This window comes from Scleropages formosus, chromosome 10 (assembly GCF_900964775.1).
Source record: "Scleropages formosus chromosome 10, fSclFor1.1, whole genome shotgun sequence".
NCBI classification, from domain to species: Eukaryota; Metazoa; Chordata; class Actinopteri; order Osteoglossiformes; family Osteoglossidae; genus Scleropages; species Scleropages formosus.
In genome coordinates this window covers 11686511-11820935 of record NC_041815.1, presented here as the reverse complement: position 1 = coordinate 11820935, position 134425 = coordinate 11686511, and the positions used below count along the sequence as shown (strand labels likewise).

Sequence of the window (134425 nt, the reverse complement as noted above, 5' to 3'; positions counted from 1 at the left end):
TGAGGCACTGGCTTCGGGCCTCATCCAGCCCTCCACCTCACCCGTATCCGCTGGCTTCTTTGTGGGTAAGAAAAACGGGGGTCTCTGTCTCTGTATCGATTACCGCAGGCTGAATGCCATCACAGTCCATTACCCACATCCCTTGCCCCTGATCACTGCTGCCCTGGAGAGCATCCACGGTTCTACCATCTTCACAAAGCTCACTCTCCGAAGTGCATATAATCTGGTTCATATCCACAAGGAGGACTAGTGAAACACAGCGTTTTCCACCTCCCTGGGTCATTATGAATACCGGGTCATGCCTTTGGGTCTATCAAATGCTCCCTCAGTCTTCCAGGCTTTTATGAACCACATTCTTGGGGACTGCATCAACCGCTTTGTGATTGTCTACCTAGATGACATTCTGATCTTCTCCCAGACCCGAGAAGAACACGTCAACTAGGTACGGACAGTCTTGCGCCAGCTACTCCAGCACTGGTTGTACGTCAAGGGGGAAGAAATACCTGTTTCACCAGACCCAGGTCTCTTTCCTGGGTTATGTCCTGAGCGAAACAGGGTCACCATGAACCCTTGGAAGGTCCGCGCAGTGACTGCCTGACCTAGACCCACCACGGTGAAAGCATTCCAGTGCTTTCTCAGCATCGCGAATTTTTATTGTCACTTCATTCGGGGCTTCAGCACCCTGGCGGCTCTTCTCTCAGCCCTCACTGCACATGAGGAGCACCGACTACCCTGGAGTGATACTGATGAGAAGGCATTCCAGGGTTTGAAGGCATGTTTCAGTCCCAGTGCTCAAGCATCCCAATGCCACCCTGCCGTTCGTGGTGGAGGTCGAAGCCTCATCAGTCAGAGTCAGAGCTGTTCTTTCCCAGAGGCAAGGGAACACAACAGAGCTGTTCCCTTGCGCATTCTTTTCCCGTAAGTTGTCCCTGGACGAATGCAATTACGACATAGGAAACCGGGAACTCCTCGCTGTCAAACTCACGCTCAATGAATGGGAACACTGGCTCGAGGGAGCGGTACACTTGTTCCTCGTACTCACCGACCACCATAATCTTGAGTATCAAGAAGGCCCGTCGACCAAACGTCCATCAGGCCCTGTTTTTCACCCGTTTTAACTTCACCGTCTCCTACCAACCCAATTCCAAGTCAAGCATTTAAATTGCGTGTTTATTTTTACATTCATTTATTCTACGTTTTCTCACAATACTTTTTAATTTGTGTTTTGTCTAGTGCTGTTGTCTCAGTCTCAATAAACACTTGATTTCACTCAAAATCTTGTAGTGTTATTTATTTCGTAACACAGCAAAGCACTGACCACCATTACACAAAACCCCACAGAGTACAGCACTAAGCTCAGACTTAACTGAGAGCAAATAATACAACTTGACAGGCCTGATTTGTTTTAGCTCATATTAAAAACCTGATTATTGATTAATAAACCAGAAGGAACATAACTCAAGAAATAATAGAGCGGCAACTGACAGATGATATAGAAAGGCCAACAGCACTGAGACAGTCCGAAGGTCAAACATTGCTCCGTTGTCTAAAACCTTTCTGAATCTTATGCCACACCCGCAAAGAGGGGTGGAGAAGTAAATGCCCTAAAAGCACAGATATCAGTTCAGATTCCCCAGACTGGCCAGGCAGCATAGGATACACTTCAAAGGTTTAAACTTAAGTCATAGAAACATGTTTGACAAAACAGAAATACAAATACAAGATTGCAAGCAAACAGAGGATGCAGTGGGTCTCAAAACAGCTCAGCCAATGCTGGCCACGGACCTAGTCAGTCACCAGACAACCCTGATCACAATTCTGGTCCTTTACCTAGACTCTTCATGGGGGATATAGTCCACAATAGACTGGGGTCCTTTAACAGGTGGTTGGAGACATGGTGCCACTCTAATTGCATATCATTTGTTAATAACTGGGATGATTTCTGGGAAAGGCCCAGGTTTTTCCACACGTGATGGTGTAAACCTCAGCTGGAGGGGTTCATTTGCTCCGTCCCAGAACTTGGCCTGCAAGTTGCAGGACTGACTCATCCATGGGTCATCTGCTTTAACAGCTGTTTGCATTGATGGGTCTGTTAGTTGTTCTGGTACCAGTGGTTGTTTGTGATGGGGTTTCTTGTGCCTTGTCCAATGTCACCTCAACTTTAGAGAAAAGTGTTAAGTGCAGCCAAAACATACAAACCATTATCAGGCCACAGCATTTAACTCAACTTAGTGATAGGAATGCTTGCACAAGAAACCTGAAATATGTTAAAAACAGACAAACCTAAAATACATTAAAACTAAGCTTAAAGAACAATTTGTGAACCATTATATGCACGAAACCCAAACAAACCATCATGTGTCTCAGCAGACCTATTTACAAAGTTGCCCAGCAGCCTTTGCAGGTCCAAGTCTACCAGCCTACAAGTTCTCCTAAACTACAAATTTCCTCCAGGCAAGAACTACAGTTTTTCCTCAATCGTTTTGACAAATGAATGTAACTACTCGCAAAACAATTAACACAGCCAACTAAACACACTCTTACCTTGACAAAACAGTTCAATTCCCCCACATAAAGAAGTACTGCCTTTTCTTCTACTAATGCATTTACTAAAATTAAATACTAACGTACACTCATGTGGTCTATTGATTGTACAACATAGTCTGATGTACACACACATTACATCTGAAACCGCTTGTCCCATACAGGGTCGCAGGGAGCCGGAGCCTAACCCAGCAACACAAGGAAAATGGCTGGAGGAGAGGGAAAACACCCAGGACGGGACACCAGTCTATCACAAGGCACCCCAAGCAGGACTCGAACCCCAGACCCACTGGAGAGCAGAACCCGGTCCAACCCACTGCACCACTGTGTCCCCTACCCACACAACTACATGAATGCAAATACATGTTTATCATGAAGTTCTCGGCTGAGGAGTTCTGTTGTATAACAGAAACTACTGCCTCAACATCTCCACAGGCCTCTTCCATTGCTTAAAGAAGACTGTAAGGGTTGCAATCATACGCTTTCCATCTCCAACAGAAGAACTCCTCAGCTGAATTCAGGAAAGGAGAATATGGTGGAAGGAACACCATCCTGAAACGGGGGTGATGCTCAAACCACTCCCGCACCAGCGCCGAACGGTGGAATGGCACATTGTCCCAAACAACTACAAAATCTCGATCCATTTTCTTCTGGTCAACCTGTGCGAAGAGGATTTCACTGAGGGAGTTCAAGAAAATTTGTATCCTTTTGCTGTTGTATGTTTGGGGGTGTGGTGGCACAGTGGGTTGGACCAGGTCCTGCTCTCCGGGGGGTCTGGGGCTTGAGTCCCGCTTGGGGTGCCTTGTGATGGATTGGTGTCCCATCCTGGGTGTGTCCCCTCCCCTTCCAGCCTTACACCCTGTGTTGCTGGATTAGGCTCTGGCTCCCTGCAACCCTGTATGAGACAAGTGGTTCAGACTGTGTGTGTGGTGTTGTATGGCCCCCAGACAGCATTGTATACTGTAACACCAGTAGTTGAAATTGCAGCAGACATGGTGATGTTGCCTCCCTGCTGTCCAAGGACTGTGGCATGATGGCCAATCACGTTCCTCCCTCTTCTCCTTTTTTTGTTAAGACTGAAGGCAGCTTTGGGGAGCACAGTGGCGTGGTGGGTTGGACGGGGTCCTCCTCTTCAGTGGGTCTGGGGTTTGAGTCCTGCTTGGGGTGCCTTGCGATGGACTTGTGTCCCATCCTGGGTGTGTCCCCTCCCCCTCCAGCTTTGTGCCCTAAGTTGCCAGGTTAGGCTCTGGTTCCCCATGACCCTGTATGGGACAAGCGGTTCAGAAAGTGTCTGTGTGTGTGTGTGTGTGTGTGTGTGAAGCCAGCTTTCTCAATACACAGGTACTCAGAATGAGTAGCACTGCTATCCAACTCCAAAATCCTTTAGAGTAAGAGCACAAGGTAGAATAAGTTGGTGTTTTTTAAAGTAATGGTATTGATTGCAAAGTTTATACTGTAACAGTCTGGGTTCCCCCTTTGACACAGCACTATGCCCAGGGATGCCCGAATTTTTCCACTTACAGTGGAATACACACACATTTTCAGAACCGCTTGTCCCATACGGGGTCACGGGGAACCGGAGCCAACCCGGTAACACAGGGCGTAAGGCCGGAGGGGGAGGGGACGCACCCAGGACGGGACGCCAGTCCGTCGCAAGGCACCCCAAGCGGGACTCGAACCCCAGACCCACTGGAGAGCAGGACTGTGGTCCAACCCACTGCGCCACCGCACCCCCTACAGTGGAATAGTATATAGACAATCTATTTGTATTTCCAGTAAAAGTGCAGTAATTGTGTGGCTTACATGTACTTGAACAAACTGGAATCGCAACTCCTTCACTCTGATAGAGCTCCTTTCAAAGGGCACTTTGTATACCTGCTTCATCCAGATGGCATTTCTTCTTACAACACAATGAGTTATGGCAAGACTGCATTGCTGAATATTCTGGAATACTTGGTTGTCCTGTACTATTCTTTGCTTTGAGCTGGATGGTGTTGTTCTGGACCACCATGTCCACAATGGCATGCTCTTGTTCAACTGAAAAGAGTCTTGTTCATCCACCTGAATGTGGTCAAACTTCCATTCTGACAAATGTTTGGATGAGTACGAACATTTATAGTAGAAAACTAGAGTCTAACCATAGCAGTACAATGGTATGGTTACCTAACAGTTTTCACTCTAAAATATGCAGATAATTGAAGTCACTGTGGATCTGTTTATGTTGGGCTGAACTCTCTGCACAGCTTCTCTGAAGGAGAAACCATGATTTATGACATGGTCAATTAGGGTAGCCCTCATTTCATTTGAAACTCATCTGTACCCAATCCTTCTGCTTCTCCTCCCTCCTCTTCCACCCTGCTGTCCCCTTCCTCTCTGCTCATGTCTTGTTACATTTTCTTCTCTTGCTCTTTCCACTACACCATTGCCCTCCACTCTAACCATCTCTTCTCCCTCTATTTCTCTCTCTTCTCCTCTTCCTACATCCTTGCCTCCTCTCCCCTCATCTCCCTCTACCTCTACCTCTTCATCTTCATCTTCATCTACCCTCTCCACCACTTCTTACTCTTACCTGTCTTCCTTTTTCCCTTCTTATTCTTTGTCTTTTTCTTTTCTCCTTTTATAGTTGCAGGAATTGTGATAACTGTGTAATCAGTTAGGAAATTTGCATTTCCTGTGTTGTGTGTATTACTAAATCAGCAGATATCAATTTGGGGCTCATTGAGAACATACCATGTGTAACTGAGCATTGAACAAATGACAAAGTTTTCTTTGTTGTGTTTAGCAAAATGGTACATAAATGTTTGTGATTTGTGTTAAACCACACACACACACACACATTTTCAGAACCGCTTGTCCCTTACGGGGTCACGGGGAACCGGAGCCTACCCGGCAACACAGGGCGTAAGGCCGGAGGGGGAAGGGGACACACCCAGGACGGGACACCAGTCCGTCGCAAGGCACCCCAAGCGGGACTCGAACCCCAGACCCACCAGAGAGCAGGACTGCGGTCCAACCCACTGCGCCACCGCACCCCCTATGTGTTAAACCAATGACATGCAATTGCTTTTTTTCCTGATATATGACAGTTATGGTTGGCTGTATGAACTGCTGTGCAAACATTGCAGAATTTTGTGCACAGTGTTTTGGTAAAAGTATGCATGTCATTTGAAAGTAGTATGAGATAGACAAGAACTTACAATCTATTTAGGACAATGAATGAAGTGTTCAGGTGGCTCTGTTAATTGTTTTGAGAGCGGTGAGCGGAGTTTGGAGTAACGTGTCAAATCGATCGGGAAAAACTGTAATACACATGGCCTGAGGGGTGTGGTGGCGCAGTGGGTTGGACCACAGTCTTGCTTTCCAGTGGGTCTGGGGTTTGAGTCCTGCTTGGGGTGCCTTGCAACAGACTGGTGTCCTGTCCTGGGTGTGTCCCCTCCCTCTCTGGCCTTATGCCCTGTGTTGCTGGGTGGGCTCCAGTTCCCTGTGACCCCATATGGGACAAGTGGTTCTGAAAATGTGTGTGTGCACACATGGCCTGAATGGTTGGCTCAGTAAAACATGCAACCCGCCACAGTACTTGAGGTTCTTAGTCATGCCTGGTGGGATGATCTGCTCCCACTTCAATTTCTGGTTTCCATCTGAGGACCAGGGTTCCTGTCAGTCAATACTAGGAATAAAGCATGGTCATTACACACCCAGACCAGCCACTCAAATCTCATACATCAGCAGATTGTAAGGAAAGTTAATTCTTTCTTGCAGTTTAGTAGCCAGCAGTGCCTGTCCACACATTTTACATTGGTCAAGGCCTACAACTGTCACGTCTACATCCACAGGCTCAGCGACAGCACCTGTTGCCAATTAGAAGGACACAGTATAAAGGCAGTGCTGTCACAGCACTGGGTGTGGAATCTACAATGCCCACCAGTTGGCTTGTGCAGTCAGCGGCTTGTCTTCCCAGTACCCTAGTCCCTGTTTAATGTTCCTGCTTCTCCTGGCGTTTTTGACCTTGGCTTGTTCACCAGTTTCTGAGTATTGCTTCACCCCTGAAATGACGTTCGTCCCTCAGAAGATCCTCGCCTGTCCTTGACCTCCATCTCTGATTGTTCCTGTTTTTTCTTTTGATTCTGAAGATACAGCCCCTGCACTTGGGTCCAAACCCCACCTGCTGTCTCCTGTCCACAACCATGACAACACCAAGCTGCTAAGCTTTCTTCCTGTCCAGGATGTGGTCTGAAGACACTTCCACCAGTAATAGAAACTGCCATGTAACAACAGTTCTGCCCATTTCAATAATGCAAATAATTGCATTATTGTAATTACACCTGCAAATAATTTCCATTAATTACATCCATCCATCCATTTTCTTGCCTGCTTGTCCTTCTAGGGTCACGATGGCAACAGGGAGAGCAGAGAGGCCCATACACCCCTGTCCCTTGCAACTTCCTCCAGCTCAATGGCTTATTTGAATACTGTTGCATTCCTTCCTCTACCACTAACTTTGATTGGGTTGTTATATGCTTGCATTATGTTAGCACTGTTTAAAATTGTTTCATGGGAAGGATGTCTGAAAGCCCTTAAAATCTGTTTTTTCCCATCTGGCACTGGTGTCACTATTTTATTTTCCCATAGTAGGTATTTACATAGCTGCAGTAACCATCTCCCTTCACCCCAATGCCCGAATAATCAATACATCACTGTAATACTCATTACCTTCAATGATTAGCCCCATTGTGTATTCACTGAATACTGCGGACATGAAGGAGTTTGCCAAAAATATGTTTAGAGCAACTTGACTCAGTACAATCACAGTATCTCTGGAAGTTTAACATGATCTAACAATCTTTTTTTATTGATTCAATGTACTGTATATTCAGACCTTAAATGTAGCAACATTTTTCTTTGTTTTTCCTGTTAGTCTTCTGAAACATGAAAACAAGTAACCTCAAACCAAATTGGAATCATGGCAACCATTCATGTGGCTCCCTTTGTAAGGGACAAACAGAAGTGTTTTAGTGTTTGTCTTCTCCCTTCCATGTCTGTTGCATGGTGTGCATGGGAGAATAGGAAAAATTTCAGTCTATACCCAGATGAGCAGGTCAGATACTATGAGACACCGGTGTTTCCTACTGTGCCACCGCGCAAACAGATAATTAGCAGAACTGTGACAAATCTGTGTTGCACTGCACAGTAGCAATTAGGAGGCACCAGAAACTGTATAAATTACTGTTGCAGATTATTTTTTGTTGCCATCTGTTATTCAGTTTGTCTTTCTTTTATTTCAGGTTGGAGACCATTGCTTTTAATTAGATAAATTAATAAATTTAATTTTTAAAAATTAAAAATCCACTTTAATCACCTAATACTGCAGAATTCATGTTCATATTTTTTGCTTTGTTTCATTATTTAAATACCAAAAAAGGGCATATGATAAATTTTTTACAAAGAAATAAATGGATAACAGGGGATAGAATGTAAATGTTAAGATTAATAAAAAAGTGGACTAACAGTTGGATTTGACACTAACTGGAGTACAAATCACACACCTATGGAGTCAGACATTGATGTACAGGTTATGATGCAGAGTTTTTTCTTGGGTTATTCTAAATGTTTTGACTGTTAACTTGTTTTCTGGTTTCTCCAACCACTGTTTCTGGAGTCTCAGTAAAGAAAATGACACTGTAAACAAAACAAACAAGATACTACAGTTGCTCTAATTGGTTTTGGTGACAAGTACTGTATATCCTCAATTTAACAGATTAATTCAGGGGAAGGGTTGTGCGATATTCCCGAGTTACGTTACATTCAAACATCTGCAAAACCTATAATAACCTATAAATTTATATGAAGTCAGAAGTCCAAATGATATATCTTGAAGCACAACAACACAATTATTTGAAATATGGCAAATTTTGTTGTATATATGACATATCACGGATTATAAAACAAGACACATTGGCTGAAATCATTTGCCTCAAGCAGGGTCACAGCAAATCGGATCTTAACCTGGCAACACAGGCCACACGGCTGTCAGGGGAGGGGACACACCTAGGATGGGACACCAGTCTGTCGCAAGGCACCCCAAGCGGACCTCGAACCCCAGACCAGGCCACAGCCAAACACACTGCATCACGTTACAAAACACTAACTGATGATAAATCTCCTCTTTCTTTAGCAACAGAACAATCAATGTATTAGATGTACTAGATACATGTCACATTCGTAGTACGACTGATGAAGTAAATACCTGCCGACATATCAGCCAGACTACTATACGGAATTACCGACACATCAGTCGGGGAAAAAAAACGGAGAGGTACTTCTGTCATATGAACTGTACACATTAGTCCAGTAAATCAGGGTCCGTTAAATAGAGGATTTACTGTATCATGTCAGTTTTGACTGAAAAATGGTTCTCATGCAGCCTTCTGGTCGAACTGAATGTTATGCTCATGGATGAGGGGTTACAGTGGTAGTGTTGGGGGCGGGGAGTCCTGGGGTTCTGGTCAGAGGTATAAATTCAGATTTGGCAAAAGCAGGAAGGGTCACAGTTGTCATTTTATTCACTTCCCATGGAAGGTCAAACCTCTTGCTTACATTAACAACAGGAAATGAAACCAAACTGAAAACACAGTTCCCTTTAGGGGGCTAACAGAACTAAGATTCTAATTGCTGGGGGCAGAAGAGTAAAAATGAAAAAAATGAACTCTTTAGTTTCTTGCTGTTAGGTTTTGACCACACATAAACATACACACGCGGTGGCGCAGTGGCGCAGTGGGTTGGGCCACAGTCCTGCTCTCGGGTGGGTCTGGGGTTCGAGTCCCGCTTGGGGTGCCTTGCGGTGGACTGGCGTCCCGTCCTGGGTGTGTCCCCCCTCCCCTTCCGGCCTTACGCCCTGTGTTGCCGGGTAGGCTCCGGTTCCCCGTGACCCCGTATGGGACAAGCGGTTCTGACAATGTGTGTGTGTGTGTGTGTGTGTGTGTGTGTGTGTGTGTGTGTGTGTGTGTGTGTGTGTGTGTGTGTGTGTGTGTGTGTGTGTGTGTGTGTAAACATACACACATACAGGCAAACTACTAGTGACACAGAAAGCACACCCTACTGTAACAGCCCCACCCAGAGGGGGTGAATGTTTCATGGCACGGTACCTGGGGATGAACTGCTGGAAATAGAGCTCTGATCTCTAGATGGAAGTTCTGGAGCTCAGTTTCTGTTGCCACTAACCGCGTTGCAGCTTCTTGAGCTCGCAAATGACGAGACCGACTTCTGGGTTTTCTAATAACAACGTTACATTTAATAAAACACCAACAAAACATCCATCTCTCCACTCGTACACTCTGTGGCAAAACTCTTCTTCTCTACCATTATCGCATTTTTTTTCGTTACGACAAAGAACGTAATTAACGGATGGACATCTAGTGGCAGTTCGATAAATTGCATTCCAAATTGTACAATTTAAACTCAGTGCCAATCACTCGTCAGCAATTACAAGTTGGCAGCCAAATACAAACAACATCTTTCACACAGCATCAAACAGTACCAACTCAAACAATAAAAGATGTAAGAGCTTCCTCATGAAGGGAAAGGACAGATCTCCCAACTACTTGACATTACTGGGACTGACTTTCCTACAGATGTAACATACTAGGTTATGGAGGCACCAACATGAACACATCAATTAAAAATGTTGTAAAACAAGTATATGTCAGGTGTGTGAGCCTTAGACAATAGGCACACATTCCATGCCCATTATTGCATTTATCTGTCTATTTTAAGTAGCCATCCTTGCAGTCAACCTCCAGAACATCCACAATTAAGTACTTAACATTGCACCCTGGAAACACACTCACTTGCTCACAAATTTATAAATTCAATTTTCATTTTGATTCATGAAGATGACACTCTGCACACCGTGAGCTGGGACAACATTAAGGTTCTGGTCCAATTTGCCTGCCGACATAGGAGAGAGTTTCCTCATTTTCTATTCAGAATTCACCAATTAATAATATATGCTGGCATCTTGAGTTACAAACATCAAGGCCATTGATAAACTTTCATAATTGTTCAAAATGATCTTCTTTCAACTCAAGGATTTTTAGAGGTTCAATAATAAGGCATAAAAAAGCTTATAAAGCTGGTTTATTACAATTCTCGAAAGATGTTATCCATCACAGATGTGCATGCAAATGCAAAGGCCATGCTGATATTAATGCACTCATAGTTGTCTTCCCCTTCACCCTCCAAGCATGTCTTTGCTTCATCTTTTAATATAGCTTTAAATCTGTATTTCCTTAAAACACAAGCTTTTAGCATCCTACCCTTAGATTTGTAGGAAATTACCAAGTTACCAGTGTGTTTGATATAATAGAACTCTCTCCAACAGATAAAAAGTATATACTACAAAGCAACTATTAAAATCATTATATATTAAAATGCACTTCCTGCACAGTAAACCTATAATTGAGAGGGAACACGTGCTAATTCCTTTCAGGCAATATCCATGCAATTATGTAAAATATTTTTGTTACTTTGCTTCATGTGCACAATTATTATTATTATTACTACTATTATTATTATTATTCATACATATCCATCTCCTGAGAATGGGTGGCAGTTTTGCTGGAATATATGGGGTTTTCATATTCAAGACCTGTTAAAGAAATATTTAATTAGGTCAAAACTTGAAACATATATGTGAAAAGACATTATGGCTTTTTTGCTTTACAAGCACTGACATTTGAAACTATTTCCTGTTTAACTGGACAATACACTGAAGCAATCTGACTTAAAAACTATTCTGAGTTGTCAAAATCTTCTCAGACTGATTAATGTGAGACCCTTTGGTCCCATAAATTACTCTTTAAAGTTCTAACATTTATTTATTTATTTATTTATTTATTTATTTATTTATTTAATTATTCAGTGACAGTATGAGATGAAAGCAAACCTACTGTGTAAAATGTACTTTTACCTACTATGCAATGTTTCAAAGTAATTCATAGTAACTGACTGTAACATATTCAAATGTATTTTATAGTGTTACATGTTATATTTTTAATGGTTAAGTAAAAGTAAGATGGTATCAGTATGTACAATTGGTCCCCAACTTAAAAACCTATGAGTAACAACTTTTCTGTTGATATAGACTTTTTTGAGAACTATTTAGGCTGGCATACTAGTTCAGATCATGTGCAAAAACACCACCCATTATGCTGGAAGAGAGCAAACAATAAGTGAACAGTAAGCACTGCAGGTTTTTCAAAATAGTGGAGGTGAAAAAGAAGTGAACGGGAGGTGAACAAGCTGTAGATGGTGCTATAACTTCTGCATCTACTAGTTTTGAGCCTTACAGTGACTTGCCACATCGCTGTCGTCCTCCATCTTACCATAATACCTCCAGCTTCAAGCTGATGCATAGTTGTTGTCTACATTTCAAAGTAAATAACATTATTTTTAAAAAATTTTAAATGCAGTTATGTGTTATATTTCTTCATATTATTCCTGTATTGGGTACTAGTGATTAGTGACTCGTGTGGGGTAAAGAAGGGATCAAGGAACTGCTGATGAGTCCCAACGACCTGCTTTGGCTCTTTTCAAAAAACGCCAGCTCTGGTCCCAGATAACTTTGTCAGTGGGGTTCCAACTGTACATTTAGTTACTTTTAAGTAAAACAACTTACTTTGTTGATTATTTTTCCTTTTCCAGATGCTTCCTGTCAAAAAGGACAGAGATCATCACCTTTAGGTCATTTAATTATTAATTAGTTATAAGTCATATATATTACACACTGTTGGTTACAGCTGTATTACACACACACACACATTTTCAGAATCGCTTGTCCCATATGGGGTCACGGGGAACCGGAGCCTACCCGGTAACACAGGGCGTAAGGCCGGAGGGGGAGGGGACACACGCAGGACGGGACGCCAGTCCGCCGCAAGGCACCCCAAGCGGGACTCGAACCCCAAACCCACTGGAGAGCAGGACGCGGTCCAACCCACTGTGCTACTGCACCCCCAGCTGTATTACAATAAAGAAAAAATTAAAATTAAAAAAAAATTAAATTAATCTTACTTCTCTTCTTAGTCTTCATTTCAGCCTCTGCCTGCATCAGTATTTCTGACTGATTCACTGAAAAAATGAACAACTATGAAAGTCACACTCAGCAGGTCAACAAGCACACCCTGAGGATCACATTTACCATAGTATGGCTTTTGTGCATTTTCTTCCTGTGTTCTCCAAATGCAAATGGAACCTGGAAACAGAATGTACAGATCTTAACAATTATATGTATTAAGTTATATATTATACATTATAATATATTACATATTACAACATATATATTAAGTTATATATGCTGTAGGAGTTTTGCTCTCAGCAGTTGTTTCACCGGTGCACCAATATGGCACCTGGCCCTGAAGCACAGCTCAGAAACGGATGATGTAAGAACCACATCTGCCACGCTCATGCCGTCGCGAGGATAGGCTACACCTGGCCCAAGAAAGATAAAAGGGAGAAGGCTAACCAAGACAAACGCGGAACCTTGATTCGCCGACCCGACCAGCGTCCGTGCTTGAACAAACCTGCTCCTTACTATCCTCCTCTTCCCCTGTCCATAACCCGACGCCCTCTCCCGTTATCCTCTCCTTCCTGTGGTTTCTCGATCGGTGTTTTGACCCCTCGCCTGACTTCTTGACTACGAATTTTGGATTACCCATTAAACGAAGTTTGCCGGAAAAGACCCACGCCTGTCCCTGACCACGATTTCTGTTTCACCCCGCCGACTCCGGAGTGCTCCGCACTTGGGTCCGCCTCCTGCTCCCGGACGACAGCATGGCAACATCTTACCTTCATGGACACACGGTTGCCTTTTCACACACCCCCATTCTGGGTCATGTTCATTATTTTCTGAATTGACATGAGACATAAAAGGTGCATATTTAATAGGAATTCTCCGTAGCACTATAAAAACAATACATAAAAATACAACCATGCTATAAATCATAATCTAAGAGTACAGAGTACCTATGACCTGGTACAATTTCATTAAAGCATACCATAAATGATCACAGGAGCAGGAACACTTCCTGGAACAATTCCTAAAACACATCAGTAGTCAATCAGTAATAAGGAATCACACTGATTCTAAGTTAATGATGACATATTTCACAACATCAGAAATCTAATAAAGTGTCATCTAAAACCTATTAACTGAAAGTTGCTCTCCACCTGTTTCATGCACATTACATCTTCCATCTCCCTGGTCACATTCAGTGTCCAGTGCAGGGTGGTTATTGGTACCTTAACATATGAAAATTAGCATTGAACACTGAAATATTGTGAAAAGCATGGAAAAATGCTGCTGAAAAACAGAAAGCTGTTTCTCTTTCTTAAGAAACCTAACGCAACATTTGGCAAACATAATGAAGAGTGTGTTATTTACTTTAAGGGAAACATCATCTTTATTTTTTATACTATTACCACACACACAGACACAGTCTGAAACCGCTTGTCCCAAGCTGGGTCGTGGTGAGCCAGACCCTAACCTGGCAGCGCAGGGTGTAGGGCTGGAGGGGGGAGGGGACACACCCAGGACAGGATGTCAGTCCGTCGCAGGGCACCCCAAGCAGGACTTGAACCCCAGACTGCTGTGCCACCGCACCCCCCCCCCCCCCCTTTTATACTGCTAGTGTTCGATAAATAATTTAAATTCAATTTAACATAGATAATTATAGTTAACACTCAGTTTGCATGTACAGTAGTAACACTGAGCAATCAGTGAAGAATAATTAATTAAAAGATGCAGTGAAAACCAACATGCTATGCACAAGTGTCTGCCAAGACCAAGGTTAAAAACCAGCTGTCCAATAAAATAGTTAAAACCAGCCATTTCAGATTTTGACTTTACCACCCTTTTCCTTGTCAGATCGTTCACCTCTCCTGTTGGACTCAGAATTCTGTGGTAGTTGATCTGATGGACCAAAAGATAATCATCATAACAGTCAAAACTGTTATGGAACTCTATACAGAGTTCCATAACAGTTTTGACTGTTATGATGATTATCTTATATATATCCAGTATATATACTGGAACTCTGGTCTTCAGCACATGATCCTGACAGGCTCCTTAAAACATTAAATATTATGTTCCATGACTGCTGACCTTAGCATTGAATGACATTCCAGTAAGATCATAAGGGCTCATTGTGGTTCATTATGGTTCTTCCACATTTAATTTACATTTTTTATGTGTAAACAAAAATTCATCTAATATTACTAAATCAAATATAAAAGGGATTTAAAAACAAATATCACTCTTTGCAAAGAATTCTATACAACAGATTTTGTTAACACTGTATTTGTTATTATATAAGACTGAAATAACATGAGGGGGGGCGCGGTGGCGCGGTGGGTTGGACCGCAGTCCTGCTCTCCGGTGGGTCTGGGGTTTGAGTCCCGCTTGGGGTGCCTTGCGGCGGACTGGCGTCCCGTCCTGGGTGTGTCCCCTCCCCCTCCGGCCTTACGCCCTGTGTTGCCGGGTTAGGCTCCGGTTCCCCGTGACCCTGTATGGGATGAGCGGTTCTGAAAATGTGTGTGTGTGTGTGTGTGTGAAATAACATGATATTTTAACTTCGATATGTATACTGGTTGAAATAATAAATAACTCACCTTTATCGCGGTTTTCGTTGATGTAATCCCTATTAGTTGATTTAAGTGAAACTGCAGGAAGGAAATAGTTACTACATTTGATTAATTTCTATGGATATTTTCTTTGAAAGTACTTTGTTAATCTTCAAAGTCAGCAGTTCATTGTTGCTCGTGCTATGGCCTAATCTTACAAAAATGAGAGAATAAAAGTTTAATCCATTTAGTTCGAAGAAAAAAGAACATTAATATACTTTTGCCCCAAGCTGTCTTTAACCATTTACAGAGCAGAGCATTTATTGCTTACAAGTAGTGGAAGAGGGATTTGAAATAGGAACCTTCATACATCTGGCACTTTTCTCCAAAGCAACTTGCTTAAGCTAGTTTACAGTTATTTATCCCTTTACACAACTAAGTAACATTACTGGAGCTCTTTACAGTAAGTATCTTGTGCAAGGGTATTACAGCTAGAGGTGAAATTCAAACCTGTGACCCTTGGGTTCAAAGGCAGCAGTTCTAACCTCTATGCTATCAGCTGTCTCACATTAAAAAGTCTGTGTCATTAATTGTTATACCATTTCCTGCAACCTCAACTTTTGCCAAATAACACCTGCGATTAAATAAGAAAAGTGGTATATGCAGGTTCGTACATTTATGTTGCACACAGCAGATGCACGCTATTACCAAGATGATGAGAAAACCTCCACTAGCTGCAACAATGATGTACCAGTTGTCCACAAAGAAACTTTCTGGCAGGTTCTCTGCACGTGGACAAAAAGAACAGGCAGCGTTGCTTACACACCCTACTTCAAACCTACAAGGCTCATTATTTTGAAAAAATCTTGAAAGAATGCTGAAGGAAACATACAGAATAAAGATAATCGCGAAATCACTACATGCAGGTAACACTGAACAAACTGGCATGGGAGGAAAAAACAATTGTAATTTACCATGATGTGTGAAAAAAGATCTGAATATGTTCATCTGTGGAATGGTGCAATGAGACAACCTAACTTCTGTCTATGTTAAAATAGGTTTTTTGTAAAACAAACAAGTTTCATTACCTTGCTGCGGTTTGGAACCCGATTCATGCGTTTGCAGATTAACTTTCACAGTGATGCAGTTGGATTCATTGAGGATCTGACAACAATAACTGCCTTGGTCAAAATGCTGTAAGTTGTCCAGTTGGACAGAGAAGTTACCTATGTTGGACATGTAAGGGAACACCTTCAGTCGCCCCTCCTTGTTATTCGAGAACCTGATATACTTCATTTTGTCAAATATCACCAGATCAGAATCTTGGCTCCACGCAACAGTTATTTGGTCTGTGTCCCCCACCATAAAGGTACAAGGCAGAAGGACCGCAGAGTTTAGGGATCCAGTAACTGTGACATTCTTCTTACAAGGGATAGCACATCCATTCTGACCTGAGGAACCCAAATAAGATTTAAAAAATATGCTGAATATACACTTTGAGGAATAACATAAATGAGTCATGAAATTAGTACTTTTCAAACTTACATTTTACTAATCAATTAGAAATGCTTGTATTTCTTCTATATTCATTGACATATTTAGAACTGACCTGACAAAAGCAAGTGCACCTTCAGATATAAATATTCAAGTGCACAATACTATTATGTAACATATTAAATTACGTACTGTAATATCACCAATTACCGCAACAGCTGTTAGAACCTTTTGACAATTCTTGAAATACAGTACATATATCCATTTGGGCTTACCTTTTAAAGATAGAATTCTGCAACACAGTAAGAGCCACGAAGTCAAAATTTTGGTTACGAGATGCAACATTTTTTACACCGAACCTGCAGGCTCATGTAAGTAATGCCAGGAGGCAGATCAGAATGTGCCCATGTGGCTAAAGCTTAATTTTTCTTACAGAGAAAAAGAAAACGTAGTTGTGAAGGTCATTTCCTGTGACAACTTCCACTGTATTGCTCACTTCTCCCCTCTATTACCCAGAATGTCTGAGTTCGTGCTTCACACAAATTCAAATGTGTTTTCATGTGCTTCAGTGGTTACATACTCAGCGCATGCTGTCACTTAGTTTTTTTAACATCTTCATACGTTTGTGTCGTACGTTGACATTTCACACTTTGAATATTTCATTAAATTAATCGAGAAAATGTTTATACGCAAGAGAAAATTGTTAAATCTGTGTCCGTGACCATGGTAGGACATTTTGGAGCAGGAAGCATCATCTTAAAGTTTTCATAAAAAAGAAAAAACACATACACTTCCTATCTTTGGAACTACTAAAAAAACCTTTAAAAAAAAAAAAATGGTTTAAAAAAACAACTAAGAGGGGAGATAGAGCGAAGTCCAGTATGAACTGCAGCTCTTGTGGATTGAGATACACCCTTTTCTGAGACTGGGTACTTTTTGTTCAGAGGAAAATTACCAGTCTAGTAATATTATTAGCCACTGCTGAAAAAACACACAGCCACATATTTGTGTGCCTGCTAAATATACACACAAACAGCTATACATGCATCACGCATATGTCTGTGTGTGTGTGTGTGTGTGTGTGTGAGTGCATGTGTGTGAAGTTAAACAGGAAGCAGAAACTGATTTTTTTTTTCTGAGGTTCTTAGGTGGTGACATTTCATTAGAGGCCCTCAGCACTCTTCTTTCTATAAGACAAGTTCAGTTTCCTGTTGCAATGCAAGTTTTTTCCTTTGGGGGAGGGAGACTGGGCTGAAAGACCACAGAGGCTCTGTGATTATATAAATATTGAAAGCAGGCTATTGTTTAAGACATTTTACTCTTTACTCTCCAAAACAGCTTTTTCACTAGTTATAACAAACTGTAACATTTCTGACTGAATTCTGACCAAGCGAATTTTAGTCACTGGTGCAATCCGATTTAGGAACTGGCACTGATTCTTTTCGGACACACGCCACATACAAGAATGTATGTATTTGTCTAAATTCCTTGATAATATGCATTGCTTACGACACAGAACATTTACATGTCCATTTATTCATTTAGCAGAAGTTTTTCTCCAAAGCAACATACATCTCATAGATGATACAACGTATGTCTTACATTAGCAGAAAGAGAGACTTAGATGCAGATGTGATTCTTAAATGCAGTTAGTTTGTTTCTTTCCACCATATGAGCCAATGTTCATCACACAAGTAGCTGCATAAAACTTAATCCGAATATCCACGATTCCAGATCACCTTCCTAGCATTTTTTTTAGATACATATAAATGTTTATGTTACACTACAGGAGTAGCTGTGTAAAGATTTATCCAGGCATGACCTTAAAGTTATAGTACATAAACAATCATTATTTTTTCTTGAAAAAAAGGCTTCACAGAGGCAGCAAACAAGATCCATTGTATTCTCTGATAAGTTATGTTTACTTTTGTCTATTTCTCTGTTTGAGAGTTGCTGAACGCCACATGTAACTAAAAGTGAAAGACCTAAAGCACGAAATAAATATTATTTGAAAATGAACAAAAAGAACGCAGTACTGTAACTACAAAAAATGCAGAAATTCTGACATTATATTTTGACACTAGAAACACAGTCATCCTTACCACCCAGCCAGTCACTTTTGATTGTCTTATCCTTGTCAGGGTCACAGCGATCTAGAGCCAATCCCAGAATCACCAGCTGGAAGGTTAGAGTGGTATATCCTTGACAGGATGCCTGCCTATACATCACAGAGTAGCCACAAAAAACATTCACATACTGTGGGCAATTTAGAGTATCTGATTCACCTGAACCACGTTTTTGGATTGTGAGAGGAAACCAGAACTCCCAGAGAACACTCATGTCATCCCCACACAGACTGAATTTGAACAAAGGCCTGAATAGCCCAACTAGTTCTTTGAGACAGCAGCCCTTCCTCATCATACAGTTCTTTTGAAAATTCAAACTAAACAGCATTATCTCTTCTGTTCTGTTACATTATCTTTATTACAAATGATAAACAGAAATAATAAAAAACAGTTGTAGTGGAACTTTGGTGGCTTTTTAAATTCTGTACTGTGGCAAAAAATGAATGAAATAATATGAACAATTTGATCGGTTCATTTCAGTTTTACCAGAGGGTTGTAACTAATCTTGTTAATATTTTGTGTGACTTATAGTTTATCCTGTTTTTAATGAACCATACACTCTTGTAATTTTGTATTATATACAGTATTAAATTTAGTGATATTAAATACACACACACATACAGTTTCAGAACCACTTGTCCCATACGGGGTCACGGGGAACCGGAGCCTACCCGGTAACACAGAGCATAGGGCTGGAGGGGGAGGGGACACACCCAGGACGGGACGCCAGTCCGTTGCAAGGCACCCCAAGCGGGGCTCGAACCCCAGACCCACCGGAGAGCAGGACGCGGTCCAACCCACTGTGCCACTGTGTCACCGTGCCCCCCTATATTAAATATAAAAAAGAGAAAAGAATATTCCAAGTCTGGTGTTGGGGCAGTTGTACTTGCTATTTATCTCTTTGCCAGCAGGGGACAGAAGAAGACCATATTGGAAGTTCCATTTGCTTAATTGTCTGTTTCTGGGTTTAAACCCCTTGAAAAATAAAACACTACATGTGCCATGAAGAATCTGAATTAAAAACAATCTAACTCCCCTCAGTTTACTTAAAAAGCATATCAAATGATTGAGTCCACAGTGATCAAAGGCTGAGAGGGGGTGCGGTGGCGCAGTGGGTTGGACCGCAGTCCTGCTGTCCGGTGGGTCTGGGGTTCAAGTCCCGCTTGGGGTGCCTTGTGACGGACTGGTGTCCCGTCCTGGGTGTGTTCCCTCCCCTTCTGGCCTTACGCCCTTGTGTTCCCGGGTAGGCTCCGGTTCCCCGTGACCCCGTATGGGACAAGCGGTTCTGAAAGTGTGTGTGTGTGTGTGTGTGTGTGTGTGTGTGTGTGTGTGTGTGTGTGTGTGTGTGTGTGTGTGTGTGTGTGTGTGTGTGTGTGTGAGATCAAAGGCTAATCTTGGAGGTTATGGGGGGGTCATTTGGGTTACACGCTGAACAGGATAGCAGACCACCACAGGACAAACACACACACCAAGGGCAATTTAGAGTGGTCAATTCACCTTAACTGCATATCTTTGATTGTTGGAGAAAACCCACACATCCACAGAGAAGAATATGCAAATGTCACAGACTAAGTTGGATTTAAACCTACACCCAAGTAGCCCAGATGCTGTAAGGCAGCAGCGCTTCTCACTGCACCACTGCATTGCCCTATTCTGCATTACTATTATTTTAACATAAAAAATGTGTGAAATCTGTAAAAAAAAAAAAACAAAGCCCTTTCATGAAACATAGCACTCATGTCTTATTTTTTTATGTTCTCATATTAAAAAAATGAAAAAAAAAAAAAAGCACAACAAATCCAAAAGCTTCACTTAGGTAGTTTGAGGAACAGTGGTCCATCAAAAAGAGCCCACAGTACAAGAGCTTGTGTATATCTAGCACCCCTCTGCAGTGCTACTGGAGACAGGATCAGGAGACAAGGTTTTGAAGAGGTGCTGTTTACTCAATGTGTACATGTCCTTCATCATCCGGAGTAGAGGACACATGGAAGGCAGGACCCAAGTGCAGGACCATTCACTCAGGACCAAGGGGATAGTCTTGTTCTTGTCGTCAGGGACGGGCAAATAGTCAGTCGATCGGCGGTGATGGTGAAACCAGAGATCCATAGACAAAGTCGGGAAATGAAGCGAATGGTCCAGTGCTAGGGAACGAAAAACGGGAGTCGGGGAAGAAGGGGAATAGGACATGGAACATGGTGATTGCTGTTAGCACAGAGGGGAGAGTTGTCTCAAGTGAGATTCCACAACTGGGAACTGGTTGAGTAGTGGTTTTTATTGCCAAGTGTTCCAGTTGAAATCAAGTGCTTAACTGGAGCTAAGTGCTTAACTGAAACCAGGTGCTGGTGGTTGAGGTGCGGGAATGGTCATGACAGTGCCCCCCCTTCACAGGCGGCTTTTGCCACCTTACGACAATGCCTGGAAGGAGAGCAACCTCTGGGATGGGGTGCTGGCCAGTCTGGATGGTCCCTATGGAAGTCAATGATGAGGGATGGGTAAAGGATGCTGCATGCCGGGACCGAGCTGTGTTCCTCCAGCTTCCCTAGTCCACCAGGTAGTACAGACCCCTACGCCAACACTTGGAGTCCAGAAGGGAGAGGACAGTGGCAGGTGCCCCATCTACCTCTACAGGAGGGGGCACTGAGTCTCCTCAAGTGGCAAGGAGACATGAAAAGTGGGAAATATACATACGTGTGGTGGCAACTGTAACCAGTAAGTGACTGGGGTAATGCACTGAAGGATCTTGAATGGCCCAATGTAGCAGGGGCTGAGCTTCTTGGAGGGCAGTTTGAGTCGGATGTCCCAGGTGGACAGCCACACCCGTTGTCCAGATTGGAAGAACAGAGTGTGACAGTGTCAGTCAGCTTGTTGTATATAGCAGTGAACATTTTGGCGCAAATGTTCCTAGACCACATACCAGGACACTTCACTGTTCCGGAACCAGGAGTCAACAGCTGGGACATTGGAGGACCCAAGGTGCCATGGAAACAGGGAAAGCTGATACCTGAGGATGCATTGGAATGGAGAGAGACCTGTGTAGGAATGTGAGAGAATTATAGGCATATTCGGCCCATGGTAGGTACCGTACTCACTGGTCCTGGTCCCGACCGCAGTAGCTTCAGAGGAAGCAACTGAGGCCTTGCTTTAGCTGCTTCACTTGTCTGTTGCCCTGGGGATGATACCCAGAGGTGAGGCTGACTGGAGACACTGAGGTTGTGCCAGAACGCCCTCCACACCCTGGACACGAATTCGGCCCCTGGTAGGACGCGATCTCTTCCAGCAACCCGAAAATATGGAATACATTCTGGAAAAGATGTTTGGCTGTGGCCAGAGCAGTGGGGAGCCGGGGTAATGGGAATACCTGTCTAAGACCACCAGGATCACAGTATTACCGATGGAGGGAGGTAAGTCTGTCAAGAAGTCCACTGCTACATGGAACCAGGGCCGGGATGGCACTGGGAGTGGCTCCAACAATCCTGCGAGTTCCTGATTCGGGGTCTTAGCCTGAACACACCTAGCACGGCCCCACAAATTCCTTTACATCTTCCTTAAGGTAAGCCACCAGTACCTCCTTTCAAGCAAGGAGAGTGTTTGCTGACAACTTAGATGGCCAGCTGCTGGGGCATCATGTACCAGGTGGAACAGTTGGGGACGCATCCTGACTAAGATACACTCCTTGCCCTCGGAAGTGTCAGCAGGATCGGGTTCCTTTGCTTGAGCCCTCTAGAGGTCTTGGTGAACTGCCAACGCACAGGTACCACAAAGCAGGTGCTCAGCAGGATGGTCTCCGGTGAGGTTGGGGGGTCGGGTCTTTGTCGAACAGCCTGGATAGTCGGCCTTAGTGTTCTTTGAGCTGGGACGATACAAGACCCTGAACCGGAACCTGGTAAAGAAAAGGGCCCAACGGAGTTGTCAAGGGTTTAGATGATGGGCTGTTCTAAGGTACTCCAGGTTTCAGTGGTCAGTAAGGACCAGGAAAAGGTGAGCGCCCCCCCCCCCCCCCCCACACACACACACACACACACACACACACACAGCCAGTGCCTCCAATCCTCTAACACCAGTTTAATAGTCAACAATTCTCTATTTCCAATATCGTAGTTGTGCTCGGTAGGCAACAGCTTATGGGAAAAGTATGCACATGGATAGACTTTAGCAGGAGTCCTTTGTCTCTAAGACAGAACCACGCCTACGCCCACAGTAGAGAAATCTATCTTGACTACAAAGAGCAGTGATGGATTAGGGTGCCAAAGGACTGGAGCAGTTGTGAAACGCTGCTCTAGGTCCTGGAAGGCCTCAAGGGCTTCTGGCTGGCAGGTGAGCCGGGACCCCTTTGCCTCAAAGAGCAAAGTGAGAGGGACAATGATACTAATAAAGCCACGAATGAATCAGCGGTAGAAGTTTGCAAACCCTACAAACTGCTGTAGAGCCTTCACGGAGGCCGGACAGGGCCAATCGAGCACTGCCTGAACGTTAGCCATGTCCACTGCCATCCAATCCATGCCAATAACAAAGCCTAGGAAGGCCACCCACTCCTGGTGGAAAAGGCACTTTTCCCCCTTGACAAAAAGGCTATTCTCCATATGTTCGCTCATGCAACACGAGAACACTAACATGTTGTCAAGGTACACCAGGACTCACCTTTTTACCAAATCCCCCAGCACATGGTTCACAAAGGCCTGGAATATGGGGGGAGCATTAGCTAAACCGGATGGCATGACTAAATACTCATAGTGCCCCAGGGCAGTACTAAACTTCCATTTATCCCCCTCTCAAATGCAAACCAGGTTATATCTGCTGCGCAGGTTTAATTTGGTGAAAACCCGTGCTCTGTGGACCTGTTCCAGCCCGGCCGTGATAAATGGAAAGGGATGGGAATACTTAACTGTTATCTCATTGAGACCACAATATTCAATACAGGGGCGCAACCCACCAGCCTTCTTCCTCACAAAGGAAAAGCCTGTAGAGGCCAGTGAGGTGAAAGGTTTGATGAGATCTAAGGCCAGTGCCTCAGTCACATAGTCCTCCATGGTCTTCTGTTCCAGAAGGGATAGCAGATAAATCTGGTCGCTCGAGGGGAAGTTTAAGGCAGGAGGTCAACAGCACAGTCCCATGGATGGTATGTCTATGACTTACTAAAGACCTCAGCAAGGTCCCTATATTCCTCTGGCACAGCCAGAGGCAGTGTAGACCTGGGGCTCTCGATTGAGGTGACTACAGGATAGGGACAGGCAAGATGTGGTACACTGTGCACCACAAGAAATCGACTCCTCTGTGCCCCAGTAGAACGTGAGGTCATGTTGAGCCAGCCAGGTGTACCCCAGGATGACCAGACTGTCAGGGGATGTAACTAGGAGGAAGGAGAGGGTTTCCTTGTGGCAGATCCCTACCTGAAGCCCCAACCCCTCTGTGCAAGACTCCACTATACCTTTCCCAAGTGGTTGCCCATCGAGCGCATTAAGTTGTAACGTAACGTCACAGCTTTTTGTGGGAATATCAGGAGACCTCGCAAAAGCGATATCCATCAAGTTACTAGCTGCTCTGGAGTCTGCGAATGACCATGCAACTATCTGGCAAGCCTCTCCCTTCCAGGACAGGACAATGGGAACTGTGGGCTGAAAGACTGGAAGGAGGGAGTCACTCACTGCATGTCATACTCGGAGGATTCCCTGGAGGAGTGTTCTGGGGAGGATGGTAGGAAGTGGCCAGAACCGCCGCAGTAGAGGCAAAAGCCCCCTTGGAAGCATCAATGTCTCTCTGTGGGGATCAGGTGTCCTGGTCCAACCCATAGGGGCATTTGTTGACTCAGCGATGCTCGACCAGCTGCGTCATGCCGTCTCCTCGCATGGCGCCCTGCTGGGCTTGCATGACTGTGTTAGATCAAGGAGACCCTCCAAGAGATGGTGCAAGTGTTTCGGGCCAGCGGGTTCAGCCGATCTGCTGGGCCCCCCGCTTCCGCCGCGGCACTAGAGCAATGGGAGTCACTGGACTCTATGCTGATGGGGCCCCCAACCGGGACCCCCCACCTCGTGAACCCTGGACAAGTACAATGGGGCGCCGGATAACTGTCAGGGCTTCCCAGCGTAATGCAAGCTTGTCTTCGCTACTTCCCCGTGACTCTGCCAAGCGGACGAAACTAAGATCGTGTACCTGGTTTCTCTCCTCACCAGTCTAGTGCGCCACTGGGCCACAGCCAGGTGAAAGACCCGCAGCCCCTCCACCTATGAAGCCTTCAAGTGACACTTAGAGGCGGTGTTCAATCATCCACTCTCTGCTTGAGCCGCAGCGACCGTCTGATGAAAATCCGACAAAGCAACCGTTCAGTGACTGAGTACTCCCTGGAATTCCAGACGCTGGCCGAACACAGCGGCTCCAGCCCCGAATCCAGGAGGAATGGTCTTTTGACCACTTTCTGGCGATGGCAATAACCATTGACAGTCTCACCCGAGAGAGAACCCCCTGCCCGTCACTGCTCCACTGAACAGGCTCCTGAACCGATGCAGATCAGCCATGGCTAGCTGGACCCCGATGAAAGGCAACGTTGCCTCTGTGACAACCTGTGTCTCTACTGCGGAATCCCGGCCATTTCTGCACGACCTGCCCAGCTCACCCACCGCAACCCAGCGTTAAGGTTAGTAAACCGCAACTAACCGTATCTGTGACTCTGGAGTGGGCGGAGAACAAAGTGGAGATGCATATGCTGGTAGATTCCGGTGCGGCAAGCTGTTTTATGGATGCCGGTTTTGCTTGCACACACAGCATACCCAGGCAGACTTGTGACGTATGCTTGCAGGTCGTTAGCCTCAACACCCAACCCATAGGGACCAGATTAGTGGATTCGCACACCGAATTGCTGTATATGTCGATCGGGGCTTACTACCGCAAAGAACTTGTATTTTACCTGGCTGCTTCGCCAGACACACCACTCATCCTGGGCTTCACTTGGCTAGCACTGCATGACCTGGTGTTCCGTTGGAGCACCGGGGGCCTAGTCTCTTGGGGACTGCAGTATGAACGCTCCTGCCTGTCATCCCCCCGTCGGAGGGTGTATCCCTTGTCTCTCCCTGAGCAAAAAGCCATGCAGTAATATATCATTGCAGTGCTGAATGTGGTCTACATTTGACCATCCACATCACCAGCCTCCCCAGGTTTCTTTTTCGTGGGGAAGAAGGGCAGAAGTCTGCGCCCCTGTATTGACTATCGTGGGTTGAATGCTATTACGGTGCAATACTCACATCCCCTGCCTTTGACCACGGCAGCATTAGAATGAGTACATGGTGCAACAATTTTCATGAAACTGGACCTTTGCAGCGCCTGCAACCTGATCCAGGTCAGGGAAGGGGGTGAGTGGAAGATCGCCTTTAACACCACCCTGGGCCAGTATGAGTACTTGGTCATGCCTTCCGGTCTGTCTAACGCGCCCTCAGTGTTCCAGGCTTTTGTCAGTCACATACTAGGGGACCTGGTGGACGACTGCGTTCTGGTGTACCTGGACGACATTCTGATCTTTTCCAAGTCCCAAGAACAACATATCCGCCAGGTAAGGACCCTGTTGCAGTGGCTCCTGCGAAATCATCTCTCTGTCAAGGGGGAGAAATGTCTGTTCCACCAGTCGTGGGTCCCATTCCTGGGCTGCATTCCGAGTGATGTGGGCATGGCCATGGAGCCACAGAAAGTCAGAACAGTGATCGACTGGCTACGACTAACAACCATGAGTGCCCTACAACAGTTCCTGGTTTCATCAACTTCTATGGGAGGTTTATCAGGGGCTTCAACTCTGTGGCTGCCCCCCTCACGACCCTCACGGCAGGTAAGGAAACCCGCCTGGCCTGGAATGAACAGGCAGAGCAAGCGTTCCTGGAACTGAAAAGGTGCTTCACAACCGCCCCGATTTTGCGACACCTGGACCCCACACTGCCATTCGTGGTGGAGGTGGATGCCTCAGAACCAGGGGCTGGGGCGGTGCTGTCTCAAAAGCAAGGCAACCCACCAAAATTGTACCCTTGTGCGTACTTCTCGCGGAAGCTGTCTCCAGCCAAATGAAACTATGACACTGGGAATCGGGAGCTGTTAGCCATCAAATTGGATCTAGAGGAATGGAGGCACTGGCTGGAAGGGGTCTCGCACCATTTCCTTGTCCTGACTGACCACCGTTACCTTGAATATCTCCAGAAAGCACGCCAATTGAATCTATGTCAAGCCCGATGGGCCCTGTTATTCACCAGATTTCACTTCACAGTTTCGTATCGACTGGGGTCTAGGAACACAAAGGCTGACTCTCTGTTACGGTTGTATGCCAGTGACATATCAACCAAAAACCCTGAACCGGGCACCCAGAGCCCAATCCGCCTGAGGCGCCGGAAGGTATAAAGAATACATGCCTGTAACCATGTGACCGACACTCTTGCAGTGGGCCCATGACTCTGCTGCAGCCGGGCACCCCAGCGCACGCTGGATGACTTCCCTCCTCCGGGGAGGTTCTGGTGGTCCTCCACGCAGGAGGACTTTCAGGAGTATGTTGCAGCCTGCATCGTCTCCTCCCAGGCCTGCACCCTGATGCAGAAGCCTGTGGGCCTGCTAGAGCCACTTCCAGTACCCTCACGGCCATGGTCCCACATAGCGGTGGACTTCCTGGTGGACCTTCCCCCTGTCAGAGGGTAAGAATGTAATACTGACCTTGATTGACCGGTTTTCCAAAGCCTGCCACCTGATCCCCACCTGCCACGGTTTTCTACGGCCCTGGAGACAGCGGAGACACTGTTCCAACAGGTCTTCCACCTCTACAGCCTGCCGGAGGACATAGTATCGGAACGTGGGCCCTAGTTCACCTCCCGGGGTGAAAGGCATTCTGGATGAAGCTGGGGGTTTCAGTGATCCTCACCTCTGGCTACCACCCCCAGTCCAACGGACAGGTGGAGTGGCTGTAGCAAGACATCAGCCGCTTCCTCCACAGCTACTGTGCATAATGGCAACACAACTGGACCTAGTATTTGTCCGGGGCCGAGTACTCCCATAACTCCTTAACCCACTCCTCCACAGGTATGCCGCTGTTCCGATTCATCCTGGACTACCAACCTGCGCTGTTTTCCTGGTGTCCTGCATCAGGCAACATCCCCACGGTTGACATCTGGCAACCAAGCCAGCGGTGAGACATGGTGCACTGTTGAGACTCACCTCCGGCAGAGTACCCACTGCCCCAAGCACTAGGCGGACCGCTGCTGACGCACACTCACCTTCCAGCCGGAGCAGAGAGTGTGGCTGTGGAACTTCCAGCTGAGAGATGTTCTCCTCACCTGTCTTCTGAGGCTGACTGTTCTGCACTGTGCTCTGGGTGTAATTCCATGTGATACAAATAAAGTGAATAGAACAACCATCAGCAATTGAGTCTGCTCTCCTAATCCTCTACATTTGACATGACAAGTAATTTTTTGCACCTTCATCAGGCAGATATTAAAGGATAAAAACATCACTGTTCAAATTCTCATTAGCTTAATTTTTGAGAAGATTATTAATGCTCTTAGAAGATAAAACCATTTTTATGTACATAGGCTGTACCATTACAGCTCCATCAAGTGATGCAGGAATGAAAGTAAACAAGTCGAGAAAAAATCCAAGATATTATTACTACGACATTTAACAAACAATAATATTTAACAAAAATCATTTTAAATTACCACCAGAAAAAAAAAAGATGTTTCATTATTTTGCGTATTTAATGTTTTTGTTTAAAATATCTGAGCTAAAAAAACTGGATGATCTCCTTCATATGTTGCAACTGAGGTTTTGCAACCTATAAATAGATGGTATTGCTTGTCAGCCATGTCATCAGACTGTTTCTAAGTTATTTTATTTAATGCATGTGATAATGTCATGAGAGATGCAGGGCTCAGCACATTTTTTTTTAAAAAAAGGAAACAAGCCCATAGATTTTTATCATATGGCACTGTGCTGATCTTTGTTAATTATCTTTATCAGAAGATCCGTTTCATTTTACACAGATTCACTATAGAAGATGTATAAAGTCATAAACAAATTTTGCTTTTTCATCTTATTGAATTTACAGTGATCAGTGAACTTTTGGGAGAGATTTTTTTCTGAATCCTTGCTTGATTTCCTCAAGTATTTCAAGCATATGCTGTTCCATTACACTGGTGACGTTTAATTGCTCTGCTTTGTGTGTTTACGTGTAGTATGATGCACTTGTGTCTTCCCCAAAGGGTTGTCTTTCCACCCAGGCTTTTATTCTATGGTTCTGGAACATTTCAACCTTGACTGGATATGTAGTCATTGATAATACATACAGGAAGGTAAAAGAAAAAAATATTCAAACTCTTCTAAAAAATTATTATTACACACAAATTTACATATATGTTTTTCTCCGTGGGGGTGCGGTGGTGCAGTGGGTTGGACCACAGTCCTGCTCTCCGGTGGGTCTGGGGTTCGAGTCCTGCTTGGGGTGCCTTGCGATGGACTGGCATCCCGTCCTGGGTGTGTCCCCTCCCGCTCCAGCCTTACGCCCTGTGTTATCGGGTAGGCTCTGGTTCCCCGTGACCCCATATGGGACAAGTGGTTCTGAAAATGTGTGTGTGTGTGTGTGTGTGTGTGTGTGTGTGTGTGTGTGTGTGTGTGTGTGTGTGTGTGTGTGTGTGTGTTTTTCTCCAAAGTGACAATGTTAATCTACTTACTTACAATTATTAACCCATTTATACAGCCAGGCAATTTTACTAGACCAGTTTAGGGTATGTACCTTGCTCAAGTGAAACTACAGCTGGAGCTGAGATTTGAACCTGCAATCTTTGAATCCAGAGGTAATGTGTGTAATAAAGTACGAAAGTCTATGTATAATGTTACAACTGTGTGTAACAGTTGTAACGTATGTAATAAAGGCAATATGTACAATGTATAAATAATCCTTTATTTGTAAATTTAAAAAGTCATATTCGTGTTCACCAAGTCCCAAAAGCCAGAGTTGGCGCCCGAGGTTTGGGTCGGCCAGGCACTCGGCCTCGACCACCGCCCAAATCACAACGCACCGGCCCCTTATGGCCTCTCCAGCAGGTGGTGAGCCCACCGAAGAGTGGCTCCATGTCTTGGCTTCGGGCTGAGCCCGGCCAGGCCCCGTGGGCATAGACCTTGACACCAGGCACTCGCATGCAAGCCCCTCCCCCAGGCCTGGCTCCAGGGTGGGGCCCCGGTGACCCCATACCGGGCGGGGTGAACGAGAGCCTTGATTTTATAGTCATAAGGGGGTTTTGAACCGCACTTTGTCTCGTCTGTCACCCAGGACCTGTTTGCCATGGGAGACCCTACCAGGGGCATATAGCCGCAGGCAACATAGCCCCTGAGGTCATTCAGGCACTCAAACCCCTCCACCATATTAAGGTGGCGGTTCGCAGAGGGGATGTTGTGGGGTTGTCTTGGCTGACACGCCTCTGCAGCATTGCGTGGAGCTCGGGAACGGTGCCTCTGGACTGGCAGACCGGGGTGGTGGTCCCTCTTTTTAAGCAGGGGGACCGGAGATTGTGTTCCAACTATAGGGGAATCACACTCCTTAGCCTCCCTGGGAAAGTCTATGCCGGGGTACTGGAAAGAAGAATCCGACCGATAGTCGAACCTCAGATTCAGGAGGAGCAATGCGGTTTTCGCCCTGGCCGTGGAACACTGGACCAGCTCTATACCCTCACTAGGGTGTTGGAGGGTTCGTGGGAGTTTGCCCAACCAGTCCATATGTGTTTTGTGGACCTGGAGAAGGCATTCGACCGTGTCCCTCGTGGCATCCTGTGGGAAGTACTTCGGGATTATGGGGTTCGGGGCTCGCTGCTACGGGCTGTTTGTTCCCTGTATGACCGGAGCAGGAGCTTGGTTCGCATTGCCGGCAGTAAGTCAGACCTGTTCCCGGTGCATGTTGGACTCTGCCAGGGCTGCCCTTTGTCACCGATTCTGTTCATTATCTTCATGGACAGAATTTCTAGGCGCAGCCAGGGAACGGAGGGTGTCTGTTTTGGTGGCCGCAGGATCTCGTCTCTGCTTTTTGCGGACGATGTGGTCCTGTTGGCTTCATCAAATCAAGACTTACAGCGTGCACTGGAGAGCTTCACAGCCGAGTGCGAAGCGGCGGGGATGAGAATCAGCACCTCCAAATCCGAGGCCATGGTTCTCAGTCGGAAAAAGTTGGATTGCCCCCTTCGGGTTAGGGGGGAGTTGCTCCCTCAAGTGGAGGAGTTTAAGTATCTCGGGGTCTTGTTCACGAGTGAGGGGAAAAATGGAGTGGCAGGTTGACAGATGGATCGGTGCGGCGTCCGCAGTAATGCGGTCATTGTACCGGTCTGTTGTGGTGAAGAGGGAGCTGAGTCGTAAGGCGAAGCTCTCAATTTACTGGTCGATCTACGTTCCTACCCTCACCTATGGTCATGAACTCTGGATCATGACTGAAAGAATGAGATCGCGGATACAAGCGGCAGAAACGAGTTTCCTCCGCAGAGTGGCTGGGCACACCCTTAGGGATAGGGTGAGGAGCTCAGTCACCCGGGAGGAGCTCGGAGTAGAGCCGCTGCTCCTCCGCATCGAGAGGAGCCAGTTGAGGTGGCTCGGGCATCTGTTCCGGATGCCTCCTGGATGCCTCCCTGGGGAGGTGTTCCGGGCTTGTCCCACTGGGAGGAGGCCTCGGGGCAGACCCAGGACACGTTGGAGAGACTACGCCTCCCAGCTGGCCTGGGAACGCCTTGGGGTTCCCCCCAGAGGAGCTGGAGGAGGTGTGCGGGGAGAGGGAAATCTGGAGGGCTCTGCTCGGACTACTGCCCCCGCGACCCGGTCCTGGATAAGCGGAGGAAGATGGATGGATACATGGATATTCATGTTCACATTCAGGTTCACATACCTTCCCTTTTGAAAGCTCATTCTATGTATTTTTTATTATAATAACCAAATATTTTTGGAGTATTGATGTCAAAACAGAAAAAAAAAGTACTGGGCTACATCACTTATCTGTGTAATGATTAAGGATGTCTCCTAGACTACAAAGGTTTCTAAAGAATTTTTTAACTTCTCACAAATATTAATATGACTGAGGCATAACTTCAGGAATTTTAAACAGGGTTTATAACTCATAAATAAGAATTTAAAAACATCTGTAATATACTTATCAATTGTGTGAATTATATTAAAAGGGAGAATAACAAATTAAACTTTTACATGATTCTATAATTACAATCTAAGAAAAACCATTAGAGGTACTCTGTGAGGAACTGTGCATGTAATTATGAGAATATATGTTTTGATAACTTTAGGAGCGCAATACTACAAAATATAATGTTTGGCAGTTTCAAATGTTATTTCAGATTCAGATGTGATGGTAATCCCCATGACACTCACGACAAAACAACCACGAGTTAACAGGAGCATATGTGTTGCATTAGTGAGTCATTCTTCTTTATGGTCAAAGCCACTTCTGCAAATCAACCTACTCTCAGTTGCAGTAAGGCTCCGGGATACTGCAGAAAAGAAGAAACAGCTTGATGCATGTATTCATGTCCTCCAGGCCACGTGGGGGACAGTGGATGACATTCTCTTCACTCTGACAGTTGAGTTCATTCATCTGCTTGTTGTGGCTTGGTTTGAACAGGTAGACCGCAAGACAAGAGCCAATAGGTATTAAATAGGCTGCTTCTCACATTTATGCATAAAGAACCTTACAGAGCAGCATGTATTTACTAGATCTGTATGAACAAAAAGTACACTCAAGTCATTGTCCACTTAATAACCATCAACCACCATAGAGAACTGTGAATGCAGTAGAAACAGGAATTGCAAAAATGAAAAGCTTCCTACAAAAAAATCAAGGCGTCCGTTTACCCCGCCCGGTATGGGGTCACCGGGGCCCCACCCTGGAGCCAGGCCTGGGGGGGGGGCTCGCATGCGAGCGCCTGGTGGCCAGGTCTATGCCCACGGGGCCTGGCCGGGCTCAGCCCGAAGCCACAACGTGGAGCCGCTCTTCGGTGGGCTCACCACCTGCCGGAGAAACCATAAGGGGCCGGTGCGTTGTGATTTGGGCGGTGGTCGGGGCCGAGTGCCCGGCCGACCCAAACCTCGGGCGCCAACTCTGGTTTTTGGGACTTGGAATGTCACCTCACTGGCGGGGAAGGAGCCTGAGCTGGTGCGGGAAGTTGAGAGATACCGTCTAGATATAGTCGGGCTCGCTTCCACTCACAGCTTGGGTTCTGGAACCACTCTACTCGATCGAGGGTGGACTCTCCACTATTCTGGCGTTGCCCAAGGTGAGAGGCGGCGGGCTGGTGTGGGCTTATTAATAGCCCCCCAGTTCAGCCGCCATGTGTTGGAGTCTACCCCGGTGAATGAGAGGGTCATCTCCCTACGCCTTCGGGTCAGGGAACGGTCTCTCACTGTCGTTTGTGCTTATGCGCCTAGCGGCAGTGTAGAGTACCCGGCCTTTTTAGAGTCCCTGGGGGGCGTGCTGGAAAGCGCTCCCACTGGGGACTCTGTCGTTCTACTGGGGGACTTTAACGCCCACGTGGGCGGCGACAGTGATACCTGGAGGGGCGTGATTGGGAGGAACGGCCTCCCTGATCTGAACCCGAGCGGTGAGTTGTTATTGGATTTCTGTGCTAGTCGCGGTTTATCCATAACGAACACCATGTTCATGCATAAGGGTGTCCACCAGTGCACTTGGCACCAGGACACCCTAGGTCGGAGGTCGATGATCGACTTTGTAGTCGTTTCTTCTGACCTTCGGCCATATGTCTTGGACACTCGGGTGAAGAGAGGGGCTGAGCTGTCAACTGATCACCACCTGGTGGTGAGTTGGATTCGATGGCGGGGGAAAAAGCTGGACAGACCTGGCAGGCCCAAACGCATAGTGAGGGTCTGTTGGGAACGTTTGGCGGAGGCCCCTGTCAGAGAGGTCTTCAACTCCCACCTCCGACAGAGCTTCAACCAGGTCCCGAGGGAGGTGGGGGACATTGAGTCCGAATGGACTATGTTCCGCTCCTCCATTGTCGGTGCGGCTGTTCGGAGCTGCGGCCATAAGGTCTCCGGTGCCTGTCGCGGCGGCAATCCCCGAACACGGTGGTGGACACCGGAAGTAAGGGATGCCGTCAAGCTGAAGAAGGAGTTCTATCGGGCCTGGCTGGCTCATGGGACTCCTGAAGCAGCTGACGGGTACCGACGGGCTAAACGGAGCGCGGCTCTGGCAGTCGCCGCGGCAAAAACTCGGGCTTGGGAGGAGTTCGGTGAGGCCATGGAGGAAGACTTTCGGTCGGCCTCAAAGAGATTCTGGCAAACCGTCCGGCGACTCAGAGGGGGGAAGCGGTGTTCCACGAACACTGTTTACAGTGGAAGTGGTGCGCTGCTGACCTCAGCTGAGGATGTTCTCGGGCGGTGGAAGGAGTACTTTGAGGATCTCCTCAATCCCTCCGACACGCCTTCCGTAGAGGAAGCTGAGGCTGGGGACTCGGAGGGGGACTCGTCCATTACCCTGGCTGAAGTTGCTGAGGTAGTCAAAAAACTCCTCGGTGGCAAGGCTCCGGGGGTGGATGAGATCCGCCCCGAGTTTCTCAAGTCTCTGGATGTTGTGGGGCTGTCTTGGCTGACACGCCTCTGCAGCATCGCGTGGAGTTCGGGAACGGTGCCTCTGGACTGGCAGACCGGGGTGGTGGTCCCTCTTTTTAAGAAGGGGGACCGGAGATTGTGTTCCAACTACAGGGGGATCACACTCCTTAGCCTCCCTGGGAAAGTCTATGCCAGGGTACTGGAAAGGAGAATCCGACCGATAGTCGAACCTCGGATCCAGGAGGAGCAATGCGGTTTTCGCCCTGGCCGTGGAACACTGGACCAGCTCTATACCCTCACTAGGGTGTTGGAGGGTTCGTGGGAGTTTGCCCAACCAGTCCATATGTGTTTTGTGGACCTGGAGAAGGCATTCGACCGTGTCCCTCGTGGCATCCTGTGGGGGGTGCTTCGGGATTATGGGGTTCGGGGCTCGTTGCTACGGGCTGTTCGTTCCCTGTATGACCGGAGCAGGAGCTTGGTTCGCATTGCCGGCGGTAAGTCAGACCTGTTCCCGGTGCATGTTGGACTCCGCCAGGGCTGCCCTTTGTCACCGATTCTGTTCATTATTTTTATGGACAGAATTTCTAGGCGCAGTCAGGGAACGGAGGGTGTCTGTTTTGGTGGCCGCGAGATCTCGTCTCTGCTTTTTGCGGACGATGTGGTCCTGTTGGCTTCATCAAGTCAAGACTTGCAGCGTGCACTGGGGAGGTTTGCAGCCGAGTGCGAAGCGGCGGGGATGAGAATCAGCACCTCCAAATCCGAGGCCATGGTTCTCAGTCGGAAAAAGGTGGATTGCTCCCTCCGGGTTAGGGGGGAGTTGCTCCCTCAAGTGGAGGAGTTTAAGTATCTTGGGGTCTTGTTCACGAGTGAGGGAAAAATGGAGCGGCAGGTCGACAGACGGATCGGTGCGGCGTCTGCAGTAATGCGGTCATTGTACCGGTCTGTTGTGGTGAAGAGGGAGCTGAGTCGTAAGGCGAAGCTCTCAATTTACCGGTCGATCTAAGTTCCTACCCTCACCTATGGTCATGAACTCTGGATCATGACCGAAAGAATGAGATCGCGGATACAAGCGGCAGAAATGAGTTTCCTCCGCAGAGTGGCTGGGCGCACCCTTAGGGATAGGGTGAGGAGCTCAGTCACCCGGGAGGAGCTCGGAGTAGAGCCGCTGCTCCTCCGCATCGAGAGGAGCCAGTTGAGGTGGCTCGGGCATCTGTTCCGGATGCCTCCTGGACGCCTCCCTGGGGAGGTGCTCCGGGCTTGTCCCACTGGGAGGAGGCCTCGGGGCAGACCCAGGACACGTTGGAGAGACTATGTCTCCCGGCTGTCCTGGGAACGCCTTGGGGTTCCCCCAGAGGAACTGGAGGAGGTGTGCGGGGAGAGGGAGGTCTGGAGTACTCTGCTCGGACTGCTGCCCCCGCGACCCGGCCCCGGATAGCGGAGGAAGATGGATGGATGGATGGAAAAGCTTCCTTTATTAAAAGTTAAGGTTAAAAGATTAGTAACAACCTCAGGTCAAGCAGACCTCACTCAGGTTTCAGTGGAGGTTGGCTTAACACTTAGATATATAATACATCATGGTTTTGGTGGAGAAAATATAGCAGCTTCTCTGAGAGGTGAACTTTACATTACTCAAAGAAATAACTGTTAGATGAAATGGCAGCAACTGTAGTTCCAGTTAGTTGTATCCTTTTAATACATTTTTTGCTTTTCATGAAAACAGCAAAAGCCAGTTGTCCAAATGTGTGGTAGTCCAGTTTGTAGTATTTCCTTAGCTCTTTCCTCAATGAACTGTAATGACTGTACGTAGTCATAAGGTTCATATGTCATGAAAAAAAGATCAATACAATTTGTATGTGAATGTTTGGACACCTATACTGCATAAACTACTGAATCTGTACAAGAAGTTCGTACAATCTTTGCAGTTCAAACTGAAACATAAGATGTTACTAAATTTTTTTCATGAAAAAACTTGGGCTAGCGGAAGGTTTCATTGTTACGCAGGATTCAGGAAGAGATTCGGTCCAACTTTTTTTTTTTGCACTTGTGTTTCGTTCTTTTTGAGTGAGAAAATTGCTAAAATATTGTGAATATTGTTGGATACGTAAACAGCGTAGGAACTGTTTCGCCAGTTAATAACAATATACACGCACATGACACAAGCGCGAAAATACTACTGGGGTAAAAAAAGTCACGTCCCAATCACGTGACTGTCAGCGCAAGACCGCCTATGTGTACGGACGTGTACAGAAGTGTTCGCGCCGGATAACCAAAGGAGACGAAAATAGAGACTGGGGTTCCAAATAGATGAATATGAAGAAAGTCATTTAGAAAGTATCCAGCTGAGCTTAAAATATAGTAAAGTGCCTTATATTTTCAACTGCTGAAAAATAAGTGACTGCTACATAAAAAACAATCATAAAGATATTCTCTGAGAACTTTTATGAATCTAACAGAACCGTTAAGACGGGTTTTAAAAATGTCTAGACATTTTAAGTGAAGTAAACAGTGACGGTGGTAAAACTTAAGAATAAAATAAAGCCAAACAATCCGGCATCCACCAACTTAGTGAAACAGAAACCAAATTTCTCAACTGTGGTGAGCTGTAGTGAAGCGCAGCCAATGAGGTTCTGTTGCACAGGTCTGTCTGTCTGCCTGCAGCCCTTAAGTGCGCGTTCACAGAGGCGGGAAGCTGTGACACACTTTCACAAATTGGAACAGCGAGAATATTTTTTTCACATAGGAACTGATGCTTTCACATCATTACAGACAAAATGACTAGTGGATATATATTTTTAACGGGTATGTACTGATTTATAATTATTTTTCGGTTAAGTAAGTACGAACCAAACCCTGATGATTCCGTAGTGGACATGTGGATACATTCAAGTTAGAATTTTCTGTTAAATGTAGATATTTTTTTTTCTTAAACGAATATAATGTTAGGTCTGTATGTATTAAATGTTAAATTATATGGTCTATTTTTTAGAACAGATATATGTGGTCCTATACTCCATGTTTATGTTAACTGCACTGTTCATTTCCACAATTCTATGTATTGCACTGGTAGATACTAAAAACTGCATCTCGTTGCTGCGTACCCGTACTATGCAATGACAAATATTGTGCTCCTTGTCTTTTGTAAAAAGAGAAACAAGTAAATCAATAAATAAGTTGCAAATAAATAATGTGAAAAGTGATTTAACAACTTGTAAGGTATTGGGGGAATCAAGTATTACCAGTCATACCCTGCGGACTTATACCCAAGTACTGTGGAGGCACAAAGTCCAACCTTGTTTCGCCTGAATAACAGTCTGAAATACTACAACCAGTCAACGATAAACCATTTACATATTATAGTACTGAGAAACCTGAAATCAAAAACATAGATTTATGACATGTCAGTGAGACAGAGGAACATCAAGAGCCTGTACCTGTACCAGACCCCCAGCACGTGTAAAATACGCCTTCATACTCATAATTTTAAAACTATTCATAACCTTACTAGATATTAGGCTGCTGATTACTTTATACACCCAGACTTCCTTGGTATTGACAGAGAATTGGTGTTGTCTGTTGCCCAGCAGTCACTCCCCAGAATCAGCCCTGAGGATTTTTCTGTTAAAATTTTCTATTTAAACCTTTTCCTTCATATTTCATTGTGCAAAATAGCTCGTGACTCTCATGTCTGATCTGCTCATCACCTAATACATTTTATCCAATTTGTTATTTTTCTCACTTTAGTCCTTTGTCCAGCTTTGGCCTTCAACATTTTTACCAAACCAGAGGATCACTTCGAGAACAAAGATGAGAAGCATTTTGGACAAACACTTATACCTTACGAAAATGGGTGAGTGACCTTCTGAAGTTTCCTACTACATTTGCCCACATGTGTACACTTACATGACAATACCACATGGAAGTTGTATTAAAAGGGACTAAAAAGTATTATCATGTTTGTTATTACAGAATTTTGGTTCCCTCTTCAAATACATCAGCCCGAAAACTGCACCACTGTAAATTGAAGGAGGGCTGTGCTGAAGTGAATATCAAAGGTAGAGTCTCTCTGCCAGGCTGTTCATAGTTAACAAATTGGACTAAAAGGCAGCTACAAGTCTTAAAGATGTCCCACATGTCTCTTTTACAGAAGGTGTGACAAAAGGCCTTAAACCCATTGTATCAGCAGCCAAGAGCCAAAGTGGAAATAAGCTGTTGGTATGTAATGGTAATAATTTAACATTTATTTTGGCACCATGGCCCAGAATAAAAATGAAATTAAATAAAGTAAATTAATAGTATATAACTACCTACAGTTTTGCCCCACAGTATTCAGACTGTTGCTGATATGACTCAAACTGAAGCATTTTCTTATGTTAACATACATTTTTGACGTGAACTGAGACACTGGTGCAGATTGTACCCAGAGCAGGATGTGATGTTGCAGCAGATGAGATATGGACGTCTTTTGAGCGATACCCTGCTGTCTGTCTGACACACTGCTGCCCAAAAAACCCACAGTTTCCTCTTCTCCTTTTGCAACTCAGCTGTGAGATAGTTCTAAAATGTCCTATTTACATTGTTTTTTCTGAAGCTGCAGGGAGACAACTCAATGCCCTTTCATCTTTTTCTATAGTCCTTAGAAGTATCGGTATATTATTTGCTTAGGTGATGCTTTCCTAAAAAAGAGCTTGTACAATGTTAAGTTTGTATACTAAACTACTTAATTATTTATCCATTCATTTACACAGCTCATACTTACATACAAGTTTTTACTGAAGAAACTCATGGTAGGACCTTACTTAACAGTACTACAGCAAGAGGTGGGATTCAAACCACAATACACCACTACACTGCCAGGAGCCCCATACATTTTTCATGTTTTGTTCTCTCAAATTTTTTCAATAGATTGGAGAAGGATTTTTGGCATTGCAGTCTATAGAAGAAAGGGTATAACACCTTTCAAGGAGACAGTAGCACATGAATGTCTATGATATAAAGAAGGTTCACAAGATTACTGCCGATGTCTTTTACTCCACAAAGCATGTCTATACTATGCTATTACAGGGGCTATGTAGTGTTACTGAAGACTGCCTCTTGCTCTTGCTGTCACACCATTGAGAAATGTACTTAATCATCAGTCACTCCAGTAACAGTAACCTAGGTCTACAAATAGGCAAATCACTGGGAGTAACTTAAAATTTGAAGTACCTTTGGAGAAAAGCATCAGCAATTAATTAATAATTATTTTGAATCTGCCCGTCCTGGGTGTGTCCCCTCCCCCTCCGGCCTTGCGCCCTGTGTTGCCGGGTAGGCTCCGGTTCCCCGCGACCCCGTATGGGACAAGCGTTCAGAAAATGTGTGTGTGTATTTTGAATCTGCTATTTCAGTTTTGATTTAAATTTACCTCATTCAATCAATGTGAGGCTGTGAGGTTGAGACAGTTAGTGTGATAAGCAGTCAGAACAATATTCTGGTGTTAGTTTTGTTACAGAAGAAGCAGAGCATCCATGTGCTTTGCAGGGTGAAAAACATAATAAGAAGTGAATAAAGTACCTGTTGTGTAAGTAAAATGACTGTTTAACCAGGCAAAAATGCTGCTGTACTGAAAATGAAGTCTGTTACATGAAAAAAAGGGAAAATATTTTCATGAGCTGTTATAGCAGTTTTTCTCTGTATGAGACACCAGTATATGAGGTTTGAATCTGGCTCACTCCACGTGGAATTTAGGTGTTTTTCCCATGTCTTCATGGGTGCTCTGGATCTTCTCATACTCCAAAGTCATGGAGTTCAGGTGAACTGCCTGGTGAACCTCCTCCCTGCCTTGCATCTATCCATTATTGGTTGCTTCTTGAACTAATGCAGGGTCCTAGTGGTCTACAGCCAATCCCAGAAGCATAGGGAGCAAGGCAAGGTACACCTTAATTGGGGTGCCAGCCCATCACAGATCACTCAGAAATACATGAAACTGAGAGCCGTCTGTTACTCTGAAATGCTTGTCTTTGAACTGTGGGAAAAAACTAAAATACCTGGAGCAAATTTCATAGCCACAAGGAGGACATGCAAACTCCACAGAGACCGAGCCACATCTGAACTCATACCTAAACGCACAGTGGAGGTACTATGAAAATCCAATGCTACCTGCTGCACCACTGTGTTGCTTCTGTATAATCAGGTGTTTGCTTTGTAACCATAGTGAATAGACATGTGTTAAGTCCATAAATTCATTATTCCACTATTGCACATTCCATTGTGCTCATCATCAGCATGAGTGACATTACAATGACCTCCTCAGCTTGTACAAATAATCCACCCACATACATACATATATATACACACACACACACACACACACACACACACACACACACACTTTCTGAACCGCTTGTCCCATTCGGGGTCGCGGGGAGCCAGAGCATAACCTGGCAACACAGGGGGGAAGGCTGGAGGGGGAGGGGACACACCCAGGATGGGACGCCAGTCCATCACAAGGCACCCCAAGCAGGACTTGAACCCCAGACCCACCAGAGAGGAGGACCCGGTCCAACCCACTGCACCACTGTGCCACCGCACCCCCCCGCTTCAGAAGAATACTTCATAAAAATATTCTGAATTGAAAACTGAATTGAGTAATTTACTTTTTTAATTACGTTTATGTGAACTTTCCTAATTATGTACACAAACATTTTTGCTGCCTTTAAGTACACTGAACTGAAACGGACTTTATTGGTACAGGAAAGAACAACAGGAACTGTAAGTTGAGGTCTTCATTCACCATCACATGATTCACTGTACCAAGTTGAGTTTAAATGTTAGCTATATGAAGAAGGTTACAATTTAGATTCAGTCAAATATTCAAACATGAAGTACTACTAATTTTTGTGTTCTCATGCTAGATATGCCAGCAAGTCCGAAAACGCCACTCTTTCATTGAAGATTTGAATGGAGTCTGCACCCTCATGTCTAACCTGTGGGAGACTGGCCAGAATTTAAGTCCAGCAGAAAAAGGTAAATACATGAATTGTAGAAGATACCTGTTTTACCTCTGTCAGTTTACATCAGTATTAGGTATCAGTATCACTACTGAACTTGGGTAAAAATTGGTTTATTGGTTTTTTGTCTCTATTGATTAATTAATTAAGGGTTTCTTACATTTTCAATTAAAGTTGTAGAAGAAATGAAACAAAATAAGAGCAACAACAATAACAACAACAACAACAACAACAGCAATGATCCTGAACCAGAAACTAACACACTTGACTTGGGTAAGTGCAGTATTGAATTAGTTTGTTCCTTAATTCCTTTGTTGCTTCATTCAATGACCACTTGGTCAGGGATTCTCTGTGGTCTGGAGTCTTGACTAGACACTAGTCAATTACAGGGCAATCGCATTCACACAGTCACAAAATATCAGAAAATGTTTTGAATTCCTTGATTAAAACTGTAATACATGAAGTTATGAAATTGCATATTTGGAAGTTGTGAATAAACCATTAATTAACCCATTCAAAGACTGAAATCCTGTCAGTTCCAATGTTGTAACACAGCTTTGTTCAAAGAAACTCCCAGTCTGTTCTTTTCTTACAATGTTCTGTTATTAGGGATCGGTGAACTTACATAGCAGAAATGCACTTATCCCCATTTCATTTTTGAAAACAGACTGGGTAATGATAATACTTATTCCTTTATTTCTTACAAAGAAAAATTCCAGTTCACTCTAAGCCCATTCCAGGTTCACCCCAAAATCACCCTAAATGATGCTTAATATCATAATTAAAAAGTACTGTAAAACATGAAAATACAATAATAATGACATTATACGATCAGCCCTCCGTGTTTGCACATTTTTTTACAGTTTTACTTTTTTGCAGTGTGTTCCCAGAATATAATTTTTTAAAGTCATTCTTATGCCCACAAAACTTTTTTGAAGCTAGTGGTTGCCTGCAAAAGTTTTTTTGAATCACGTGTGGTTGTAGTAGAAAACATACTGCTGCATATTAGAAGCTTACTCAAAATTCTATGTCTGAGAGGTTTTTTTAATCTGTATGTGGAATGGCGGTAAGAACAATAAATTTCATTGAATGGATTATGTTTTATTTTTCTTCTACTCTAAAATACAAATGCAAGAAATTAGTTAAGGGTTTGTTACTTCATAGTTGCTATTTAAGGTTTTCAGGGTCTACAGGGTAATGGCTGCTTGTAGAAATTTTATTTTTGTAAAGTATGGATAGGAAGGGTCTAAGTATATTTCAAAGAATTTTTTTAGAGAATGGTTTCATGAAGAATGGTTGTGGCACTGTGGTGGCGCAGTGGGTTGGACCACAGTCCTGCTCTCCGGTGGGTCTGGAGGTCAAGTCCCGCTTGGGGTGCCTTGTGGTGGACTGGCATCCCATCCTGGGTGTGTCCCCTTCCTCCTCTGGCCTTATGCCCTGTGTTGCTGGGTAGGCTCTGGTTCCCTGTGACCCTGTATGGGACAAGGGGTTCTGAAAATGTGTGTGTGGTTGTGGCACAATGGGTAGTATGTCCACCTTGCAGCACCTGAGCTGTTTAGGTGTAGGTTCAAAGCTGCCTCAGTCTGTGAGGAATTGGCAATGCTAAATTGTTTATGGTGTGTGAGTGTGTGTATGACTACCCTGTGAGGGGTTGGTACTTACACCCAGTAATTCCAGGATAGGCTCCTGACCAGGTTAAGTGGTTAGTGAAAATAAATGCATAATTTTTTTTATCATTCTTGCTGCGATAGTGTGTTTGGACTGGCCTGGAAGACAAAGGCTATATGTCATGTTTAAATAATGAATAATTAGAAAATTAAAGCACAATAGTGCAAAACAGAGGATGCAAATGTAAACATGAGACCGTAGAGTGCCAGACTACATCCTAAGAGCATAGGTGCGCAGTGTGTCACAGGCTCTTTTACACAGCTGCTTGGCATAATTTTCAGATAAAATCAGTTTAATCAGATTGAGTGCCTTGGTCTTAGACCAGATGTTGCAGACCGAATAAATGAAAATCCAAAAAAATTAATGATTATTATTCTGGTGTTGATTGTACTGGATACGTGAAAAACCAGGAGACCAAACAATGAGGATCAGCACTAAAACTTCTTACAATTTATTTATATATGTCCCAGTTGTTGTGCGATGTAATTGCTTTTGTACATGTTATACGTTATAATACGTTAATTAGCCATACTATGGTTTTCTAGGTCCTGATAAAGAGATTGCATTTGTTCTGGATGGATCTGGAAGTATTGGACCTGAAGACTTTGAGAGCGCAAAAGATTTCATTTATAATGTAATGAAGAAACTGTGGGAAAGATGTGTCAATGTACGTATTCTGATCTTTATTATTAACATGATATAATTCTATGCAGCTTATTGCAATAGTTCTCCATCCAGCACTGAAGTCACTGTACATCCTGTCATAGAGACTCTTTTCCATTGTGAAAAACTATCACAACTGACTTTAAACCCAGTCTAAATGTGGTAGATAAAGGAATCCAGATGCACAAACTTCTTTTGTGAGCAGAGAATGTGGTCAGATTTGCAGTGCCTTTGACCACTATTTATTCCTCAACCTTATGCATCGCCATACTCAGAATGAAAAAAATGAAAATTCCCACAAGTAAACAACATTGAAAAATCAAATAAAATAGTGTAAAAACAGATCCTTTACAACCATGGCTTTTTTACCTTTTGAACAATGCCACTTCTCCAACCCAGTATACTAAATATATCTTATCAGTAGTGCACTCTAAATACAGTGTTCAAACTTGCTGGCTCTTAAAGCTGAAATTTATTAAAAAATTGAAATTAGTAATTGTATTTGTAAAGAATGTCATGTCATGATAGCAATATTAAGTTTTCGCTTTTGTTTGTTGTAGCAAGTCTAGTTTGCATAAATCAAAGTGTAAATTCATTGTGTAAGTTTAATTGCTCATCAGAAATGAAAAACAAAGTGGTTCTTTTCCAAACAGTGTAAGTTTGCTATTGTTCAATATGGAAATATTGTAAGAACAGAACTTTCCCTGACGGAAAAGAATGATGCCAGAGAAGCTCTTGAAAAAGTGAAAAACATCCAACAGATCTTAAGTTACACAATTACTGCATCAGCCATCAATCATGTGCTGTAAGTACCAAATTTCACTGAAACATCACCCTTCACTTCATTTTGTCAAATTTCTTCTAAACTTGTCCTGAACACTCTTTCTGCACAGCGAACACGTTTTTGTGCCTGAAAAAGGGTCAAGAGAGGATTCCAAAAAAATGATTATCGTGCTGACTGATAGGCGGATATTTTTGGATCCAATGAATCTAACTGCAGTTCTAAATTCACCAAAAATGCAGAATGTTGTTCGATTTGCTATTGGGGTATGTTTGTCTTTGAATGCTTTTGCATGACTGAATTTTCTGTTGCTATAGGTAATATTGCTGTGATGTGCTGCATACATTAGATTTCTAGGGTAACTGAGACAGAAGAATGCATAGCAAAATGAATTTTTAGTTTTAGAGGTTTTATTTTCTTTTACATAAAAATACATTAAATAATTTAATTTCAGGTGGGATCAGTTTTGAATGACACTAAGGGAATGAAGGAGCTGCAGGAGATAGCTTCAAAGCCACATGAGAAACACTTACTTACATCTGATCAGTACAGTGACTTGGATGTTTTCATTTCAGAAATAGAGTCAAACATAATTGGAATTAAAGGTAAGGCAATGTTATCAACTTTTTGGCTATATAATTTTTGAAGTATGGTGGCATTGTGGCAAAGCGAGTCGATGCCTCATAGCTCCATGTTTTTGAGTACAGACGTGAGTGCAAGGATAGCTTAGTTTTGTGGAGTTTTTTTGTATTACCCATGGGTTTCCATCCCCAGCCCAAAGACATGCATTTCTAGTTAATTGTTGACTGTTAACTGGTCTTAGTGTAAACTGGTCTTGCATAAACCCTTACCATCAAGTTGTGTTGGCAAAACCTATATTGACAGAGGGACATCATGACACATTCTAATGAAATTTCTGAAGACCTCCAGAAAAAAGTTGTTGCTGATCAGTTTAGACTGGGTTACACAACCATTTCTAAGGCTCTGGACTTTGCTCTAGCCATGGTCAGACATATCATGAAACAGAGAAAGTCTGAAACAATAGTGAATCTGTCTATGAATGGCCCCACGACTTCTAGGAAATTGCATGCCTTTCCTGCCTCTGCTTACATTACTGTTCATGACTGGAAGTAAGAAAGACACTGTGCAAAAATGGGATGCATTGTGAATGGCATGGCGGAAACCATTTCTCACTAAAAAAAAAAAAAATGTTCATCTACAGTTTGACAAAAATGTATCTTGATATCTCCAACCACTTCTGGAAAAATGTTCTCTGAATGTATTAACTAAGAGTAGAACTTTATGAATGACATTGGCCCCATAATGTCTGGTGGAAATTATATATTGCATTTCAGAGTAAAAATGTTGTACCATCAGTCATGCATAGTGGTTACTGTTTGATGGTTTAGGGATGTTTTGCTTCCCCTGGACCTTCGCACCTTTCTGTCACTGAAGGAAACATGAATTCTTTTTTTATCAGAAAAGGAGAGTGTTAGATCATCCGTCTATGAGTTGAAGCTGAAGTGCAGCTGGGCCCTGCTGAGCTAAAGCAGTTATACAAGGAGGAATGGGCCAGAATTTGTCCACAGTGCTGTTAAACCCTGGTCAAAAACTATAGTAAACACAACTAAAGATAGCATGGCAAATTATTGATAGGACAATTAATTTTTCACACCTATGACTGCAACTTTTTTTTATCTTCCACACCAAGGAAGTGACATAAATAATACTTGTTTACCATTTTTTCCAGTCGGATTCCATTCATATTATACATTTATTGTCAAAAAGCTGCAAGGCTGTCAATAATAAATAGTTCACAGCATTGTACCTCTTTCACAAGTCCCAAAGAATGAAAAAAGTCTTGCAATGGCCCCATCAAATCAAAAACTCATTACCAACAACTACTTGTGTAATCTGGAGTCATGATAGTCTGGAGCCTATCCAAGAAGCACAGGGTGCGAGGCAGGCTACACCCGAGATGGGATGCCTGTCTGCTGCAGGGTAATCACACATACTCACACAAAGAGAGAACAAGCCATTGATGTTTATTCATTTAGCTGAGACTTTTCTTCAAAGCAACTTGAAATGTTAAGTATCTACAATTGTTTATCAATTTGTACAGCTGGGTAATTTTACTGGAGCAGTTTTAGGGTCATTTCCTTGCTCAAGAATACTACAACTGGAGGTGGGATCCAAACCAACAACATTTGGGTCCAAAGCAGTAGTTCTAACTGCTACACTACCAAGAGACACTTGTCTCTGGGCTGTGGGAAGAAAATAGAGCACTTGGAGGAAACTGACACAAATACGGGCTGAACGTGCAAACTCCACACAGATTCAGCTGGACTCCAGCCCATGTCCAGATCCACACCCTAGCAGCTGTTATCACCAGAAAATTATACATTTTATCAGATATACAAAAAATTTATTTAATTTTTTTAAGCAGACAAACTCCTTAATTGAACATCTGATCTGATGTTTTAGATCCTGGGACAGAAATTGCATTTGTTCTGGATGGTTCTGGAAGCACTGAGCCTGAAGACTTTGAGAAGGCAAAAGATTTCATTTCTAAAGTGATGAAGAAGGTTTGGGAAAGCTGTTTCAGTGTACGTACTTCTGTATTTCTAACAAACATGATGCTTCATGTAGAGGTTCTCACAGTCACACTGTGAACCAGGCTGTGGAGCCTCTCAATTTGGTTTAAATGCTCAGCTGGTGTAAGTGCTCTGTCTGTTCACAGACTGAGCCCAACCAGCACAAGTGAAGAACTGTATATTGACTGTGCCATTCTACCGCTGTGGTCACACAGGGACCCAGGGAAAGAACAATGGTCATTTTCCCGCTGCAGAAGTTGTCTCTAACCAGAGCCTGCAGCTACAGGGTATAGATTGTTAATCTGTCAGGAGCCTATGAATGGGAGAAGCAGGAGAGAGATGCTGCACCAAATGTCAGAGAAAATCTCATGAGTCACGTTATGTTAAAATTATGAACTGTAATAAATAAAAAGTTTCACTAAGGTACTGTCTTATCCTCTGAGCTCATTGTGGAATCCAGGGTATTTTACATAAAGGAAAAATAATGGGTTCCATATAAATTTTAGTTAATTTTATGCTAAAATAGGTTTTTTGTGTTTTCTTGTATGACTAAGTGTTTCTGACTTGCTAGTTTAACTAGCTATAAAAGTTGTATGGTTTACACAAGATATTTATCTATTGTAATTACTGAAATAATCAGGATTTTATTAAATCTCCCTCACTTGGAAATAGAATTTCCAGAATTCTGTACATCCTGTGAGAGAGAAGTTAGATTGCTAACTGCAACTGTATAAAGTAGAAATGCAAATGGTGGATGGAAATGAACTGCAAAGTCACTAACACTTTGGTGATCTAACAAAATGTTTTTTTTTTCCAACAGTGTAAGTTTGCTGTTGTTCAGTATGGAAATATTATAACAGAACTTTCCCTACTGGAAAATAATGATAAGAAAAAAGCTCTTGAAAAAGTGAAAGACATCCAGCAGATTAAACAACACACAATTACTGCATCAGCCATCAACCATGTGCTGTAAGTATCACATTTCAGTGTCACATCACCCTTTACTTCATTTTGACAAAAGTTTTTTTGAACTTGTCCTGAAACTCTTTCCGTACAGGGAACATGTTTTTGTTGCTGAAAACGGTTCAAGAAAGGATTCAAAAAAAATTATTATTGTCCTGACTGATGGGCGGATATTTTTGGATCCAATGAATCTAACAACAGTTTTGAATTCGCCCAAAATGCACAATATCCTTCGGTTTGCTACTGGGGTACGTATTTCTCTGAATAGTTTAGTGTGGCAGACTAGATGCTTTACGTTTCTGTAGTTACCATTGCTATGACATGCTATGTGCAATATGTAACAATTATGTAACAATACCAGGGTATCTGAGACAGAAGAATGTGGTGCAAATGTAAAAAAGTGTTTGGTGTTTAATTTAATGTAATGTAATGTAATGTAATGTAATGTAATGTAGGGGGGCGCGGTGGCGCAGTGGGTTGGACCACAGTCCTGCTCTCCGGTGGGTCTGGGGTTCGAGTCCCGCTTGGGGTGCCTTGCGGCGGACTGGCGTCCCGTCCTGGGTGTGTCCCCTCCCCCTTCGGCCTTACGCCCTGTGTTGCCAGGTAGGCTCCGGTTCCCCGTGACCCTGTAAAGGACACGCGGTTCTGAAAATGTGTGTGTGTGTAATGTAATGTAAAAATGCATTAAATCTGAAATTCAGGTGGGACCAGTTTTGGATGACCCTAAGGGAATGAAAGAGCTGCAGGAGATGGCTTCAACACCACATGAGAAACACTTATTTCAAGTTGATAGCTATGCTTCCTTGGATGACCTGATTTCAGAACTAGACTCTATCATAACTGGAATTGAAGGTGAGGTGATGAAACCAGATGAGCACCATCTGTTTTCAGTTTTCCTAAATGCATATCCACAGCTGGATTTCTAAGTTTTATGGGCTTTCTAATTAGTGTAATAGCCTACATTTTGCACTACAGTCATTACCTGTTCATGAGTTACATTAGCCTTAGAAATTATAATAGAAAATGTTTTCACTACACAAATATAATTCAGTAATTACAGTTTTTTAATTCAGCAAGACATGAAGTCATGAAGTAGAATCACTAACAAAACATTAAAGTTTCATATTCACCACAGGTTCACAAGTGCTAGCAAGCAAATAATCCTGTGATGCATCCATTAAATCATTTCAGTGTTAATTAAACTTTAACCAGAAAGGCCTGACAGAGATTGGTATTTATGAATAGTTCTACAAGTATTTAACTGAAGACCTTTAACAACATGCGTGTTTCAGCCCAGATTGGTCCTTATGAGAATCACAGAGAAAACAGTAACAACAACGACAAGAGCAGTGAAGAATATGAGGATTCTGAAGGTATTGAACTTCCATAATACATACATATTCATTTAGTTGATGCTTCTCTCCAAAGCGACTACAATGTTAGGCTTCTTATAATTATCTACCCATTTATACAGCTAGGTAATTATACTGGAGCACTTCAGGGTAAGTAGCTTGCTCAAGGGTGCTACAGCTGGAGATGGGATTCAGATCTATGGGTCCAAAGGCAGCAGCTCTAACCACTATGATGCCAGTTGCCCCTGAATTTAAATCATTACTTTAAACCCTTTTTGAGCTGTACTTTAAAATAATTTTAATACACATATCCTAAACCCTTAAATACCTTCAGGACTCAGTTGTAAGGCTTACTTTTTTATATTTATTAATTTAGCTGATGCTTTTCTCCAAAGTGACTTACAGTGTTAAGATTACAATTATTTATACAGCTAGGTAATTCTACTAGAGCAATTGAGGGTAAGAACCTAGCTCAAGAGTACTACAGCTGGAGGTGGGGATCAAACCGACAAATGAATGTAAAGACAGTAGCTGTAACCACCACACTACCAGCTGTCCCTGTTTTTTCCTTAAGAAACTCATATTGATTACTAATGATTACTTAGTAATCAAAAGACAGTATTTATTCTGTCACATAAATGTGTAATAAGTCACAGTTATGGCTGTACAAATTTAGTTTAAATTTCACAACTGGAGTCAAACATAACTGGAAATTAAGGTGATGAAGAGAAGTAACTTTAGATTTTCAGTTTTTCGAAATCCGTTTTCTAAATTCTGATATACAGTTTCAAAGACCATCTGCATAAATTTTCTGGGCTGTCCAACTGGTGTTACATTTACATTTCTGAAGACTTTCCTGTTTATGATAGCTTCAGAAATTATCACAGGAAGTAACATCTTTAGTGTAATATATACAACAGTCCAGCAGGGGCAGCATTGCTCTGTACTTCATCAGCATCAACTGATGCACCTTCTAAACTGAGATCAATATGTGTTTTTCAGTCTGGACTGTTCCTGGTAACATTTTTGGAGAAAACAGCAAAAAGAACAATAACAACAACAACAACAATGAGGACAGTGAGGAAAATGAGGATGATGAAGGTATTAGATTTCCATAATTAATGTAAACACCCTTAAAGTTGTTTTTTTTAATTACTTTTAATACCTTCCAGGCACACATACGATGTCATGTCTTATCTCTAAAAAATTAAAATAAGTTTGTTTCAGTAATCAAGAAACATAGCATTTAACACTTCTCAGTTATGATCGAACAGATATTTTTCATTTCAGCATCCTATGAAATGTATATAATTTCAGTAAAATAAAAAAGTTACATTTTATGTCCAAGTGAATTGCAAATACCCCTCCACGAACCGCCACCTTACCGAGGTGGAGGGGTTTGAGTGCCTGAATGATCTCAGGAGCTATGTTGCCTGGGGCTATATGCCCCTGGTAGGGTCTCCCAAGGCAAACAGGTCCTGGGTGACAGACGAGACAAAGCGCGGTTCAAAAATCCCCTTATGACTATTAAATCAAGGATCTCGTTCACCCCGCCCGGTATGGGGTCACCGGGGCCCCACCCTGGAGCCAGGCCTGGGGGAGGGGCTCGCATGCGAGCGCCTGGTAGCCAGGTCTATGCCCACGGGGCCTGGCCGGGCTTAGCCCGAAGCCAAGACGTGGAGCCGCTCTTCGGTGGGCTCACCACCTGCCGGAGAGGACATAAGGGGCCGGTGCGTTGTGATTTGGGCGGTGGTCGGGGCCGAGTGCCCGGTCGACCCAAACCTCGGACGCCAACTCTGGCTTTTGGGACTTGGAATGTCACCTCACTGGCGGGGAAGGAGCCTGAGCTGGTGCAGGAGGTTGAGAGATACCGTCTAGATATAGTCGGGCTCACTTCCACTCACAGCTTGGGTTCTGGAACCACTCTTCTCGACCAAGGGTGGACTCTCCACTATTCTGGCGTTGCCCAGGGTGAGAGGCGGAGGGCGAGTGTGGGCTTATTAATAGCCCCCCAGTTCAGCCGCCATGTGTTGGAGTCTACCCCGGTGAATGAGAGGGTCGTCTCCCTATGCCTTCGGGTCAGGGAACGGTCTCTCACTGTCGTTTATGCTTATGCACCTAGCGGCAGTGTAGAGTACCTGGCCTTTTAGAGTCCTTGGGGGGCATGCTGGAAAGTGCTCCCACTGGGGACTCTGTCGTTCTACTGGGGGACTTTAACGCCCACGTGGGCAGCGACAGTGACACCTGGAGGGGCGTGATTGGGAGGAACGGCCTCCCTCATCTGAACCCGAGCGGTGAGTTGTTATTGGATTTCTGTGCTAGTCACGGTTTGTCCATAACGAACACCATGTTCATGCATAAGGGTGTCCATCAGTGCACTTGGCACCAGGACACCCTAGGTCGGAGGTCGATGATCGACTTTGTAGTCGTTTCCTCTGATCTTCGGCCATATGTCTTGGACATTCGGGTGAAGAGAGGGGCTGAGCTGTCAACTGATCACCACCTGGTGGTGAGTTGGATTCGATGGCGGGGGAAAAAGCTGGACAGACCTGGCAGGCCCAAACGCATAGTGAGGGTCTGTTGGGAACGTTTGGCGGAAGCCCCTGTCAGAGAGGTCTTCAACTCCCACCTCCGACAGAGCTTCAAGCAGGTCCCGAGGGAGACTGGGGACATTGAGTCCGAATGGACTATGTTCCACACCTCCATTGTCGGGGCGGCGGTTCGGAGCTACAGCCATAAAGTCTCTGGTGCCTGTCGCGGCGGCAATCCCCGAACACGGTGGTGGACACCGGCGGTAAGGGATGCCGTCAAGCTGAAGAAGGAGTTCTATTGGGCCTGGCTGGCTCATAGGACTCCTGAAGCAGCTGACGGGTACCGGCGGGCCAGACGGAGCTCGGTGAGGCCATGGAGGAAGACTTTCGGTCGGCCTCAAAGAAATTCTGGCAAACCGTCCGGCGACTCAGAAGGGGGAAGCAGTATTCCGCCAACACTGTTTACAGTGGAAGTGGTGTGCTGCTGATCTCAACTGAGTATGTCCTCGGGCGGTGGAAGGAGTACTTTGAGGATCTTCTCAATCCCTCCAACACGCCTTCCATAGAGGAAGCTGAGGCCGGGGACTCAGCAGGGGACTCGTCCATTACCCTGGCTGAAGTTGCTGAGGTAGTCAAAAAACTCCTCGGTGGCAAGGCTCCGGGGGTGGAGGGGGCAAAGAAGGATGCAAAGACAGCATTCATTATGAACAATTTAGTCAAACACCAGTACAAGGGAAACAATGCTCTCAGTCCAAGGACCCCGTTTTCTCTAGGACTTATGCTTAAAACCAGCCTTCTCAGCCTACTTAGCACCACCAAGCTCTCTTTCTCAATATCCTGACAGACACAGCCACCCCATTACTTTCTCCGTAAGTGCCCCCAGTGGTTACACACACGTTTAACATTATTTCCCATAATGCAACTATTTACATTGAACCAGTAGCGCGGGTCGTTACAGTATCAAAACAGACTATCAGTTTACATCTCACAGTTTAACAGCGTACATCTTGCGCAGACAAGATGTACAAAGTGAAGTGACAAGTGAAGTGACAAAGAAACCAGGCATCACTTTGAAGGAACTACAGAATTCAATTACTGCAAGTGGTCTACATGTGCATAAGTCCATAATATTAAGATCTCTCCTCAACTGGCCTATTTGGTAAGGTCCATCCATTCATCCATCTTCCATCCTGCTTGTCCTAGTAGGGTCGCGGTGGCAGCAGGGAGAGCAGAGAGGCCCAGCCGCCCCTGTCCCCCGCAACTTCCTCCAGCTCAGCCTGGGGGATCCCCAGCCGTTCCCAGGCCAACTGTGAGATATAATCCCTCCAGCGGGTCCTGGGCCGACCTCGGGGCCTCGTCCCAGTTGTCCGTGCCCGGTATACCTCCAAAGGGAGGCGCCCAGGGGGCATCCTTATCAGATGCCCGAACCACATCAACTGGCTCCTCTCAATGTGAAGGAGTAGCGGCTCTACTCTGAGTTCCTTCCGGATGTCCGAACTCCTCACCCTGTCACGGTGAATGAGTCCCAACACCCTGCGGAGAAAACTCATTTAATCGGCTTGTATCCGTGATCATATTCTTTCGGTCATTACCCAGAGTTCATGACAATAAGTGAGGGTAGGGATGTAGACTGACCAGTAAATAGAGAGCTTTGCCGTATGGCTCAGCTCCCCCTCCACCACTACAGCCCAGTACAGCAACCACATTACTGCTGCCGCTGTTTCCAGTCTGCAGCAGAGCTCATGCTCCCTTCTCCCCTCACTCATGAACAAGACCCTCAGATACTTAAGCTGATCTTCATATCAACCGCTTCACTCTCAGCTGCAAACCATTCCAATGCGTGTTGGAAGCATCCATGTGATCGTGCCAAAGGACAACATAATCCGCAAAAAAGCAAAGACATCACCTTCCAACTCTCACACAGAATGCCCTCCTGACCTCAGCTGCGCCTTGATATCCTGTCCATGAAAACCACAAACAGGAGTGGAGACAAGGCACAACCTTGGTGGAGTCCAATGCCCACATTGAATGGGCCTGACTTAATGCCAAGTATGCGGACAGCTTTCGCTCCGTATGTACAGAGGCTGAATGGCCCGCAGTAGTGGCCCCGGTACCCCATACCCTCTAAGCATCATCCACGGAATTCCCAGGGTACACGGTCATAGGCCTTCTCCAAGTCCACAAAACACATATAGACTAGATTAGCAAACTCCCATGCCTCTTCAAATATCTGTGAGAGGGTAAAAAGCTCGTCCACTGTTCCACGGCCAGGGCAGAAACCGCATTGTTCAACCACCGGACGGAGCCTCCTCTCCAGCACCACAGCATAGACTTTCCCAGGGAGGCTGAGAAGTGTGATGCCCCGATAGTTAGCACACACTCTCCGGTCCCCTTTCTTAAAGATAGGGACCACCACCCCAGTTTACCAATCCAAAGGCACTGTCCTGTAGGTCCATGCAACATTGCAGAAGCGTGTAAGCCATGACAGCCCTGCAACATCCAGGGCCTTAAGCAGTTCTGGGCAGATCTCATACAACCCCGGTGCTTTGCCACTGTGGAGCTTACCAACTACCTCAGTGATTTCCACCAGGGAAATGGACTCTGACAGCCCAAAAGCCTCAGGCCCTGACTCCTGTAAGGGAGGCATATCGCTCGGGTTTAAGAGTTCTTCAAAGTGCTCTTTTCACCTCCCAACAATGTCCTCATCAGAGGTCAGAGTTTTTCCACTCCTGCTGAGCACAGCCTGAGTGAAACTCCTCCAACCCCTTCTGAGTTGCCGGATGGTTCTCCAGAACCTCTTTGAAGCCGACCAATATTCGTTTTCCACAGTCTCTTCAAACTCCTCCCATACCCTGGATTTTGCTTCTGCAACCGCAGCCGCTGCTGCCTCTTTCGCCTGCTGGTACCTGTCTGCTGAGTCAGGAGTCCCCAGAGCCAACCAGTCCCTAAAGGCCTCCTTCTTCAGCTTAACAGCTTCCCTCACCACCGGTGTCCACCAGCGGGTTCTCGGGTTGCCGCCCTGGCTGGCACCAACAAGCTTTTGGCCACAGCTGTGCCTGGCTGCTTCCACAATGGAGGTTTTGAACAGGGTCCATTCAGACTCCATGTCCCTTACCTCCCCCGGGACATGGGAGAAGCTCTCCCGGAGATGCGAGTTAAAATCATTCCGGACAAGGTCCTCCGACAGTCGTTCCCAGCACACTCTCATTAAACATCTGGGCCTACCGGGTCTGGTCATCAGTTTTCCCCGCCATCTGATCCAACTCACCACCAGATGCTGATCGGTTGACAGCTCAGCACCTCTCTTCACCCGAGTTTTCAAAACACGTGGCCTCAAGTCAGATGAAATGACTACAAAGTCGATCATTGACCTTTGGCCCAAGGAGCTCTGGTACCAAGTACACTTATGAGCATGTTTGTGTTAGAACATGGTGTTTGTTATGGACAAACCATGGCTACCACAGAAGTCCAATAACATTTCACCATTCGGGTTTAGATCAGGCAGGCCATACTTCCAAATCACCCCCCACCAGATTTCCCAGTCATTGCCAACGTGAGCGTTGAAGTCCCCCAGCAGGACTATGGAGTCTGTAGGTGAAGTTCTGTCCAGAACCCCATCCACCCTCTCCAAGAAGGCCGAATACTCTGAACTGCTATTTAGTGCATAAGCACACACAACAGTCAAAGTTTTCCTCTCTGCAACCCTAAGTCGCATTGAGGTGACCCTCTCGTCCACCGGGACAAACTCCAACTGTATGGCAGCCAGCCGCGGGCTTGTGAGTATCCCCACACCCGCCCTGCGCCTCTCACCCTGTGCAACTCCTGAGTAGGAGAGAGACCACCCCCTATCGAGGAGTTTGGTTCCAGAGCCAATACTGTGAGTGGAGGTGAGCCCAACAATATCTAGTTGGTATTTCTCAACCTCACACACCAGTTCCGGCTGCTTCACCCCCAGTGAAGTAATATTCCACATACCAAGAGCCAATTTATGTCGTGAGGGGCCATGGCACCACCCCGCCCCCTCCCGCTGCCTGGTACAGATTGCACCCGACCCCCATGATGAACCTTACAGGTGGTGGGCCCACATGGCCCCCCATAATGCCTTTTCAGGCTGAGCCCGGCCGTGTTACGTGGGCTGCCCGGCCACCAGACGCTTGCCTAGGGTAGGTCCCGGTGACCCTATTCCGGGCAGGGTAAACGTTTTTCAGTTTCCGTTTTTCATAGGGGTTTTTTGGATCGTGTTAGTCTGGATCTTCACTCCAGACCTGTTCGCCTTGGAAGACCCTACCAGGAGCATAGTGCTCTTGACGACATAGCTCTGGAGATCCCTAGATCACGCAAGCCCTTCCGCTAACGCCAAGGCCCCAGTCCAGGAAGGGTATTTGGTAGGGTGCCAAGAAATAAGCCATTACTCAAGAATATCCATGAAAAGGATACATCTGGAGCTTAACCTAATACAGCCCATGCATCAAAAAACACCATCCCTACAGTATAGTATGGGAATCTTGTTAAGATTAATGTAAGAATGGGTGGAATTAAATACAGGCAAATACTGGAAGAGAACCTGTGCCAGTCGTCTCAGAAACTGAGGTATGAGAGAAGTGTCATCTTCCAGCAAGACAATGATCCCAAGCACAAGGCCAAGGCAACACTGGAGTGGCTAAAAAACAAAAAGTGAATGTCTTGCAATGGCATACTCAAAGTTCTGATATCAACCCCATTCAGAATCTGTGGCATCTTTATGAACATTCTCCTAATAAGGCCGTTTCCCTTGAATTCTGTGTGTTGACAAAAAGCACTCATTCAGCTCTTTAGTTGCTATTGCCTACTGTACACAGGCAAAATGTACATACATTTAGTACTCATTCTTTATGTATTAATTCAACCATTAATTAAAAAAACAAAGCAGCCCAGTAAACCTAAAAGAAATCAGTGAAAGCAATGCAAGTGAGTTCAGTTATCAAACAAGTTCATGTTGTTTGGATAGTCCAAGTGGGGGACAGAAATGCCAATTAGGAGACACACACACTTTCCGAACCGCTTGTCCCATACGGGGTCACAGAGAGCCAGAGCCTACCCGGCAACACAGGGTGTAAGGCCGGAGGGGGAGGGGACACACCCAGGACAGGACACCAGTCGCAGGACTCAAACCCCAGACCCACCAAAGAGCAGGACCCGGACCAACCCACTGCGCCACTGCACCCAATTAGGGACCATAATTACCAAAATTATAACTAGCAAAGAAGGGGTAATGGAGGTTGAAAACTTAAGGCTGCATGAGGTAAACTATAACTGCAAAGAAGACTGCATGTTTTTTTATTAATTAAACAAATCAGTGGCATCACTGGTGGGGTGGGGACCGTGCCAGGTGACACCAAAATGACTCTCTATAAAATTTTTTTGCAGTGTTTGAGCAGAAATTTATTATTGTTTATAAAAATATCTGTGTAGTTACTTATAACAACAAAAACATTTTTCGTAAGCCTATCTTACGTGAATGAATACATCCACAAGGCTAAAACTCTGTTAATTTATTTTTTGAACCTTATAGTGCACTCCGCTCAGAGCTCTCATTATTACCCAGTTACAATGATGCATCGAATCATGTGGTTTCGACTGCACACGCTACAAGCACCCACGCTTGTTTTCGTTGTTGCTGCTGTTTTTTATAATTGCTGATTTTGTTCAATTTTCTGGTGTTTTAAGTACAATATTGTCGTAATTAGTATTTGTGAACCTATATCAATAATGTTAAAATAAACATGTTAGATATTTATATAATATAAAATATCTAACATGTTTATTTTTACGTTATTGATATAATATAAAATTTTACACATTGCAATTTAAAGGTGTCTACTTTATTTTGTTAGTTGTTTATATCACTACTATTGCCATTACATTCAGTGGTATAGGGGGAATATGATTTATGTTTAACATTAGTGCAAAAAACATTACTAACGATTCTGTATGGTCTGGTATGGGAGGAGGTCCATCGGGGGGGTGACACCATGAGTTAGTGTACTGGGTGACACCAACCCTAGTGATGCCACTGAAACAAACTTAGTATGCAGACTCATTATTTGACCATTTCATTGTACGTTTTAGATGCTGGAACAGAAATTGCATTTGTTCTGGATGGTTCTGGAAGCATTGAGCCCGAGGACTTTGAGAAGGCAAAAGATTTCATTTCTAAAGTGATGAAGAAGGTTTGGGAAAGCTGTTTCAGTGTACGTACGTCCGTCTTTCTAACAAAACATGATGCTTCATGTAGAGGTTCTCATAGTCATACCGTGAAGCAGGCTGTAGAGCCTCTCAATTTGGTTTAAGTGCTCGATTGGTGTAATTGCTCTGTCTATTCACAGACTGAGCCCAACCAGCATAAGTGAAGGACTTTATATTGACTGAGCCATTCTACCACTGTGGTCACACAGGGACACAGGGACCCAGGGAAAGAACAATGGTTATTTTCCCACTGCAGAAGTTGTCTCAAAACAGAGCCTGAAGCTACAGGGCATAGATTGTTAATCTCTCAGGAACCTATGAATGGGAGAAGGAGAGATATGCTGCACCAAATGTCAGCAAAAATCTCTGAGTCACATTATGTTAAAATTATGAACTGCAATATATAAAAGTTTCACTAAGCTACTGTAATTTCAATCAGTGATCAATTTAATTTTATTAAATTGTCCTTGCTTGGAAATTGAATTTCCAGAATTCTGTCAATCCTGTGAGAGAGAAGTTAGAATGCTAACTGCAGCTGTATAAAGTAGAAATGCAAATGGTGGATGGAAATCTCTTTGGTGATCTAACATAATGCTCTTTTTATTAGTGTAACTTTTCTGTTGTACAATATGGAAGCATTATAAGAACAGAACTGTCCCTACTGGAAAATAATGATGTGAAAAAAGCTCTTGAAAAAGTGAAAGACATCCAGCAGATTAAACAACACACAATTACTGCATCAGCCATCAACCATGTGCTGTAAGTATCACATTTCAGTGTCACATCACCCTTCACTTCATTTTGACAAAAGGTTTTTCAACTTGCCCTAAACACTCTTTCTGTACAGTGAACATGTCTTTGTTGCTGAGAACGGTTCAAGAGAGGATTCAAAAAAAATAATCATTGTGTTGACTGATGGGCGGATATTTTTGGATCCAATGAATCTAACAACAGTTTTGAATTCGCCCAAAATGCACAATATCCTTCGGTTTGCTATTGGGGTATGTTTCTCTTTGGATGCTTTTGTATGACTGAACTGATATTTAATGTTGCTATGGGTAATATTGCTATGATGTGCTGTATACAGTATAGTCCTACTGTAACTGACACAGAAGAATTCAGTGCAAAAAGATTTTAATATACATTTTTAAAAAAAAATGTATTTCTTTCATGTAAAATTAATTTAAATAATGCAGAAAATAATGTGAAATTCAGGTGGGACCAGTTTTGGGTGACTCTAAGGGAATGACAGAGCTCCAGGAGATAGCTTCAAAACCACATGAGGATCACCTGTTTACGGTTGGAAACTATACTGCTTTGGAGGATTATTTATCACGGCTAGAAATGAGCCTGATTGGAATGGAAGGTAAGACTCAGAAAGAATACCTGTCACTGTCGATTTTTAACTTGACTGAACTGATTTCACTAAATCCAAAAATGTTAGAAGAATTCAAGGTTTGTGGGCTATGTCTGAAGGAAATTACAGTGAAATGCATTCTGTTTCTGCAGGTACCCAGCAAGGGGCAGGGTTTCTCTTTACCCTTGCAGAGGCTGGGTTCAGCACACACTTCACACATGATGTGAGCACAGGTTTGAACTATATATGCCAAAGCCATTGGGCTCAAGACATGACAACGAAGCTGATCAATAAAATACTAGCAGGGGTTTCTCGTGTTACCTATATTTGTATACCTCTATTTCAGTTGAGACCTTAATGTTATGTAATTAGTCCATTTATTGGCTGACTCAAGCTATTTCCAGGTTCATCCTTTCATGCAGCCGGATGTTTTAATGATAGATGCAGCAGAGGGGTCTGTAAATGTAGTCAGGGATCCGGTGCTGTCCAGATGTGATAGTCAGTGTTCTACTATTGTGAGTCCATACTATGCTGCTCCATGAGAGTGGAAACCTGATGTTTATTTCTTGTCTTTGCAGGAGACCCTTGTCTTTGGTGCAGTAGGGGCATATGACTGGAGTGGGGGAATTATTCTCAGTAACCAAGCAAATAGCACCATGAATTTTCTTAATACAACATCTACTGAAAAGGGATTTTCCTATTTAGGTAAAAAAAAAAAATGCAAAAAGCAACGTAACCTATTTGCCTGTCAGTATATTTCATACACTCTAATGAAGTAGTCTATTTAAAGTAGAGCACCTTACATCTGCAGTCTAGAACCTGCTTCTCCTAATCTCTGTTCATACAAAGCGATAAACTCCCTCAGCATATAGGCAGTTACCAGTGTTGTCAATGCATAATGTATAACCATGGGGCACTTTTTTTCCTCACAGGCTACAGCGTGACATCTGCACTAGGGTCCAGTGACAGCCTCTATATTTCAGGGGCTCCTCGGTACAACCTGACTGGTGGCGTATTTGTGTTTGTCCGCTCTTCCCACAAGTTGATCCAGACATTGCCAGGGGAGCAGGTTAGGCACAACAGAAGCCTTCTCCCTCTCATATACAGATGAAAAATTACAGCTAGTAACACCAGAGAGCATTCTAAGAAGTCATGATTTCAGTAGCTATGTCTTAATTCATTTATACATTATTGATTTGTTACAAGACAGAAAAACAATTAATTTTTGGTGTGTTTTTGGTGTGTTTTTGGTGGGGGGGTGCGGTAGCGCAGTGGGTTGGACCAGAGTCCTGCTCTCCAGTGGGTCTGGGGTTCAAGTCCCGCTTGGGGTGCCTTGCGACGGACTGGCGTCCCGTCCTGGGTGTGTGTCCCCCCCCTCCGGCCTTACGCCCTGTGTTGCCGGGTAGGCTCCGGTTCCCCGCAACCCCGTATGGGACAAGCGGTTCTGAAAATGTGTGTGTGTGAGATTTCTACCAAGCAAAGTTAGTCTCAGATAATGTCCTTTACTAAGACAAGGGCATTAAGTGAATTGTCATTTTAAAATTATTATTAAACATTATTTGAATTGGGTTTGATGGACGGCTCAACAGCTGAGTATTCTTTTTTGCCAGTTATGAGTGTGAACCAGGACTGGTATGTGGATTATTGTTTGCTGAGATGATTATTGTTTTCTGGTGTGTCCTACTTGGTACAGGTTGGCTCATACTTCGGAGCAGAGCTGTGCACTTTGGACACTGACAGAAATCTAAAGACCGACTACCTGTTGGTTGGGGCACCCTTCTTCCATCATAAGGGTGAGGAAGGGAAGGTCTATGTTTACAAACTGGACAATGTAAGTCATTTAAACTGAGTTGTTATGCAGATACCATCTGACTTTTAACAGTGTAGCACTACTGTTTACCTGTTTCTTATAAACAACCAGTACAATTAAGTCTGAAATTCTTATTGTGTTATGTTTGACTACAGCAACAACAAATGAAAAATAAAATATAGAGGATATTTGAGTTTTCTTTTTTGATTTTTAAAAATAATTTAGCCATTTGACTGACTATACTACCTAAATTTCAGTTTCCTGAACCTTATACAAAAAACTCACCATTAATTAAATAATTTTAATTTTAAATGGATACTACTATGAGCAATATTTCTTAGTTAGTCCCGTCATTTTCTAGTTGATAGCAACTGTCCAAGACTAACTAGACACAGTATACAGTAGGTTACCGTATTTAATATGATAATATGGTAAATATGGTATAGTATGTTTTTCCAAACTAGCGTTTATATATAGGCAGCACATCAAAACTTCTTAGTTGATAGCTTTCTTTACTGTGTAATGTAAAATGCTTATGTAAGTTTCATACACCATATGTAACTAGACATGTACAAAGGTTCTCAGTAAAAAACTCTAAACAGAGTGCAAATTATCATGTATAATTAACATGTATAATTATATACTTTTTTCCAGAATTACAGTTGGAAAGCATATGAGAAAACTGATGGACAGTAGAATTTTAAGATAAAATGATGTCGACCCTTTTTTTGACAGAAGGATTTTGTCCATTTCATAGCAGTGTAGTTTTTTTAATAACGCATTATTTGACACTTAAAATACAGAAGGGTTTTTACAAATAAATTGCAGCGGGGTATTGACTATTTTCCTGGTTTCCTATTGGTGCTAGCTTTCATACCAACATTAGCAGGGTGTCCTGGCTGTCACTTTTCACCTATCCTGGATGTCATATAGTACTGACAGTCACAGTGTGCCCTGCTGTCAGATCACTGCTCAGCAATTGTCTTAACTATCGTACTGGAACTCAGCAAGTGTTTTGTATACCACAATGACCGTCAGTGAGTGTCCTGTTCATCATACTGGCCTTCAGCAAGTACTCTGGTTATTAGTCAGTAGTCTAAATTTCTGCTTGTCATACTAGCTCTCGGCAAATATCCTGTATGTCATACTTGTGTGTGGAAAGTGTCTTGGCTGTTTATACTGACCCCAAGTCAGTATCCTCACTGTCATGTTGGCACTTGCTCAGCAAGCATCTTGGCTGTCATGCCAGATGTTGGGAGCCGTTGAACTTCAGCTATTACTCTGTTTAAAATGTTTAACAGTGCCCCTTAGCTATATCTGTATTTATGATGCCATACGATGAACTTCATTGACTGAATAACTATTAGCTGCCACTGTATTCATGACTTCTTGTGCCTTGTATACACATTTGCAGAGTTGGTTTTACTTTTCGTGACAGGGAGTGTTCCACAAGAAGGCCTGGGAGTTGCAAGGGATAGATGGTCACCTGTTTGCCAGGTTTGGGTCCACCATTGCCAGTATTGGAGACATTGACGGGAATGGGTACAACGACGTGGTTGTTGGAGCCCCTCTTGAGGGGCAAGACAGTTCAATGGGCAACTTTGGAAGCATTTACATCTTCAATAGCTTTGATGGAGGCATCCGTAGACATTTCTCTCAGGTCAGTATTTGAAGAGTAATGACAGTACATCCTACAGCCTAGGTCATGACTGGGATACCTAAATAAGTACTTGTAGTAACCTGATTATGGCTAGTTAAACCTCCATAAGAAATGTTACTTACTTTGAATTGTCTCTGCAAAATACCCAACTGTGAGCACAGGTAAACTGTTACTTATATATAATAATAGTGATGTCAGACGAATATCTTGCCCTGTATTTTCCCCCTTCAGAGGATTTCAGCTGCAGATTTCCGGCAGAAGCTGATGTTCTTTGGCCAGGCAGTCAGCAGGATGTCAGATCAGTATATTGCTGTCGGAAGTGAGGGAGCTGTTACTGTTCTAAAGTAAGCAGAAATATCCAAAACACAGACACATATGTTTTCTAACAGATGGACCTTAGAGAGTCCTGTGGTTGTCCACAGGTAGTTCACACACTGCTAGTTTGGACCAAAAATGTACTGCTTGTATTGGAAGAATCCAAAGCGGCACTATTTTCCATAAGAAATGTGACATAATTAAATGATTGGAAAAGATGTAGACATATTCAGTTTTAAAGTACAGAGGATTACAAAGGATTAGCTGTTTGGTTCTTCTGCAGTTAGTGCTCTTTCTGCTTGATAGTATTTTAAAAAGGATTTTTTGCTTCTCTCCAATTTGTTTTCAAAAATGTCATCTTCGTCTTTAATAATCTATTTATTGTACAGTGACAGATGATATATGCAACCCCACATATCATGATTGCTTTTGCAGAAAAAGGTTACCCAATCTATTGCGTTTTGATGGATTATGCCAAAATTTTATTTCTTCCAGTGTAATTCCTGTTATAGAACTCACGCCAGCAATAGATTTTACACCTGCTATTGTATCCCTTGCTGTGCAGTATGGAAAATCAAAAAAGAAATTTTTGCTGAAACTCTGTTTCAGTGTAAAGAGAGGGGACATTAAACGTAAGTATTTCAATATTTACATTTGTGAAGGGAATTTATAGTAGACCATGTTAATACTTTGACTTCTTTATAATACCTTACATTTTTGCTTTCTCTTTTTTGTCTTATTTTGTAAAATCATAAGCAGAAGGCCATCTCCCTATATTATATCAAATAGACCTGGATGTAGGACAGGAGAAAAAACGTCTTTCTTTTGGTGACAGTGATTCAATGCAGCAGACCTGGAACTTGACATCCGAAGCTCACTGCCCTTCAGCTATAGACACCACATTTATGGTAACTATTGTTCCAACATCAAGGTGCTTTACTATTAAAATGGAGGGGATAAGTGTTTACCTTTATGAATAAATTATGCAAAAAATGTGTAACAGTATGAATAAATGGAGACACTTACAAGACAGACAGAATCCATAATCTATTTTTATAGTATGTTCATGTTTTGACATGTTTAAAAAAAAACTGCCAGATGAATTCAGTCAGCTAAAGAATCCTTCATTTCTCACTCAAGTCTGGCTACCATTTAAAATTCTTACCCCAGAATTTTCACTTTATATATGAAACAAAAAATGTTTTTAAGGGACAATGTGTTAGTACATTACTACATTTAGCAGACAATTTTCTCCAAAGCCGCTTCCAGTGGACACGTAGTGTTATCAGCCCACACACCTTATTCACCCAAGGTGACTTACACTGCTAGATACACTACTTACAATGAGTCACTCATCCATACACCAGTGAAACACACTTGTTTGTCACTAACACACTATGGGAGATTTTAGTCACCAGCCCACCTGAACAGCATGTCTTTGGACTGTGGGAGGAAACCGGAGACCCACAGGAAACCCACGCAAACACAGTGAGAGTACGCAAACTCCACACAGACTGAGGGAGATCGAACTCACATTCTTTCACACCACCCACACTCTGAGACAGCAGTACTACTCACTGTTTCACCATGCCACCCATGTTGCGCTAGGGTGTTTGAAGTCCCATTATTTTCTTATATTTTTCATTATATATTTTTTTTATTATATTCATTACATTAAATTTTGTTCAAAATGATTATAAACTTAATAGAATTTTTTTTTAGTCTATTTTATAACAGAGAGACATTCATGTGGGATTAAAGTCCATGTGCTCAGCACCTAGATCAGGAAAAACTACACACGCACACGCACACACACACACTGTTTGAAACTGCTTGTCCCATGCCCCATGCGGGGTCTCAGGGACCCGGCAACACAGGGCGTAAGGCTGGAGGGGGAGGGGACACACCCAGGACAGGACGCCAGTCTGTCACAAGGCACCCCAAGCAGGACTCAAACCCAAGACCCACGGGAGAGCAGGACCCGGTCAAACCCACTGTGCCACCGCACCCCCCTTAGGAAGAAGACTACCTTTTTATTAATCAAACTTAAAGAAGACAGTTTTTCAGCGGGACTGTGAAAAAAATACAAACTACTTTTGCTTTATACATTTTTTCTAATAGTTTAATATGTTGTAATTGTCTAAAAATTACATTTGGAAAAAGTGTGTCGGAGTGTTTGATCAGTCTCAGTGAGAAAAGCTGCATTCCCTCACTGGTGTTTTACAGGACTGTGATGACTGCTTCTCACCAATAAAAGTCAGGCTGAGTTTCAGCCTCCCCCACAATTCCTTGGACCTCCCAGTTCGTGTCCTCGATGGTCACAACCCAACTGTGTACACTGCACAGGTTAACAGAACACATCATCCTATTGCCTCAGTCTGTACAGAATCCATCTATTGTGTAACATATCTCATAAACACCCTTCACACTGTTCAATGTGCCATTTGTTGCCTGATACCTATGATGTATTGCCTGGTGTTGATGATTTCTTGTGTGTGTTGATGATATGATATTTGCTATCTGGTGATGATGAGCCTGCATATTTGTTTGGCTTTTGCAGTTACCATTGGAAGTAGACTGTGCAGACAGAAAAGTGTGTGTACCACATATAGTACCAAATTTAATGCTAAGGTGGGTGGCAAGCTGTTGATGGACATCATGTTTATCATCGACTAACACTTGTTTTATCTTAGTTATTTACTTTCTACACTTTGGGGTGTATAGAGCTTGAGAAGGATCCAGTGTAAATGTCAAGAACAGGATTGAAACTCTTAAGGAAAAACAAAACAATACAGAAGGCAAAGTAGTGGTTAAGGGCACAAACGTAACACAAAAGTTGGTATTTTATATTAAGGAGGGACTATTGCAAATAAATATGAAATGCATCAGTTGATACAGTTGTATGTATAGATGAAATTGCACTTTCTCTGCTTTCTTCCACATTATTAATTGCCTTAGAAGTCTACCTTTACTGTGAAAAATTGTGATAATGTAGATGAAACCAAACTTGAAGAGGGTGTGGGAGAGAATGGCCTTCTCAGTTTCCTTTAGTTGTTTGTTGTCACATCACCATTTTCATTGCCAGTATTAATTAGCTAACGTATTTTTCTAAAGTGACATGCGCTCAAGAATGCTGTGACAATAGTGAACACTGGGACTTGAAGAGGAAACCTTTAGGTTACTAGTCAGTTTCCTTAACTTTTCTGCCACCTGCTGCTACAAAATAGCTGCAACAAGCAAACACTAGGCCAGAACCGCAATCTCTACCATAATTATCATGTCACATGTACTTAAAGAATAGGTGTAGAAACTCCTTTGTGGTTAATTCTAGTGGTTTTTTTTTAATAATTTTTATGTTTTTTCTCTTTTTGATGCACCAGTAAGAACATGATTGTGCTTGGAGCCTCTGACAGCTTCAATTTAAATATTGCTTTGGCGAACAAGGGTGAGAATTCCTATCACACCAGCCTGCTGTTGACATATCCCAGCATCCTCCAATTTAACAAGGTGTCAAAGGTAAATGTTCTTTTTTTTATCACACTGAACACAAATTGGAATTGTACATTTGTACAGATGCATGCAAATGCAGCTTTCAGACAGGAACAAGACAAGTACAGCTCCAGAATTATAAGTTGTGTTGAATTATAAGTTGTGTTGTATTACTGGTGGTGTGATTGTATTACTTGGCTGTAATGTTTGTATACTGTATTAAAAGAAATATTAACATATTCATCTTAATATTTTTCTTGAATTTTTTTTTACCTTCACCTGTATTTTTTTTTTTCCTGATTTACAGCACACTGGCAGTGTAGCCTGCATAAATAAAGTAGAGGGCATCACCCCTCAGATTAAATGCAACATCTCCCACCCTGTGCTGAAAAATGGTGTTGAGGTAAACCTCCTACCTGTTGCTGTACACTACTTGTACAGTACCAATTATTTAAAATCTCATCCACTTTGTGTTGTTTTTGTGTTTGCAGGCAAATTTCACCATTTTCTGGCAGCTTGAAAAAGAAGAGACAGAGACACAAGATGCCCAGATCAGCTCTCTTATAACCTGGTGAGAATTCTTTGTTTGTCCTTCTTGATTTTTTTTTCTCTCAGCTAGACCTTAAAATCTGTCATGAGAGACACATGGTGACCCACATGAGTGTTGAGCTTATTTGTTAGTATTTTGCTGTTTTGAAAATGACAAACTAATGAATGCCTAGATGACATGAAATGTGCCTGTTGTTTGTGTGTTTTGCAAATTAGTTTTTAACTAACTAAAAGTCTTTACTATTGTGAAAGTGCTTTGAAATTTTGCCTTTTGAACCAAATAGCTTTAAATATTGGATTGTCTGTTCCAGTGAGAATAATAATACTCAAGTGCTGCATAACGAAACCTTCAACTTTGGAATAAAGAAAGCCTTGAAACTCCATCTTACTGGGTAAGTTGTTCTGAGGCATGTAGCTTTTACAGAGTTTAAAAAATGTGACTAATCTTGTTGAGGTGAACATTTTAAAGCAACAGTTTTACATTTCATTTAGCATATGCTTTTCTCAAAAAGCAATACTATCTATTATTTATCTGACACCTTTTCACCCAGAGTGACTTACAATGCCAGTACACTACAATACACTACTCTCTCTCACACACACACACACACACACACACACACACACACACACACACACACACACACACACACACACACACACACACACACACACAGAGCAATTAGAGTCACAAGTTCATTTGAAACAAATGTCTTTGGACTGAACTCCAGACAAACTGAACCACTTCCTCTTGCTCCATCAAGGTGCTGTGAAGCCACAGCACACTTGTGCCACCAGTTTTACCAGCGACTTCACAATTTTGTGTTACAGAAAAGTTGATCCTCCTGTATTATCATTTCCTGAAGACAAAGAAGCCAAAGAAGCACTTCAATTTACTTTTGAGGTATGCTTCCTTTCTCTGTTAAATTTCACAAAACTCTTTTATACATGTCTGCATGATTCATTTTTGTAAGAAATGTGAATACTTGTTTTTTAGTAGGTGGATTAATTATGAAATGGGTAAAGCAGGCAAAAATCATAATGTCCACTAGGCTTTTTATTTTTTTAATCTATAAATATTGTCATGCCCCCAACCGCGTGCCCAGAGATCGCACCTGTGCCTAATTAGGGAGGTAGGGTATAAAGAGGCTGCCCGGATGCTCCACACTGCAAAACTTCTAGAGAAGATGCAACTCACAACAATCTCAAGAAAGCCTTTTTCCCTGTTTCCCGTCTTGTTCCGCACTCCTTACCCGTCCTGTGTTCCCTCGGTTTGGTTTCCCGGTTCCTCGATTCCCTGCTCTGTGACCTCGGCTCTGGTTTTGTCTGCTCCTTGGAACAACGTACAACAATCGATCGACCCCTGCCTGTACCTGACTATTCTATTGCCTTCCTCACTAAACGAACACGCATCCGCGTTTGGGTCCATCAGCAGAATCCCTGTGTGCAACCTGACAAATATGTCTGATTGTCAGCATAAAACTACATAATCAGAGTAGTAGTTTTAACATGTGTAGGTGACAGTGCACTTTATGATTTGAGAAAGAGAGAACAGCTACAATAGGTTTTTAAGCTTTCTTAGAAATGCATTTCGTATGTCAGGACCAATAAGGTCTGTATACTCCGTTGATTTATGCCAAATAATACCTGAAATGCAGTTTTGCAATTGAGCAATTGTTCAGCACTGCTTTTAATCATTACTCGCTGACATATGTTCTTAATGTACTCATCTTAGCTGTTAGCTAATCCAATTTTTTTTTTTTTTATTTTCTATTATGCAAAGGAGCTATGCAAACTTTCTGAATGTTTAGCCCCAACTGTCTGTTACTCTCTTCATACCGATACACTAGTGGCTGTGACTTCAAATTACATTAAACAAATGTTTGTTAATGACTGAAAATTTTATTTACATTTATATTTACATTTAGTCATTTAGCTAACAATTTTCTTCAGAGCAACTTACAACACTGAGCTACTTCCAATGATTTACCCATTTATACAGCTGGAACAATTTTACTGGAACAATTTAGGGTAAGTACCTTGCTCAAGGGCACTACAGCTGGAGATGGAAAGAATTAAATGACTAAATGAAAAATGAATAAGCTGTTCCTTGCCCCTCATAAACAATTCATTGATTCTATTTGGTTGGTTTTATCTTCTTATTTCTTTCCTAAATAAAAACATGATGAAAGGAGAAAATTAAACAAGCTAATGGCATCTATCATGATTCTGTCATTTTCCAGAGACCTGGTGCAGCTGACTACTAATATGTATGGCTACAGTAAGCCTGTATAGTTAGCTTATACATAAAATGTTTTCCCTCTGGAGTCAGACAGCCTTCGTGTTCGAAAAATAGGGATTCAAATTTCAGTTAAAAAGCTAATTTTAAATTGAGTACATGGTTACTTTTACTGTAGTTGCTTTCCACTTTTATTCCCATGCTAACTTTCCATGGGTATAGTTTATATATTGTACTGGCAGAACTTATTATTGTTCCAAATGTTTGTTATGTAAACTAAAACAGGTCCAGTAAATCACTCCATAAATTCTACACGATTGTGTGACATAAGTTGTTTGATTTGAATTGGCTTTAATTTCAGGTTCATCATATGTCTCTTTGCAGGTCTTTACAGTGTTACCACACACTGTGTTTTCCAATATGGAAAAGTAAAGATTTATTTCAATCCACTATCTAGTCATGTCATAGCTTTGATGTTCTTTTTCAGATAATGGGTGAGAACAAATACAATGGCACCATCAAAGTCAATGTAACACTCTCAACAAGAGACTTGGATGTCACAATTAAATATACAGCGAAAAAGGTATTGTAATTTAATTCACAAACAAATTTTACATTGAAATTGCCTGCCTCAACTGTTTGATGTCACTTTTTCCTTTTAACGCCTTTCCCCTGGATGTCTTTCAGGGAAACTGTAGCCACAGTGTGAGAAACACTGTAAGTGCCATGTTCTTTGCATTATTAAACATTGTTTTTTATATACTGTTAAGATAATGTGTCTTGAAACCTCAGTAGAATTGGCAGTTTCCCCAGTTAATGTTTGGAAGCATCATAGGGAAAAATAATTTTAAATATTCCATAATTATTCTGGAAAATCTAATGCTTTGTTTTCTGTATGACTGAAACAAATAACTATGCAAAAACACTCTTTTAATATCCCCATATTTTTGTCTCATTTTATTACCACACACAGGGTAATATCAAAGTGCAAACTATACTTGCAGTGCCTTGTTGACTGAATTTTGCTACACTTGTATAATTGCAATAAAGGTGAATTTAACTGAAATGAATTTATCTCATCCCTGAGCACACAGTCTAAGGAGAAAAAAGTATCAGTGTTTCTCATGTCTTAGGAAATCTACGAAATCTTGTGTCAAGTGAGAGAGCTCCAGGAGACCATTAAAGTAGATGCCGAGGTCTTTGTCACCAGCACTCGAGTAAGGCCTCCAGTGTTTGACTGATTCTGTTGAGATATATAAATTTGCACTTTGCAAAGAAACCATTTTAAACCCTGTTAAATGTTTTCTTTAATCTGGAAAAAATGCAAAGTTATGTGTTTTTAAGAAGTTACAGTACAATAAGCTAACACTATCATTCTCTCTCTTCACTGAAAAAAATAACAAAATTAAAGACACTTACAGGCAAAACAGCTATATTTGTTGCTCATAGCTATTTTGCTTATAACTGTCTTTAAATAGTTTTGTTCTTATTCTTTTTTAGTAAATCAGAAATCAGCAAAAAAAATTGTGCTACTCATATTTAGTTGATCTCCAAGTCTCTTTTCTTACTGATTTCAAATCATTTTATGATCCTTTTCAGTGAAGTTTATTTTGTTGTTTGACGGAAATATCTAATTAACAGGACAAGCCTGAAATTAAAGCTGAGGCATCTCTGAACTACGATACACAACTGTATGAATTAGTCGACCAGAGAGCTTACGAAGCGGTAAGTTGTTAATAACTGTATGTACCTTATACATGTGTGCAGCTATACGTGTTATGCAGCTACTTATGTAATGTTCATTGGTTCATATGGTGGAATGTAACAAATTAACTGTGCTTTAGAATCATGGGTCTGCATCTGAGTCTTAAGATGTACGTTGATTTGAAGAAAAGCATCTGCTAAATGAATAAATGTAAATTACTATTTGTAGCACTTACATAATTTTGTAGGTTACAGTGATTCTGATCTGTGTTATCTGCCCTCCATCTCTTCTTCTAACCAGTTGTGCCAGGAAGTCCCTATTAGGAAGCTGAAAGTGGTGAAATCTATCTCTGCCATCATAGGAGGTTCCGCAGGAGGCTTTATTCTTCTGGCCATAATCATCATCATCTTAATAAAGGTGCCTGTTTTTTGCCACACTTGCCCATACACTGTCAGAAGTCAATTTGTAGTGATTACAGGATCCCATTTTTGAACATTTATCTATTTATTACTTTACAGTGTGGCTTCTTCCGGAGACGGTATCAAGAGAATCGGAAGTCGCAATCTGATGTTCAGCGCCTTTCTTCAACTGGCAATTAAAGAAAGTGGATGCTTCACTTTGATGAATATATGAGCAGGAATCAGCTTGATTTTACAAATTTTTACACTTCCAGTGCAAATTTTTATGGACCCTATGCTTTTTCCCGCTTGTCCACTGCTTATAGCTTTCCTGACATTCCCAGTAAGGTTATTTCACCACAGACACAGTCCTTGAACAGTAGAGTTTCTTAAACTGATGTTTTTGCCTGCATGAAAGTTATGTATAACATCATTTACATTTATTCATTTATTTATTATGTCACCTGCCTGTATAGGTTGTCTGTATTGTGGCTGTTTACTGATGTTCATGATGTTCATGTTCATACTGTTCATTATTTTGCTGTTTTCCTGTGACATGATTATGCACCATGCATGTAAAATCACGGAGGTGGATTTACGTGCTATTCACTTGCTAGATAAGAAGACAATCATGTGCATAAGATGTACAATTTTATTTCATTTGGTTATATAGCCATTGAATTGTGTTATGTTATTACCTTTTCATAGCGGTTAAAGAAACTGTTGCATGTTTTGCTGGCTTTTTTGCCATATTTTGACCAATCTGTGTTTGCATCTACCTTCAGTACCATATAGATACAGTTTTTTTCTCTTACAGCATATACAAAGCTCTTTAAATCTCTTTATATTTACATCACTAGTGAAACAAATGCCATTTTAATTAAGAGCGGTTGATTCCTTGGTGGCAGCTTAAACAAAGCCTGCATATCTTGTTATTCATCAGGACAAAGGCCAGCAACTACTGGCTTCAGTTCACTGATATACACAATCTCTGTGGTCATCATATATAAACATATAACCCCAGCTAGACTTACTGTGTTTGAACTGCAGTAGAACCTTAAATAAAAGGAAGGTTGTTTTTAACCTAGTTCATCTGTGCTTTTGCCAAAAAGCTTTGACAGTCAGCGCATGAGAGCTGTGTCTCAGGGACTCATGAAGAAGGGCTAGATATTCTTCATTATACATACATGGAATTCTCGTGTGCATTAGTTATATATTCAAGTTTTTTTAATCAAAAAAGAATAATAAAGACAGCGTCTTTAACAACTTGGAATAAAGTTAAATGTTCCTTATTTTGAATATTTTAAAATTGTCAAGTGCCTCTCTTTTTGTCACACAGATGAGCTGGAGACTGGAGGTCAGGTAATGGACCCAAGTGCAGGTTGGCTTTATTTTAGGATGGGTTCGCTGGTACAGACGAAAGCAGTGGTCAAGGACAGGCGAAGGTTGTTCTAGGCGCAGATGTTGGAAACAGGCGAAGCAAGACTCAGGAGTCAGGCGAACACGTGAGGGTCAAAAGCCAGGAGACCAGAACACGAAGCAGGGACTAAGGCAAGGAGTGAACACTGATACTGCAAAATCCGCACCTCTGTGCAGTTACGGAGCTCCCTTTATACCGAACTGGGTTAGCAAGCTGAAGGTGCGATTGCTTGGCTTGATTCTGGGGTCGTGATACTTTTTAACTAACAGGAGCTTTCACACTATTTAACCGTGTTCAAGACCTAGACAGGACCACTGCTCTGCTCGTCACTTTACTGAATTTGGGAAATTCTACATTTAAACATAGTTTAAATGGCTTCTTGCCCATAGTCCATGTGACTTTTCCATATTTTTTCCAGCTCATTGGTTGTTGATGTTTGCTCAGATGACCTGTTTCTGCTCAGAAGAAATCACTCCAAAAATGTCACACACCTCAAATGTTAAAATTTCTGACCAGTGCTTAAAAGATACTTTATCATGCACCAAATGTCCTGTGGAATGGAATATGTGAGGTGCTTGTAGTTTTGTCCCTTTTCCAGACTGTCCTTAACTAGAACTTTGGCATGTAAAAAGAGTGGCCTATGCTTCTTTCTCTTCTTTATTGACTCACCCTTTCCTTCATCAGCCATGTTTTATGTTTTTGTGTTGGTGGGGCAGAGATGGAAGTTTGACCATGGGACTAAGGTCGTGAGGTCTGCAGCCTTTACGCGCCATCAATGAAACATAAGGAGCACTACAATTGCTGCAAAAACAGAAGCTCTGTTCAATGGGCAATCTTATGCCCAGTGACCCATTTGTCCACAATAAAAATAGGTACCAGGGGGTTCATTTGCTCTACCTAATCCTCAACCTCACCCCTTCCCTGTTCCTCTACCACAGCCTGCCTCCTGCTGATAAACCTGCAGCTGTGCTGCATGCAAGTGAGACTTTTTTGCTTGTGCCTTACACTGTCCTGTCCTGTATGGATTCGCAGCAGTGCCTGCCACATCTAGTATGCTTAATCCATCTTCCTTAGCTTGGTCCCAGCCCTCATGGTATTTAAGTATTTCCTCAGCCACCTTCGGCTGTAGGCCATTGACAGTGATATTTTAATAGCTCTTGATCTGACAGCTGACCACATAAAGTACCAGAGTTTCTATTAAATACTTCCTTTAACCACTACAAACATTCATTGTGTATTTTTATCTGTTATTTTCAGTCTTTCTATTTCACTAGCTTTCTTAGCCTCACTTTCAGGAATTCTAGCTTTTCTTTGCCATTCGTCTACCACTTTTGCCTTTTCTACCACTATATATAATGGCATTCAAAAGTTTGGAAACAGCCAGAAATGTTCATGTTTTCAAAAGAATTGAAACTTAATGTACTACTTATCTTACTGAAGACAGTACCATTTGAGCAAGAACAGATGTTTACTGAAAATAGTTGTGAATGACAGGAAGTGTGGGAAATGTAAAATTGTTGTTCAACCACCATGGGGGCTTTAATGGATTATGAAGAGGTTTGTGCCTACTGGAGAGTGTATAAGGCAGGCTTGAGGTGTAGGTCCTTGAGGAAAAAGTGGTTCTTGGCCCAAAAGCATTATTTCCATGGATACTCACTGATAGTTCTAGCTGTGTGCCAGTGTTCTAATAAATGCTCATAATGAATAGTCTCTGTGCATTTTTCATTACCCATTAAAACTCAGAATGGTGCACTAAAGTACCATTAAATTGTTTTAAAAATATAGATATCAATACTAAGGTGGCAAACAGGGACAGCTGGTAGTGTAGTGGTTAGAGGTACTGCCTTTGGACCCAAAGGCTGCAGGGTTGATCCCCACCTCTGGCTCTAGTACCCTAAAGCAAGGTACTTACCCTAAATTGCTCCAGTTTTTACTGGAAAAAAAAAAAAAAAACCCAGCTGTATAAATGGGTAAATGATTGTAAGCATGTCATAATGCTTACCTTAACATTGTAAGTTGCTTTGGAGAAAAGTGTCAACTACATGAATTGTAAATTGCTACAATTGATTAACATGTCAGATTGCCAAAAAACTGGTGTCTACTATTGTTTGAAGCAAAGAGGATGAAGTGGATCTAACTAGGACAGAAGAAAAAGCACAAATGCACAAGAGGATTATATCAAAGTTTGTAGTTTGAGAAACAGATCCTTAGCTGGCTGTTTCCTCAACTAGAACACACTGGATACCAGTGTCATCTGCAACAGTGAAAAGACAACTCCTGAATGCTGACCTTAAAGACAGAGTATCAAAGATAAAAGGGGGGTGTGGTGGCGCAGTGGGTTGGACCACAGTCCTGCTCTCCAGTAGGTCTGGGGTTTGAATCCTGCTTGGGGTGCCTTGTGGCGGACTGGTGTCCCGTCCTGGGTGTGTCCCCTTACGCCCTGTGTTACTGGGTAGGCTCCGGTTCCCCCCCTCTGGGACGTGTGTGTGTGTGTGTGTGTGTGTGTGTGTGTGTGTGTGTGTGTGTGTGTGTGTGTGTGTGTGTGTGTGTGTGTGTGAGAGAGACAAAGCCTTATCTGGCAAATGGAGAAAAAAAAAAAAAAAGGTTAGAAAGGGTAAAAGAACATAGACTTCAGATCTGGACAATGAATGAATGAATGAATGGAAATGAGTATTATGGACAGAGAAGTCTAAGTTTGAAGTGTTTGGGTCAAATAAGAGAACATATGTGAGATGTACAGCAAATAAAAGGATGGTGGAGGAAGTGAAATGGTATGGGGGTGCTTTGGTGCTGGTAAGGTGGGAGATTTACACAGAATGCAAGGAATAATGAACCAGAAAGGTTACCGCTATTTTACAATAACATGTGTCCTGTGGTCAGCACTTGATTGGTGCAAATTTAATCATGCAGAAGAACAATGATCCAAAGTATACTTATAAGTTATGCAAAACCTACCTACAGAAAAAAAAAAACAGGAAGCTGGAGTACTGTGTCTTTTATGGGCTTGTCAGCACAATGAAGGATTCTTTAATAAATGTGAAGTTTTATACATAGAACAGATACACACACACACACACACACACTTTCTGAACCGCTTGTCCCATACAGGGTCACGAGGAACCAGAGCCTGACCCAGCAGCACAGGGCGTAAGGCAGGAGGGGGAGGGGACACACCCAGGATGGGACGCCAGTCTGTCGCAAAGCACCCCAAGCAGGACTCGGACCCCAGACCCACCGGAGAACAGGAACTGGTTCAACCCACTGCGCTGCTGCACCCCCCTAGAACAGATACATGAAATATAATGTTACAACATTGCCAATGCATTGATTATCATTTCTGATCAGTTTACTACTACCTTGGTGAATAAAAGTATCAATTGCTATCAAAAACAAGAACATTTCTTTGAATTTCTGATTCAAAACTTTTGAACTCTGATGTGTGTATATATATATGTATATATATATATATATACTATAGGCATAGCAGTTCCCATATGCAAAATCAAATTAACGCTAAAAGAACTGTGATTTATGATTATTTTGTCAGTGGAAAATCAAACGAATGTTTTTCATAGCTCTTGCGGGAGTACATCTTACTAGAAACACACAAAGTCTGAAGAAGAGTAACAGTACTGAGAGATGAACCTTACACAGCCGCTACTCCGCCATTGTATGTGAATGTTTGTGTACCTTATTTAAAAAAAAATGTAGGACAAGGTTCTCAGGATTCACCTATCCTGCGTATGTCTCTTTCTCTAATGTAATGCACAAATTGTATTTTCGTTGAGATGTTGTACGTCGCTTTTGGAGAAAAGCGTCTCAAATGAATAAATGTAATGTAAGAGTAGAAATCGAAATATAATTGTGTTTGATGAAATCAGAGAGGAAAAGTTCAAGCAGATATTTTTTTTTTACAAGCCAAAGGTAAATATAGAAGCCAAAGCGTCGTCAACACAGTCGCTTTAAGCGCAGCTGCTCCGTTCGCCCGTAAATAGGATGCCACCTATTTATGTTCGTTCTGGTCGGTGTATGGTGTCTGCGGGCTATTTATACTTTGCCGTGTAGACTGGTATGACGTACAACATACTTACAGTTTCTAAATTCTACTTTTTAAATATAAACGCGAATGAAAAGGAGTAAGGTAGTGGTTTATGGGAACTTTAAATTCGTTTTCCGCTCATAAACTGAAATACTTTAAGAAGACGGCTGACGGAAGCAGAGCGCCGGGTTAGAGTCTCGGTTCCGTCCTCAGCGAAGACGCCCGTCGGCGACGCTCCGGGGCCCATGGCTGCGAGTGGATGGAAGGGCTTCTTCCTTTCCGCCTTTGACTACAAGACGGAAAAATATGTCATTGCAAATAACAAGAAAGTCGGCGTTCTCTACAGACTTGTTCAGCTGGCCATTATCGGCTACATCATCGGGTAAGCGGTACTACTGCGCTATTCGTTGACGCAGTGATTCATGATTGTTTCGCGTGTACAAACCCGGCTTGTCACTGTCGTTCGTGTAACTTGTCACAGATGTACCGCGTCTCATTTCTAATCATGTAACAATATGGTAAAAATGGAGAAAAGCTACAGACTTTAATTGAAGAAACACCCAAGTTACGAGTAACCGCCGCTTCTTGGACCTGTGTGTGTGGGACGCCGCCTTGGAACTTCAAGCAGCTGACTAAATTAATTATTAAAATGAACAGTTATATCTACTCACTGAACCCCTAAACATCACGAGCAATTCATCTTAGTTTTTGGTAAAAGCTTGTCTGACAGTGTTCGTTTATGTTATGTTCTGTTATCCGTTTTTTCATCCTGCTCTCATCGGTGAAACGGGATCCGATCAAATAATCAGCAGACAGTCATTACTTCCAAACATATATTTTCAGGATTTAAATTACACCAGAACTAATCAGTGAACTGAAAATCTTTTCAAAGATCATCAAAGATTCAATCCTGAAGGCGCACGCAGTTGCTTTTTCTATCTTCGCACGGAGAGTATTTGTTAATATTTCAGTAGTACCAACATTCGTAAGTCATTACTTTTCTCCAGTAACGAGATCTTGGATATTTTCAAAACTTTCTATGAGCTTAATAATAGCATTTTTCATTTCTCTTCACTGCGTTTCATAATATGAATAGATTTTATGAATAATGACTCCCTTAATTTAAATAGGGGGGTTCGGTGGCGCAGCGGGTTGGACCGGGTCCTGCTCTCCGGTGGGTCTGGGGTTCGAGTCCCGCTTGGGGTGCCTTGCGACGGACTGGCGTCCTGTCCTGGGTGTGTCCCTACGCCCTGTGTTGCCGGGTAGGCTCCGGTTCCCCGCGACCCCGTATGGGACAAGCGGTTCAGAAAGTGTGTGTGTGTGTGTGTGTGTGACTCCTTAAATAAATGCGGTAAAGAATATTACTGTAGTTGTCCTTTTGCAAAACATATTCTTCTTCATTATACAGTGCTGCTTGAAAGTATGTGAACCCCCTGACCCTTAGTTTTACCATATTATGTAATGAGAAGCGGTGTTTCTGATGTGACATAATAGGTGTGTAATGAGCAATTTCATGTTGCTTTAAAGGAAATCATGCAGGTAGTAGAAAAAAATGAAGTAGTGCAGGTACAAAAACAAGTGAACCCCAAGTTACATTGGTCAAAACAAGTTGGTAAGTGGAATCAGGTGTGTAAATAATAATCTTTTTTATTTTCTAAATTTAGATTTTATAAGTTTCATATTTTGTACAAGAATAACGACCATCCCTATAGGGTTCACATATTTCCAAACAGCACTGTATGTCTCTGATGGTGGATTTAGGTGTTTCTTGCCTGCACAGGTGGGTGTTCTTTACCAAAAAAGGCTACCAAGAAACAGAAGAATCTATCGAGAGCTCAGTGATGACTAAACTGAAGGGCGTGTCCTTCACCAATACCTCAGATATGGGGATCCATCTGTGGGGGCCTGAAGACTATGTCATTCCTCCCCAGGTGTGTGTAGACGGGCTTCATGTGGGCATTACAAGGTTCTTTATGGCCTCTATCAGGCATTGAAATAAAGTGTTACTAAACCTTGTTTTATACTAACATACCCGGTATACAGTAAGTTGACATACAATTGGTATTTAAGTAGCAAAAAGTATTTTACAAGTGAAGTGTAAATTTACTATAAACAAAGTAGTAGGCTGACAACAAGTGGTCTGTTCCTCCATTTTTTTAAATCAGAATCAGAATGACTTTTACTGGCCAATGAACTGATGCATGGAAGGAATTTGCTCTGGTTCTAGGTGCCTCCAGTATTTACAGACAAACAAGCAAGGATAAAAACAGCTGACACAGAATTACAGAATAAATAAATAACATATTTACGGAGTATACAAACACAAGAGTATAAATAGTCGTATAAGTACAAAAAATGTAAATAAGAAGTAAATTACAAAATTCATACTGACAGAAAAATCTGCACAAGAAATAAACAGAATTTGCATTTGACAGTTTATTTTGTCAGGCTTTGTCAATTTTTTTGAGTCTTTTTGAGCTTTACTGATTTGTAACAGCAAGGATGGTAATAAATACTGTGTTACATATTCTTAGACAAGAATATTGAATTCTTTTTTCCTTTTCAGGGGGAGAAGGTTTTTTTCATAATTACAAATTTTATCGAGACACCAAACCAAATGCTTGGATACTGTGCAGAGGTATGTTAAAAAGTAGACTGAATACTTGCTTCCTAATGCCTTCCATTGGTGCAAATGCTTTCATTCTAGGAGCTCAGGCACTACTGTACTGCCACTAACATACTGCTTGGGGCTCACCTAAAACACTTAATAGCTGCTGGTTGCGGTGATGATGCTATCACTTTTTTTTTTGTCATCCCTAATAGGGAATCACCAGAGGGGTCACACACACACACACACACACATTTTCAGAACCGCTTGTCCCATACAGGGTCACAGGGAACCAGAGCCTAACCTGGCAACACAGGGCGTAAGGCCAGAGGGGGAGGGGACACACCAAGGACGGGACGCCAGTCCGCCGCAAGGCACCCCAAGCGGGACTCGAACCCCAGACCCACCAGAGAGGAGGACCCGGTCTGACCCGGTCCAACCCACTGCGCTACCGCGCCCCCCTTTTCAGAGGGGTCATATGTTAGTTATTGACATAGTACTTGCATCTGATCTGTATGTGACAGGGCCTGTGGTTTTCTTTAATAACCTCAGTGAGTCAAGTCAGCTCCTGTGAGTTGTGATATCCTGAAAGATCAGACTATATAGTGAATGTGCTCACTTCTCCAATGCAGAGGAAATCAGCAAACACAGCACTGACTCAGTACTGAGAGCATGGCATGCCTAGAGCTATGGCTTTAAAGCCAGGTAAGCATTGACTGTGCCAGAATGATAATTGGATCGGAGTTTTAGGGCACAGAATTTAAGTCTCAAACTTGTGTGTGTTGGCCAGAACTGATGTCTTCATTTTATTTTTCACTTATGTGTCATTTGTGAATAATTTAACCCTATGCTTTATACTGTTAGGTATATAAAGTGAGAGAAGTTATAAATGTTAAACTACAGATAGACAAAATAATGGAATTATGAATTCTGATGAACTATTAAAGAGCAGGACCACTGCTTGCCATCAACCGACCCCCCAGAGGACTCAATGGACACGAAAGGATACATACCACGACATATCTGGCACAGTGTATAATTGTTGACCGCAGGTTGAAGGTATCCTTTGGTTTTATCCAAAGATAGACCAGCCCAAATGTAGGAAAAATAAAAATATTGGAATAATGGAAGGTGATCGGGATTAGTCTATCCTGAGTTTTGTGCACCTACTCGTGTGATGAACATCGGTGCATAAAGTGGAAGGAAACGGTGGCACAGAGCATGCAACACTGCTGTCTCACAGTGCCTGGGTGGTGCGAGAGAATGTGGCTTTGATCCCTGCTTAGTCTGTGTGGAGTTTGCATGTTCTCCCTGTGTCTGTGTGGGTTTCTTCTGGGTGCTCTGGTTTCCTCCCACAGTCCAAAGACATGCTGTTCAGGTTCCCTCATATTGTGTGAGTGTCACAGAGAGTGTGTTCCACTGATGAATGGATGAGTAACCCATTGTACATAGTCTATCTAGCAGTGTAAGTCGCCGTGGTGAATAAGGTGTGAGGGCTAGTAATGCTACATAGTATCCATTGTAAATTGCTTTGGAGAAAAGTGTTTGCTAAGTGAATAAATGTAAATGGAAAAAACTAGCTTTACTTAAGAATCACTTGTCTGCAACTATGTCTCTCTTTCTCCTAATGTAATCCACAAATTGTATTTGTCTGATATACACATCACTTTGGAGAAAAGCATCTGCTAAATGAATAAATGTAAATGTAATGTAAATGAATATATCGGAATATGTTCTTTTCCACTGCTTAGGGGTACAATTTTGTCCTTTAGAAATATTTCTTTACAGTATTTTGTTTTTAGTAACTGTCATTTGAAATGTTTGCTGGTTCCTGCCGGTGAACTTCAACATGCAACCACAGCTCCTCTTTTACAGAGGTGGGCATAATTTTTGACAGGTTTCTCCCTGACATATAAATAATTTAGGAGTATTTGTGACATGAACACCGGTGATTCAGATGCTGTTCATTTAGTTTCTTTCAGACTATGTGTCACGCACCCCAGGACAGGAGACAGGAGGTAGGACCCAAGTGTGGGATTGTTCATTCGTTTGTCTGAAGGGCAAGACAAGACGTGTTCGGGGACAGGTGTGGAGCATAGAAACAAGGGGTGCAAGGCGTTTCAAGGGATGTCCGAGATCGGGTCATAGTCCAAAGCGGGAGTCGAGACTTGGGGGTGAGGATTCAAAGCTGGGTCGGTGAGGCAGGAAAACAGGGCATAGAAGCAGGTTGAGAACGCAGAGGAGACGCTTGTCTCAGAGAGATTCCGCAACATGGGAGTGGTGGTGTGGCTTCCTTTGTACTCGGCTTTGCTGATTTCTGCCTGGTGCATAAGGCTGGGGTGCTGTCAAGGGCGTGACACTGTGCCAGCTGTCATGTGTACTTTAGAGATGTGCTGATCATCAGGCAATACATTACCAGACTGTCGAGCTGATTGTCAGACTCCTTTTATAACAGACGCATACTGGTCACTGCTATTCCACTTATGACTCACTTGTTCAGCTACCTCTGTAATTGTGACTGCTTCAAATTCTTTGTTCTTGTTTACGTGGTTTTCCATTAACTGCAGAATTGCAGAGGATGGTGCGATATGCATCTATTTTTCACACTACATAAAATTTTTATAAAATATATAGGAGTTAAAGGGGGTGCGGTGGCGCAGTGGGTTGGACCGCAGTCCTGCTCTCCGGTGGGTCTGGGGTTCAAGTCCCGCTTGGGGTGCCTTGCGGTGGACTGGCGTCCTGTCCTGGGTGTGTCCCCTCCCCCTCCGGCCTTACGCCCTGTGTTGCTGGGTAGGCTCCGGTTCCCTGTGACCCCGTGAGGGACAAGCGGTTCTGAAAATGTGTGTGTGTGTGTGTGTGTGTGTGTGTGTGTGTGTGTGTGTGTGTGTGTGTGTGTGTGTGTGTGTGTGTGTGTGTGTGTGTGTGTGTGTGTGTAGGAGTTTTCTGAAGAGGTTGGGGGCATTGGGTAATGAACTTCAAAAAGAGCAACAGAGAGACATTGTAGATCTCTAATAAACATTAGTCTGTTGAACAAACCCTATACCCCACTTGCAGACCATTAATGTACTTAGGTACTCTTGTAAGGAGCATGTGCCATATCTTAAGCTGCTGTGTTGCACCGGCAGTGATGTCATAAATCTTGTGTTTACCATGTCTCTTGACTGCATCAAGGCTGTACCATGTAAGTTTGTGTAAGTACACTCTATGATGTTTGTATAATGACGAAATTGCCGAAAGACACATTTTTCTGAACATATCCCTGTTGTTAAGCAACACATGTCTGTACTGTGGTCTAGTTGGTCGGACTGTTTTCCTGCTGCTTTTCATGAATTCACATGCTTTAGTTACTGCTTTAAGCAAAGGAATTCGAATCACTTTATTCGGGAAGTTTCTTGATGTTACCTGGTCATGCAGCTTACTGGCATCCTGAGAGTGAGACCCTTTGAGAGCAATGGAGCTGTACACTACTACTCTTTTCAGGTTTTAATAAGATATTGATGTATTTACAAATATTTCAAGCAAAATTAATCATGATGTTAAATAGTGATGTTTACTTCAAGATTAAAGGTAGATTTTTGCCCCTCAGTTGTTCTATGCAGATGTTCCGATTTCCATCAAACAGCCATCACAGAAATAAAGTTTCCTGTCAGTTGTTTTGGTGGAGCAATACAACCGCTTAATTTATACTTGTCTCTGCAAGGAGTATCTACAGAATGCCACCTTAATCTCACAAAAATATTGCCTTTAAGTTTACTGCTTTGTTTCTGGGGCATGGCAACCAAAGACAACTTCCCTTACATGGGATTCCACTTGCAGGGCCACCTGGCACAACTGTACTTTCCATCTAGGTTTATATTTACAGAAGGGCTTTCAAATGTAAACTGTTTCACTTCCATCCTGATTTTTTAGTGCATAATTGGCATGTAACAAAAATACTTGCTGGCAACTTCTGACTAGACATAATGCAGCCCCTAACAGTGTTTACAGATGACACTGTGACCCTGATGCTGTCTTGCTAAGCACACCATTTTGTTAAACATTGATCTGTCCAACTCATCAGTATTTGATGTTTCCTTAGAGTATTAAGGTCCCAGATGGTCGCTGCAGACAAAACACAGACTGCCCAGAAGGAGAAACTGTCTTGGCTGGTCATGGTAAAGCATGTATCCTGTTTTCTTCTGATTTTAAAATGTCCTTTTTACTGACATTGATAACTGTCGTTGACAGAAATGTATAATCGATTGGCTACAGGATGGAACATTTTCTAGTTTTTTAATGAACTGTTTTTTCTGACAACCCCTCTAAAAAATTGACCCTGCTTAAAAATGAATCTCATTAACATATAATCAAATGTTTTTCCATTGGTTCCAATAGCAGTTTATACTCACCTAGTTTCACACCTTAATGTGAAACAGGAAAAACAAGGTATTTTAAGAAATGGCTATGACAGTCAAATTCAACAAGTTAGTGAAGAAAGGTAAAGGTAAGACCACCAATCTTCTCGATAATTTCCAGGTAAAGGTAAGTTTTACCTTATATTCGGTACTTTGCAAACAAATATAACAACCTTGCAATTTGTAAATGTCCAAGTATGCGTGTAGTCCAGTTGCTTTTGTCATCAGTTTGATGTTTAAGACTGGTTTTTGTAATGTCTTAAACTGTTTTAATATATGTGGTTTCTATGTCAGGCATTAAGAGTGGCCGCTGCTTGAAGAAACACTGGAACTCAACAGGAACCTGTGAGATATATGGGTGGTGTCCAGTAGAGAGAGGCAGTCAACCAGAGTAAGAGCATTCTCCTACTGGTTAGATGCTCTCCAACACATAAATCATCTCTCACAAAACTTAAAAATGAGCATCTTTACTGTTGAATATATAGAAACAAAAATATAGATTCACAATATATGTATAAACAATGCATTCAGAAAATATTCAGACCCTTTCACTTTTTTCATATTTTTTATGTTGCAGCCTAAAAATGCTGAAATTGTTTAGATTAATTTTTCTTACACTCAGTACACCATAATAACAAAGCAAAAACAGGACTTTGAAATTTTTTGCAGATTTATTAAAAATAAAAATCTGAAATATCTCAATGACATTAGTATTCACACCCTTTATTTTATACTTTGAATCACCTTTGTGAGGGATTACAGCCTCGGGTCTTCTTGGGTATGATGCAACAAATTTAGCACAACTGGATTTGGGGATTTTCTGCCATTCTTTTCTGCAGATCCTCTCCAGCTGGGGACCACTGGTGGACAGCTATTTTCAGGTCTCTCCAGAGATGTTCATTTGGGTTCAAACCCGGGCTCTGGCCACTCAGAGACATTCACAATGGTGCTTCACCATTGTGATGGTATTGTGCAGGTGATGAACGATGCGTGTCCTCCAGACATGACACTTAGTATTGGTTTCATCAGACCAGAGAATCTTGTTTCTCACAGTCTGAGAGCCTTTGAGGTGCATTTTCTGCAAACTCCAAGCGAGCTTTCATGTGTGTTATGAAGGAGAGGCTTCCGTATGACCACTCTGACATAAAGCTCAGATTGGTGGAGTGTTGCAGTGAATTTTATCCATCTTCTCACAGGATCTTTGGAGCTCAGCCAGACTGACAACTGGGTTCTTCTTCTCCCCACTTGGCTCAGTTTGGCCGGGTGGCCAGCTGTAGGGAGAGTCTTGGTTGTTCCGAACTTCTTCCATTTAAGAGTTATGAAGGCCACTGCGCTCTTGGGAACCTTCATTGCTTCAGAGGGTTTCTTGTTGTCTTCCCCAGGTCTGTGTCTTGACACAATCCTGCCTCTAAGCTCTGATAGCAATTCCTTTTACCTCCTGGCTTGGCTTTTGCTCTGATACACGTTGTCACCTTTAGGACCTTATATAGACAGTTGTATGCCTTTCCAAATCATGTCCAATCGATTGAATTTATTACAGATGGACTTCAAACAAGGTGTAGAAACATCTCAATGATGATCAGTAGAAATGGGATCCATCTGATTTGCATTTTAAGTGTCATAACAAAGGATGTGAATACTTACATTTATTCATTTAGATGATGCTTTTCCCCAAGTTTCTTTTTTGTAAAAAACTTATAATGATTTATCTGTTTTTTGTAGCTGAATAATTTTCACTAGAGCAATTTAGGGTAAATACCTTGCTCAAGGGTATTACACCAGTAGGTGAGATTCAAACCAGCAACCTTTGGATTCAAAGGCAGCAGCTCTAACTGCTACACTATCAGCTATCTAACTGGTTATGGCAATGTGATATTCCTGGTTTTTATTTTTAATAAATTTGAAATAATTCTAAAATCCTGTTTTTCCTTTGGCGGGGGGTGTGACGGGCTTGGCCGGGTCCTGCTCTCTGGTGGGTCTTGGGTTTGAGTCCTGCTTGAAGTGCCTTGCGAAGGACTGGTATCCCCACCCTGGGTGTGTCTTCTCCCCCTCCAGCCTTGTGCCCTGCGTTGCCAGGTTAGGCTCCGGCTTGCCACGACCCTGCTTGGGACAAGCGGTTTCAGACATTGTGTGTGTTTTTGCTTTGTCATTGTGGGATACTGAGTGTAGATTGGCAAGGGAAATAAATAATTTAAATTATTTCAGCATATGGCTGCAACATAAAAAAATTGAAAAATGAATACTTTCTGAAAGAACTGTATATGTAAGTTGTGAATTGGATGTCTTTCAGCAAGAATATGACAAAGAGCGATGGCTTTTCCATTGGTACAGTTTCCTTTTTTTATATTGACTGATGTAATCAGAAAATATGACATTAATGTGTACTCTGGAGATGGCAAGTAAATCAGTGTTTTGTTCTTCCTAGGGTACCATTGTTGGGGAGAGCTGAGAACTTTACGGTCTACATAAAGAACTTCATCCGATTTCCAAGGTTTGAATTTTCAAAGTAAGTTTTGCATTCTGTTGTTTCACTTCGTAAGTGCTAAGACATCCTCAGGGAGATGAGATTACCGCTGGAAAGTTAGCAACACCTTTGACTTACAGAAATTTCACATACCCATGCATTCAGGTCCGCTGAAGCAAAATTATTAAGTTGCATAAAAACTATAAATTAATTTAAAAAAAAATTAACTGGATATTAGAGGCTATAGACAAAGAACAAAATCCAAGAATAAAGAATTAAATCTAAATGCTGAATAATTATATCTATTAATAGATAAGTCAGTCATTAAGCTTTATCTTAATGATTCCTTTCCCTTTGTCTGCAGGTCAAATGTTCTCAACACAACTGATGACCAGTATTTAAAGAAATGCTTGTATGACAGGACCCAGCACCCATACTGTCCAATTTTCCGTCTTGGAGACCTGGTTAGTTGGGCAGGTCACAGCTTCCAGAACATGGCTGTTGCAGTAAGTACTGGGAGTGCTGCATGGGGTTTCCCATCATCATTCTTGTAGGAATGATGGAATTCTTGTTCCAAGATTATCAGAAGGAAATAAATAACATTTAACCTCTGCATAGCAGACATAATTTCATTCACTGAAGTTGCTCTTTATCTCTAGTAAGTGGAAGTCTTATTTTCATTTGTGTAAAAAAGAGAAATCAGAGCATGTTTCAAGACCACCAATGTCATGTATGGATGTAGATATTCAGACAACATGCAGACATTCAAACCCCTAACAGACAGGACCTGATATGAACCCAGGTCTGAAACCATAGCCAAGGAATTGTAAGACACCTGTGTTACCTACTGCACCGCTGTGCCACTTACAATAGGAATAGGAGCAAGTCATTGTGTATCGATGATGATCATCATTGCAAATTAAATGTTTTGCCTTTTAAACCCATGAAAATAATAAACAATGGGGGGGAAACCTGATTATCAGCCTTTATTACCTGTCACAGTTGGAAGAAAAAGGTAAAAAGGTGGAGTGTGAAGTGACATGGAGAGTGGTAGGAGAGCAGAGTCAGTTTGTATGTCACCTTGAAGTTTGAATCATATTCAGTTGCATTTCGATTGTCTGGAGCTTCTACCTACAGTTTGTATTTTCCTTGTTGACAACGATAGAGAAGACTGATGGTGTTTGTAGCTCGTGTTGTTGATCCACATGTCCAGGTGTTCGCCGAGCTTGGCATTTAGATTGCAAACGTTTCATCACTAGTCGAGGTGACATCATCAGTGCATAAAGTGTGTAATGTGGGTTTGAATGTCAGTCTTTATATAGAGTCCACAAGCTGGAAATTTCCTCGACTTCAAAATGAAAAGCCGATGATCAGCCAATCAAATTAAGCCGAGAAACGTTTGCAATCTAAATGCCAAGCTCGGTGAACACCTGGACATCTAGACTCGTTGGCAGCTCCCCCTGCTCTGTGTTTTTACTCACTTGCGCTGGTCACTGCATGCTCACAGACGATTTGTCGACTAAAATGTCCTACTACATCATTGAAGTATTTCCCAGTCTAAATTGGATCATTTTTCAAAACTAATTTCCACAAAGCAAATGTCAGTTAAGTATATTATAATTTTTTTAAAACTGTTTGGTTAGTCCGGGGGATGCGGTGGCGCGGTGGCGCGGTGGCGCAGTGGGTTGAACCGGGTCCTGCTCTCCAGTGGGTCTGGGGATCGAGTCCTGCTTGGGGTGCCTTGTGACGGACTGGCGTCCCGTTCTGGGTGTGTCCCCTCCCCCTCCGGCCTTAAGCCCTGTGTTGCCAGGTAGGCTCTGGCTCCCCCCAACTCTGTACAGGACAAGCAGTTCAGAAAATGTGTGTGGTTAGTCTGTTTGCCCTGATAATCTCTTGTGTCTGATCAGAGTCCTCTACCCTCTGCTGTGATGCAGTTAAAATAATTTCTTTAAGTTTTTAAAACTAAAAACTTTGCAGCCAAGTCTAATTTGAGCAAAGTTAGCTTGTAAACTTATAGAGTGTTAAGTAGCTTAATTAGGTACACAGACTTAGCCTGAAAGTTTCTGATCTGTGTTTACAATGCCCTGCTCTAGTATGTTTGAGAACTGAAGTTAATCCAGTTAGCTATAGTAAAATATCAAGCAGTATTAATGGGCAAGATTCTCAATTTCTACAGTTTCCTGTAGTTTATGAATAAAACAGGTTGGCAAGTAGACATTAACTGTAAACATTTGCTTTGGTATAGTTAATAAGTTAATCTGTGATTGTTACTGCATGTAAATGATATCCATCCTCCTGCAGGGTGGGTCCATTGGTGTTATCATAGAGTGGAACTGTGACCTGGATAAGGGTTACGACAGCTGCCATCCACATTACAGCTTCACTCGACTGGACATGAGTTCTACAGCCAACTCCGTTACATCTGGATACAACTTCAGGTTAGACCAGTTGTAGAGTGATCAAATGTGAAGTAACCAAATAAAGTAAAATAATGGAGAGCATACTGCATCAAGTAAACATGCTGAAACTTGTGAACCATGAACATAAGTACACTCATTCTTCACATAACGGGGTCAGTGTTTTTTGTTGATAAGCGCTCCTGTAGTAACACTCTTGAGCAAGGTACCTGAATTGCCCTGCTATATAAATAGGTAAATAAGTAACAACATTGTACATTATATACATTATACACAGTTAATAATAATAAGAAAAACTTTTTTGTAGTGATAATTGATAAAAATTGTTCAAATGAAAAGTAATATCCCATATTGCCTTCCCCTTAGCATGATTATGCAGATAAGTATGTTCTGTAATTTTCTTGAATGTTTATTCCATGTTTTTACTTTGTTGTTCTGTTGAATGGCTGCTGGCTGCTCTGAAGTTTTGAATACGTGCATGGGTACTGGTAATGTCTGCTGTGTCTATATTAAGATTACATAAAGGGCATGTATGGAAGTAGTATGCCCGCATAATAGGCAAAGAATCCATTGTACTCAGTAAGAAGCCTGTAATATGATAAAAATTGTATATATTTTAATATAAATACAAATAACTTTTCATGGTTTTGTGGTGCATTATATGAGGGTTGAATGTATAGCAAATGCATATAAAAACAGCTCATCAGAACAGTCTCGGTAGAGACAGTAAGCTAAATGCCATATTACTGTCATGGTCTTTGTGTGTTCTTACTCCAGGAATGCACGATATTACAAAAATTCAGCTGGGCAGACTTATCGTAGTCTGCTTAAAGTCTACGGCATCCGTTTTGACATCTTGGTACATGGAAAGGTATGATGACTATCATAACTATGATTCTTACTGTAATGTTGTTTTTGTCAAAACATTTAAATCAGTGTTTGTTTTACTTTCAGGCTGGAAAGTTTAATATCATCCCTACACTAATCAATATCGGCTCAGGTCTTGCTTTAATGGGTGCTGTAAGTATATATGATATGTTAATATATGTTTGGTTAAAGTAATTTGCTATAAAACCTAAACTGGCTTGTGATCACCTCAGAGTGCAGGCTTGGATGTCAGTCTAGGCAGTTCTAGAATTCAAAATTTTCAATTGGAAATTCAAAATTCCAAGTTTTCTAAGGGGGGGCACAGTAGCGCAGTGGGTTGGACCGGGTCCTGCTCTCTGGTGGGTCTGGGGTTCAAGTTCTGCTTGGGGTGCCTTGCGATGGACTGGCGTCCCGTCCTGGGTGTGTCCCCTCCCCCTCCAGCCTTACGCCCTGTGTTGCCGGGTTAGGCTTCGGCTCCCCATAGCCCCAGATGGGAGAAGGGGCTCAGATAGTGAGTGTGAGTGTGAGTGTGAGTGTGAGTGTGAGTGTGAGTGTGAGTGTGAGTGTGTGTGTGTGTGTGTGTGTGTGTGTGTGTGTGTGTGTGTGTGTGTGTGTGAAGTTTTCTAAGAATGGTCAAAACCACTAAAAGGGCATTTGAAGAAATATAGTCCACTGTAAGCAGAGTCATGGCCTAAATATTAGTGGCCCATATTTTCAGAACTCAAAATACAAAGTGGGGCACTACTTTTTGAGTTAGTTGTGCATTCTGGCTGTCTCAGGACTTGAAGGATTTTTATCACACTCCGGAAGTGTTCCGTCTCTGTGTTCGGTGCAATTGTATTGATCATGTTCTAGCAAATATTAGACAGAATCAGTCTCCCCATTTGAGAAACTATATCTGTTCACACTCACACATCATCTGAACTGCTTGTTCCTTACGGGGTCGTGGGGAGCTGGAGCCTAACCCGGCAACACAGGGCATAAGGCTGGAGGGGGAGGGGACACACCCAGGACGGGACACCAGTCCGTCGCAAGGCACCCCAAGCAGGACTTGAACCCCAGACCCACCAGAGAACAGGACCCGGTCCAACCCACTGTGCCACCGTGCCCCCCATATCTGTTCAATAAAGGAATAAATTTATTTAGTCCTTTTATGTTTCATATGTTTTACTTTCTTATGTTGTGGAATCAGAATGGATTGAGTCAGGAATTCTCACCACTGATCAACATATTTTGGAGTGTTAACTTTAAAGCAGTTTCTTAATTACAAATAAAAAGACAATTATTCACACATTTTGTTAATTTACTGTACATCTAAATGAAAGCAGTGCAATCAGTTGTCATTAGGTGTAAATCACTGGAATCCACATGTGTACAGTTTTACCTGAGCAGTGGACCACCACACAATGGCCTGTTGTATTGTATTGTGTTACACCTGAAAGTCTGGAAGGGGTGAGCAACATTTGGTACTTGGACCCTGAGAGGTTAGTTAGTTTAGTTAGCCTGCACGTTTCTTTTTTGTCTCTCTCCCATATCCTCTGATTACTTATGAACAGTCTACTACCAAACTTCCTTCATTCTTTATTTTGAGTTTGCTTTTTTTCTGCTTTGTTTATATAGTTAACAAAAGTCCATCCATCCATTTTTGTGAACCACTTGTCCTGGTCAGGGTCGTGGGGGCCCAGAGCCTATCCTGAAATCAGTGGGTATAAGGCTAGGGGTGGGGTACATCCTCGATGAGACAAAGTTAAGAAGAATGCATTGTAGAAATAAATTGAAATATCCTAAATATAAATCCACCCGGGGGGCATGGTGGCGAAGTGGGTTTGATCCGGTCCTTCTTCCTGCTTGGGGTGCCTTGAGACGGACTGGCGTCCCGTCCTGGGTGTGTCCCCCTCCCCCTTCAGCCTTGCACCCTGTGTTGCTGGGTTTACATTTACATTTACATTTATTCATTTAGCAGACGCTTTTGTACAAAGTGACGTACATCTCAGCAAAAGTACAATTTACGCAGTATACTGAGAGGAGACACAGCTGCAGACATGAAAGTCTCAAGCAAACCTAGCTTGTTCCCTACCACTTGTTGCATCGATGTTCATCGTTCAAGTAGGTGCATAAGACACAGACAAATCCCGATACCCACACCAATTTTTTTTTTTTTTATTAAATATTATAAGATACACAAATGAGCAGTACAATACCAGAGTAATGGCTGAATAAAGGTTGTATCTGGGGATGCTTCTGGAGTTACGATGCGTGAACAGTTACACCATAGATGACCTGAAGAGATCTTGGGCGAAGTGGATCTGGAAAAGGTGGGTTTTCAGACCCTTCTTGAAAACAGACAGAGTTTCCGCAGTTCTGAGTGACAGGGGAAGGTCATTCCACCACAACGGACCCAGAACCGAGAACCTCTGAGCTTTGCCTTTCATGCGCGGGACCACCAAGCGAACAGAAGTAGATGAGCGAAGGGGCCTGGCTGGGGTGTACCGGTTGATCAGGTCCTGTAAATAGCCAGAAGCAGTTCTATTGATGCATTTGTACACAGTAACCAGGGTTTTGAATTTGATACGGGCAGCTATCAGAAGCCAGCGCAGAGAGATGAGTAGAGGAGATACATGGGAGCGCTTTGGCAAATCAAACACAACTCGTGCAGCAGCATTCTGTAGAAGCTACAGAGGTTTGATGGCATTAGCAGGAAGGCCACACAGAAGAGAGTTGCAGTAGTCCAGACGGGAAGTCACCATGGCCTGGACAAGTAGTTGGGTGGAGTCAGTAGTGAGGTAGGGACGGATCCTACGAATATTATGCAGGATGTATCTGCAGGATCAGGTTGTGGCTTCAATGTGTTGAGAGAATGACAGACTCGCATCAATCGTTACTCCCAGACTCTTAGCAAAGGAGCTAGGCAAAATGAGTGAGTTGTCCAGCTTGATCGAGAGGTCGTGACAGGAGGACAGGCCAGCTGGGAGGTAAAGAATCTCTGTTTTGGAGAGGTTGAGTTGGAGGTGGTGATCATACATCCATGAAGAGATGTCCGACAGGCAAGCAGCAATGCGTGCGAAGATGTCTGACGCACCAGGTGGAAAGGAGAGGAAGAGCTGGGTATCATCAGCATAGCAGTGGTATTTGAATCCATGGGAGGCTATGACCGGACTGAGGGAGGAGGTGTAGATGGAGAAAAGAAGAGGACCCAATACCAAGCCCTGCGGAACACTGATTGAGAAAGGCAGAGGAGAAGAACAAGAACTCCGCCAGACCACTTGATAGGATCTGTCAGAGAGGTAGGACTCAAACCATCTTAGTGCCGCACCTTTGATCCCAAGCTGGTTAAGAGAGGAGAGTAGAATCCAGTGATTTACAGTGTCGAATGCTGCAGACAGAAGGGCGGTCTCAGTGGAGTGACCAACTTTGAAACCAGACTGATAACTATCAAGGAGATGGTTCCGGGTGAGGAAATCGGACAGTTGATCACAGGTTGTCCGCTCAAGGGTTTTGGACAGGAAGGAGAGGAGAGAGACCGGTCTGTAATTTTCAACCAGATTGGAGTCCAGGGAGGATTTTTTAACAGAGGTGAAATTAGAGCAGTTTTGAAAGCAGCTGGAAAACAGCCAGAGGAGAATGAGGAGTTGATGATCGAAGAGATGAAGGAGGAGAGTTGCAGGGAAATGTTTTGAAGGAGTGATAATGGGATCAGATCAAGCGAGCAGGTGGTGGCTCTGCGCAATATCAGGAGGTCAGCGCCTTCAGATTCAAGAGAGCGGCTTGAAGTTGGAGAGGATAGCTTTGCAGGGTGGTCCAGTGCGAACCAGGCAGGTTGATGATGAGAATTTATTAGTGATCGCTTTGACTTTGTCTCTGAAAAACAAAGCAAAGTCTTCAGCAGTGAGAGGAGAGGGAGAGGAGGTGGCGGGGGACACAGAAGGGATGAGAAGGTGGCAAAGAGCCTGTGTGGTTTTTTTGGATGCAGACTGTATTTTGTTGTGGAAGAAGGAGGTTTTAGCTGAAGAGACAGCAGACTAAAAAGCAGCTAAGAGTGACTGGTAAGCATCCAGGTCCAATGGAGTTTTGGATTTACGCCATGTTTGCTCTGCAGCCCGCAGTTTGGTCCTGTTAGCACGTAACGTATCAGACAGCCATGGGATAGCAATGGGGTGTGCTGGTCTAGAAGACAGAGGACAGAGAGAGTCAAGGGTGGAAGATAGGGCAGAGAGGAGAGTGTTAGTGGCATCATCCGTAGACAGATCTGAGAGTTGTTGAGCAGGAGGGAGAGCGGCCAGAGTAGCAGAGGCAAAGCAGGAAGGTGAGAGAGATTTTAAGTTGCGGCGAAGAGTTAGTGGTGAGGGAGGGTTGAAAGGAAATGAAGAAGTGGTCAGAGACATGCAGTGGCATGACTGAGAGAACGGGACAGCCACAGTTGCAGGAAAATACAAGGTCAAGACAGCTGCCCGCTTTGTGAGTAGCAGGGGATTGGGACAGGGAGAGATCAAAGGACTGTAGGAGCAACAGAAGGCCGCTTGCATGAATGTCATCAACATGCAAGTTGAAGTCACCCAGGAGAATCAGCGGAGAGTTGTCCCCTGGCAGAGAGCTCAACAAGATGTCAAGGTCGTCCAGGAAGCGGCCAAGAGGGCAAGGAGAGCAATAAAGGACAACCACAACAAGAGTAATTGGGGCAGTGATAGAGACAGCATGGCATTCAAAGGAAGACAGATCATGCAGGTGAAGAGAGAGAACAGAATATTCCCACTGGGGAGAGATGAGCAGGCCTGTGCCTCCACCTCTGCCAGAGGAACGAGAGGTGTGAGAGAAGGAGTAGTTAGTAGAGAGTGCTGCAGGTGTGACTGAGTTGTCTAGGGTGATCCAGGTTTCAGTAAGGGCCAGGAGGTCCAGTGAGAGATGGGAGGCATAGGCTGGTATGAAGTCAGCTTTTCTCACAGACTGAGAGTTCCAGAGTCCCATAGAGAAAGTAAAGCAAGATGGAAGGTTTGACATGTGAGGATAAACCAAGATTGCTGTAGCAGCGAGAGCGCCCAGGTCTCCGGCAGTGGCGAAATCGCACGGCTCGCTTACCGCAGAAGAATTTGATGGCCGACATATTGGACGCCTGTTCCCTTGAGGACAACTGTAACGGTGGCCTTCCTCGGTGGAATGACTCCCGCAGGTAGACTCCCTTGTCTTTGCACCCCAAGTCTTCGCACCAAGAGGCTGCTGTAACTGCTGCTGCTACATGTCACTAGCTGCTATTTAAACCAGGCTACTGCCTATCAGCTGACTTCCTAATCGAAACTGAAACTACACCAACAATGGCAACCAAAACAAACAACCAACCAGACGCGATTAATCGAACTCATGGAGTCACGCCCACTACTGGACACAGAAATGATTTGGAGAACAGTCGTCTTAACAAACCACTAAATACTACTTAACAAACAAAATAACTACAGTGCCACGGAACGCTACACAAACACACAACCGATTCTATTTATCAACCTGCACAGCTACATGACACGAATGTGCGACGGGAAAAAGCGGTAGCAAAACAACTACACTTACCAGAAACACCACAAACAGCAGCGACGCACCTCCAACGCAAAATATATTGCACAAGAAGGGCGGTCAGGAAGGAGAGACACCGGTCTGTAATTTTCAACCAGATGGGGTCCAGGGAGGATTTTTTTTTTAACAGAGGTGAAATTAGAGCAGTTTTGAAGGCAGCTGGGAAACAAACCGGGTTCTCCAGTTTGCCGCGACCCCACTTGGGACAAGCGGTTTCAGACAATGTGCGTGTGTGTAAACCGCTGGTTTAAAAGATGTCCCACAAATTGATAGTGTACCTCCAAATGAGATATTAATGTTGAGGACCAAATGATATTCAACAAAGCTGATAAAATGTTAGTAAAAAGTATAAATTAGGGAAGAATATAAAAAGATTTCAAACACTTTAAAATTCCCCTAGAGCAACTTCAGTACTATGATAGAGAAGAAAGAATATGTCACAACTGGGACAAGCTATGGCAAATATTGCAAATAGTTCAGCATATGATAGGTTTGCCACAGATGAGAAGGCAGTCAAGGCAGCATTTCTGGTCACCATCAGAGAGACAACCAATCCAGACATTATGCTGCTGATGGAGATCTTTAAGCAAGCTGTTGGAGTTTCCAGTTTACGTTTATTCATTTAGCAGATACTTTTCTCCAAAACAATATACATCTGAGAGAAAAATGCAATTTTTCTGCTCAGCATTACATAAACAGAGGAAGTTCCTTGGGACAGTTCCTTGGGAAGAACAGGTGGAAGAGGCTAATGAAACCCCATGGTAGGGTACAAGGTAGGGTACCCTATTGGTAGGTAACGCTAAACCCATGGTAGGGTATGAGGAACTGCTAGAGCAGAGCTGCTCAAAAGCCTGGAGGGCAAGTTGTGTGCCTGTAGCAATAGGCTCAAGGGCTTTGCATGGAAATGTTTGTGTCAAGCCTATAGTATTCTTCATACCACAGTCAGACAGAGAAGGGCTGCTATGAAAGTTGTTGGTGAGCTTCAGTGAAGGCATCTGGATGGTTCTGCATGAGAGAGGAGAGCTGTGGGTTTAAGGTAGTATTATCTGGATGTAGGCTGGGGACTGATTAGTCCTGGTTAGATTGTCTGAGTGAGTGTGTCTCATAGTGAGTGTCCCAGAACACCCAGTGATTTCAGCTTACATGACTGATCAATCCAGCCATCCAGGTGGATCTCAAGACGTATGAAATATCTGTGTAAACAACTTGTTATTGTTTAGTTTGAAAACATTTTAGTTTTTCTGACATTGCAATATATGTTATGTTGATCAGTGATAATACTTCCCAGATAAATCCATTTTGATGTATAATGTATGAAAATGATAAACGCCAAAGAGGGTAGGTACTCATCTTAGAGCCACTGTATAACAGAAATCCTGACTAGGATATGTATTATGTTGTTGGTGAACAAAGAACATATGGAAAACTAACAAAGCCTGGACTGCTGTTGTTTCAGGGAGCCTTCTTCTGTGACTTGGTTCTCTTGTATCTTATGAAGAAAAGCACATTCTACAGGGAGAAGAAGTTTGAACCTGCAAAGTATGGTTAAGACGTTTCTAACTTTTTTTATGAACATGTAAGCAAGAAGAGTTCCTATTCACTTCAGATTTGGAAACAAATCCATGATCAAACGTGAAATGGGAGCTTTTGTGTTCTAATGAAAGACGTAGATGTGTACATGACATCAGCTTTTATGATGCCTGTAAGGACTTTTTCTGCTGCTTTTTATGAGTGTACAAGAAAACACATCCTTGTCTGAAGGAATTGTTTTTCTGTTCAGCTTTCTCTCTCTCTAAGGTGTATTATACAAATTCTCATTTATTCATTTAGCTGACACTTTTCTCAAAAGCAACTTACAATTATCACAAGCTTATAATTATTTACCAATTTATACAGCTGGGTAAGTTTACTGAAGCAATTTAAGGTTAATACCTTGCTCAAGGGTGCTACACCCAAAGGCAGGGATCAAACCTGCAACCTTTGTGGCCATAGGGAACAGCTCTAACCACTACACTACCAGCTATACCAATCAAACTGTAAGTGCCATATTAATGTGCCTGTGTCCTTTCTGCCATACTCCTCTGCAGGAATGACAAGAAAAGCACAGAGAGTAAGGTAGTTGTTGACAAACAAATCCAGGAAGATGGGAGCTAACAGTCGCTTCTGGCAGAAAGATATGCACTGGGAGCGTCTGTCAAACACAGCTTTGAAACAGAAATTGGAACCCACACCAGGCTGATTGATGTGCTGGTATGTTGACCCTCCCACCAGCCTCCTAAAAGTATCAAACAGGAGGCATCACTCTGGCACTCTGTAACGAACCAGGAAAACAGACTTTCTTCCTCAGCTGCCAGCTTGGTGATGCTACACTCATCCTCCTGTCATTATGCAGATACTACTGAAACTGTGAAAATTTTTACCAATCCACATTTTTCCCCATTTATGACTATATTTTTGACTACTATTTTTATGTTATAAATTCAGTCATTCCCAACCTGCCCCATTTCAAAAGAAAAAACTGGTCTAACCAGTTTGCATTGGAGAACAGAAGGGCAGATGGCTTTCACACAGGATCTGAAGGTACTGCCCAAAGACCTACATCATACGATATATATTCACTGCACAAAAGATGTTTCCTCCAGTAAAAAAAAAATATATATAAATGGCTTTCTCCTTCCTCCTCTTCCTTCTAAGAGCCTCCACCCTCCTCAATATAGCTAATGGGAAAGCTAAATTAAAAATGTACAGTTTTTTTAAGATCCTGACCAATTTGCAAATTGGAGCAATGATAGATATTGCTTGCCAGGCATGATGCCAAAGAGCAAATTCTTTAACTGGTACCTGTATATGATTTTAATGCCACAGCTGTATTCTTGTTTTGCACGTAAAGTGCATTCCTTGTGTCACGTTCCCCACATCCGGCACATCGGCGACACCTGGTAATAAAGAGGGAAGCCGAGGAAGCCCAGACGCGGAACCTTGTTTTGCCTCGTTTCCCTGCGAACCGTGTTACCGAGAGACCCATTCCGACTTCGACCCTTTGCCTGTTTCTTCCCGACCACGTTCTTTGCCTAGCCCTTTATACTACGTTTGCTGATCGCCTGACCCTCGCCTGCCCCTCGACTCTGATTATGGATTCTGATTTGGCTTCCGCGCACGTCGATCCGAGAACTCTGCACTTGAGTCCGTCTGTGCTACGCGCAACCGTGACAGAAGGTTCCGCCTGCTACCAGGACTCAGCAGAGTATGCGCAACTGTGTACAGCGCTCACCAAGCAAGACGAGCTCACGTACAGGGGTGAGGAGGGGGACTTCGACCGGTTTGTGGAGACAGCTATCGCCATTGACAACCTTGGCAGGAGTCGACAACCCCTGGGGACCAGACCAGCGGAGGACCGGCTCAGGAAAGAAGAAAGGAGACGGCGCCAGGTGGGGAGACTGTGTCTCTATTGTGGGTCCCCGGAGCATCTCCGTGCCGCGTGCCCTGAGCGGCCACCTCAGGGGACCTCCACAGAAACGAATGCGAGTCCAGGGGAGCACCGGGGACAACTACGGCTGCTGGTGAGTCTTTCCTGGGGGGCAAGCCGGGTGCAGACGAGCGCCCTCATAGATTCCGGAGCCGCAGGCTGTTTTATGGATGTAGGCTTTGCCCAAGCGCACCATGTCCCTATTAAAACATGTGAAGTCACCCTGAGTGTGCAAGCTCTGGATGGTCAACCCTTGGGAGATGGGGTGGTTGATACCCGGACGGCACCTCTCCTGCTCGAAACAAGCGCATGTCACCATGAGAGACTTACCTTCTTTCTGCTCCGAGCTCCAGACACCCCTATCATTTTAGGTTACCCCTGGCTGTCACGTCATGACCCCGTCTTCAGGTAGAGTACCAAGGAGCTGGTTTTTTGGGGAGGATCCTGTCACGCATCTTGCCTCACGCTTCCTTGCCGGGCCACGTCGGTGAAAGGGGTAGAGGGCCTTCCCCCGCCGGTCATACCCCAGGACTATGAGGATCTACGAGAGGTCTTCAGCAAGGTCCGTGCCGCCGAACTGCCTCCTCACTGGTCCTGGGACTGTGCTATTGACCTCTTGCCAGGTACCACACCACCTCGGGGTCGGATGTATCCCCTGTAGTTGCCGGAACAACGGGCCATGCAGGAGTACATCAGGGAGGCCCTCAAAGCTGGCCTGATCCGACCGTCGACGTCACCAGCGGCGGCGGGGTTCTTCTTTATCGGTAAGAAGGACGGGGGACTGAGGCCATGCATAGATTACCGAGGGTTGAACGCCATAACTGTCAAGTACCCGCACCCCTTACCGTTGATTACCTCGGCCCTGGAGAGGATCCATGGATCGACCTGGTTTTCCAAATTAGACCTCCGCAGTGCGTATAACCTCATCTGGATCCGTGAGGGGGATGAATGGAAGACAGCCTTCTCCACTTCACTAGGTCACTATGAGTACAGGGTCATGCCTTTTGGCCTAGCTAATGCCCCCTCAGTTTTCCAGGCCTTTCTGAACCATGTGTTGAGCGATTTCCTTCATTACTGCATCATCGTCTACCTGGACGATATACTGATCTACTCGAGGACCCGAGAGCAGCATATCCAACAGGTCCGGGCGGTCCTCAGGCGGCTCCTACAACATCGATTGTATGTCAAGGCAGAGAAGTGTGAATTCCACCAACGCCAAATCTCCTTCCTGGGCTACATCCTAAGCCAGGAGGGAGTCTCCATGGACCCCAGGAAGGTGGGTGCAGTGACCTCCTGGCCTCGACCCACCACGGTAAGGGCGCTCCAGCGCTTCCTTGGGTTCGCCAATTTCTATCGCCGATTCATACGTAATTTTAGCACAGTAGCCGCACCCCTTACCGCGTTAACGGCAAGCAAGGACCGAAGACTCCCTTGGGGGCGGAGGCGGAGAAGGCTTTCCAGGAGCTAAAGACATGGTTCACCTCCGCCCCAGTGCTGAAACAGCCGGACCCTTCCTTGCCGTTTGTGGTGGAGGTCGACGCCTCCTCGGTAGGGGTGGGTGCAGTCCTGTCACAGCGGCAAGGGGACCCTCCCAAGTTGTACCCCTGTGCCTTCTTCTCCAGGAAGATGACCCCTGCCGAACGGAATTACGACATTGGGAACTGGGAACTCCTTGCTATCAAGCTCGCGCTTGAGGAGTGGCATTACTGGCTGGAGGGTGCGGTCCATCCCTTTGTGGTACTCACGGACCACTGAAATCTAGAGTACCTAGAGACCGCGAAACGGTTGAACTCCCGCCAGGCCCAATGGGCCCTGTTCTTCACCCGTTTCCGCTTTACTGTTTCCTATCGACCAGGTTCCAAGAATGGGAAGGCTGATGCTTTATCGCGGGTTCATGACCCAGGACCACTGCCCCCCAACCCAGAGGAGATCCTACCCCAGGGATGCGTGGTGGGTCCGGTCCACTGGCAACTCCTCCAGGACATCCAAGAAGCCCAGGACAGCGAGCCAGAACCGCCCGGGAGGCCAACTGACCGTGTGTATGTCCCTAGTTCCTTCCACGCAGCGGTGCTGAAATGGGCCCATGAGACTCCGGAGGCCGGGCATCCCGGGATCCGACGTAACTTCTCCCTGGTCCAAGGACGGTTCTGGTGGCCTTCACTGTCCGATGACGTGAGGGACTTCGTCCAGGCCTGTGCCACCTGCGCTCAGACCAGGACCATGCCCAAAAAGGCAGCGGGTCTCCTACAACCCTTGCCTACGCCGACCCGACCCTGGACCCATGTGGCGCTGGATTTCCTAGTGGACCTACTGGTCTGAGAGGGTAAGACCCTGATCCTCTCCGTCATAGATTGTTTCTCCAAGGCTTGCAGACTGGTGCCCCTTCCGAAGCTGCCTACTGCTCTCGAGGTATCGGAGATCCTATTCGAGCAAGTATTTAAACTCTACGGACTCCCCGAAGACATTGTTTCCGATCGAGGGCCCCAGTTCACCTCTCGGGTATGGAAGGCCTTTTGGGGCCGGCTCGGAGTAACGGTCAGCCTTACATCGGGATATCACCCGCAAGCCAACGGCCATGTAGAACGCTTACAACAGGATGTTTCAAGGTTTCTCCGAGCCTACTGCTCCCAAAAACCCCACCACTGGGCTCGCTACCTGGCCTGGGCAGAGTATGCCCACAACTCCGCGCCTCATACATCCACAGGTATGTCGCCCTTCCAGTGTGTGTTAGGCTACCAACCTGTCCTGTTCCCTAGTGAGACCTCTCTGAGTCCTGTTCAGGCCATGGAAACATGGCACAACGAGAGCACCCGCGTCTGGAGGACGGTCCGGGCCCACCTGCTCCGCAGTGCGGAACGCCACAAACATCAGGCTGACCGGCACCAGCGCACCCTTTCGTTCTTGCCTGGGCAAAGAGTTTGGCTCTCCACCCGAGACCTTCACCCGAAGACCCCCTCCAAGAAACTCGGGTCCCGCTACATCGGCCCCTTCAAGGTAGTGCGTCGTGTCATGCCGGTTACTTACTGCCTTCAGTTGCCTCCTGACCTCCGAGTGCACCCAACGTTCCATGTTTCCCTCCTGAAACCGGTAGGGGTGTCCTTGCATCAGCCACCAGTAGAAACCACACCACCGTCTACGCTACCCCTCGCAGGGGATGATGTCTATATGGTCCGAGCCCTGCTGAACTCCCGCCGACGGAGAGGTCGGCTGCAATATCTGGTGGATTGGGAGGGGTATGGTCCGGAGAAGCGTTCCTGGGTAGCTGCTTCGGACATCCTGGACCCCGACCTGGTGGCCGCTTTCCACAAGGACCATCCCGAGTGCCCGGCCCCGCGCCCCCGGGGGCGTCCTCCTTCTCGGCCCAGGGCGTCCGGGGCCGCCCGTGGAGGGGGGAGTACTGTAATGTTCCCCGCATCCGGCACATCGGCGACACCTGCCGTTCCCTGATAGGAACGGTAATAAAGAGGGAAGCCGAGGAAGCCCAGACGCGGAACCTTGTTTTGCCTCGTTTCCCTGCGAACCGTGTTACCGAGAGACCCATTCCGACTTCGACCCTTTGCCTGTTTCTTCCCGACCACGTTCTTTGCCTAGCCCTTTATACTACGTTTGCTGATCGCCTGACCCTCGCCTGCCCCTCGACTCTGATTATGGATTCTGATTCGGCTTCCGCACATGTCGATCCGAGAACTCTGCACTTGAGTCTGTCCGCGCTATGCGCAACCGTGACACCTTGGAAAAATAACCTTCACCAGATGTCCCAAAGAAAAAGTTTTGGTAAGACACTGAATTTCCTAACTGACAATCGCCAGTAAAAGCAAAAATCTGAAATTCAGTAGCTTCGTGTTCTTTCTCAGTGAACTGAAGTACTGACACAGTATTGAGCCGTAAAAGCTGCAGGATCTTTTGTTTGTCACTGCAGCCCAGAATCCAACTGATTCATTTATGTCATTGCTTGGATGGTAAAATAAAATCTGCCAACTACATATCAGACACTGAGTGTAAATTTAAAAGCCAGCAGTAACTGCAGCTTCCAGTCCAAAAAAGTAGAGCAGCAGTTGCATGTGAGGATACAGTGACAGTCCACAGACTACAAAGAAAAGACACACACAACATTTCACAGATCACACACTTTAATACAATTTAGTTCTTTTGCAGTAAAACAGCTGGACAGTGTCTTACAATAATTAGCAGAAAAAAGGACCTGACATCTGTTTTCTAAATTGAATATTTTATACCTGACCTGAAGTACCTGAATAACTACAAACTAAAAAGTGCAGTTTAAATCTTTCCCAAGTTAACAGAACCCAAATCTGCAATGATCAGAAATTTGTTTTAGTAATGTTTACTCATTTTTCATCTCTTAAAAAAAAAAAAACACTTAGCATTCTGACATGATGTATGATGAATGTAGTGGTTTACAGTGACTAGAGTGTACATGTTTGTCTACTAAAGGAACACATTACATTTATGTGACGCTTTTCTCCAAAGCAGCTTACAATGTTAAGGTAAATACAATTATTTACCCTTTTCTTTTTTTTTTTCTGGAGCAGTTTAAGGTAAATACCTTGCTCAAAAGGTACTACAGCCAGAGGTGGGAACCATACCTGTAAGCTTAGGTCCAAAAGCAGTAGTGCTTACCACTACACTAACAGCTGTCCCACTTGAGTAAGTGTATATCTCATGACCAAATCTAACATCTATATTTTTTTTTACAGTAACAGATTTAAATTGAAAAACATAAGCTGAAGTAGCTGATGCCCTCAAATACTGTACTTTATATATTAATACTGAAAATGTTGACATTTCACCAATTCAGTAAAGGGTAGAATACTGTGAAAAAGACAAAAGATATATAGTTTTTCCGTACCAAAATCACGTCTCTACTAACTTATGAACAAAGTGTCCCTGCCAGCCTTTAACTACACAAAACACACACACACACACACACACACACATTTTCGGAACCGCTTGTCCCATACGGGGTCGCAGGGAACCGGAGCCTACCCGGCAACACAGGGCGTAAGGCTGGAGGGGACACACCCAGGACGGGACGCCAGTCCGTCGCAAGGCACCCCAAGAGGGACTCGAACCCCAGACCCACTGGAGAGCAGGACCTGGGCCAACCCACTGCGCCACCGCACCCACCCACTACACAAAACATAAATTATTAATGTAAACATTTATTTCAAGGTTCATCTTAAACTGCAACAAAGCACTGTTGCTCTGTTCTTGTTTGCAAAGCTTTTGTACAGTTCTGCTTGAAAGTATGTGAACCTTTTGTGTGCCTTAGTTTTACCACAAAATCATTAATGAGAAGCAATTTTTCTTATCTGACATAATAGGTGTGTAGTGACTGATTCCATATGTTGGTTTAGATGGAAATTATGTGTGCAGTAGAAACACAGAAGCAGTACAGGTTCAAAAATAAGTGAACCCCAAGTTGCATTGGTGAAACCAAGTAGGTAAGTAGAATCAGGTGTGTAAATCAAGTATTTATTCATTTTATGAGTTTATTTTAATATTTTGTACAAGAATAATGACTATGCCTACAAGTTTTACATACTTTCAGATGCATTCAATTGGGAAGCTTGAATTAGGGCCTCACTCTCATATTTTCCACACCTCACCATGGAGAAAAGCAAAGCACTGGGTAGATGATGCTGTCAGTAACAGAACAGGAAAAACTTTGGGTGTTGAAAAACACCAGACACTCTCACAAATATTAGAACACAGAAGATCACAAATGAAGCTATTTATTTCAAGTTTCATTAAACATCTTCAACATACTTTTTAGTTGTTCAAAAATTTTGTAGAGACCTGTATGTGCTTCAAAACTTATTAAAAGAAATGGCACTTCATGCCTTGTAATGACTTTCATGGTCATTTCTAGGTCCTGGCATTGATGGAAATACAGATAAATTCTTGGTTTAACTGTGTTCTCAAGGTCTATAAACTGCCACAATAAACATTTTCCATTTTCCAAAAGTGAGCAATGGAAAGTTTTCTTATAGTTTGTCAACACCCCCAGACACAAGTATGTAAACATATTTCTAGATGACTGACCAAGTAATAATGTGTCTAATAATCAAATCAGACCATATCAACATACAGCAGCATTCAAAAATGTTTGTTTATTGTATTCACTACATCTGCTTGAGTCCAAATGCCCAAGAAATTTTGGAAACAATCCTAACAAAATACGAAATAAAGCTGATTTGCATCAATTCATAGGCTGCATCTGAAAGTTTCTCCTTTTTCTTATACATTCTGTTATGTCAAGATGTTAACCTATTCCTTCAAAACAGATAAATAGGTCTTCTGGCTGTATTTATCATCAGTACAGGTTCTTCAACAAATTCAAAAATCTTCATCTACAGAGGGTGACCATAAAACTTTTTTTTAAACAGTAACATAATTACAAACATAACTGCAAAGGCGAGTCCTATTATGTTGATTGCCTGTAGCAGTATACAGTATATAAGCTATACATGAGGTCTGACAATTAACACTTAAATATGCAAGTTTCCAAAGCAACAACTGGGCAACACAGTTTCAAAGAGGCTGTACCCAAATTGCATAGGCATCTTTCACTAGAGCTACAAAATGATTTAATGATTTAACACTGGTCACAGGTCAAAGTTCATCCACGTGGATAGAGGGATGCTTCACTGGATAGTTGCTAAATGATACAGAAGTACAGCCTAAAAAACCGAAAAGAATTGAGTCAAGAGCTCTTTGACACAGTATCAATGAAAACTGTACATCTTAAGGTGCACAGAATTACAATTTATGGCAAGACCTCCATTTGCTAACAGCTTGTATCCAAGGTCAACAAAGAAAGATGCATAACTGACGTAAGGAGAACAAAATGTGAACATTCAGCAAGTAATATGCTCTGATGAGTCATTTCTACATCTGCACAGGTTTATCTTTGGAGAAATCCTAAGGTTCCCTTGAATCTATGAGATTTGTCACCAGGTGTTAAACACAGTGGGACAATCTGTATAGTGTGGGCCACAATCTTATGCTAGTCATTAGGTGTGATGATTGCTCTGTATAGTCCTATAATAGCCAAGGAAGACAAGGCCATTTTACAGGACCTGATGCACTCTGTAGGACAAGCATTGTTCCCTCATGATCTTCCTGCATTCCATAAAGTTAAACACCAGAATGAAAAACTCCTTCCATAGCAGCCCAGTTAAAACGTAAGAATCTCTGAACCCTTACGTGAAGTTTAGAGTGCAGAACGGAAAGTAGATTTCCAACTCGTTCATCCCTCAAAGAACTGGAGGCTTTTAGTCTTGAAAAATGGTGCAAAATCCTACTATGCACAGTTCAGGAATTGTATGACATCAATCAAAAGAGGACTGAAGCTCTTCTGAATGCCAAGAGTGGCCCTATTGCTTATTAGGTCCTTGATATGAATATATTGTTTGACATTTCAGTTATTTTGTGAACTACTTCCATATCATTAAGCGGGGCTAAATTCTCTTCAGCTGCTTCAGTTGGCATTCATATAAGTCTCCATATACATGAAGAGCCCTGGCACCCACCTCCAGGACTCCACCTCTCAATTTCCTGTGCTGGGAGGACTTAAGCAATGTCTACAGCCCTGAATTTGAGATAACAGATAGTAAAAAAATCAGATAACATTTATACCATCTGCACTATTCTTAGCTCATTAATGTGTTGCTTTTTCCATTGATGCAATCCCTTATCTAAAGTAACACCAAAAAAAAAAAAAAATCAAAAACAGGACAGCCAGGAAAAGATATTTTAGAAATGCAAGACTTTATTATGGTTAGATGGGAATGTCTGTGCAACACACATATTCTCAAGAGAGGGAAGGAAGGAAAAAAGAAATGGCACTCGGGTTTTCAAATTTTAAATAATAAAATAAAAATTTAAAAAAAAAAAAAAAAAAAAAAGTCTCCCTTTATGCCACCAATTGAAAATTTAAATCTAGATGTCTGGAAAATATCGAAGGCCAACGTTTCTCAAAGTTGACAGCAGTCTTAGTTTTGTAACATTCTGATTAGTAATGTGTACATCTTTTTACACTCCATGGGTTATAATACTGGAATTCTGTGAAGGTGTTGAATTTTTAGAGATACTCATTCAACAAACTTACACCTTCGGCAAACCGATGTACATTCACGGATTTGGTATATTAAGGTGGTATATAAAACTATACAGAAAACTTTGTATATTTGAAATAAGTTCCTGGAACATCAAAACACAGCAAAAAAGTTAAACTGGCCAACATGTAACCAGTCATGGATCCAGCTGAAATTCAGAACGGTCATGAATTCAGCAACACTAACAAAATATTACAATGGGATACACACCACTAGCAGACAGGGTCAGAAACATGACCAAGTGTGACAGAGAAACTGCTGCTACCAGTTGAGAAGTATCATCAGTCCTGTAGCTTTACCAGACATCAATGACACATCTGCTCGACACAACACTTGCTTCTTTTCTTTACAATGTTTTGAATCTCAAGCCATGCATCTTCAAAACATAAAAATGAGAAGGGCAGGGGCTCCGGTGCTCATTCAGCAACTTGCCAGTATTCACTTCATGCTGTAGCCGTGACAATTTGCATTTAAATCCCATGGCACCGATAAATTTAAGCTTTTTCGCTCAATATTGTTACCTACTGTGAAGTGCATTAGATCCTTTAAAAAAAATAAATAAAAACAAACTACTACTTATGAATGGGTAAGTGGCAAAACACTCCCACTCCAAACAGACTTTACCCGTAGCACACTAGAAACTGTTAATGAACACAGCATCAGTAGTCAAGTAGTTTGGCCCCCGGGGGTGTGCGCTGCACCATTAAGGTGTGTGTTAGTGGGTGTCTGTGTACATGTCCGTGTACAAACACCTGCACATACACAGAAAATACAATATTTCTCTATATTCAGTCAAGTGGAGGCACTTCACATTATAAACAGAAACAATTACAAGAATCCTAAATCCACTCCTTCCTATCCTCCTTGGGCTGTAGCATATCATTGAAAAGGGAAATGGGAAACCAACCATGCTAAGGTTACACTTTTAGCAACAAGTTGGAAGAGTTTACCTACATATCTAAAAATAACAGTACTAAGCCAACTGGGAAATCTCTTGAACTTCTACAGACCACTATTTCCATTAGGCTGCCTTCTTTTTACAGACACCTGTCATGTAAAAAGGCTTTTACATTAGAAATGGCATCCACCAATAGCCACAGTGTGTGTGTGTGTGTGTGTGTGTGTGTGTATATATATTTTTTAAAAAAAAAAAAAAAAAAAAAATCAGCAATCATAACTTTAACACTGCAACATTGCAAAGAGAAGCTCAACTCCCAGACAAGCTTGGATCATCATCCACAGAGCCACGAGCTTAGAACTGACTACCATTTCATGCTGAACCAGGTGAAAGATGACATTAGAACCAAACCCTGTTTTATGAACAGCCACTTTAGTTTAGCTCGAGTCACCGGATTAACTTGTTTTTTTAACTCCAATTAACAGAAGTTTGAATATTTCAAGGATATTCCCTCTGCTGTTATTGTAGCATACATCACCCTTAACGGTTTTATAACTGCCAATTTCAGCATTTTCCCCATTTCTGCACACACACACACATTTTCTGAACCGCTTGTCCCATTCGGGGTTGCGGGGAGCCAGAGCCTAACCTGGCAACACAGGGCGTAAGGCTGGAGGTGGAGGGGACACACCAAGGACAGGACGCTAGTCTGTTGCAAGGCACCCCAAGTGGGACTCAAAACCCAGATCCACTGGAGAGCAGGACCCGGTCCAACCCACTGCGGCCCCGCCCCCAATTTCTGCATCAATACTAAATTAAATGAAGTAAAATTCACTCCAGAAAGGATCAAATTAAACATTTCAGTGTTAAGAAAAGATATTTCTTACAGCCCAGTCTTACAGCTATGCAAGCTAAATACAATGCCAATTTCAATATTTTCCTTTATCAGTGTATGAAAGTTCCCCTATTCAACTATATTTTATTAAAGTTTAATCTCAGATATGATTAAACTTGCAGTATGTTTTCCTTTTTTTCTCATGCTTCCAAAGACCAGATACTTAAGGCTTTTCAGGGACATAGGCAAGGGAGACAAAGAAGGCAGGTGCCCATAGTTCTGCCCACAAAAAGCCATTCAAACCTAAGTCAATATACACCTGTAATATAAAATTATACTCCTTATGCTACAGTGGAACAGGAGTGAAAACCAGTGTATATTAAAAAGCAAGGCATTTTTTGTCCTGCCTTCCACTTTTTAAGTTGCAGACTTGCAAGTGATCAATATTTTCTTTCCAAAAATCCAAGAAATCCTTCATTCCTCAATTAGTTGCAATTACTTTCTACTCATAATAATGCCAAAGATAAAATATGGATGCAGATATGGTTCATATCATTACTTTTTTTTGGAAATTTCATGTACATGTTGCTAAACTCATGATTATACCCCCCCACAAACTCTTGAGTCAAAAGTTGTATAACTCTGTAAATCTAGTTGAACCATAAAATGAAAAGAAAACTGAATTTTCATTCCACAATAAAACAAAAATTCAACAATCATAGTGCCAACAGGCCCACACTAACTGCACCAGCAGGCACCTGAAACCTAAAGAATAAGCCGACACCTGAATTCACCCTAGATGGCAGGAATGACACATTGTCTTCTCTCCTTGCTCCAACATAGGGGATTGGATTAGTAAGAATACCTGATTGATGAGCATTTCAACTGATATAGATACCAACTATGGACACTGCCCTGATTGAATGTACAACAGTCCTCTTAAAATAAATTACAAGGCCAGTCTCTGCGCTATGTGCATATACCAGAGTTACCCTATGACTGCTGTAGCATCTAAAATGACACTGGGAAATGAAAAACATTTTTTGAAGTTTGACAACTAAAAACAACAAAAAAAAAAGTCATTGCTCTAAAAAGTAGGATACACTGATATCATCTTCTCCCTGATGACAGCTTTCCCATAGAAACTGCAGGGCCCACACTGTCCAAGATTCCTGGGTCCAATTTGGATGAAACCACACAAGAAGGAAGGCTTGGCTCCCAAACATGGGGGCCATCGTTAGAACAAGAGATCCAGAACAGGAAGCGGAACCCCTGTGGTTCTGATAAATGTGGCAGTTAAAATGTGACCCATCTTTCAGAAGATGAATGTATGCAAATATAGCATTAACAAACGTCTCTGGAACACAACAAGTATGAATGGCTCTTCAAAAAGCCTACGACATCTATCCAAGCAAGTAAAAAATATAAGCTGCTAATTTCAAACATTCCTTTCATGTTAGAATTATGTAATGAATGCCCAGCATCAAGGTTCTCACATTTTGTTTTGGTTACAGGCAAAGTCCTTCCCATTTGACATGTTTTTCTATGTTAGCATTGTGCTGACAGAATGTGGTTCTTTAGTCTAGGGCAAGTCAGTCCTCCCCTATACCTCTGACTATGTATAACATGATGCTGAAGAAACTGCAAGCTTCCAAAAGTTCAACATTCCACAATCCCTGGAGAAAGAAGGTAATTGAGTTTAAATAGTTTACTAGTGGTCAAGGCAAGGATAACTGCAGCCAAAGTAATCCGGCCTTATCCCACCTATTTGCGTACCCCCCATCACAATAGAAGTGAGCTGCTTGGTTAGCCCACAATACAATGGTAACATGTATTTTGCATGTCTAGGGGAAACAATTTCATAAGCAAATGCAGAAAGACCAGCTTTGATAAACAACAACCATAAAGATGGACAGGAAGCCTTAACTACTTTATAAATCCACTCTATACAGATGACAAAAAAAGTGCAATCTCCTGCAATTTTCACATCTTGTGTATGTGCAATACATGTTGAATAGCATGTGGCGGCAGCACAAATGCTGTTAAGACACACTGAAAAACAAAAAAGTTTCATGAAAATAAATCAGTGTAATGTTTTTATGAGAGTGCTGGATTATCAGTATATCAAACTTTCAAATCGTGAAATGCTAAGCCTCTAAAAAACACAAAAATTTCAGCTCTTCTACAAGAACCTGCCTGAGTTCTTCAGTAAAAATTAATCCATAAACTAATACACATTTTCAACATTAAGTCTACAAACACATAGTAAGTTTGAGATATGCCAGTTTCGTATTGTTAAATATAAAGCTGAGCAAAATGGGTAAAGGCTATAGCACTCACCAAACCTGGTGGTAGAACCAAGGAACAAAAGGAAATATGTAATCGTTTATGAAAATCATTCCAGTTGACCTTTCCGTCCTTAAATATGAAGATTTGGGCAGGCATTGAAAACAAAAGGAAAAAGTCTAACAAATTTCAATAAACCACCACTCTGCCTTTCACCTCAATTAAAACAGGTATATCAATAAATAACAGTAGGAAAGTAGTGAGCCTTTTTCCTATCTAAAAACAAAGCAATAGCTGGGAATATTTAAATGAATATTAAGTTACACAAACTGAGTATGAAGAACACCTGTTTTTCTATACATATTTAGAGTTAAATTTGAAAAAGACAACTGATCACTTGCAAGGTTAATAAAACACCAGGTTTAAATATAATTAAGTAATTTGCTTGCTAAATGGCTAAGACTTAAGTGGGTGACTATATAGACAAGGCTGTAGTTCATCTATACCCTGGATGCTGCATTTGAGGATTTCTACTACTGCCTGTCTCAGGGCCTCTGACTATTGCAGGCCTCTGTATTTTGCCCCTGTTCCCAAAGCTCTGATCCTTGAAGCAGGCTGCATGGAAGTCTCCAGCCATATACTCCATGGCTTGCCTAGGATTAGTGTGGCCAGAGGAGCTGGCTCCAGGCCTCTGGATAGATGCAGGGGTGCAGTCTACTTGGGCACCCAATGGCCCCCCATGGAAGTGCAGGGCCAGGTCCTGCGAGCCTGAGCTGTCACTGTTTGGGGTTGGGAGGACTCCATTCCAAAGGGGCTTTAAGTAAGGCCCATTGGTGTAGGAAATTGCAGCTGGAACCCCAATGACGGGGGGCGAAGGAGTGGGCTTGTCCATAGGGAGCTTCAGGTTGAAAGGTTGGCCCAAAGACATGTCTAGTGGGTAGCCAGTGCTGTTATTAGGAAAGGCAGGTCCTCCAGGAGGGTCCAGCAATGCAGGTTTGCCGAGATGCTCAGCCTCTGAAATGTTCTGTTGGAGCATTCCATGCTGCTGGCTCCAGGACTGTTGCTGTGTTTTCCCATCACCACGGAGCATGTGCATGGGGTTCACTGTAGCGATATCCAGTGGTGGGAGAGCACCCACTGGAATGGGAGCAGCAGCCTTGTGTGCAGAGCCAAGGACACACATAGGTGGGGCACCTGGGGCTGAGTGATGGGATAACGCTCGGGAGCTAGTGCTGATAAGCAGATTGCGGTTGATGGGGCTGGGGTTGGCAATTTGCCCCTCGCACAAAGAGGTAGTGCCAATTCTTGCTCTTGTCTGGCAGAACTGGTTGATCTGGTGCACAATGCTGCTCAGGTCAGCCGGTCGGTTATGGTGAAGCCCAGCTGCCATGGGCAGTGGGATGGTTGAGGTAGACACGGTCACGTTTGGTGGGGCTTCAGTACCTGGCATATTTCTAGTCCAATGGAGGTTTGTATGTGTCTGTTCTAAGTTATGCAGCATCATGTTGGCTGGAGTTGGCTGCAGACTCAAGGGGTAGGGGACAGTCTGTACAGGGGGCAAGGCCTGGTGATGTTGCATGCTCAGGGGTTGGGTTGAGCTGGGAAGGTGCCTCAAGCCCTGCGGCCCAACCTGCTGTCGCGACACTGTCTGTAAACAGGGCTGACTCCGAGGCTTCTGCTGGGCTAAGGCCTGAACGTGGTTTAAATTCTGTTGTTGGGCAATATGTTGGGGTTGCAGAGGCCCCTGTGACTGTGGAGTGGTCTGAGGAACATTTAAAGTGCTCTGGGGAAAATAGGACCCATTGTGATGGTTCATGGTGGCTTCAGGGAACTGGTGTACCCGGCTGCCATGCATGTCCTTGATGACGCCTTTAATGGGCATTTTGACAACACTGAGGAGCCCTGCTTTTGCACTGGCCTGAGATGGGTAGGGGCAATAGCGATGGCTTGAGGTGTCAAGCCCATTCACTGTGCGACGGACGTGCTTCTTTTGGGGAACCTTTACACTGTTAGGAAAGATCTTAATTGTCAGAGGACTGTGGGCCACTTTCTTAGCATAGGCATCCAACTCTGCTGGAGTTGGATACTGTGCAGATCTCATCTTCCGTGTACTGTCCCCTAAAACAGACAAAGGAAAATAAAAAAGAATATATTAGCAGCAACTGAGATGGACCACCCATATCTTTGAACTCAGTATAGCTTAAAAAATGTACAATTTGACTTTAGACTAATGCCTGTTGCAAAGTCTGTTGTGTCAACCCATGCTGTCTCACCCACAATCTTATCACAATCCCTAACCCCCCATACACTAGTAAAAGTTACAAGATGACTTAAAAGCTCAAATGGACTGAACATTAAATAGTATATTAAATGGGGGGGGGGAAGAGGATTCAACAAGTACTAAAAAGAGAAAATAGTGAACTCTTAAGGTGTCCGAGCTGAATAAAGTGGCCAGCAAAAGGTAAAGTGTTGGCATCCTCCAAATGTGGAAATGAGAAATCTTTGTGTGCACTTTACAGACATCAGGCCTTGAGAAGGTTCTGTTAACACAGAACCTTTTCTAGTGAAAAGCAAGGGCCTGGCCACTAATGGAGGGCTGAGGGCCATTTTGAAAAGAATTGAAATTATGGGTGGGACTCATATTGAACCATAACCAAAGGCAGAATTAGGAATTAATTGGAAGACAGAAAGACTGTTTGAATCTAAGGTATGGAAATGGATCAGGAGGTCAGACATTTAGGTGGCTTAGTGAACTTTCATGTGGTGTGTCTGTTGGGAACAAGGACTGCTCATTTAAACACTGCCCTGTAGCACTCAAATACGGAATGTAACAGCATAGAAGGGTAGCTGGGACACATGGTGAAATTAAAAACATCTGGCAAAACTCATGCTAAAGAATTTAATATCCGTATTTAAACTTCAGTTCCAGGTCTCCACAGAACTTTCAGTATCAGTAAGGCTAATTATAATGGTAACACTTCAGAATACTGTTTCATACTTAATAGGTAGTTCATAGGTAGTTATGCAGGAACTAATGCAGGGGGTAATGCTTCAATAACACTCCAGTAACTACTGATAACTAATAAGGAAGGTGATTAATCAGTAACATTTGTAGTAAGAGATTACTTATTTAGTAGTTACTAATAACTATTATATGTTGTATGCCTCCTGCAGTACTACACATTAACTGAGGCTCATTTTAAATAACTATGAATTAACTACTCAACAGTCACATACAATTACCTATGGCAATAAACAGGCTGAGTAGCCAGGTGTCAAATTGCTATTAGCCAATCAGTGTCAATCAGAGATGAGTATCATAACCTACCAGGTTCCTAGAGGGAGGGAGGAGCAGATGGAGAACGAGGGGTAGGGGAAGAAAAAAATGGGAGGCATGAAATGCTCATCGTAAATTCGCACAATCTATTACAATTATTGTTGCTCATCAAGTTGCGAGGCGAATTATATCAGTGTGTAACGCTGTAAAATGGGAGAGCGGGCTGTATTTGGAGCTGTCATCACTCTGTAATTGTACTAAACTATAGCCAGGCATTGGACTGTCAGTGAGTGACTAAGAGAGAGAGAGAGAGAGACTTTTGCCCCAGGTTTCTGAGTTGCAACACAAGCTGGAGCAGTAGAGGTGCTTGGGACTCGCCACTATATGCCGAAGGAACCAGCTTTGCATCTGCATGCAAACAGAGTGTCGATACAGGCTTCTCCATTGCACCGCTCACATTGATAGGACAGAGGACTGGCAACCATGACATTAAACTGCAATATAGAATGTAAAGGAAATGGGCATTATAATGTATAATGTGGTTTAAGCATTACAGAATTCAACTTGTTTGTGTGGAAAAATGTAAATGGGGAAAAAAAATTAAAATAGGTGCACTATTAATGTTACTGTTTTTCTATTAATAGTGTACTTGCTGCTGCTCCAGGTAATCATTCATTACTTAATTTTTTCAAGTCTTTCCAATGTTTAGAATACTTTTCCAGACAATGTGGATGTGGTAAGAATACCCTAAGTAATTACTAATGGGTTACCAGGATTTTCTTAATAGCTAATAATAAGATAACCAACAGCCATTATCTAATTTACTCTGACTAATAAGAAGAGATGTCCTGAAGAAAATGGAGGCAGAACACATGGAATCTGTATATTTTTAATGAGGTAAATTAGCTAGTGATGATTTTCTACAAGATACAATTAAGAGGGGATTTATTAAGTTCCTTTCTGGTTAAAGAGCACAATAGATTCATTTAATTGATGGCAATATGGAGAATGCAATTTTAATGAGTTTAGTCAATTCAGTATGGTGATATATGCATGCAAGGTGTTGAGTCAAACCTGACCCACAACGACCTTTTGCGTGGTTCTCCAGGCAAGTCAGGGGAGAAACAGAAGTGGCCTCTGCATGTTGGGGGAGGCAAAGACAGGGGAGACACACAGAGCCACTGCGCACTCAAGTGGGACTCGAACCCCAGACCTGTCACACAGCGATGCACCGGTCAAACCCGCCATGCCACCACACCCCCACTCAGTATAGTGAAAGGGACATAAAAGGTTCAAAATACTCTGAGCAACCTCGTGAAGTAAAAGAATAATCTTAAATGTGTATTAATAATAAGCAGAACCATATATAGCCTGTTTATTGGCATAGGTAATTGTGACTTGAGTAGTTAATTCATAGTTATTTACATCAACCTCAGTTAATGTGTAGCACTGCAGGAAGCATACAACATTTAATAGTTATTAGTAACTACTAAATAAGTAATCTAATTGTTACTGCAAATGTTACCTACTGATTAATCACTTCCTTATTAACTATCAGTAGTTACTGCAGTGTTAATGAAGTATTTCCCATTAGTTCTTTATTAGTTCCTGCATAAATACCTCTTAAGTATGAAACAGTATTCAGTGTTACCATTATAATGGATATTTTCAGTCAAGATTAAATAGAATGTGTCTAGCTTGTTTTTATCTTCCAGACCATGTGAGCTGATTGTTAGCAAGATACATGTTATGATGCAACACAAAATTACTTAAAACTCATTAGTAAAAACCCACCTAGCTATCTCATGTTACAGTACCTCAGCTTCATGTTTTTGTTACAAACACAAACTCCACTTACTGCATTATGCTATCAAGTGTTAACAGTAATACAGGAAGAATAGTGCAGTAAGTATCTGCTTAACAAATCTCCACTTAGAGGAAATTCACTTTAGCAGACTGCAGATCCGTATAGAAAACATTAGAAAAATGTACTTGTTGGATTGTCTGCTAAGCAGTCAAGTCAGAATGTGGAAACTAACACAGATGATTATACACAACACAATTTCAATTCAATTTATTTTAAAGAACTCTTCTCACACATTGGGGGCAGGATGGCGCAGTGGGCTTGGCCGGGTCCCGCTCTGTGGTGGGTCTGGGGTTTGAGTCCCGCCCCCCGTGTCTCCCAAGCCTTACGCCCTCTGTTGCTGGGTTAGGCTCTGGTTTGCCATGACCCCACTTGGGACAAGTGGTCTCAGACAGCGTGTGTGCGCATGTGTGCGCGCATGAATGACTATCCCTGACACCAAATACTGCAGAAAAGTTCAGTTTTCACAAATGGGGCAGTCTACTCTCATCACACATTAAGGATTGATGGTGGACATGAGCACTGGGGGGAACTGTTAGAAATTTAGTTCAAATTATTACTTTAACTGAAAATGTCTTACTAGAAGATCTATTTGTATATAATACAAATATACACATCGACATCTTCTAGTATTACGTGGTGGCACGGTGGCACAGCAAGTAGCACCATCATCTCTCAGTCCCTGGGTGGTGTGAAAGGACGTGGGTTTGATCCCCACTCTGTCTATGCTGAGTCTGTATGTTCTCCCCGTGTCTGTTTCCTTCAGGTGTTCTGGTTTCCTCCCACAGTCCAGAGACATGCCGTTCAGGTTCACCCATAGTGTGCGAGTGAGAGTATGTTCCACTGATGTATGGATGAGTGACCCATTGTAAGCAGTGTAAGTCACCTTGGTGAATAAGGTGTGTGGGCTTATGACAGTACATAGAGTTCACTGGAAGTCACTTTGGAGAAAAACATCTGCTAAATAAATGTAATACAGATCTTTAGTTTATAATTTATACTCATTCTACATTTCTGCACATTTTCAAAGTATTTCATTACACCAACTACTGCAAAAGTCCCTGTCTCAGAAACTTAAGGGGATTATATTTGAACCATGTATAATGATTAGATACAGCATTAATGACAATTCATTTACATTTATTCATTTAGCAGACGCTTTTCTCCAAAACGACGTACATCTCAGCAAAAATATAATTTGTGCATTACATTGAGAACAAAACATAGCTGCATTCATAAATATCTTTATGGTCTTATGCATAATAGGAGGCTTCAGGCTAGCCATAGTTTCATATTTATGAAAGTTATTTTGCTTGAAATTTTCCAGTGAAAACTGTAGATTAATAAAGCATTATAATAAAGATAATTAAAGCTCAAACTGTCATTATGGCTCAGAATGAGACAAAAATTACTTCAGTGTAGAGTATGCGTACTTGCAAAGGCAAAATCAAATGGAATCCTAAAATGAATCAGGAACAAGGAGAAGTGATTTAAATCCATTTAGGTAAATTCTATCTAGTTTAAGCTTAAATTCAAAGAACTAAATTTGAGAACCTAAGCTGCCAAGAGAATCTGTGGCAACTGCTTCCTGCCCTGTCCAACTCAAATACTTCCACACTGTCTCACGGCAGGCGAGGAAATGAATTCACAACTGTGCCCACACAAACATACAAACTGTTCCCAAGGATAGTGTGTAACTACTCCTATTTTCAGTTTGGCCATTTGAAAATCTCAAATGTTCTTGAAAGGAATTGCATGAGCCTAACAAGAGAGACCAAAATTGAGAAACCAACCAACAGCACTTAGACATAATCGTTAAAGGTACAAGAACTGATGTGATATGGTGAATATTAACGTAGTCAGCATACTGAGTTTCGTTTTCCTTCTGCTCACTTCAGTTTGAATATTTTATAATAACCAGTAGTACATGGCACATCACTGCAAGGCCCTGAATAGCACCAGTCAAATGGAATTTTAGCAAATCTTTAAAACAGAGTTCAAATTTTTAACCATCAGTATTTCTTTTATGTGTAATGTTCAAACATTTTGGGAGACACACATCATCCGAAACCGCTTGTCCCAAGCAGGGTCGCAGCAAACAGGAGCTTAACCCGGCAACACAGGGCGCAAGGCTGGAGTGGGAGGGGGACACACCCAGGACGGAATGCTGGTCCGTTGCAAGGCACCCCAAGCGGGACTTGAACCCCAGACCCACTGGAGAGCAGGATCCGGTCAAACCCACTGCACCACCACACCCCCTTTTGGGAGGCATCATTACACAAACTGCCTGCGTCTTTATTTAAAACTTTGTAGGCAATATACTGAAACACCAAGGTTTAGACTAGGTACCATGTTTGATTGGAAACTCTGGGCTGAAAAACAATCTAGCAACACTCACATACATACCACTCAACCTCCTTTCTCATGCTGTACTGAGAGAAAATGTCTTCAGAATGACTTAATTTTTAACAACCATTATCATGGCATTTATTCTAAGACTTACCTTTAAAATTCAGATGCATCTGATACTACAGAATGCCTTCCAATAGGGGGTAAGCTGTTTTCACAAAGATCTGCAATACTAAGAAGCTAAAACTCTCAGGAGTCTCATTTCACTAATAAATAATAAACCCTCATACCTGCATTACCTATATTTAACCAAATTAGATGACGTCCTAATAACTGGCAACTGATTTTATTTACTCATTTAACTGACATTTTTCTTCTAAATGACTGTGTTAAGCTACTTAATTACATACCCATTTATATAGGCAATTATTGTGGTATCAATTCAGCATAAGTACCTTGCTCAAGGGTACCACAGCAAGATGTGGGATTTGTACTTGAAAGGATCCAGATTCAAGACAGTGGCAATAGCCTGTCCCCGACTTTTCACATCCTCCTATTTAAATCATCCTTTCAGCTTCTTAGAGGAGCAATTTCAGAAAACAGCTGAGAGGTGAATGCTGATACACAGACAATGTGTATTCAGTCTGAATCGGCAATGGAAGGATTGGGGCAATAAGATCTGGTGAAACTGGGTGTGCCTTGCAGATCACTCCAATTAGCAGCAGTGACAAAGATGAATTTCAGACTGAAATGCCCTCAGCTCCTTTGAGAACACACCAAGGGAAATCTACCATTAATGGGGTCCAGTGCATTGGCCTTGACTCTAAAAGTAGTTAAATAAATGAGAGCTATGCAAGAGAGGAAGGGATCCAAAAATCATAAAATATTTCAAAGCCCAAATTACTTATTAGCATAGACTAGCAAGAGAAACTGGCAGCATCTCAACATGGACATCTTTGACCAGTACAACATGAAGTTTTAATTTTATTAGCTTATTTGAATGTTAAGAGGCACCGACTTCCACATAGTAATATAAAAATTAAAAGGTAAGACTGCCAACTCCCTTCCTGGAAACCCCTTTCCAGAACTCATCCTAGCCACATAAACTATTGGATAAAATACTGCAATTTTGAAATTGTAACAGCGAGCTTCACAACAAATCAAAAACATGATGCTCAATGAAACATGGAAGATCTAACAAGGCCATCTTAGACTGTGTGAATTGTTTCTCAGCACATCAATCAATGTTTCCCGATTTCTGCAATTTATACAAGATTAACTGTGACAAATGCATTTATATTACTGCCCTGCATCTATCAATATTGCTATGAATTTGGATCATGGCAAATTAGCTCTAAAGTTGCCTCTGCAGCCTAGCAGAAAAGGTAAATGCTACAACATTTGTAGGCAGACAATTCAGCTACAACACAGAAGGACTGTAACACTGAAAGAGAAGTGTGCTTTGGTTCATTAGGTTTCTTCATTTGTGTTGCTCTAAGAGTGGATGCACACAGCTATATTTTAATTAGTTTTATACAAATTCATCTGCTAAATGAGTCAGTATATATAAAAAGCTACCACATGTAACATTAAGACAAAAAATAAGGCTTCATATAACAGTAAGATGGTTTTTTTCTAGTTCATACAATATAAAATACAAAATATGATTCTAAACATACGCAAAATAGCCTTTATTACAACTTTGTTTAGATAGATAAACTTTGCCATGATTTACCTACAGCAGGTTATACCCACACAGCATCTTACTTTTAGAGGAATAATTTGGGATAAGTACTTTGATAAAGGGTACTACTGAAAGAGACAGGGCCCTTCAGATTTCAAGGCAAAGCACTAGTCATTATGCTACATGGCATAATAATACAACTGCTCTCATTTTAATTCATTAACATGGATCAATACCTTTCCAGTCAGCAGTCAAGAAAATAAGTTATTGATGTCAACCCCAAACGCAAACTAAAATTTGAAGTTAGCAGCATAAAGAATTCTTGTAACTTAGGTGTTACCATAACTAACATGTGCACCTGTTCAAGGAAATAGTCTCACTTAGTAAAATTTTAATACATGATTTATTAAAAAATGAAATGGGGCAACTGTAATTATTCAAATGCAACACTATTTGGACTGCTGTAATTCAATCACCATTACATAAATGTGGCTTAATGGACTGTCTTGCTAGAAAATGGAAGCAATAAGAATCTCATTAACCTTTTTAAGGATTATTAGTTTTGGTTTGATTCCACTTCAAACAAGTCTCAATTTGTTATCTATATCAGGCTGTTATATGACAGTGTAACGCCCATTAGCTAATGCCTACCATGCCATGATATTATGTACTTCTTGTATTTTTTTTTTTTTTTATAAGTATATGCTTGTATACTTATCCATGAACTATAACCTAAATCAAGGGTAAAATGCTGTCATGTCCCAAAACACTCAATCAGCCTGGCAACCAGTTCACCTCAGTGTTCCTCATCTAAATGTCCCAAAGACCTAGAAATGTGATTATTTTAATATAAAAAGGTCAAGCACAGGCATTAGCCATGCCAGGATGGGAACGACAAGCAGTTTTTCCATAGTGTTCACTGACATGAAGACAACATTTGGCTCCAATCACATGCCTTACTTTTGCTGACTGCATCTCTAGGGGACAAAACCTTGAGAAGCACTGACCTAATATGAAATTAAATCCATTTTTTTTGTTTTCCAGTTGTTAAACACCAACCAAAAGTGGTCTCTTCTGCTGTTGGTTCAGCTAATCATGCACCTGCATCCAAGTCTCTTTCTGCTAATGTAATGCATGCATTGTATTTTCTATGAGATGTACATCACTTTGGAGAAAAGCATCTGCTAAATGAATAAATGTAATCAGAATGACTGATCACAGATATGATTTTTCTTCCATCAAGATAAAGGCTTCCTGGGTCAGCCAGTCCCAAGAGTATTCTTCAGAAAGAAGGGGGGGGAGGAGAAAAAAAAAAAAAAAAAAAAAAAAATGGATAGATGTTGCTGTTCTTGCTGGAAAGCAGGTGAAACTGTCTCTAGACAGAATCTTCTCCAGTTTGTGCAAGGTCTGTGGTAAAAGGATTCCAATAGATGGAAGGTCTGCTCAGTTAGTCATTTTCTTATGTGATGACTGCTTTGCTATTATAGCAGAGGGCATTTTAAGCAATCAGTAGACTTAATATAATGTTCTAATGTCAAAGTAACTGAACTACCTTCTTCAGTATAGTGTCAAACTAAAATGGAACTTGGGCATATGCTGTGTTTAACTACACTATATGGCTAAAAATATGTGGACACCTGACCATCATACTTATAGTATAAGTTTGTTGGACATTCTGTTCCAAAACCATGAGCATTAATCTAGAGTTGGACCCCTTTGTGGCTATAACAGCCTCAACAATACTTCTGGGAAGGCTTTCCATGACATTTTGGAGTGTGTCTGTGGGAACTTCGGCCTTTTCAGCCGAAAGAAAAATTGTGAGGTCAAATACCGATGTTGGACATGGAGACCTGGCTCAACAATCAACATTCCAGTTCATCCCAAAGATGTTCAATAGGGTTATGGTCAAGGCATCCCGAGTTCCTCCACACTAAACTTGTTAAACCATGTCTTTATAGACCTGGCTTTGTGCACAGGGGCACAGTCATGCTTGAACAGGAAAAGTCTTCCCCAAACTGTTGCCACAAAGCTGGAAGGACACAATTGTCTAAAATGTCTTTGTATGCTGTAGCATTTACAGTACCCTTCACTGGAACTAAAGGACCTTGCCCAAACCCTGAAAAACAGCCACAGACCATTATCCCTCCTCCACTAAACTTTACAGTAGGCACTAAGCATTCCGGTAGGTAGCATTCTCCTGGCATCTGCTGAACCCAGGTTCGTCCATCAAACTGCCAATAGCAAACCGTGATTCATCACTCCAGAGAACACGTTTCTACTGCTCCAGAGACCAATGGCAGCATGCTGTACACCACTAAAGCCAATGCTTGGTATTGTGTATCGTGATCTTAGACTTGTGTGCAGCTGCTTGGCCACGGAAATCCATTTCATGAAGCTCCCAACAGTTCTTGTGCTGATATTGCTTCCAGAGGCAGTTTGGAACTCTGCAGTGATGTAAGAGGATAACCAATTTTTACATGCTATGTGCTTTAGCACTCGACAGACCCGCTCTGTGAGTTTGCATGGTCTACCACTTTGTGGCTGAGCTGTTCTTCCTCTGAGATGCTTCCACTTCACAATAATAGCACTTAGTAAACTGGGGCAGATCTAACAAAGCAGAAATTTCACATACTGGCTTGTGGCAAAGGTGACATCCTATGACAATGCCACATTTAAAGTTGCTGAACTCTTTAAAATGAACCATTTTGCAGTCAGTGTGGTGTTTTCTTATGCACCTGTTAACAATGGGTGTGGCTGAAGTGCCTGAACTCAATTAAGAGGGGTGTCCAAAGACTTTTGGCCTTATAGTGTATACAGATCAAAGAATTGATCTGAAATTAGTCAACATCTTCACTTCTAGAATTTCACATCATAATCAAATTTATAAGGGACCAGGTTAATGTGCAGAGCCATGTTGAGCCAAGCAAAATAATCTGCAAACAGCTGATTTCTTAAGTCTAGCAAAAGAGTTTCCTGTGCACTTTCCCCTCTGAGCAGTTTAATGATTTTGGAGAAAGTCATCTGCTAAATGAATAAATGTAATCAGCTACAGTACAGTAGTATAAATCAACTGAAAAGTAGCTTGGGATCATTTCCCAAGTTAAAACTGCAATTTGTTTTCTTTTGTCGCCCATTTGCAATACATGCCAATTGGTGAACATGTAAATCCCAGCATCAGAAATTAAGTTTCACTATAATAGTTGTCCAAGTGATGCTATTAGGACTATTATTCTTGTTTTGGCTTTCTCTGACCTTGGGGGGAATCTTTGGACTTCTTTAAGAAAGAGAGGAGATGAGAAGGTTACTTACATTTCTGAAGTCCCGTGTTCATCTGCAAGTGGGAGAGCAGCTGGAATGGAAGGTCACCTGGAACTGGCAGACAGGCCAGCATTGCACACAGCCACTAGTGCACCATGAGAGTCCCACGTCTCACCACACTGCAGAACACATAGAGCACAGTGCAGTGCAGTAAGAAAACCAGGCCATCTTGAGGCCTGCAAGTTGAAGCTTAGGGTCAAAAGCTCCTATATTTCTAGTTATAGGCACTTTCAAACCTTCCTACATCACAGAGCATTTAGAAATATTTTTCTTAATATAATACAGCATGCATCTCCAGTGGTTTTGCCATCTCTGCTTCATTTTCATCTTGATTTCTTACAAATCAAAGAACTGTAATTAGGAAGGAGGAGTTTATACAAACCATGTTATAATTAGAAATGCAGAATTTAATCCACTTTATTAGAAATGACTTTGCTTTCCGTGACTGCTGCAAATCATAACGGTACAGGTTTTTCCCTAGGGGCTTAGAACAAATAATCCCAGTTAGAAATAATCATCACTTTAGGCTTGAATTATATTTGTTGGAAGGGAGCAACATGTCTTTGGGGGAGAAGGAAAAAAAAAAAAAAATCCCTTGATGTTAAAAGATGAGGAAAACTACTGAAGTTATGCTTTGACTACCAAGTCGAGTTTTTAAACAACCACATACTGCCATTACAGAAAAAATTGTGAAGCATTTCAGGTTATGCTTGAGTGCAAAGAATAGTCAAGTGCTTCTCTGGGTAATAATAAAAACTATGAAGAGTTTTGATGAAGAGACACAGCAGTGTTGGGAGCTCATACTTCCAGGACAGCTAACAAAGAGCAAGTTCTAAATGTACTGGAGACAATAGCTTGCTTGACCACTGTTCAGTGGAATGAATTAACAGGAGGCCAGAGGTTGAGGATGCAGTGGAAATATCAAGAACCTAAATCCTTTTTTGCTTGGAAAGCTACAACCAGAACCTTGAGCTTGAACCCCCAACTGGAACCAGGGAAGACAGAGACAGAGATAGAAACATCTTGGAGGTGGCATCTATGAAGGCCGACCAATTGGAAAGACAGTTGCCTTCTGTGTCAGCTGAAGAGGGATGGTAATAGGAAGAACAGCCAAATCTCATCAACAGATAAGATGACAAGAGCCTTGACTAGCATCTGAAACAAGGGTCAAATATCACCACAAGGAACAAATCTCAACTTTCTGGCAACTGTACTCAAGCTATGAGAGACACAAAACTTATCTGTAGTCAACACAGCTTGGAAGAAATGTCCAAAAATGTTACCTGCATTCAAGTGCAATATCCTTATGTTCAGCAATTTGTGATGCTCAAAATAGTACTGATAAACAACTATAATGGGGGGGGGGCAATTAAAATAAAAACTCAAAATACTGATTCTGTGGAGATGTTTACCTCCTAGTATTCTGCTATGCCAGAAGGTTTTACCTCCAGTACTGGAGGACTTGTCTGGGGTGGTAACCGTTGACATTACTTAAGCTTGGGCATTTTTAAATCATGCAGATTTAAATAGTCAATATAAAACCATGACTTTTTTTTTTGTTTTAAATTGTTGATTTAAATGAAGTTCACTTTAATTCATTTTTCATCAAATCTTAGTTTTATTTGGTAACATATCTAGAAGCACTTAAACATCTTTAAATGACTAATTTGAAAGAGTAATGCATTCTGCATCACTTAAAACTGAATTTTAAAACAGTTTTAAAGATTTTCAGGAAGAAAAATATTTTGGTAACACTGCTATTGAAAGTAATGTAGAACATAAGATTTAAAAAAATAAAATCTGATTTTTATATCTTTTTTTAAAAATCACCAACCCTGACATTACTAATTTCGTGCCCTCTGCAGATAAGTACAAAAAGAGGAGGAGGTTAAAGAGCTTTAGAGCTTCTCTATAGCCACTGATATGCATTTGCAAGGACAAGTGCTTCAGGAAAAGTTAAACAGCAGAGACCTCTTAAACTCCATCAATTCAGGTCACCTACTGTCTAGTATTTCAACCACTATTTCCATTTTAAAAGGAAAGTACAATTATATCATATATCAAATGCTGTAGTGACACAGCACAAAAAAGACTGATGGAACTGACTGCTCCTTCTAGCACGCACATCCGATCCATTTGCTAGAATTAAGTATTTTAGTGGAATCTAGCCAGCTGGAATCCAATACTCCAAACCCTACACAGTGTACACACCTAAGAATTTGCTGAAACCTATGAGTGTGAAACCTTCTGGGAAATTTCCCATGAAATAGGCTTTCATTTAGGAGTTTATAGTTACTGCTCAATGTCAGGGCCATTTCTGATAAACCAACAATGCAGACATGTTCTTATTTACAGCTTAGTTCAAACATATGAATAAAGCTTTTATATGAATTACAATTTTGTCACAATTCACTTGGTTGCAGATGTTTTACTCCTTGACGCTCATTCACAACCAAACATTTTCTTACTTATACAATATTGGAATACATTTGAGTTACTGGGTTGTTATGCAGAAAATATAAGCCTTCATGATCATTCTATATGACAAATTCCACAGAAACAACATAAAACAGGGGAAATAAATCTATTCCTAAATATAATGCAATGGTAGAACAGCATATGGCTCACTGTAACATTCTGATATGAAGCCATAAATTATGCCAAAAAAAGCTGCTGATTAATCCCAACAAGGCAGCAACTGGCTAATTTTCAGTCCAAAACTACAAAGCAAAACAAAATAATATGGTGCTTCATGTTCCATCTGCAATAGAATTACTTTCACATGTACTGATCTCAAAATCATTCTCATATCTGCATTTAGGGGAGAATTAAGTTACTTTCCAGTATTTTTATGCCTACAAAAGCTTCAAGAAATGACTTTAATATAGAGATGATGACCAGAAGTTACATGTACTGTATAATTTGGGGAAGGAATTTATTCTTTTAACAGCTTGCCTGAGAACTTGTCATTTGCCTCAAAAAGTATATAAGATGTCAATCACAGATACGTACATGCAAACAAGAATTTTTAATCAGCCAGCTGAGATCTGTCCAAAAACATGCATATTCCAGCTGTGTAAGCAAGCAGGTCAAATATTTCTGTAATGAAATGAGAAATTGGGAGAGTTCATGTGACAATACCCAACTGATTTTCTGTAGTAAAGCTTCCACATTTTAAACATCCCACAAATTGTAGGTTCTGTTACAGTAATCCCACAAACATTACTGAAATATTTATTGCATCTAGCACAAAAATAACTACTCAAAATATAACTGCTAAATGTAACTCAAATTTGAAAGGAAACCTAGCTGTTTAAGGACTCAGTCAAATTTAATTCTGTTGACTATCACACAGCAAGATACACCAGAAAATGAGTCCATGTCAAAGCCAGTCCAGCCATCTAAGCTCGCAGTGGGTGATGGCATGTTAGTCTATGAAGACTGGCAATTGTTAGCCTACAATAGACCAACTCACAGGAATCAGCTGCTTCACAGCTTTTTTGAATCGAGTTAGAATGGTGCAGCTTCCGTCTGAGCCAATGAGGACAACCTACTCATCCAGGACAGAGAGATATTTGCACACATTTAATAGTGTGTTGCTCAAGATCTAGAAACACAGGTGCGTGGGAGTGGGCAGTGGACAGCTCTTTTCCATGAAGGAGCAGAATACTGATAGACTGTCGGGGGGTGGACGACACACACTCCAGTACCTATTTGTCAAATCATTTGGGGATTTATGAATAAATCATGCTGGAACAAAACAAAATGTTATTCCCCCCCCCCATGTAAAAATTAAGACAAACAACTTGCCCAATGAGACTGCCTCCCAGAGACTTCCCTACCTGCCTCACTTACTTGCTGCAGGCAGTGAAACCATTAAAGCCAATCCCTGCAGTCTGTCATAAAACAATGGTCTAATTATTTCATATTTTGCTACACAACACATTAAGACATTCACAAACATACAATCAACATCACCCATGATTACAGCTAATGGCCTGGGCCATTAGTACTCATGGTGATGAAACCATGTACATTACTCCAGTTCCTGCAGCACACTTATCACTTGGTTATCTCAACATACCAGTTGCTCCGGTTAAAAAGCAGAACGGAAAGGGCTTCAAAATGGGTCAGAAATTCAATCATATCTGGAACCCAAAAATGAAACTCCTTAAGAACCGTAATTCCCGCACCAATCAACCTATATAACCCTTCACTACAATTTGCAGGAGCCAGGATGGGCTGATTACAGAACACAGCCAAGTTGATGAAACCTCAGCCCTTTTGTGATTTCACATCCGGATGAAAAGTTAACTAACAAGCAAATATTCCGGTAAAGTAGCTTTAAAATACGTTATACACAGTTTTTGCCTTGAAAACGTTATCTTTGTGTATTAATAAGGGTCACAGAATGTGACTCCTACCTGATATTGCTGACCCTGTGTCTGAACTGAGAGTCATCCACTTAATTGCTAAAGAACTCCTACATACTCACCTTCTACAGTATAACTTCCCATGTTATGCATGTGAAAAAGGAAGCATAAAGATGCAGAGATACATTTTTTTAAAGTCACTTATACAAGGTTACATTTTACTGTTCTTCTGGATTTAAGGTACAAGGTAAAGAGAACATTTGTGTATAAAGATCTTCAGCCTGAAGAAGGTTCTATGACTCAAAAATGCCAAGGACTTGCATGTTCTGCTCAAGAACCTTGTCTCAGTCAAACTTCATAAGGGAAATCTGGTGCACTCATACTATAGGTATGGGAATCCAAGGATAGCTGTTCCTCCAGCAGACTTCTTGTCTCACTCCATCCAAATTCCACCAATAAGACAATTGAAAAGCTTCATTCTGTTTTTTTTTTTTTCCCCCCTCCTTTTAATAATTACTACTACTACTATTATTATTTACTGATTTAGCTAACACACACACACACACACACACACACAGTCTGAAATCCCTTGTTCCGGAGCCTAGCCCGGCAACACAGGGCGCAAGGCTAGAGGGGGAGGGGACACACCCCAGATGGGACGCCAGTCCGTCGCAAGGCACCCAACAACTACATTAAAATAAATTTCCCCCAGTACTTAAAACAATACCTAAACTAGGGATAGGAGATAGAAATATTTGTTTTAAGACTAAATGAAATTTACTCAAACCAGATCAGAAAATACTAAATAAAAAAAGAACCTGTGACAGACTAATTCAACAATCATTTATTCCTTATTCATCAGAAATAGCTGAGTGGCAAAACAAAGCTATGGGCCGTTCCTTTCAGTCCTATCCTACAAAAGAATGCGGCACTAAAGAAGTTCAGGAAACCACTCCTTGTTGAACAATTAGGATTTGAACTCAGTTTCAGTTAAACCCTGTCTATAACAAATCCACTACAGGCATATTACAAGGCCCACAGACATATATATCCTTGTACTCCCTGAAGTCTGAATTCAAAGTGCTGGTTATAGCCTACAAATCCATCAATACATCTGCTCTCCAATATCTACAAGACCTGTTTACTCGCTACACCCCAGCCAGATTGCTACACTCTTCCACTTATATCTGCTTGGTAGTCCCACACACGTAACATTCAAAATCAAAACACAAAGGTTTCTAGTTCTGGCTGTCATGGAATAACCTCTACCTCTCATTCAGAACTACTGAATTTCTCTAAATTTAAGAAGGGTCTCACCTCTTTCAGACTCATATCTCCCTGATCTCATAAGTACATGGTGTGTTTATGTCTAATTTTTTTTTATTTTGAAAAATTGATGAATAATGGATAAACCTTTAAGCAGCTACTCATGTGCACTGGTCAAATGGAGGAATGTGAAAGTTAACTGTACTCTACAATCATGTGTCTACATCCAAATGTTTCCTATTGATGTAATGCACTCATTGTATTTCTCTGAGCTGTACAATGCTTCGGAGAAAAGTATCTGCTATATGAATAAACAGAGAGCCTATTAGCGTTCAAGATTACTAAATCAAGTAGACTGCAATGCAAGCCCAAAATATTCCTGCTGAACTTCCCCAGATTTTCTGTTCAAAAAGAACAGAAAAGGCAGAAAAAAAAAACATTAATTTCTCATATAATCTACTGCTTATGAAAATGGTAACTGTACAAGATTTTTCAAACAGCAGCCCAACCCTGGTCTTGGTAAACAACCAATTCTCTGACAGAATTGCACAAAAATACACCAAACTTTTTGAGAAAGATGGCAGATGTAAGGTCCAGGCTCACACAGCCAATGTAGCAGGAATTTAAGCAGATGGTCAGCACTTCTCACAAAGGCATAGAAAGCGAGACTGGACTTAAAACTACCATTTACAAAAGAGCTATTGAAGGGTGCTATATGTACAGAGACCAAGGCATTTTGATGGAATTTGATCATGTCAAACTGCGTAAGTGACAGTAATATGCAGCTCTATACACAATATATTCTCAAGATGAATACAGACCAGGTTTTAATAAAAAAAAAAAAAAAGTCAACTGTCTTGAAAGGGAATATTAGAAGTTTAGGTTTCCCACAATCACAGACAAAATAACATTTTTCAATAATTAGGATCTGCACCATGGTGCTGAGCTGCAGTCCTACCAAGAAGAATCTGTCCAATGTAAACCTGAAAACAGAACTCAGAAGTGCAAAATTTTAGTAAATCTAATATACATCTAATACTGAACTATGTACAATTATACAAAGGAGGTCACTCCAACGTCAAGAAACCCATTACTAAAGCCTATTCCTTACTAACAGAAGATACTCGATTTGCTACTATCAAATACAATTGCTTATTAAAAAAAAAAAAAAAAAAAAAAAAAAATCATTCCATGAATGAGTTTCTTCAACATAAGCATTAAACCTATTTAAGAGCTCAACAGTTAAACTTGATCCAATACACAGGAGGGCAGCAAGCAGTGTAGAGGTTAGAGCAGATACTTTACAATAAAAAGACCCATCAAAACATGGCAGTCTGAATCCTACCTCATGGTGTAACACTTTTGATGAAGGTACTATTCCTAGGTGGGGAAAAAAATCCAAATTACTGACTTTGGATGCAAAGATCGCAGGTTCAATCCCATCTCCGGCTGTAGGATGCTTCAGCAAGGTAATTACCATAAAGTGCTCTAGTAAAATTACCCAGCTGTATAAATGGGTAAATAGCTTAACATTGTAAGTCACTTCAGAGAAAAGCATCAGCTAAATGAATAAAGTAAATTTTAAGAAATGGGTAAAATAGTGCTAGAGGTTTTGTAAATAAACCTGACATTTTAAGTCACTTTGGAGAAATGTGTCATCTAAATGAATACATTATAAATTGCTATGACTTACAACTGATTCTGCTAATTCTGCAAAACTAGCCATTTTTTCTGGGCCAGCAAGTAGCATAATTCTTACAGCTAACATCTTCCAGTCAAAGGACCCAGGTTCAAAGAGCACCCCCACTGAACAAAGTACCAACCCTAAATTTCTCCACTAAAAGATATCCAGCTGTATAAATGAGTAAATCATTGAAAGTAGCTTAGTTTACAAACTTGCAACACCAGATTTCTTTAAACATATGTGTTAATAAAATGAATAAACAGTTAAAGATGTTGGAAACACCTAAAGATGTATCACTACACAGCCTGGTGTGCTTAAGGTGAGAAGCCAATTATTTTGGCCATACTTATTTTTAATCTATACTGTTATTAGCCATAATACCAAATAAATGCCTCACTACTTGTGCTCTTCAGCCCAAATTCTAGTTAACATATTAGCATCCTCTTTAAAATGTTCCCAAAGTCCATTTTACCATTTGTAAACAGAAACATTCTACTGCAAAATTATGTCATTAACACCTCAAAGGTAAAATCAGTTTTGCTTTGATAAAGCAGACTAAGTGGTGAAGTGTCTGCTATTACTGGTGCAAAAGGAATGCAAAATTTGGCTCAAACAAAAATCTATAAATTCTTTTTTATATACCAAGACTGATCAGCAACTACACATAATGTAAACATCTATTATACTATACATAAGTCCAAAATTAAGAGGTGCATACCAAAAACAAGCTCAGGCAACAATGCTGGGGACCATTTGCAAACATGTGATTGCTCATAAACATAAACAGCAAAGCAGTGATTTTTCAATTGTTATTTGCAACTGAGTACTGTTTTTTAAAAAAAAAAAAAAAACAAATATAGGTAGGGTCTTTGGGTAAAAACAGGTGGTTAAGTTTACCGTCATGCAATCTTAATATTCCAAATTCATATCCCACTCCTGATGCAGTACCATGATCAAGGAACTTATCACAAATTCATTCAGTAAGAAAAGTCTGCTGTATAAATGAGCAAAACACTGTGAAGAACAATATTGTCACTTGCCTTTGACAAAAGTGCCACATAAATAATACCAGCCAATTGTATTACCAGTTCCAATCATGTTTTTGCTAAATCTAAGATAAAATCCTGCAGGTCATCCATCTGCATGATACATTTGAGAAGTTGTGAGGTCCACAAATAAGAAAACAATGACAACAACAACATTATGATTTAAGAAGGTCCTTGCTGTTCAGAGACAGAGCTGTATAATACTACCATCAGAATTTTTCCCTTAAAAGTTATTTTTACGTAAGCCAGTGCGCCTAGTCAGCTTTAGTTACATTTGTTAGAGCAGACTCCTACTTCAAGACAGACATCACACACAGCAGCAGCTTTTGTTTTATCCTCATCAACACTGGACAGATATCAAACGCACAGCAGCTCAATCACAATCAGTGGCCTGAAAAACAGTGTACAACCTGGCAAGTCGCCACTGTGCCAAAAGCATGAATAACCTCACCCCTGGCCTTCCTGCAACGGAAGAAGCCTGTATCAGCTCCGTCTGCTAGTTAGACACATGACTCTACATTTCCAAGATTACAGATGACCAGTCCTCAAAAGACCGTCCATCCAGCTGAACTGGATGTATCCTGATTCAGACTAGCTGAAGCCCATCCTCTCCAACGTGCAAACTCAGCCCACAATTGTTTTAGTTATATCCGGAAGTCGGACTTGGGCTTCTTGCGACTGGCTGGTAATCGTATAAAAAAACGACACCAAATTCGCACGACCAATAAAAAAGCGGGACCTTACACAACCAATGGAAAGAGGAATCCAACAGCACCAATAAAAGAGCGAAATAGCGCACAACCAACAGGAAAGAGGATCAGACAACCAATTGGAATGCTGAAATCGAGTTAAAAACGCAGTTATTCCGGAAGTAACATCAAGAGCTGGATTTGCAGCACGACTAAATCTCTTTGTTACCTTTCTGACCTATTTCAATGGACTGGATATTCGAGGAATCTTCACTAAATTATATACACTAAAGGTATAACACGTTAAGGACTCAGAAAAAAAAAACTGCGATTTCAGTGTTCATATCAAACTAAATGCGCACTTTAGTTACGACACACCTCTGTGTTTGTCTGCTGGGGTGTCACACTGACCCGAGTAAAGCAGGCTTGCTGACATGTACCAACTGAACGTGACATGGAAAACCGGCCGTCGAGTCAGCTCAGGAACAGGATTACATCGACTACCATAAAGAAAATGATGGAAGTGCAAATTAAAGACTAACACTCTGCGTCGTGGACCGGATTTAAACAATGAATGAGACTTCTGGATCGGGGCAATTATTTATTACAACAGTCGTCCGAAAAGATATTCACATCGTCACTACTACTTACGGATTTAAATTCAAATGTTCGTCGGCCTCAATTATTGAAGAGTCGTTGAAGCGAACCCGATCTGAGCTAAACGACTACGTTCACCTCGGTTTACCTGTGCCCCGTGTGCAATGGGTCCTAATGTGGCAGTCATTTTCATTTGTAAACGAAAGTCTAAATGAGTCCTTTACTTTAAAAAAGTAGGTATGATAATGATGATATTATGCTCGAGTCCGCTTGCAACCGTTTCTTGAAGCGTCTGGTAGAAGGTGATCATTATCCGACAGAATTCTTTCCTCCATCACAGCGAGCACCCAGTGAGTCACGTCCTATTTCACACTAGGGCCACAAAGGCAAACGTCAGGGTGGACACGCGAAGATGCCTAGCCACACACATGTGATCATGTAACTTGTCATTAATTTAAGGGTCACAAAAAATATAGCAGGACTACAGACACAGCAGAAATGAAATCATCACTGAAGTCTGACACAAATCAACTGACCAGCCAATTCATAATCAAGCTGTTAAAAAAGGAAAACGCTGATCGCGATCTCTAACCGTACGGGTCGTAGCCAGACCTTCGAATATCCTGAAAACTAACAATATTCCCCATGATGATGCGAAATTTCAAAGTTACAGCACTGCCAATGTTAATTTATTCATTTATGAAGAGTTAAACTATCGCCCTAACGGAGTGAGACAGTAGCTAAGAGAGGACGCGCTAGCCCTGCAGCTAGACGTTTCTTTCCTGCTCTGCTGTAATTAAATCGGTGAACCCACGGATTCGCTAGCTCACAAAGCTAACATTATCATGCACTGCAGTCGCCGCCAAGACCTTTAGACTTGTTTGAAGCAGTGGTCAGGAAATTGCCATTTATTAAACGTGCTCGTACTCACTCTCAGAGAGGCCACGCGAAATGCATGGTTTAAAAGCCGGTCATGACGACTCGCTTCCACAGTACCGGCAGCTGCGCCGAATCCCTGCTCGTTCTGTGGTACCAAGTTCGCGCGCATGCGCAGAAACAGGCGACTTTTGGACAGGGAAAGTCCTCGGGTCAGCCTCTGTACGCCTGTCAAAGTTATACAGTTCGTTGTATTTTTGAAAGGGGGTGCGGTGGCGCAGTGGGTTGGACCACGGTCCTACTTTCCGGTGGGTCTGGGGTTCGAGTCCTGCTTGGGGTGCCTTGCGACGGACTGGCGTCCCGTCCTGGGTGTGTTCCCTCCCCCT

The 134425-nt window shown here is 42.5% G+C and overlaps 3 protein-coding genes across 11 annotated transcripts; 2 read left to right on the top strand and 1 right to left on the bottom strand.

Moving 5' to 3' along the window:
* Positions 1 to 36855: 36855 nt before the first annotated feature.
* On the top strand, positions 36856 to 72869 carry LOC108938339 (integrin alpha-E-like). 4 transcript variants are annotated; one of them, XM_018758850.2, is made up of 41 exons: positions 36856 to 37139; positions 38082 to 38187; positions 38307 to 38392; positions 38488 to 38552; positions 41231 to 41342; positions 41501 to 41599; positions 43540 to 43661; positions 44311 to 44462; positions 44551 to 44704; positions 44893 to 45043; positions 46923 to 47044; positions 47853 to 48001; positions 48090 to 48243; positions 48697 to 48847; positions 49288 to 49368; positions 50350 to 50448; positions 57987 to 58108; positions 58711 to 58862; positions 58951 to 59104; positions 59319 to 59469; positions 59613 to 59683; positions 60039 to 60165; positions 60393 to 60529; positions 61154 to 61291; positions 62709 to 62930; positions 63162 to 63274; positions 63741 to 63877; positions 64002 to 64153; positions 65472 to 65591; positions 65806 to 65876; positions 66626 to 66761; positions 67042 to 67137; positions 67226 to 67305; positions 67595 to 67675; positions 68115 to 68187; positions 70010 to 70105; positions 70210 to 70239; positions 70656 to 70739; positions 71164 to 71247; positions 71528 to 71644; positions 71746 to 72869. In XM_018758850.2, the coding sequence occupies exons 1-41, from the start codon at positions 37112 to 37114 to the stop codon at positions 71824 to 71826; spliced, it is 4656 nt and encodes a 1551-aa protein (XP_018614366.1). In that variant the 5' UTR covers positions 36856 to 37111; the 3' UTR covers positions 71827 to 72869. The 4 variants fall into 4 exon arrangements, with proteins under 4 accessions (XP_018614366.1, XP_018614364.1, XP_018614365.1 ...); XM_018758848.2 differs by having other exon boundaries at positions 36858 to 37139; positions 38485 to 38552; XM_018758849.2 differs by having other exon boundaries at positions 36860 to 37139; positions 38485 to 38552; positions 64005 to 64153.
* Positions 72870 to 77080: 4211 nt separating this feature from the next.
* LOC108938269 (P2X purinoceptor 5-like) lies at positions 77081 to 98498 on the top strand. 5 transcript variants are annotated; one of them, XR_003797937.1, is made up of 13 exons: positions 77081 to 77466; positions 78865 to 79015; positions 79651 to 79722; positions 83771 to 83846; positions 84381 to 84477; positions 86512 to 86592; positions 86915 to 87056; positions 88852 to 88988; positions 89745 to 89838; positions 89922 to 89987; positions 96850 to 96932; positions 97481 to 97973; positions 98469 to 98498. XR_003797937.1 is itself a non-coding variant. In XM_029255269.1 (12 exons), exons 1-12 carry the CDS (start codon positions 77330 to 77332, stop codon positions 97545 to 97547), a joined length of 1203 nt encoding a protein of 400 aa, XP_029111102.1. In that variant the 5' UTR covers positions 77081 to 77329; the 3' UTR covers positions 97548 to 98365. The 5 variants fall into 5 exon arrangements, 1 of the variants encoding a protein (XP_029111102.1); XR_003797938.1 differs by lacking the exon at positions 98469 to 98498 and having other exon boundaries at positions 97481 to 97643; positions 97878 to 98365; XR_003797939.1 differs by lacking the exon at positions 98469 to 98498 and adding an exon at positions 98284 to 98362 and having other exon boundaries at positions 97481 to 97643.
* Positions 98499 to 111424: 12926 nt separating this feature from the next.
* Positions 111425 to 134164, bottom strand: LOC108938319 (protein FAM222B-like). 2 transcript variants are annotated; one of them, XM_018758806.1, is made up of 3 exons: positions 134095 to 134164; positions 123500 to 123627; positions 111425 to 113134 (listed from the first exon to the last, which is right to left on the bottom strand). In XM_018758806.1, the coding sequence occupies exons 2-3, from the start codon at positions 123579 to 123581 to the stop codon at positions 111513 to 111515; spliced, it is 1704 nt and encodes a 567-aa protein (XP_018614322.1). In that variant the 5' UTR covers positions 123582 to 123627; positions 134095 to 134164; the 3' UTR covers positions 111425 to 111512. The 2 variants fall into 2 exon arrangements, with proteins under 2 accessions (XP_018614322.1, XP_018614323.1); XM_018758807.1 differs by lacking the exon at positions 134095 to 134164 and adding an exon at positions 132329 to 132427.
* Between the last annotated feature and the right edge of the window lie 261 nt (positions 134165 to 134425).

Bases quoted from the DNA above. Each gene is read 5' to 3' on its own strand.
- LOC108938269 (XM_029255269.1), top strand. From the start codon at position 77,330: ATGGCTGCGAGTGGATGGAAGGGCTTCTTCCTTTCCGCCTTTGACTAC. The intron at 87,057-88,851 runs GTAAGTACTGGG...ATCCTCCTGCAG, and splicing joins TCCAGAACATGGCTGTTGCA to GGTGGGTCCATTGGTGTTAT. The intron at 89,988-96,849 runs GTAAGTATATAT...CTGTTGTTTCAG, and splicing joins GTCTTGCTTTAATGGGTGCT to GGAGCCTTCTTCTGTGACTT.
- LOC108938319 (XM_018758806.1), bottom strand. From the start codon at position 123,581: ATGCTGGCCTGTCTGCCAGTTCCAGGTGACCTTCCATTCCAGCTGCTC. The intron at 113,135-123,499 runs GTAAGTAACCTT...TGTCTGTTTTAG, and splicing joins GAACACGGGACTTCAGAAAT to GGGACAGTACACGGAAGATG.
- LOC108938339 (XM_018758848.2), top strand. From the start codon at position 37,112: ATGACTAGTGGATATATATTTTTAACGG. The intron at 59,470-59,612 runs GTAAGACTCAGA...CTGTTTCTGCAG, and splicing joins GAGCCTGATTGGAATGGAAG to GTACCCAGCAAGGGGCAGGG. The intron at 70,240-70,655 runs GTAAGTGCCATG...CTCATGTCTTAG, and splicing joins GCCACAGTGTGAGAAACACT to GAAATCTACGAAATCTTGTG.